The 144,179-nt window shown below is 43.2% G+C and overlaps 1 protein-coding gene across 2 annotated transcripts; it reads left to right on the plus strand.

Annotated features, from left to right (window-relative positions):
• Nucleotides 1-23,341: 23,341 nt before the first annotated feature.
• On the plus strand, nt 23,342-107,513 carry LOC106563019 (tenascin). 2 transcript variants are annotated; one of them, XM_014128210.3, is made up of 25 exons: nt 23,342-23,662; nt 50,192-50,760; nt 51,576-53,540; nt 53,964-54,227; nt 54,550-54,665; nt 55,534-55,687; nt 56,677-56,946; nt 57,174-57,359; nt 57,579-57,668; nt 59,294-59,557; nt 66,595-66,780; nt 70,884-70,973; nt 76,175-76,438; nt 81,244-81,519; nt 100,113-100,235; nt 100,580-100,723; nt 102,520-102,639; nt 102,816-102,959; nt 103,352-103,482; nt 103,616-103,748; nt 103,890-104,041; nt 104,255-104,351; nt 105,898-106,059; nt 106,240-106,403; nt 106,549-107,513. In XM_014128210.3, exons 2-25 carry the CDS (start codon nt 50,277-50,279, stop codon nt 106,657-106,659), a joined length of 6,090 nt encoding a protein of 2,029 aa, XP_013983685.3. In that variant the 5' UTR covers nt 23,342-23,662; nt 50,192-50,276; the 3' UTR covers nt 106,660-107,513. The 2 variants fall into 2 exon arrangements, with proteins under 2 accessions (XP_013983685.3, XP_013983686.3); XM_014128211.3 differs by lacking the exon at nt 81,244-81,519.
• The last annotated feature ends 36,666 nt before the right edge of the window (nt 107,514-144,179 follow it).

The following is a 144,179-nucleotide window of genomic DNA, read 5'->3' on the forward strand; positions in this document are numbered from 1 at the left end:
ACCAGAGATATCCAACGGAAAGGTATTCTCAGTACTCAACGCTAAAGATGGATATTGGCAAGTCAAACTTGATGAAGCGAGTAGCTATCTAACTTTCAGCACACCTGTGGGCAGGTATAGATGGCTGTGAATGCCATTTGGAATCAAGCAAGCAGCTGAAGAACACCAGCACCGACAGTGTGAAGCACTACAGGTACTAATTGGAGTGAGTGTGATCGCAGATGACATTCTACTCTATGTATGTGGCGACACAAACGAAGAGGCGATGGCAGATCGTGACAAAAAACCTTACAGCTCTCCTGCAGAGTGCAAGAGATATCAAACCTGAAGCTGAACAAAAACGAACTCAGGTTAAAGCTATCTAGCGTGACGTACATGGGTCATCTTCTCACCACACGAACCAAAGACAATAACAGCCGTTCAGAAAGTGGGGACACCGACCGACATCAAGTCACTACAGCGGATGTTGGGGTTTGTGAACTATCTTGCAAAATTCATGCCCCACCTATGTGATGTGTGCGAGCCAATAACAAGGCTGACAGACAAAGACATTGAATGTATTTGTATTTGTATTAGCATGGCTACCACAGCATAAAGCAGAAGTTGAGACTATAAAAAAGTTGGTCACAGAACAACCAGTGCTCAAATATTACGACCTGAATGATGAACTCACACTGCAATGTGACGCCAGCGAGGCAGATCTGGACACAGCCCTTCTACAGAAAGGACAACCTGTGGCATTTGCCTCCAAAACATTGACACAGACAGAACAGAGGGCCACACTTTATTTGGATAGTTCGGATTTTTCATCTGTAGATGCTTTACAGATGGTCAAAGTATCTGTTGATAAGCAACTGCTTGCTAAGGTTACGGTTAGGGTTAGGTTTAGAATAAGGGTTTAGTATAGGGGTTAAGGTTATGGTTTGTAGATAGTTGACATTTTTATGATAGTCTGTAGAGCATCTACAGATGGACAATCCAAATAAATTGTTACCGAACAGAGACATGCACAAATTGCCATTGTTTTTGCATATGACAAGTTTGACCAGTATCTGCACGGCAACCACAAACCGCTCGGGACGATCTTCAAGAAATCCTTACTCACAGCACCCAAGCAACTACAGAGAATGTTGCTTAGGCAACAAACATACCAACTCCATCTGCAATACAAACAAGGCAAATAACTAAATGTAGCTGACTTCCTGTCCAGAACTGCACAATCAACCGCAGAGCACAAACAAATGCAAACACCAGCCACAGTGTATGCAAACACAGGCCTGGCCACAACTGTCCTGGAACAGGTGGATCCCACCAGTGATGTCAACATCTCAACAAAGCACACAAAAGCACACAACCCAGGACATTTCAGATTTTCATTTTTTATTAATTTGTAATAAAAAAAAAAAACTATTTCACTTTGTGTAAGCCAGTAACACAAAATCTCAGTTTAATCATTTTTAAATTCAGGCTGTAAGACTACAAAGTGTGGAAAAAGTCAAGGGGTGTGAACACTTTCTGAACGCAATGCATTCAAACTGAGCAATCGGGAGAGAAGGGCCTTGGTCAGGGAGGTGACCAAGAACCTGATGGTCACTGACAGAGCTCCAAAGTTCCTCTGTGGAGATGGGAAAACATTCCAGAAGGACACCCATATCAGCAGCACTCCACCAATAAGGTCTTTATGGTAGAATGATGGAAGCAACTCCTCAGTAAAAGGCACGACAGCCTGCTTGGAGTTTGCCAAAAGGCACCTAAAGGACTCTCAGACCATGAGATGCTAGATTTTTTGGTTTGATGAAATCAAGATTGAACTCATTGGCCTGAATGTCAACCATCACGTCTGGAGGAAACATGGCACCATCCCTATGGTGAATCACGTGGTGGCAGCATCATGACGTTTGGATGTTTTTCAGTGGAAGGGACTGGGAGACTAGTCAGGATCGAAGGAAAGATGAAGGGAGCAAAGTGCAGAGAGATCCTTGATAAAAAACCATCTCCAAAACGCTCAGGACCTCAGACTGGGGTGAAGGTTCACCTTCCAACAGGACAACAACCCTAAGCTCACAGCCAAGACAACACAGGAGTGGCGTCGGGACAAGTCTGTCAATGTCCTTGAGTGGCCCAGCCTGAGCCCGGACTTGAACCCGATTGAAAGACCTGAAAATAGCTGTGCAGCAACACTCCCCATTCAACCTGATCTGAGAGAAACTCCCCAAATACAGGTGTGCCAAGCTTGTAGTGTCATACCCAAGAAGACTCAAGGCTGTAATCGCTGTCAAAGGTGCTTCAACAAAGTACTAATTAAAGGGTCTGAATACTTATGTAAATGTGATATTTCAGTATTTATTTTTAATACATTTGCTAAAATGTCTAAAAACCTGTTTTTGCATTGTCATTATGGGGTATATTGTGTATATTGATGAGGAGAAAACCCAATTTAATCAATTTTAGAACAAGGCTGTAACGTAACAAAATGTGGAAAAAGTCAAGGGGTCTGAATACTTTCCGAATGCACTGTACATGTTAGAAACACCTTTGGCAGTGATTACAGCTGTGAGTCTTCTTGGTTTAGTCTCTAAGAACTTTGCACACCTGGATTGTGCAGTATTTGACCATTATTCTTTTGAAAAATGTTCAAGCTCTGTCAAAGTATTGTGGGTCATGGCTAGATAGCAATTTTCAAGTCTTGCCATACATTTTCAAGCAGATTTAAGTCGAAACTGTAACTTGGCCACTAAGGAACATTCACTGTATGTCCAGTGTAGATGTGGCCTTGTGTTGTAGGTTATTGTACTGCTGAAAGGTGAATTCCTCTCCCAGTGTCTAGTGTAAAGCAGACTGAATCATGTTTTCTCTAGGATTTTGCGTGTGCTTGGCTTCAATCCCATTTATTTTATCCTGAAAAACGACCCAGTCTTTGCCGATGTCAAGCATACCCATACCATGATGCAGCCACCACCTAGCTTAAAAATAAGGAAGCAGTTACTCAGTGATGTGTTCTGTTGGATTTGCCCCAAACATAAGGCTTTGCCTTAATTAAGTGTATTCCTTTGACACATTTTCTGCAGTATATTGTTGCATACAGGATGGATGTTTTGGAATATTAGTATTCTTTATATTTGTATATTTCTTTTCATTCTGTCATTTAGGTCATTATTGTGGAGTAACTACAATGTTGTTGATCTGTCCTCAGTTTTCTCCTATCACAGCCGTTAAAACTCCGTAGAGTCTATTGACGGTGCCCAGACGACAGGTGTTTCAATCTAAGTAACATAATAAAACCATCCCCATAAAAATCTGCAATTTTAAGATAAAGATATATTTTGCATGGGCTGCATCTCAATCCAACGCATACGCCTATGGTGGCCTTCCGCATCAGGGGTGGAAGGTGGCCGAGCTACAGCGGTGTTTGTCAGACTATGAAACATAGCGAAAATGGCTGTAGCGTCCGAATGGTTTGGTCTACAAACTAATATGACCACCATTTTTTATATACACTGCTCAAAAAAATAAAGGGAACACTTAAACAACACAATGTAACTCCAAGTCAATCACACTTCTGTGAAATCAAACTGTCCACTTAGGAAGCAACACTGATTGACAATAAATGTCACATGCTGTTGTGCAAATGGAATAGACAACAGGTGGAAATTATAGGCAATTAGCAAGACACACGCAATAAAGGAGTGGTTCTGCAGGTGGGAAAAACAGACCACTTCTCAGTTCCTATGCTTCCTGGCTGATGTTTTGGTCACTTTTGAATGCTGGCGGTGCTTTCACTCTAGTGGCAGCATGAGACGGAGTCTACAACCCACACAAGTGGCTCAGGTAGTGCAGCTCATCCAGGATGGCACATCAATGCGAGCTGTGGCAAGAAGGTTTGCTGTGTCTGTCAGCGTAGTGTCCAGAGCATGGAGGAGCTACCAGGAGACAGGCCAGTACATCAGGAGACGTGGAGGAGGCCGTAGGAGGGCAACAACCCAGCAGCAGGACCGCTACCTCTGCCTTTGTGCAAGGAGGAGCAGGAGGAGCACTGCCAGAGCCCTGCAAAATGACCTCCAGCAGGCCACAAATGTGCATGTGTCTGCTCAAACGGTCAGAAACAGACTCCATGAGGGTGGTATGAGGGCCCGACGTCCACAGGTGGGGGTTGTGCTTACAGCCCAACACCGTGCAGGACGTTTGGCATTTGCCAGAGAACACCAAGATTGGCAAATTCGCCACTGGCGCCCTGTGCTCTTCACAGATGAAAGCAGGTTCACACTGAGCACATGTGACAGACGTGACAGAGTCTGGAGACGCCGTGGAGAACGTTCTGCTGCCTGCAACATCCTCCAGCATGACCGGTTTGGCGGTGGGTCAGTCATGGTGTGGGGTGGCATTTCTTTGGGGGGCCGCACAGCCCTCCATGTGCTCGCCAGCGGTAGCCTGACTGCCATTAGGTACCGAGATGAGATCCTCAGACCCCTTGTGAGAACATATGCTGGTGCGGTTGGCCCTGGGTTCCTCCTAATGCAAGACAATGCTAGACCTCATGTGGCTGGAGTGTGTCAGCAGTTCCTGCAAGAGGAAGGCATTGATGCTATGGACTGGCCCACCCGTTCCCCAGACCTGAATCCAATTGAGCATATCTGGGACATCATGTCTCGCTCCATCCACCAACGCCACGTTGCACCACAGACTATCCAGGAGTTGGCGGATGCTTTAGTCCAGGTCTGGGAGGAGATCCCTCAGGAGACCATCTGCCACCTCATCAGGAGCATGCCCAGGCGTTGTAGGGAGGTCATACAGGCACGTGGAGGCCACACACATTACTGAGCCTCATTTTGACTTGTTTTAAGGACATTACATCAAAGTTGGATCAGCCTGTAGTGTGGTTTTCCACTTTAATTTTGAGTGTGACTCCAAATCCAAACCTCCATGGGTTGATAAATTGGATTTCCATTGATTATTTTTGTGTGATTTTGTTGTCAGCACATTCAACTATGTAAAGAAAAATGTATTTAATAAGATTATTTCTTTCATTCAGATATAGGATTTATTGTTTAAGTGTTCCCTTTATTTTTTGGAGCAGTATATATTATTTTGATACCTGAAGGGGTCCTAAAATTCCAAATCAAATAGCTTAAAACAATTATATATGTCAGCTTTTAACTGTAGCTATTTTAAAATCACCAATGGCCTCAAGGTCACATCCCTGAGCAGTTTCCTTCCTGTCCTGCAGCTCAGTTCAGAAGGATGACTGTATCTTTGTTGTGTCTTGATGGTTTAATACATCATCCACAGCATAATTATTAACTTTACCATGCTTAAAGAGATATTCAATGTCAGATTGTTTTTTATTGTTACCCATCTACCAATCACTGCCCTTCTTTATGGGGCTTTTCGAAAAATTCCCAATTAAATCCATTTCAATCCCACTTTGTAAAGCAACAAAATGTTTAAAAAAATCCAAGGGGGGTGAATACTTATGATACTCACTGTATATCATGAGTTAGAAGATTATGAAATTATTAAGAAGTTATTATTTAAGACCATTGAAGATAAATCACAATCAGTAAAAAATCCCCTTTTTTCAGTTTGAGCACATGCCCCTTGAAAGGTCTGTGCACAGCCCTGGTGTTATGTTACTGGTGACCAATGACAGAGACTCCGAGAGATGATGTCCAAACCTTCCATTTGGGACTGTGGGAAGATGTTGAAAATGTACAGTAATTACTATGGAAAATGGAAGTGTTTATTTTCAGGGAAGACCATGCCATCCAAAGTACAGAGGAACAGATGTGCAGTGGCTTTCAGACAATTAATGCACCACATTTCATAGCCTAACTTTTCCGGTCATCAGTGTGACTGATGTGGTGTTAAAACCTCTCTGGGATATGTGGGACGCTAGCGTCCCACCTCGACAACATCCAGTGAAATTGCAGGGCGCCAAATTCAAAACAACAGAAATCTTCCTCAGAATTCCTCAAACATACAAGTATTATACACCATTTTAAAGATAAACTTCTTGTTAATCCAGCCACAGCGTCTGATTTCAAAAAGGATTTATGGCGAAAGCATACCATATGATTATGTTAGCTCAGTGTCTAGCGTCTTTAGCTCAGCGTCTTTAGAAATGAAAAGGAACGCAGTTCACGCTCACGGCTGCACGTGTGACTTAGCTCATTGCATTCTGCCAGACACCTGGTTCAAGCAGCTCTTACTCTCTCCCCATTCACAGTAGAAACTTGAAACAACGTTCTAAAGACTGTTGACATGTAGTGGAAGCCTTAGGAAGTGCAATATGACCCCACAGACACTGTGTATTGGATAGGCAATCACTTGAAAAACTACAAACCTCAGATTTCCCACTTCCTGGTAGGATTTTTTCTCAGGTTTTTGTCTGCCATATGAGTTCTGTTATACTCACAGACATCATTTAAACAGTTGTAAAAACTTCAGAGTGTTTTCTATCCAAATATGCTAATAATATGCATATTCTAGCTTTTGGGCCTATGTAGCAGGCAGTTAACTCTGGGACCTTATTCAGCCAAGCTACTCAATACTGCCCCCAGATCCCAAAGAAGTAGGGAGTTTGCTTTGTAATATTCGTAGAACTAATGAAGAGTAGTCTTGGAAGGAAATGTGATCAAGCAGATCTCACTTCCGGAATACAATGACCTTAGTTGACATAAACTTAGGTTGGAGTCATTAAAACTCGTTTTTCAACCACTCCACAAATTTTTTGTTTACAAACTATAGTTTTGGCAAGTTTGTTAGAACATCTACTTTGTGCATGACACAAGTAATTTTTCCAACAATTGTTTACAGACAGATTATTTCACTTATAATTCACTGTATCACAATTCCAGTGGGTCAGACGTTTACATACACTAAGTTGACTGTGCCTTTAAACAGCCATACTGGTCAGGAAGGAGACACGTTCTGTCTCCTAGAGATGAACGTACTTTGGTGCGAAAAGTGAGAATCAATCCCAGGATAACAACAACGGACCTTGTGAAGATGCTGGAGGAAACAGGTACAAAAGTATCTATATCCACAGTAAAACGAGTCCTATATCGACATAACCTGAAAGGCGGCTCAGCAAGAAAGAAGCCACTGCTCCAAAACTGCCATAAAAAAAGCCAGACTATGGTTTGCAACTGCACATGGGGACAAAGATCATACTTTTTGGAGAAATGTCCTCTGGTCTGATGAAACAAAAATAGAACTGTTTGGCCGTAATGACCATTGTTATGTTTGGAGGAAAAAGGGGAGGCTTGCAAGCCGAAGAACACCATCCCAACCATGGAGCACGGGGGTGGCAGCATCATGTTGTGGGGGTGCTTTGCTGCAGGAGGGACAGGTGCACTTCACAAATAGATGGCATCATGAAGGAGGAAAATGATGTGGATATATTGAAGCAACATCTCAAGACATCAGTCCGGAAGTTAAAGCTTGGTCGCAAATGGGTCTTCCAAATGGACAATGACCCCAAGCATACTTCCAAAGTTGTGGCAAAATGGCTTAAGGACAACAAAGTCAAGGTACTGGAGTGGCCATCACAAAGCCCTGACCTCAATCCCATCAAAGATGTGTGGGCAGAACTGAAAAAGTGTGTGCGAGCAAGGAGGCCTACAAACATGACTCAGTTACACCAGCTCTGTCAGGAGGAATGGGCCAAAATTCACCAAACTTATTGGGGAAGCTTGTGGAAGGCTACCCGAGACGTTTGACCCAAGTTAAACAATTTAAAGGCAATGCTACCAAATACTAATTGAGTGTATGTAAACTTCTGACCCACTGGGAATGTGATGAAAGAAATTAAAGCTGAAATAAATAATTCTCTCAACTATTATTCTGACACTTCACATTCTGAAAATAAAGTGGGGATCCTAACTGACCTAAGACAGGGAATTCTTATGAGGATTAAATGTCAGGAATTGTGATAAACTGAGTTTAAATGCATTTGGCTAAGGTGTATGTAAACTTCCGACTTAAACTGTAAAATGTATCATCATACCAAGCTCAGAGGAAATTTTGTGCCCATTTCAAACTCATTGTTTTGGATGGTGGTTAGACAGCATGTCAGTCTTGGGTACCAGAAGCCAGTGGTGGAAATGGGAAGTAAACGTGCTGGCAAGCTCTGGGTGTGACCTGTGAGGGAGGGAGACTGGTGGCTTCAGACCCATATTTGTTCATGTTTATGCAGGTTCTGTCACCACTGCTCTGCTCAGCATCTGCAGATGAGTCAGTGTGTTTGGCTGTTGTAGTTGAATCGTCATAATGCAAGAATGCCTCTTGTCTCTCTTTTTGTGTATCTCAGCTTTCGCTCTCTATCATTGTCGTTCTCTCTCCTTTACGTTAACTCTCTATTTCCCTTACACCCACTTCCTCCATATTTATACACACATTATACACACATGGGCTCCGGAGTGGCACAGCGGTCTAAGGCACTGTATCTCAGTGCAAGTGGTGTCACTACATTCCCTGGTTCGAATCCCGGCTGTATCACATCCGGTGCACAATTGGCCCAGCATCGTCCGGGTTTGGCCGGAGAAGGTAGGCCGTCATTTTAAATAAGAATTTATTCTTAACTGACTTGCCTAGTTAAATTTAAAAAGTATATATAATTTAAATAGTTCTTGGTTTCATCAGACCAGAGAATCTTGTTTCTGAGAGTCTTTAGGTTCCTTTTGGCAAACTCCAAGCGGGCTGTCATGTGCCTTTTACAGAGGGGTGGCTTCCGTCTGGCCACTCTACCATAAAGGCATGATTGGTGGAGCACTGCAGAGATGGTTGTCCTTCTGGGAGGTTCTCCCATCTCCACAGAGGAACTCTGGAGCTCTGTTGGAGTGACCATCAGGGCCTAGATTCACAAAACACTTCTTACGCAAAAACTTAAGAAGCTGCTTAAGAAAAAAATAAGTGCAATTCCTCAACAATATCTTAAGATATAATATTTTTCTCACGAACTCCTCAAATATCTTCTTAAGATGTTTGTTGCTAGGCAACCGATTTAGCTAGTTATCTAGCTAGCAATGGCAATCATGTTAGCAAATTTCCAACTGAGATTACTGTTCTAAAAAAGTCAATAATGAAACGTTCAGATGAAGTTTGTGTGTGAATTAAACATGTTCAATTGCTTTCATGAGCTTTTTCTCTCACTGCCCTGAGTTTATTTAAGAAGGTTTTGTGAATCTTGGCCCAGGTTCTTGGTCACCTCCCTGACCAAGGCCCTTCTCCCCTGATTGCCAGCTCTTGGAGCAGTCTTGGTGATTCCAAACTTACTTTATTTAAGAATGATGGAGGCCACTGTGTTCTTGGGGACCTTCAATGCTGCAGTAATGTTTTGGTACCCTTCCCCGGATCTGTGCCTCGACACAATCCTGTCTCGGAGCTCTATGGACAATTCCTTCAACCTCATGACTTGGTTTTTGCTCTGACATGCACTGTTAACTGTGGTACCTTTTATAGACTGGTGCGTGCCTTTCCAAATCATGCCCAATCAATTGAATTTACCACACGTGGACTCCAATCAAGTTGTAGAAACATCTCAAGGATGATCAATGGAAACAGGATGCACCTGAACTCAATTTTGAGACTCATAGCAAAGGGTCTTGCAAAAATGTCTAAAAACCTGTTTTCACTTCCTCATTACGGGGTATTGTGTGTAGATCGATGAGGGAAAACATGTATTTAATCAATTTTAGAATAAGACTAGTGGAAAAAATATGTGGAAAAAGTCAAGGAGTCTGAATACTTTCCGAATGCACTTTAAAGTGTATTACCCCTTCCAGGAAGCCACTTTAGTTAGTTTTTTTTCACACGTTGAAGCTCCCCTTGCTCGTTCTTTTTCCCTCCGCTCTTTCCTGCTACAGTTTTATGACCCGCAGTAAATTTTGTTAATGAGATGTATGTGTTGTGTTCTCTATATGATGTCATAACAGGTTTCTGGGAATGTGTGTCATATTTCTTTGTCTTTACTATGAAAATGACACACTGAGGATTTTGGACCTCACCCAATTGTAATTTCAGCATTTCAACAATTTGTCTTAGTTATGACGTTCTAAATCAAGGTTTTAGAGAATAACTTTCTAAAATCTATCATGTCACACATCCAATACAGATACCAAGTTTGAGATTTGTCTCTTTTTCTACATGTTCCTTATATTGTTGTATGACTTGCTTCTTGGCAAGGGGATTTCTCTCTTTCTGACTCCCTGTGTCACATTGTTTATGAATAGCTGGTTATTTGTTGGTAATTTACAGTTAGTCCCCCTTCTGGACAGAGTCATTGGCCAAGAGTCTGGCAAAACTCTGTTTCAAGATTAAACTGTTTTCACAGATAGTCTATGTTGGTTCTGTTAATAAATCCTTCATGATGCACTGTTTTACCTCAAGTCGTACAGGTGTTCAGTATCTCCTCATTCGACCAATGACAGGAGTGGAATACCCTGTACGACCCATGCTGCTTGATAATGACAGCTTGGTCCTGAGGTTGTGTCAGATGACTTTTGTTTCCACTGTTCTAATTGTAGTGTGTTGGTGATGAGAGACTGGAGCTGGAACTCCATTGGCCAAAAGTATTAGATTTCGCACTCTATACTTAAAACATCTGGATTTCTCTGGCTACCTGCTGTCAACGTAGCCTTCTGACTATGTCCTCGTAGTCAATGAGAAATGTATCTGAGCGAATGCTACTACAATTGCATGTGTTTATGCTGAACATAAAGTGGCCAGAGCAATTTATCTGCCTGCTACTGCAGACAAACATTTGTATTTGTTTATTAGAGTTGAAAACTATATTTTTCCAGATGAGTAGTGTTGTTGTTATGGTGTAATTCCATGTAACACCACTGAGACGTTTAAATCCCTTGTTAATAGTTAGTTTCACAGCCTGATCTTTTTCACCTGTCTTTTTGATTGTCTCCACCCCCTCCAGGTGTCGCCCATCTTCCCCATTATCCCCTGTGTATTTTTACCAGTGTTCTCTGTTTGTCTGTTGCCAGTTTGTTTTGTTTCATCAAGCCTACCAGCAGTTTCCATCTGTTCCTGTCTCTCGATTGTTCCTGTTTTCTAGTTTTCCCGGTTTTGACCTTTTCTGCCTGCCCTGACCCTGAGCCTGACTGCTGTCCTGCACCTTTGCACAACCTACAGTTGAAGTCGGAAGTTTACATACACCTTAGCCAAATACATTTAAACTCAGTTTTTCACAATTCCTGACATTTAATCCTAGTAAAAATTCCCTGTTGGCCCATTCCTCCTGACAGAGCTGGTGTAACTGAGTCAGGTTTGTCGGCCTCCTTGCTCGCACACGCTTTTCTAGTTCTGCCCACACATTTTCTATAGGACTGAGGTCAGGGCTTTGTGATGGCCACTCCAATACCTTGACTTTGTTGTCCTTAAGCCATTTTGCCACAACTTTGGAAGTATGCTTGGGGTCATTGTCCATTTGGAAGACCCATTTCCGACCAAGCTTTAACTTCCTGAGTGATGTCTTGAGATGTTGTTTCAATATATCCACATCATTTTACTCCCTCATGATGCCATCTATTTTGTGAAGTGCACCTGTCCCTCCTACAGCAAAGCACCCCCACAACATGATGCTGCCACCCCCATGCTTCACGTTGGGATGGTGTTCTTCAGCTTGCAAGCCTCCCCCTTTTTCCTCCAAACATAACGATGGTCATTATGGCCAAACAGTTATATTTTTGTTTCATCAGACCAAAGGACATTTCTCCAAAAAGTACGATCTTTGTCCCCATGTGCAGTTAGAAACCATAGTTTGGCTTTTTTATGGCGGTTTTGGAGCAGTTGCTTCTTCCTTGCTGAGCGGCCTTTCAGGTAAAGTCGTTATAGGACTCGTTTTACTGTGGATATTGATACTTTTGTACCTGTTTCCTCCAGCATCTCACAAGGTCTTTTGCTGTTGTTCTGAGATTGATTTGCACTTTTCGCACCAAAGTGCTTTCATCTCTAGGAGACAGAACGCGTCTTCTTCCTGAGCGGTATGGTGGCTGCGTGGTCCCTTTGTGTTTATACTTGCGTACTATTGTTTATACAGATGAGCGTGGTACATTCAGGCATTTGGAACTTGCTCCCAAGGATGAACCAGACTTGTGGAGGTCTACAATTTTCTTTCTGAGGTCTTCGCTGATTTCTTTTGGTTTTCCTATGATGTCAAGGAAAGAGGCACTGAGTTTGAAGGTAGGCCTTGAAATACATCCACAGGTACACCTCCAATTGACTCAAATGATGTCAATTAGCCTATCAGAAGCTTCTAAAGACATGACATAATTTTCTGGAAGAAAATGGAACAAAAAATGTGTGGAGTGGTTGAAAAACTAGTTTTAACGACTCCAACCTAAGTGTATGTAAACTTCCAACTGCAACTGTATCTGGATTACTGACCTCTGCCTACCCTGACCCTGAGCCTGCCTGCCGTCCTGTACCTTTGCCCCACTTATCTGTCTGTTTTTTGCCTGACCCTTTTGGATTATTAAACTGTTGTTAATTCGTCGTTGATTGCACCTGGGCCTTACCTGAAATGTGATAGTACAAACTGGCCATGACTGACCCAGCAGACCCGGGCCAGCTGAGCAACGCCATCTACTCCCAGGAAGCCACCATCGGTAGGCACGAGGAATTGCTTCGTGTCCTTATAACGTTGGCTGAACGCCATGACTGGGCGTTGGACATTTTGCTGGAGCAATTCTGCGGGTTGTCTGGGAGGCAGCCTACCACGGTGGTAACCCCCCAGGCCCCACAGTAACTCAGCTGTTTGCAGCGCCGCCTCACCGGTCACTCCACCTTCTCGGGAACCCCGCTTACCTCCCCCGGAATGCTTCAATGGAGAGCCGAGCACCTGTCTGGCGTTTCTAGCTCAGTGTGCCCTCGTCTTCGAGTTTCAGACCTCCTCCTTCCCCTCGGATTGTTCCAAGATAGCCTACCTCATCACGCTGATGGTGGGCTACTGCTGTATGGGAACAGCAGCCGCCCATATGCGTCAGTCTGGAGGGGTTGGTGGGAGAGGAGAATACGTTTTTTGATGCCCCGTTCTCCAGGAGAGAAGCTGCCTGGAAGCTAATCCAGCTTCGGCAGGACTCCCGCAGCGTGGCAGACTATGCAGTGGATTTCCACATGTTGGCAGCGGAGTGTGCTTGGAACCAAGAAGTGCTGTTCAATAAGTTCCTGCACGGCATCTCGGAGGAGGTCAAGGACGAGCTTGCTGCTCGGGAGTTACATACGGATCTCGATACCCTAATCGCGTTGACCATCCATATCGATGGGCGACTACGGGAATGACGGAGGGAGAGCAAATTCGATTTCACTCGCACGTCCAGGGATTCCACCATGCCTCCAAGTCATCCCGGAAGTCCCCGATGGTACCGTTGCTGAGAGAACCCGAGATTTCCTGACCACCCCCGAAAGTAGCCATGAAGATGGCCGAGTCACCACTTCCCGAGCCTATGCAACTAGGCAGACCTGGTCTGTCGCCAGCGGAACGGCAATACAGGGTCAACACGAAGAGTTGTCTGTACTGCAGGACTCTTGGTCATTTTATGTCCTCTTGTCCTTTAACCTCTATGGGCTAGGTGGGACGCAAGCGTCCCACCCGTGGTGCACTCCATCAACAGCAGGTGCATTTCAAGAGCGGCAAATTTGAATCCAAATAAATGTCAAAATTCAAATTTTTCAAACATACAACTATTTTACACCCTTTGAAAGATAAACATCTCCTTAATCTAACCACGTTTTACGATTTCAAAAAGGTTTTACGGCGAAAGCATAAATTTAGAGTATGTTAGGACGGTACATTTACAAGAGTTGTGTGTAATGTTGTGCCAATTCAAAGACAGGCGTCACCAAAACCATAAAATCAGCTAAAATTATGCACTAACCTTTTACAATCTCCAACAGATGACACTCCTAGGACATTGTGTTAGACAATGCATGCATTTTTAGTTCTATCAAGTTCATATTTATATCCAAAAACAGCGTTTTACTGTGGCGTTGATGTTCAGGAAATCGTTTCCCTCCAATAACCGGCATTCAAGTCAGCACCACAAATTAAATAATTAAAATTAGAAAACATTGGTAAAATATTATATTGTCATTTAAAGAATTATAGATTTACATCTCTTGAACGCAATCAACTTGCCAGATTTAAAAATAACCTTACTGGGAAATCACACTTTGCAATAATCTGAGCACTGCGCCCAGAAAAATACGCGTTGCGATACAGACTAGCCGCCATGTTGGGGAGATCTAAAATCGAAAATACTATGTAAATAATCCATTACCTTTGATTCTCTTCATCAGATGTCACTTCCAGGTATCACAGGTCCATAACGAATGTAGTTTTGTTCAAAAAAGCTCATCATTTATGTCCAAAAATCTCCGTCTTGTTAGCACATGATCTAAGCCCGCCGGACTTCACTTCATGAACGAGGGGAAAAAATATATTTACGTTCGTTCAAACATGTCAAACGTTGTATAGCATAAATCATTAGGGCCTTTTTTAACCAGAACATGAATAATATTCAAGGTGGACGAATGCATTCTCTTTTATAACGTATTGGAACGAGGGTACCCAACATGAACTCGCGCGCCAGGTGTCTAATGGGCCATCATCGTTCCATGGCTCTTGTTCGGTCAGATCTCCCTCCAGAAGACTCAAAACACTTTGTAAAGGCTGGTGACATCTAGTGGAAGCAATAGGAAGTGCCAAAATATTCCTCAGCCCCTGTGTTTTTCAATGGCATAGGTTTAAAGGTAATACAACACATCAGATATCCACTTCCTGTCAGAATCTGTCTCAGGGTTTTGCCTGCCAAATGAGTTCTGTTATACTCACAGACACCATTCAAACAGTTTTAGAAACTTTAGGGTGTTTTCTATCCATATATAATAAGTATATGCATATTCTAGTTACTGGGTAGGATTAGTAACCAGATTAAATCGGGTACATTTTTTTATCCAGCCGTGCAAATACTGCCCCCTAGCCCTAACAGGTTAAAAATATCAGGCTAACCGGTAGGAGTGAGTACTCTGGTGGGCCACATGGAAAATGTTTTGCTTCCCTTACTTGCACCTCTTTTCATGCCATTCTGCTGTGGCGAAACCAGTCTAAATCTCTCCGAGTCCTCATTGACTCTGGGGCCGATGAGAGATTTTTGGACGCTACCCTGGCTTCCGAGCTGAACATCCCCACTCAGCCCCTCTCCATTCCTATGGATGTTAGAGTTCTGGACGTGCACTCTATAGGCCGGGTCACTCGTAATACCACTCCCATCAACCTACGTGTGTCAGGGAATCACAGCGAGACTATTCAATTTCTGCTCAAGTCTCCTCAAATTCCCATGGTTTTGGGATTCTCCTGGCTCCAGTGACATAATCCCCTCATCAATTGGTCTATGGGTGCCTTCATGGGCTGGAGTTTGTTCTGCCACGCCCATTGTCTGAAGTCAGCGCAACCTGCCCCGTGACGTCTTCCTGGGGGCTCGGAAGGTGCCCCGGACCTCTCCGCCATCCCCGCGAAGTACCAGGACCTCTGGGAGGTGTTCAGCAAGGCCCGGGCCACTTCGCTTCTAGCACCACACCGCCTTGGGGACGACTGTACTCTTTGTCGGTACCAAAGACCAAGGCTATGGAGACCTACATTGGGGACTCCCTAGCTGCAGGATTTATCCATCCCTCTTCCTCTCCCGCCAGCGCAGGGTTCTTCTTCGTGGAGATAAAGGACAAGATACTGCGCACGTGCATTGACTACCGGGGACTCAATGACATTACTGTTAAGAACCGTTATCCGCTACCACTAATTTCCTCAGCCTTCAAGCCGCTCCAGTGGGCCACTGTGTTTTCCAAGCTGGATCTACGGAACACCTACCACATGGTGCGGATACGAGAGGGGGACGAGTGGAAGACCGCCTTCAACATGGCCAGCAGCCGCTACGAGTATCTGGTCATGCCTTTTGGCCTCACCAACGCCCCTGCTGTGTTCCAGGATCTGGAAAATGATGTTCTCTGCGACATGTTGAACCGGTTCGTCTTCGTCTACATTGATGACATCCTCATCTTCTCCTGCTCCCCCCATGAACATGTGCTCCACGTCCAGCAGGTTCTTCAACGCATTCTGGAGAATCAGCTGTTTGTGAAGCCGGAGAAGTGCGAGTTCCATTGCTCCACCATCCCCTTTCTGGGTTACATCATCTCTGCTGGGAGTGTCAAGAGTTTTGAAGATGGCGCCGAAGAACATGGCTGATGTTTTACATTCTCCAAACCAATTGTGCTATTTTGGTAGTATTTTAGCCTTTTGTGGAACTTATTTTTTAACGTATTGTGTACATAATACTGCTGCTACCGTCTCTTATGACCAACATTTTTTTCTGGACATGAGAACAGCGATTACTCACCGTGGACTGAAAGAAACGTTTTCCTTTAATGAGTCCGATGAGAAGGATATCCTGCTTTCACTGGAACAGGCCCAGAGCCATGCCTTCTGCGTGAAGAAAAGACGCAGGAAAAGGGGACGCAGATGGGCAGCCTTCTGAGAATCCATAGGCGAGTGAGTAAACTCCCACTTCCATCCGTTCTTCTTGCTAACGTGCAATCATTGGAAAATAAAATTTATGACCTACAATTAAGATTATCCTACCAACGGGACATCAAAAACTGTAACATCTTATGTTTCACGAGACGTGGCTGAACGACGATACGGACAATATAGAACTTGCGGCATTTTACATGCACCGGCAGAACAGAGATGCTTCCTCTGGTAAGACGAGGGGTGTCAATAACAGCTGGTGTGTGATGTCTAATATTAAAGAAGTCTCGAGGTATTGCTCGCCTGAGGTAGAGTACCTTATGATAAGCTGTAGACACCACTATCTACCAAGAGAGTTCTCATCTATATTATTCGTTACCGTCTATTTACCAACACAGAACAAAGCTGGCACTAAGACCGCTCTCAACTAACTCTATATGGCCATAAGCAAAGAAGAGAATGCTAACCCAGAAGTGGCGCTCCTCGTGGCCGGGGACATTATTGCAGGCAGACTTAATTCATTTTACAAATTGGCACCATTGCCCCACCTATCTGGGTAACTGACCTCGGCCAACCCTGACCCTGCCTGCTGTCCTGTACCTTTGTTTTTTTTATTACCATCTTGCCATCTGTTTGGCAGGTTTTGCTTGTGAAAATGTCTGAGCGCTAGTCTGTTTCAATATTTTGTCCTACATTAGGCCCCTGTATTACCCCTTTACTTTTGGATACTTTAAAAATTAAGGCCAGACACCACACCCTAACAGGGTATTGTTTCCCCCCTTATTCATATCACAATCACCTTTTACCAGTTGAACATTGAAACAAATATAAGACACTTTTGTATTACAATTTCTGAAATATCGTAGGTGATATCATTAACAACATGCCGATTTGCAAATCACACAAAAAATGTATCTGGATACTGGATGATATCAGCCTAATATTTGTATTTAATTTTGTTAAGACACTCCAGGACCGGACTTACACATAGCTAATTCCAGATTAAAAACTTTTTTCATCTTTCTATTTGTAAAACACTAAAGAAAGATACATAAATACATTTTTTGCTGTATTTGTTTGAATTAAATGAAATCTAGAATAGAAATTTGACAACATATCAACAATTCCCTATGTACAATGCTTTCGGAAAGTATTCAGACCCCTCCCTTTTTCCATGTTTTGTTATGTTACAGCCTTTTCTAAAAATGTATTAAATAAAAAATCTAAACAAAATACCCCATAATGACAAAATGAAAACAGGTTTTAGAAATTTGTGCAACATTTTTACACACCTACACGGTCAATGGTTTTCATTTATTTGTAATATTTTCTACATTGTCAAAACTATGAAATAACACACATGGAATCATGTAGTAACCGAAAAAGTGTTAAACAAATCAAAATAGATTTTAGATTCTTCAAAGTAGCCACCCTTTGCCTTGCTGAAAGCTTTGCACACTCTTGGCATTCTCTCAACTAGCTTCACCTGGAAGGAGTTCCCACATATGCTGAGCAGTTGTTGACTGCTTTTCCTTCACTCTGCGGTCCAACTCATCCCAAACCATCTAAATTGGGTTGAGGTCAGGTGATTGTGGAGGCCAGGTCATCTGTTGCAGCACTCCTTCACTCTCCTTTTTGGTCAAATAGCACTTACACAGCCTGTCCTGTTGAAAAAAACTAATAATAGTCCCACTAAGCGCAAACCAGACAGGATGGCGTATCGCTGCAGAATGCTGTGGTAGCCATGCTGAATAAGAGTACCTTGAATTAAAAAAAAAATCACAGACAGTGTCACCAGTAAAGCACCCCCACACCATCACACCTCCTCCTCCATGCTTCAAGGCGGGAACCACACATGCGGAGATCCTCCATTCACCTACATTACTATGCATCTCACAAAGACATGGCGGCTGGAACCAAAAAATCTCCAATTTGGACTCATCAGACCAAAGGACAGATTTCCACCTGTCCAATGTCCATTGCTCATGTTTCTTGGCCCAAGCAAGTCTCTTCTTATTATTGGTATACTTTAGAAGTGCTTTCTTTGCAGCAATTCGACCATGAAGGCCTGATTCACACTGTCTCCTCTGAACACTTGATGTGTCTGTTACTTGAACTCTGTGAAGCATTTATTTTGGCTGCAATTTCAGAGGCTGGTAACTCTAATGAACTTACTCTCTGCAGCAGAGTTAACTCTGGGTCTTCCTTTCCTGTGGCGGTCCTCATGAGAGCCAGTTTCATCATAGCGCTTGATGGTTTTTGCGACTGCACTTGAAGAAACTTTCAAAGTTCTTGAAATGTTCTGGATTGGCTGACCTTTATGACAAAGTAATGTAGGGCTGTCATTTCTCTTTGCTTATTTGAGCAGTTCTTGCCATAATGTGGACTTGGTATTTTACCAAATAGGGCTATCTTCTGTATACCACCCCCATACCTTGTCACAACACAACTGATGGCTTTAACACATTAAGAACGAAAGAAAGTCCACAAACTTTTAACAAGGCACACCTGTTAATTGAAATGCATTCCAGGTGACTACCTCATGAAGCTGGTTGAGAGAATGCCAATAATGTACAAAGCTGTCATCAAGATAAAGGGTGGCTACTTTGAAGAATCTCAAATATAAAATATATTTTGATTTGTTTAACACTTTTTTGGTTACTATATAATTCCATATGCGTTATTTCACAATGTAGAAAATAGTAAAAGTAAAAAAAAACCTTGGAATGAGTAGTTGTGTCCATACTTTTGACTGGTACTGTATATATAATTGTACAGTATAATAATTTGTTTCAGTAATGATTGTTTAATGGAAACAATACCAGCAGTTGCTGTTTTAAAAATAATAAACAGAGTGGTAATCTCTTTTGAAACAATCAAACTGAATGTTAGTGGTTTTCTATCATGCCTCAATGGAATTTAAGGAAAAAAACGCCACACATTTTTGTTTTAACCCAGCACTAATGAATCTGATTCAACTAATCAAGCGGTGATGAGCTTACTAAAGTGTGTTAGTGCTGGGCTAAAACAAAAATCTGTTGGAACAAAAGTGTGCACACCGTGGGGGTCCCCAATGAATCTCAAACCTTGGATAGCAACCAACATTCAATGACATCAGTTATTGTATTGGTATGAGGGTTTGTTTCATTGGCACCTTGAAAATACATACAACAAGGGTCTTGACTGTTATGATGTCAACAGAGCCTTCACCTCTGTTCAGTAAAAGAGGCCACGGAGTAACCCCCTAACCTCACCACCAAATAAATGTCCCATGTCCACAGGGACCGTCCCTCTCTAGGTCTCTCCAACAGACTCTATCCCCATTGTGCTGAGGCAGCCAAGGGGGGCATAATTTATGTGACGCTGTTTGTTTATTACATGTAAATATTTCTTATGGCCCAATGTCAAACTCTTTTGCAATACTGTACTGTAATTTACAGTAATTCCAGACAAATCCTGAACATACACAAAAGAAAAGCACATCCTGAGCCCAATGTCCACGTGTTTTACTTTAGTTGGAATGGAGCAAAACTACTATAAGATTAAATGTCAGTGTCCTCTGTGGTCTTGGGTTAAGCTTCTGTTTCCATTGTTGTGTTTGTGTTCAGAGACACGCATCGAACGCTTCCACTTCCAGAGAAGAGGGTCGTTGGGTGCAGAGACAAGTTTTGTGTCTAATTTCGTTTTGTTTGTGTTTACGTAGTGACAGCGTGTTAATAGAAGCTCCATTAAATACTGAGGATAAGGTCATCCCCCAAAGAGTTGAGAGACTTGTATCTATGAGAGAGAAGGTTGAGTTTAATGCAGTGACAGATCTCCAGTTGATAGCCACTAGGAGGTCTATTTTGGTAATGAAAGTAATGTGTTCTCGTTTATTGTAGCACTTAAAAAAGGTTATACTCTACAGTATATGTTGACATGAATGGCTTCTTTATATCATTTGTGAGAAGATACTGTAAAAAAAAAAGTGCCTGTGTGTGTGTTATAAATGTGTCAACATACAGATCTAATTGGGCTAACTTTTTGTGATTAGCAGGACGTGACATGTTGGAAGTCTCACGGGGGACCAGTACGGAGAAAAAAAATTATGAAATGTATGCACTCACTACTGTAGGTCGCTCTGGATAAGAGTGTCTGCTAAATGACTAAAATGTAAATGTAAAAAATGTAAATGTAAAATGTAAGTCTGAAATGCTACATGACACCCAGGTAGGAGATGGTAGGAGTTGGATAGGTTTAAAAGATGATTGATTCTATTTTTTGCAATGCAAAAAAATGCTTCATTTTGAAACGAAACTCTATATACAAGTTCACTGAGACCTTGTGCTTTGAATGGAGAACTGCATTTGGCATTATTTCGATGACTATATAGATCTCTCTGTCCGTACCTCTCAACCAGACATGGTTATGGAAAATGGGTTAATGCCATGGGCACCCAGCTGTGAATGACTCGATTTTATTTGATCAGGAACCAGACAGAGGTTTGTATCTAGAGTGGATGGAAACGTCTGTCTGAGTCTATGGAAACAATATCAACCTGTCTTCATATATGAACATCTTATCCAAATAAAGATGTCAAGTTTATGACAATGGCTATTCGAGACCTATGACAGTCAGTCAGTTATCATCAGTCAGTTATCATTAGCAGGTTGATGTGCCAGGTCTTTTTTCATGATATGTCATAATCAATTACTACAGCATTTACGTTCAACAAGGTGCTATTGATTAAATAACTATCACAATCTTTTTGGATAATACAATTATCAGATGAACCTGAGGGAAAAATAAATCCTCAGGGATGTGTTCTGCTACCGGCTTTGTTATGTTAATTATGGAGAATAAGTGTACAATATAATGTGAAGTGTGGAATTTGGCTCCCTTTTGGAAATCATCATTGGGGCATTCGCTGAGTTTCCCTTGGCTTGGCTTACACGCAGAAGTCCTCTGTTAACAAGCATGTCAATTTGAGACATCTTTTTTTTTTTACCACATCAAAAAAGTGAAGCATTACTGTACAAGAGCAGCATACTGCCATAATAATTATTATACAGTATCACTAGTGGTTCTGGGGGGGGGGGGCAGTGCCCCTGTGCCAACAATTTTGGACCCCCTTGTGGCCCCCCTAAATGTGGAGTATGAAATCATTTTTACATAACAAATTTTTGCTATCGTTCTTTTTTTACCTCCGTTATTAGACAGTGGCAACGATGATGATTATGAACATGGTCTTTTGCCTGCTAATGCCTGCAATGCAGTGAAGAAAACGATATGACAACAATAACGTCTAATGTAACTGGCCCCTCTAACAGTACAACTGGCCCCAGCTTGCCCCCCCCCCCCAGTTGAAATGGTCTAGAACTATAAGTATATACCTATAGGAGTGGATTATGATGAGATGTGTCCACCCAACACACACGTAAAAGTTATCAATTACATTTCATTCTCCTTTTGCCTAATGCCTCCCTCCTAAATATACTGTATAAATAAACTACAGTATAAATGAAGGCTTAGCCTACAGTTACAATACTGTATACTGTCCTAATGGCATGTGACCTATCCAGCATTTTCATGTCAATTAACTGTGTCCATCGGATGTGGACTTAAACAGTATATGAGGGTTGGCTGGGTTGCATTTTACAGCCCAAATCACCGACACCAAACACCACTCATATTCCCATAAACTCGGCTTTTACCCTATTCCCCGATGCTTCGACACAACAGCTAGAAATGTGTCTGTTTCCTGCCTTCTTCAGCCACACAGCATCTGTTAAATGAAAGTGTAACTCTGTCAGACAGAAAACACCTCAGTCAGGACCAGAGATGACGAGGGAAGAAAATCGATTTTGGTTGTTTTATAAGGGGCAGCTACTCACCAAGGAGGGAGAAGATGAGCAGTGGGCGTAGTAGTATCAGCGGGAGAACCAACCTTGGCTGCCGCCTGGTCTGTCTGTCTGTCTGTCTGTCTGTCTGTCTGTCTGTCTGTCTGTCTGTCTGTCTGTCTGTCTGTCTGTCTGTCTGTCTGTCTGTCTGTCTGTCTGTCTGTCTGTCTGTCTGTCTGTCTGTCTGTCTGTCTGTCTGTCTGTCTGTCTGTCTGTCTGTTTTTGTGATTGAGGAATTGCCTGTGTTGGAAAATAAAGAGATTGACTATGGTGGGAGGCTGGCTGCCTCACCCCATCTCTATTTCATCTTGGGAATCTGTGTTAAGATGGGGAACAGATGACTGTAGGAACTTAGTCATCACAGGTTTAGAGTGGAGACCTGTGGTCAGTGGGAATGGACACTAGTTGTCATGGTGCCATTGAAAACTCTGCTTTGTCACAGGTCAAGAGGCAGTTGGTGTGTCATGGGTGTGGACTCTCTACAGGATTTTCAACCTAATGAATGGAGGACAATCATGCATTCATAGATGTGTTGCTTTGTGTCTTTGATATTAATCAGACCCGTAAGTGAGAGCTGATTCTTTTAATAACCCCTTGTGTTTGTTACCAGGTTGAATTTTGACTAACTTTGCTCATACAGTAGTACTGCTCTACCTCTTTACCGTGACCCCTCAAAATAATGACTTCCTCCCTCCTTCCCTCATCCCCCTGTCTTGCTCCGTCTAATTTTCTCTTTCACACAGTCACTCTCTCCCTCTTTTTCACTCTTTGTATGGCGTTGCCAGTAGGAACAACGGCATCCCACATCAAGGCAGCAGTCCAGCTACATCCAACAGTAAGAAAGAGGGAGGGAGGGAGGGAGGGAGGGAGGGAGGGAAAGTGACTGCTATTTAAGGGCTGTAGTTGAGGAATGGGGGTTTGAACAGAAGGCTCCTCTCTCAGTTTAAAAGGCATTTTCTCCTCCTCTCTCTTTCTTTCCCACTCTCTCTCTCTTTAGCTCTGACTCGGTGCTCGGACTCAGTGACAAGAGCAGTGGGCTGAGCTGTCAGGGCAGAAGAAACAGAGAGAATATAGATTTTTTTGGAATAGAAGTGTCATCTGGTTAGAACACAAGGAGAGAGGTGGCGGAAGTGCCTTCAAGGTGGACATCCTTTCATCCCCTTTACTGAATGTGTTGGGTTCCAATGAGGCAATTCGTGTGAGCTGCCAAACTCTGTGGTGGAGTAGCTCTAAACTGTCTGGTCTGCTAAAGGTAATAATGAGAGATTCATTTATTTATCTGCATGAAACTGATCTTGGATCTTTGAATGAGTTGTTGCTGTTATTTGGATAGTTAGTGAAAATTATTACTGTGTCCATATTTTGAAATTGCAAATGAGATCTTTTCTGTCTTCTTGACAGTCAGTTGTGATTATTGATGACGTGCTCAAACCATGTGAGACTTACATTTAATGTGTAATTGTTCCTGGAGATTAGATATTACATTTTTGTAGACTTTTTTTGGTTATTAAGGTCAAACCCTTCATATCATACTCAATTAAATTGTCTAATTCATTTTGACGTCTTTAAAGGTAATTGAATAACATCAAAAAGTACAAGTGTGTGGTGTGAAATGTAAATGTTGAATTTATTTGCATATCCTACTCCCCCGAGACACTCTCAGAGAGGGGGCAATGGCCAGGGATTAGCAGTGGTGTAAAGTACTTAAGTAAAAATAAGTACTACTTAAGTAGTTTTTTTGGGGTATCTGTACTTGACTTTACTATTTATATTTTTGACTACTTTTACTTTTACAACATTCCTAAAGAAAATGATGTACTTTTTACTCCATAAATTTTCCATGGCACCCGAAAGTACTCGTTACATTTTAAATGCTTAGCAGGACAGGAAAATGGTCTAATTCACACACTTATCAAGAGAACATCCCTGGTCATCCCTACTGCCTCTAATCTGGCAGACTCACTAAACACATGCTTTGTTTGTAAACGATGTCTGAGTGTTGGAACGTGCCCCTGGCTATCCATACATTTTAATAACAAGAAAATGGTGCTGTCTGGTTTGCTCTTAAGGATCTGACCGTTTTTTTTCAATTTTCACCTAAAATAACATACCCAAATCTAACTGCCTGTAGCTCAGGACCTGAAGCAAGGATATGCATATTCTTGATACCATTTAAAAGAAACACTTTGAAGATTGTGGGAATGCGAAATTAATGTAGGAGTATATAACACATTAGATCTGGCAAAAGATAATACAAAGAAAAAAAAGATTTTTTTTTACCATCATCTTTGAAATGCAAGAGAAAGGCCATAATGTATTGTTCCAGCCCAGGTGCAATTTTGATTTTGGCCACTAGATGGCAGCAGTGTACTTGCAAAGTTTTAGGCTGATCCAATGAACCATTGCATATCTGTTCAAAATGTTGTGTCAAGACTGCCCAAATGTGCCTAGTTAGTTTATTAATAAGGAATTTGAAATTATTTATATTTTGATACTTAAGTATATTGCAGCAATTACATTTACTTTTGGTACTTAAGTATATTTAAAACCAAATACTTTTTGACTTTTACTCAAGTAGTATTTTACTGGGTGACTTTACTTTTACTTGAGTCATATTCTATTAAGGTATCTTTACTTTTACTCAAGTATGACAATTGAGTACTTACTCCACCACTGGTGATTAGCCATTATTAACGGCGACCCTGCAGCAATTAGGGTTACAGTGGGGGAAAAAAGTATTTGATCCCCTGCTGATTTTGTACGTTTGCCCACTTACAAAGAAATGATCAGTCTATAATTTTAATGGTAGGTTTATATGAACAGTGAGAGACAGAATAACAACAAAAAAATCCAGAAAAACGCATGTAAAAAATGTTATAAATTGATTTGCATTTTAATGAGGGAAATAAGTATTTGACCCCTCTGCAAAACATGACTTAGTACTTGCTGGCAAAACCCTTGTTGGCAATCACAGAGGTCAGACGTTTCTTGTAGTTGGCCACCAAGTTTGCACACATCTCAGGAGGGATTTTGTCCCACTCCTCTTTGCAGATCTTCTCCAAGTCATTAAGGTTTCGAGGCTGACGTTTGGCAACTCGAACCTTCAGCTCCCTCCACAGATTTTCTATGGGACTAAGGTCTGGAGACTGGCAAGGCCACTCCAGGACCTTAATGTGCTTCTTCTTGAGCCACTCCTTTGTTGCCTTGGCCGTGTGTTTTGGGTCATTGTCATGCTGGAATACCCATCCACGACCCATTTTCAATGCCCTGGTTGAGGGAAGGAGGTTCTCACCCAAGATTTGACAGTACATGGCCCCGTCAAATGATGCGGTGAAGTTGTCCTGTCCCCTTAGCAGAAAAACACCCCCAAAGCATAATGTTTCCACCTGCAGGTTTGACGGTGGAGATGGTGTTCTTAGGGTCATAGGCAGCATTCCTCCTCCAAACACGGCGAGTTGAGTTGATGCCAAAGAGCTCCATTTTGGTCTCATCTGACCACAACATTTTCACCAGTTGTCCTCTGAATCATTCAGATGTTCATTGGCAAACTTCAGACGGGCATGTGTATGTATTCTTGAGCAGGGGGACCTTGCAGGCGCTGCAGGATTTCAGTCCTTCACGGCGTAGTGTGTTACCAATTGTTTTCTTGGTGACTATGGTCCCAGCTGCCTTGAGATCATTGACAAGATCCTCCCGTGTAGTTCTGGGCTGATTCCTCACCGTTCTCATGCTCATTGCAACTCCACGAGGTGAGATCTTGCATGGAGCCCCAGGCAGAGGGATATTGACAGTTCTTTTGTGTTTCTTCCATTTGCGAATAATCGCACCAAATGTTGTCACCTTCTCACCAAGCTGCTTGGCGATGGTCTTGTAGCCCATTCCAGCCTTGTGTAGGTCTACAATCTTGTCCCTGACATCCTTGGAGAGCTCTTTGGTCTTGGCCATGGTGGAGAGTTTGGAATCTGATTGATTGATTGCTTCTGTGGACAGGTGTCTTTTATACAGGTAACAACCTGAGATAAGGAACACTCCCTTTAAGAGTGTGCTCCTAATCTCAGCTCGTTACCTGTATAAAAGACACCTGGGAGCCAGAAATCTTTCTGATTGAGAGGGGGTCAAATAATTATTTCCCTCATTAAAATGCAAATCAATTTATAACATTTTTGATATGCGTTTTTCTCGATATTTTTGTTGTTATTCTGTCACTCACTGTTCAAATAAACCTACCATTAAAATTATAGACTGATCATTTCTTTGTCAGTGGGCAAACGTACAAAATCAGCAGGGGATCAAATACTTTTTTCCCCCACTGTAGGTGCCTTGCACAAAGGCAGATCGACAGATTTTTCACCTAGTTGCTTCTGGGATTCAAACTACCAACCGTTAGGTCACTGGCCCAATGCTCCAATTGCTAGGCTATCTGCACGTTGTGTATGAAATACGAATAAGTTGATGTGGAATAATGAGTTTATCATACAACATTTATTAATTCATTCTATGAAGTCAATGTACTTTGGCAATAAATGGGCAAGAAGCAGGATGAACTCAGTAAGTATACAGTCCTGTGATAATGCTTCTCCAAAAACTGCAGCTTCATTGTTCTCTCTCTGCCAGATTCTGTTCTTTATTTAGCGAAAGACGGCTCTCATTGCTCGCTAAAGGGCACCGATTATGGTTTATAGGGAATGATATTAACATTCTTTATGCATGCTGCAACTTCTGGGTTTACCAGTTTTAACCAATGATAGGTCTGTGTGATAGAGATGGAGGATTGGAAGACAGACAGAGTGAGGAGAGCATTAGCTGTGTTGACTGACTGATGAATGATAGAACATGTGGAGGGGTTATGCACACCTTTGATCACCTGGGGACTCATTTAGCAACCGTGCATACATTTCTCACTAAATTCTGGCGTACGTGGAGATTCTAAGGTTTGAGTGTGCAACATATTAATGGGATTGATCAAACTGTCGCACACAACATTTAGTATACACATGTTTTCATTGATAAATCAGAGCCCTACTATATTTGTGTGCTCGTGAACAGGCATTTACAATCCCGCCTGGAAAACGCCCTCCATTCACCTTTTATGGTAACAAAAACGTCCTCATTTGCTGTATTATTTGGAGATGTTGGAACAGGGCCATGACAGTTTTTAAACGAAAGCGATCACATTTCTATAGAGGTGTGGGCAGAATGTTTTCATCTTTTGCAGTGACTTTTTCAACAGAAAATGCATGAACCCGCCTGTAGAGAGTCCCAAACACTGCCCGCTCACTCTGCAAGATTGATTGTCTACTTGAACTATTTAAAAGTAGACGAAAGGCTACAGCAGTCCACACCTCAATGCAAATGATGAATTGTTGTTCAATATTTTGTTTATCAATTCATGATTGTGATTTTTTATCTCCTGCTGCAGCAACTGCCCCCCCCCCCCCCCCCCCCCACCCAGAATCTGGATCCCTCCAAATCAGCTGGGCTAGACAATCTGGACGCTCTCTTCCTAAAATTATCCGTCGCCATTGTCACAACCCCTATTACTAGTCTGTTTAACCTCTCTTTCATATCGTCTGAGATTCCTAAAGATTGGAAAGCGGCCACGGTCATCCCCCTCTTCAAAGGGGGAGACACTCTAGACCCAAACTGTTACAGACCTATATCCATCCTGACCTGCCTTTCTAAAGTCTTCGAAAGTCAAGTGAACAAACAGATCACCGACCATCTCGAATCCCACCATACCTTCTCCGCTATGCAATCCGGTTTCCGAGCTGGTCACGGGTGCACCTCAGCCATGCTCAAGGTCCTAAATGATATCATAACCACCATCGATAAAAAACAATACTGTGCAGCCGTCTTCATAGATCTGGCCAATGCTTTTGACTCTGTCAATCACCGTATTCTTATCGGCGGACTCAACAGCCTTGGTTTCTCTAAAGACCTGGTTCACCAACTATTCTCAGATAGAGTTCAGTGTGTCAAATCGGAGGGCCTGTTGTCCGAACGTCTGGCAGTCTCTATGGGGGTGCCACAGGGTGGAATTCTCGGGCCGACTCTTTTCTCTGTATATATCAATGATGTCGCTCTTGATTCTTTGATCCACCTCTACGCAGACGACACCATTCTTTGGACACTGTGTTAACAAACCTCCAAATGAGCTTCAATGCCATACAACACTCCTTCCGTGGCCTCCAACTGCTCTTAAACGCTAGTAAAACTAAATGCATGCTCTTTAACCGATTACTGCCCGCACCCGCCCGCCCACCCGACTAGCATCACGACTCTGGACGATTCTGACTTAGAATATGTGGACAACTATAAATACCTAGGTGTCTGGCTAGACTGTAAACTCTCCTTCCAGACTCATATTAAGCATCTCCAATCCAAAATTAAATCTAGAATCGGCTTCCTACTTCGCAACAAAGCCTTCTTCACTCATGCTGCCAAACATTCCCTCATAAAACTGACTATCCTGCCGATCCTTGACTTTGGCGATGTCATTTCTAAAATAGCCTCCAACACTCTACTCAGCAAATTGGACGCAGTCTATCACAGTGCCATCCGTTTTGTCACCAAAGCCCCATATACAACCCACCATTGCGACCTGTATGCTCTCGTTGGCTGGTCCTCGCTACATATTCGTCACCAAACCCACTGGCTCCAGGTCATCTACAAGTCTTTGCTAGGTAAAGCTCCACCTTATCTCAGCTCACTGGTCACCATAGCAGCAGGTATATTTCACTGGTCATCCCCAAAGCCAACACCTCCTTTGGCCGCCTTTCTTTCCAGTTCTCTGCTGCCAATGACTGGAACGAATTGCAAAAATCACTGATGCTGGAGACATATCTCCCTCACTAACTTCAAGTATCGGTTGTCAGAGCAGCTTACCGATCGCTGCAGCTGTACACAGCTCATCTGTAAATAGCCCATCCAACCAACTACCTACCTCATCCCCATATTTGTTTTTTGTTTTTTCTGCTCTTTTGCACACCAGTATTTCTACTTACACATCCACATCTGCACATCTATCACTCCAGTGTTAATTGCTAAATTGTAATTACTTTGCCACTATGGCCTATTTATTGCCTTACCTCCTTACGTCATTTGCACACACTGTATACAGATGTTCTATTGTGTTATTGACTGTATGTTTGTTTTTCCCATGTGTAACTATGTGTTGTTGTTTTTGTCGCACTGCTTTGCTGTATCTTGGCAAGGTCGCAGTTGTAAATGAGAACTTGTTCTCAACTGGCCTACATGGTTAAATAATGGTGAAATAATAATTACAAAAATAAGATCTGAGATTAAATCGGGTATGATGTCGCGCTCCGATCGCACAGCAATTCTGTAGCCTACCCATACTGTCACATGTTTTAAATAGGCTACCAGTCTGTTTACTTTCGAGCATGCTTGTCTATTGAATGAGCAATGGATAAATGGTAGCCTAATAGTTGTTGAGTAGCGCGAATAAACCAGTAATGTCAGAAAAGGAGAGACATATCCTGCTATAGGCCTGAATAATAAAAGTTAAAGAAACATATTAGGCTACATGCTGCTATGGGATCTCCTTACCAACAGCAAATGCATCGGTTTTATCATTAGGCCTATGTTTTAATGTTTTTCTTAGCCTACTATTATCATAATTCCCATGCATCAAAAACCTAAATTTAATACAATCTTTGCTGTCTGGTGAATAATTGTCCATCCGTGGGCGATGCAATGATGGTCTAATTTTATATTAGTTTTCCTTTAAGGAGAATACGCAGCATGAGCAGCAGCCTTTGATGCACTCTTTTCCAGTGTGAGTTGTGAGATAAAAACAGGCACCCCGCTTGTCCATTTATTTCCAAATCCATTTGCTCCGCTTAATTGAAATCCCTCCATGCTGTGTGAATGGTTGATTTTCATAAAATACAGCTCCTCTCAGGTTTACACTCTGTGGTCCTGATGGATACATTAAGGCTGTGTGAACATAGTAACTGTTCTCAGCAGTGTTCTAAATAATCTTACTAATCACTCCACTAGTTATTAACATAAAACTTTAAATAATAGCCCAGGTGTTTATTTACTAAATCAGTGAACACAACAGCCGCTTATTAGAGAGAGGCTTCTATTTGAGGCAGGCGTCTATTTTCTTGGTTTAACGAACACAGCTTTTGCTCATTTGCATAGTTAATTGTTTAATTCCAGCATTCACTTCCAGCATTTTAATCAATTTCTTCATTTCCTGCACTAATTTGTCATCATTTACACACTTTGTCACATTTATTTTGTCTTAGTATGCTTCTATTTAAAAATAATGATAATCCTTGACAGAATAATAATTATTTTTGACTGTGCATTTTCGGCAGTTCTTACTTTAGCCATTAGAGCAATCATACTTTTTCTGGGGGTCTGTATTTCCGAAGTTGACTGTTTTTGTGCTTTCCAGTTAGCTAGCAGTTCTCAGCTGTTAGCAGTCAATAGCTAGCGCGTTCTTGATAAAAACGGATGATTGAGATCTTTTTTGTTGTTGTCAATACTGAATTATTTAATGTAACAAATCAAACATTAAACCTCGTAAACAACGCATGGTAATTCATGGTAATCTAATAAATTATTCCTTTAGACTCTGCATTTATTTGAAACAAGCATTTATTTGCTTAAATGTGTGCCGTTGCCTGACTATTAAAGGGGACAGACTGCGTTTAATTTAAGTGTTTAATTTAAGTTTTACAGTAGTCAAATAAAATCGCTGTTTAGTACATTTCAAAATCCTTCCTGTCAACCTATAACGGAGAGAATGGGGAAATTCCTCTGTTGGGCGGGATGGGTGATGGGGATGGACAGACCTCTGCAAGGGAGACAGCTGGTTTAGTGACCTGCCCCTTGCCTCAGGGTCCGTCCTGCCTTTGGAGAAGGTATTACCCTCTCAGTTTGAACTCCACTCAGTACAGAAGAGAGAATAGGTACAGTATAACTTGACACCTCAAATATGCAGTTTTTGTCTCTGGTTACCATTACTGATCAGCTAGCAGTGTAAATCTGTTACATGACCTAAACATTTTTTGTGAGCGGTCCTTTAGATTTTTTTTACATATGCAATCATGTCTAGCCTACTGTATGTGCTCTATCAAACTATTGTACAACATGTAGTTTCAGGCGAACACAATTCAGGTGAAAATAGGTATTTTGAATTAATCTGATCCTTCTCTACTGTTTATCTGCCGTAGATTTACCAGAGAACGAAACCAGAACCTTTGATTCACCAGTGACGTGCGGTGAGGTCGGTGGCTGGATTGCACTAGCTATTATCAAAGTCAGATTTACACACAAATAAACCTTGATGAAACCCAAGTTCACCATAGAACAGAAAACTCCAACAACCAGAATGACACACACAATAATATTATGTGAAATATTCTTACACACACACATAATAAATAACGTTCTAACGAAATGTCCATATCAACAATAGAAATGACTGAAAAATGCAATTCAAAACGTCAAAAAGGTGTCTCATTAAAATGAAACTATAGCTTGATAAATGAAATGCATCAAAGGGATGTTGTCTATTCTCATGTTCATTCAACAGTAGCCTAACCCGCAAATTGCAAAGGAAAATGTATTTAGGTAAATGAAGTCCATTCGTCTGTCCTTCAGGGTGAACCTCTTGCTGACAGCAATGTAGAAGTCACAGCAGAACCATGTCCGTTATTTTATTCTGCATGGACACAGCAGGCCCACGGTCGTGTGGAAGACGCATTCCCAAGGCCTCCTTTGGTTTCATTTTCACAAAAAGTCAAACACACACGAACAGTAGCTGGTAGCACAGTTCTCCCATGCAAAATACAGGCAGCTCCAACTACTAGGGCATTCAGCCAGTCGGAGAGCAGAATCCTCCCGCACGAGTACACCCTCATGCAGTCACACACTTAGAGAATTGTTGTTGTTAGTCGCAGCCATCTTGTGGAAGCCAAGGCTTGGGCCCGCATTGACTGGCGGGAGAAGCCCCATTACCGTTACGTAAATAAAACCAAAGTAAATGTCCAAGACGTGCAAAAGTCCTGGTAAAAAAGTTCTAATTGGTAAAGACGTTTCAGATAAGTGGACAGTCCAGTACTCACTGTTCGCCTGCCCGACAGCTAGCAGATTATTATGGCCGCCCTTGTCATCGGCGTGCCATGAAGGCGTCGCTCTCTGAACAAATATGGTGTCCTATAGGATATACTACACCCCTAATGAAATAGTGAAGTCTTGTTACCTTCAATGATCTCTGAGGAATAGATACGAATGTGATTTGACTCATTGAAACAACGTTTAGGGTGAGATTTTCACAGTTTCCTTTCTTTGCAAATTGAACGAGTGGAAATACAAAATCGATCGTGCATGCTATATGGACCTTTTTAGGATATGAAAAAGGATTTTGTCTAACAAAACAACACTTCATGTAATCTCTGGGACCCTTTGAATGATAAATCAGAGCAAGATTTCAGAATGTAAGTACACATTTCACCTTCAGAGGTGAATTTATCAAACCTATCGCGGTAAAAAAAACTATTTTGTTGTTAGAAGCTCTCCTCAAACAATAGCATGTCATTTCTTCTCAGTAATAGCTACGGTAAATTGGTAGTGCAGTTATATTAACAAGAATTTAAGCTTTCAGCCACTTTAAGACACTTATATGTACCGACATTTGTTGTTACTCTTAAATCTGCGATCTTGACATAACGCGCTGAATGATTTACAACTGTCCCGCTGACGGGACGCCGATCATTAAGAAAACAGCTTTAGAAGCTTCTGATAGGCTAATTGACATAATTTGAGTCAATTGGAGATGTGCCTGTGGATGTATTTCAAGGCCTACCTTCAAACTCAGTGCCTCTTTGCTTGACAGCATGGGAAAATCAAAAGAAATCAGCCAAGACCTCAGAAAAACAATTGTATTAAGACCATGGGACCATGCAGCCGTCATACCGCTCAGGAAGGAGACGCGTTCTGTCTCCTAGAGATGAACGTACTTTGGTGCGAAAAGTGAAAATCAATCCCAGAACAACAGCAAAGGACCTTGTGAAGATGCTGGAGGAAACAGGTACAAAAGTATCTATATTCACAGTAAAACGAGTCCTATATCGACATAACCTGAAAGGCCGCTCAATAAGGAAGAAACCACTGCTCCAAAACAGCCATAAAAAAGCCAGACTACGGTTTACAACTGCACATGGGGACAAAGATCATACTTTTTGGAGAATTGTCCTCTGGTCTGATGAAACAAAAATAGAACTGTTTGGCCATAATGACCATCGTTATGTTTGGAGGGAAAAGGGGGAGGCTTGCAAGCCGAAGAACACCATCCCAACCGTGAAGCACGGGGGTGGGAGCATCATGTTGTGGGGGTGCTTTGCTGCAGGAGGGACAGGTGCACTTCACAAAATAGATGGCATCATGAGGGAGAAAAATGTTGTGGATATATTGAAGCAACATCTCAAGACATCAGTCAGGAAGTTAAAGCTTGGTCGCAAATTGGTCTTCCAAATGGACAATGACCCCAAGCATACTTCCAAAGTTGTGGCAAAATGGCTTAAGGACAACAAAGTCCAGGTATTGGAGTGGCCATCACAAAGCCCTGACCTCAATCCTATAGAAAATTTGTGGGCAGAACTGAAAAAGTGTGTGCAAGCAAGGAGGCATACAAACATGACTCAGTTACAACAGCTCTGTCAGAAGGAATGGGCCAAAATTCACCCAACTTATTGTTGGAAGCTTGTGGAAGGCTACCCAAAATGTTTGACCCAAGTTAAACAATTTAAAGTCAATGCTACCAAATACTAATTGAGTGTATGTAAACTTCTGACCCACTGGGAATGTGATGAAAGAAATAAAAGCTGAAATAAATCATTCTCTCTACTATTATTCTGACATTTCACATTTTTAAAATAAAGTGGTGATCCTGTCTGACCTAAGACAGGGAATTTTTACAAGGATTAAGTGTCAGGAATTGTGAAAAACTGAGTTTAAACGTATTTGGCTATGGTGTATGTAAACTTCCGCCTTCAACTGTATATACACATTTTTTATCAGCTTTGTTTACTTCGACTATCACAGTGTAAGCACTGCCTACCCACTTACCCTGACTGCGTGTTACTGTGATCAACATCCTAGTGAATAATGTAATGACATCACTGTATGGAAAAACACAAAACATGACTGCACTACTCATATGAACTGATATACCGAGGAGGGATTCATTGATTTTATTTGATAATCTAAAAATACCCATGCAGCCATGTGTGGGGCAGGAGTTATTGCCTACATATGCAGAATCTGTGTCAGGGAGCGCATACAGACTTTGATATCAGGGCTTTGCACTATAAATCTGCTGGGGCATCTAGACGGGGTTGTGGAACGAGTTGCGTGTGGGACTCATGGTGCAGATGGTTCCATACGGCCAGTGACAATGTCCAGCTTTTTTATTCACTGTTCTCACTTTCTTGGGGATCTGCCAATGAGGCAGTAGTAAATCTGCTGCCGAGCAAAAAAAGACACGTTACTAAAGCAAAACGCATGAGGCAATGTGCATCCTCTTTATTGTCAACTGCAGTTGAGCTTCTATATTATTTTGTCACTTCTTTGTGGGATTATTTTGTGGATATTTGGAAATTGAAACAATTCAGAGGTGAAGGTTTTCAATTGCATTGGGCAGGCATTGTGAACATAATGTGACCTCTCATATCATGTAGGAAATATATGACCCTGCAATGCATGCCATATCTCAAACTCACCTTAGGGCGAGGTAGAGTTAAGTTTACTGCTACTTATTGACATCGCAATTATTTTTTACAACAGAAAACTAGGCAAAATTTTTTAGTAGTACCCATGTTCATCCTGTTGCAGGAGGGCATAAGGTCTCATAAAAATGTGGTGTTTGTGTACTAACACGTTTGAGGTAAGACCCAGGTGTAGACAATGTCGAAGTAATGAAAGTTTTTTTAAGTCGAACACAGGGCAGGCAAACGCACAGGACGGCAGGCAGGCTCAGGGTCAGGGCAGGCAGAGGTCGGTAATCCAGAGTAGTGGGGCAACAGTACAGGATGGTAGACAGGCTCAGGGTCAGGGCAGGCAGATGTCGGTAATCCAGAGTGGTGGAGCAAAGATACTGGACAGTTGGCAGGCTCAGGGTCAGGGCAGGCAGAAAGGTAAAAACCGGGAAAACCAGGGAACAGGCACTATAATCAAGACAGGAGCAAGGGGAAAAACTCTGGTAGGTCTGAATGAACAAAACGAACTGGTAACAGACAAACAGAGAACACAGGTATAAATACACAGGGGATAATGGGGAAGATGGGTGACACCTGGAGGGGGGTGGAGACAATCACAAAGACAGGTGAAACAGTTCAGGGTGTGACATGTACAGTATGTGTGTATGTATTATGGTTCACATGAGGGAGAGCGACGTGTGTGTGTGTGTGTGTGTGTGTGTGTGTGTGTGTGTGTGTGTGTGTGTGTGTGTGTGTGTGTGTGTGTGTGTGTGTGTGTGAACCAACAAGCCACCTCAGGACCTCAGGTACTGCACTCCCTTTACTCTTACCCAGTAAGTGGAAAGGCTCTCCAACTGCTTGGACAATTAGTCCTGTGGCTTCCAATTAATGGAAAACTAAAAAAATCCCAAAGAAAAACAGAAATGAGCAAACAAGCAGATGCACAGGATCAACCTCCGTATCTGGCACAAACCGGAAAGTCCTGACACGCTATTTACGCCTCTCGAGAACGTTTTCCATAAGATATACACCCTGCCACGTTCCCATGGATATATGATGTTATGAATTTCAGTGCTAGTACTGAAGACACTATAGACACCAGATCATACTGGCTTGATTTTCTTTAGATTTTCTTTGTTTCTTTGTGCGATATACAGTAAATTGGCTGTGTCTGTGTGTAGGGGGTAGTGATGAGTGACAACAGACTCTCTCAGCTTCCAATGAATCAATTAATAGAGTTAGAGATACAAAATACTAACCTAGGTTACAGTCTCTACTGGGTAATGTGTGTTTCTAGAGTGATTGTGCCACTGACAGGAATAAAAAGGGAAGGGTCATGATATCTATCTCCGGTGACGGCATATTTGAAGTGTTGGCCAACTGTTATTTTGGACAAGCTGAAAGACAAATGTTTACAGTCTGAGACAAAGAAAGTCAAAAGCAAATGAATAACAAATATTTTCTTACTGTGGGGAATTTGATTATTGCTTGGGGTTATTGCCTTCCTGGAAGATGCACTTGCAGCCAAGTGTCTTCCTCCTGGAAGAGGCAGCCAGGTTTTTAGCTAAAGTGGCTTGATACTTGGTCAAGTTAATGATGTCGTTGACCTTAACAAGAGCCCCAGGAACAGTGTAAGCAAAATAGCCCCATAACATCAAAGATCCACCACCATACTTTACAGTAGGTAAATCAAAATCAAATCAAATGTTATGTCACATGCGCCGAATACAACAGGGTTAGACCTTACAGTGAAATGCTTACTTGAAAGCCCCTAACCAACAATGCAGTTTAAAAAAAGTAAAAACCTTAAAAAGAAATAAGAATAAGAAATAAAAGTAACAAATAATGATAGAGCAGCAGTAAAACAACAATAGCGAGGCTATTTACAGGGGGAACCGCTACAGAGTCAATTGAGGTAGATAGATACATGTAGATAGAGTTATTAAAGTGACTATGCAAAGATAATAATAGACAGTAGCAGCAGTGTAAAAGAAAGGGGGGGGGGGGGGGCAATGCAAATAGTCTGGGTAGCCATTTGATTAGATGTTCAGGAGTCATATGCCTTGGGGGTAGAAGCTGTTTAGAAGCCTCTTGGACCTAGACTTGGCGCTCCAGTACCACTTGCCATGTGGTAGCAGAGAGAACAGTCAATGACCAGGGTGGATGGAGTCTTTGACAATTTTTAGGGCCTTTCTCTGACACCGACTGGTATAGAGGTCCTGGATGGCAGGAAGCTTGGACCCAGTGACGTACTGGGCCGTATGCACTACCCTCTGTAGTGCCTTGCAGTCGGAGGCCAAGCAGTTTCCATACCAGGCAGTGATGCAAACTGTCAGGATGCTCTCAATGGTGCAGCCGTAAGAACCGTTTTGAAGATCTGAGGACCCATGCCAAATCTTTTCAGTCTTCTGAGGGGACATAGGTTTTGTCGTGCCCTATTCACAACTGTCTTGGTGTGCTTGGACCATGTTGGTGATGTGGACACCAAGGAACTTGAAGCTCTCATTCTGCTCCACTACAGCCCTGTCAAAGTTAATGGGGGCCTGTTCGCCCCTCCTTTTCCTGTAGTCCACCATCAGCTCCTTTATCTTACTCACATTGAGGGAGAGGTTGTTGTCCTGGCACTACACTGCCAGGTCTCTGACCTCCTCCCTATAGGCTGTCTCATCGTTGTCGGTGATCAGGCCTACCACTGTTGTGTTGTCAGAAACTTAATGATGGTGTTGGAGTTGTGCTTGGCCATGGAGTCATGGGTGAACAGGGAGTACAGGAGGGGACTAAGCACGCACCCCTGAGGGGCCCCAGTGTTGAGGATCAGCGAGGCAGATGTGTTGTTGCCTACCCTTACCACCTGGGTGCGGCCCGTTGGGAAGTCCAGGATCCAGTTGCAGAGGGAGGTGTTTAGTCCCAGGGTCCTTAGCTTAGTGATGAGCTTTGGGGGCACTATGGTATTGAATGCTGAGCTATAGTCAATGAACAGCATTCTCACATAGGTGTTCCTTTTGTCCAGGTGGGAAAAGATAGTGTGGAGTGCGATTGAGATTGCGTCATCTGTGGATCTGTTGGGGCAGTATGCGAATTGGAGGGTTTCCGGGATGATTGTGTTGATGTGAGCCATGACCAGCCTTTCAAAGCATTTCATGGCTACCGATGTGAGTGCTACAGGTTACCTTCGCTTTCTTGGGCCCAGGGCCTATGGTGGTCCGCTTGAAACATGTAGGCATTACAGTCTGTCAGGAAGAGGTCTAAAATGTCAGTGAAGACACTTGCCAGTTGGTCCATGCATGCTCTGAGTACACATCCTGGTAATCCGTCTGGCCCCTCGGCTTTGTGAATGTTGACCTGTTTAAAGGTCTTCCTCACATGGGCTATGGAGAGCATGATCATAGTCGTCTTGAACAGCTAGTGCTTTCATGCATGCTTCAGTGTTGCTTGCCTCGCAGCAACACTGAAGCATGTGTTGCTTGTCTGGTAAGCTCGCATCACTGGGTAGCTCACGGCTGGTTTTCCCTTTTGTAGTCCGTAATAGTTGTAGTCCGCAAGCCCTGCCACATCTGACGAGCATCAGAGCCAGTGTAGTATGATTCAATCTTAACCCTGTATCGACGCAGTTGCCTGTTTGATGGTTCGTCTGAGGGCATTGCGGGATTTCTTATCAACGTCCGAATTAGTGTCCCGCTCCTTGAAAGCGGCAGCTTTAGCCTTTCGCTCGGTGCTGATGTTGCCTGTAATTCATGGCTTCTGGTTGGGATATGTATGTATGGTCACTGTGCCGACGTCATAGTCAATGTACTTATTGATGAAGCCTGTGACTGAGGTAATATACTCCTCAATGCCATGGATGAAAGCTTGAGCATATTCCAGTATGTGCTAGCAAAACAGTCCTAGCAAAACAGCGTAGCATGCGCGCTATCAGATCACTTCCGTATTGACCAAGTCACTGGTAATTATTCAGTTATTGCTTGTAGGCAGGAAGCAGGGGGATAGAGTTATGGTCAGATTTGCCAAATGGAGGGTGAGGGAGAGCTTTGTATGAGTGTCTGTGAGTGGAGCAAAGGTGGTCTAGAGTTTTTTTCCTCTGGTTGCACATGTGACATATTGGTAGAAATTAGGTAAAACAGATTTAAGATTACCTGAATTATAGTCCCCGGCCATTAGGAGCGCTGCTTCTGGATGAGCATTTTCTTGTTTGCTTATGGGCTTATACAGCTTGTTGAGTGCAGTTATTGACAAATAGACACACCCCCGCCCCTCGTCTTACCAGACGTAGCTGCTCTGTCCTGCCGATGCACGGAAAACCCAGCCAGCTCCATATTATCCGTGTCGTCGTTCAGCCACGACTCGGTGAAACATAAGATATTACAGTTTTTAATGTCCCGTTGGTAGGATAGTCAATCTTAGATCATCCAGTTTATTTAATGATTGCACTTCGGCCAATAGTACTGATGGTAGTGGTGGTTTCTCACAAGGCACTCCGACCTCCGCCCCAGTTTTCTCCGTCTTTTCTTCATGCGAATGACAGGGATTTGGGCCTGGTCTCGAGAAAGCAGTATGTCCTTCGCGTCAGACTCATTAAATAAACATTCTAACGTATTGACTCAGGGATTAGTTAAATTAGTTATTTCTGTAATTCATTTAATACATTTTCTAAAAACTTGTTTTCATTTTGTCATTATGGGTGAGAAGAAATAATCTATTTAATCCATTTTGAATTCAAGTTTAACAACAAAATGTAGAATAAGTCAAGGGGCATGAATACTTTCTGAAGGTACTGTATGTATTTATTGTATATTATTCGTGTAAGGCGATGTCCTCCAGTACTGATTCTTGTTCAGCTGTAAACGAGAGGAGACATGTATTTGACACATGGGGTTTGGCGCCAAAACCTTTTGTTGTGGGTCTTCTGTTAATGTAACTCTTTATGTTCTGCAGATTTTGTTGTGATACAGAATCAATAGACCATTTATTTTGGTATTGCCCTCAGGTAGCCTGTTTCTGGTCTCAGGTTCAGGATGGCTGAAAATGTATAGCATTGATCTAAAATTGGCCCTAGAGAGACCAGGTCAGTCAATTACTAATATACTAGTACTCTTAGTAAAAGTATTTATCTTCAACTCACAATCTGTGGATTCTATTCGATTAGATAGATTGAAAGGGTACGTTAAACATCACAGCATAGTTGAAAGATATATGATGCGTAGAATTCTGAAGAGGGTGGCCAGCAGAGATAGGTGGGATGGGCTGAGGGAAGCTGAGGGTTGGCATGTGGAATTGGAGACAAGTGGGAGTGGAGTTGCTGTGATGGTCAAAGATAAAAGTAAAAAATAAAGTCAAACTAAAACATAATAAAAAGTAAGATTGAATGACACTGAGGGGCAGTGTTTTTACAGCTAATGCCGGTTTGCCTGAGGCTGATGCCATGCAGGTGTTTGTACACATGCATATACACACACACTCATTCAAATACACACATACACAGACACACACACATGTAATAGTGCCAGACATGCACTCAAACATATACAGTTGGCATTGCTGTTATGATTTTAGTTGTCCTTGATGTCCTTTGTTTTTTTGTTTTTTTTGCTTTGTTGTTTGCTGTTTTCTTTTGTCTTTTACTTTTTTCTCTTTAGTTCATTTTCTTGGTTGTTGGTGCATTGGTGGGTTATTGGGGCTGGGGAATGGAATGAATTAGATGTTTTAAATCAAATTTTCTTTGGGGGGGGGACTGGGGAAAGGGTCTCGGATGGTTGAGGGACAGCTATTGGGGAACTGTGTGGGGATCTTGGAGGGTTCGGGTCCCTGTTTTTTTGGCCTGGTGGGAGATCTGTCAACGTGCCCTTGAGCAGGGCATTGACCCTGGATGCTTCTGTGTGTCGCTCTGAATGGGAGTCTGTTGGATGACTGGTGTGGTGTAGTTGTTGAGCGGCTTCACTGCAAGTATATTGTATGTTTTGGATATTCAATTAAATAATTAGAAAAAAATTATAATATCTATATTTTTTTTAAGACAAAAATAATAGAAAAACAAATGTGAAGGCATATCTAAAGAAATGCAAATGTTTTCCTTGTTTATCCTCCACAATTAAAGAGGGGTCTGTTTTGCTTCCTGGTCGGACGTTAGATAGTTAAACAGTGGGTGCGTTTGAGAGCATAGTTTTTTGAGTGTAGTGGGTAAGCTAAAGTATTCACTTAGTGTACAAAACATTAGGAACACCTTCCTAATATTGAGTTGCACCACCTTTTGCCCTCAGAACAGCCTCAATTTGTTGAGGCGTGGACTCTACATGGTGTCAAAAGCACCATGCTTCCCTCAGTTCTCACAAGTTGGCTGGATGGCCTTTGGGTGATGGACCATTCTTGATACACACAGGAAACTGTTGAGGGTGAAAAACCCAGATGCGCTGCAGTTCTTGACACACTCAAACTGGTGCACCTGACACCTACTACCATACCCCGTTCAAAGGCACTTTCATCTTTTGTCTTGTCCACTGACCCTCTGAATGGTGCACATACACAATCCATGGCTCAATTGCCTCAAGGCTTAAAAATGCTTCTTTAACCTGCCTCCTCCCCTTCATCTACACTGATTGAAGTGGATTTAACAGGTGACATCGATTGGGGATCATAGCATTCACCTGGATTCACCTGGTCAGTCTATGTCATGGAAAGAGCAGGCGTTCCTAATGTTTTACACATTCAGTGTGCGTTTATCCCATGTCCTATTTATGCTTAAAACATGTGAGCATCGTTATTGAAGTGGTTGCAAATGGTAATATGTACAGTTGAAGACGGAAGTTTACATACACCTTAGCCAAATACATTTAAACTCAGTTTATCACAATTCCTGGCATTTAATCCTAGTAAAAATTCCCTGTCTTAAGTCAGTTAGGATGACCAGTTTATTTTAAGAATGTGAAATGTCAGAATAATAGTAGAGAGAATGATTTATTTCAGCTTTTATTTCTTTCATCACATTCCCAGTGGGTCAGAAGTTTACATACACTCAATTAGTATTTGGTAGCATTGCCTTTAAATTGTTTAACTTGAGTCCAACGTTTCGGGTAGCCTTCCACAACCTCCCCACAATAATTTAGGTGAATTTTAGCCCATTCCTACTTTTGCCCACACATTTTCTATAGGATTGAGGTCAGGGCTTTTTGATGGCCACTCCAATACCTTGACTTTGTTGTCCTTAAGCCATTTTGCCACAACTTTGGAAGGTTGCTTGGGGTCATTGTCCATTTGGAAGACCCATTTGCAACCAAGCTTTAACTTCCTGACTGATGTCTTGAGATGTTGCTTCAATATATACACATAATTTTACTCCCTCATGATGCCATCTATTTTGTGTAGTGTACCAGTCCCTCCATCAGCAAAGCACCCCCACAACATGATGCTCCCACCCCCGTGCTTCCCGGTTGGGATGGTGTTCTTAGGCTTGCAAGCCTCCCCATTTCTCCTCCAAACGTAACGATGGTCATTATGGCCAAACAGTTCTATTTTTGTTTCATCAGACCAGAGGACATTTCTCCAAGAAGTATGATCTTTGTCCCCATGTGCAGTTGCAAATCGTAGTCTGGCCTTTTTATGGTGGTTTTGGAGCAGTGGCTTCTTCCTTGCTGAGCGGCCTTTCAGGTTATGTCGATATTGGACTCGTTTTACTGTGGTCCTTTGCTGTTGTTCTGGGATTGATTTGCACTTTTCACACCAAAGTACTTTCATCTCTAGGAGACAGAACGCGTCTCCTTCCTGAGCGGTATGACGGCTGTGTTGTCCCATAGTGTTTATATGGAAATTGGCATTTGGAAATTGCTCCCAAGGATGAACCAGACTTGTGGAGGTCTACAATTTTTTTCTGAAATCTTGGCTGATTTCTTTTGATTTTCCCATGTCGAGCAAAGAGGCACCGAGTTTGAAGGTAGGCCTTGAAATACATCCACAGGTACACCTCCAATTGAATGAAATTATGTCAATTAGCCTATCAGAAGCTTCTAAAGTCATGACATCATTTTCTGGAATTTTCCAAGCTGTTTAAAAGCACAGTCAACTTAGTGTATGTAAACGTCTGACCCACTGGAATTGTGATACAGTGAGTTAATCTGAAATAATCTGTCTGTAAACAATTGTTGGAAAAATTACTTGTGTCATGCACAAAGTAGATGTCTTAACCCACTTGCCAAAACTATAGTTTGAAGTTAACAATACATTTGTGGAGTTGTTGTAAAATGAGTTTTCTTGACTCCAACCTAAGTGTATGTAAACTTCTGACTTCAAATATGTGTTTATGACCTGAACATGTGTGTATTGTAATTATTCCCTCTTCAATGTTAATTGATCATTGTGTTATGTATTCTTCTCATTGGTCAGAGGCATGATGGGTAGAGTATTTAAACCTTGCTTTCCCAATGTTTGGGAGACAGAGATAGGGTAAGGTTGGTATGTTGCCGCTTTAAAAGGGATTACCGAAGCCCGGTGTTTTTTTTTTGTGTTCTAGTTGATTAAGTTAAATTTGTTCTTATGTTCATCACGCTGTTTGTCTTTATTATATATATATTGTACAGTCACCAGCTATTAGCTCCAGCCTCACTCTGGACAAGAAAATCAGCTCTGCATTATTGCGTCTTCACTGACCAATCCACTGCTAGGGCGGTCCCCCTTACAGGCACTAATGAAAACATAGCACTGATTCGCCCATCGATTGATGTTTCAGCTTTGTCTCAATGAAGAGTTTGGCATTCGACTAGACACGTGCAACATGAAAGTGCTGTTGTAAGCCTAGGTCGAGCAGGCTTGAGTAAGCGGCAGGTGCACAATCAATATATCCACCTTGGTTACATGGATGTATCCTGAGCTGGAATGTAAAGCTAACTGAAGCTAGCTAATTTCAGAAAATCATGGGTCCATCTAGCTATATTCGTATACCCCTCTGGACCTGCAGAGAAAGTTCCTCTTACACTTAAAGGCTGCCCCAGTCTGGACATTTGGCTCATCCATCAATGCCTTAGTCTTGGGCTAGACAAAACAGATGTCCCGAATCTTGCGCCAAGATTCCTCGTCCCCGGTTTCCATGTGGGAAAGTTCCCTGACCATGCCAGGACGGGGGAAGTGTAATAAAGCTAAAGTAATTCTGGATTATAGTTGAAAGAAAAACACAGCTTTTTTCTTTTTTTCTAAACAAAGTCCCATTGTGAAACGGGATGTCCTTGATCAACCCCATTCTGAACTGAATTATGTGTCCTTTATCGCGGCTAGGTGTCCCATGTCCAAATGATAAAACTCTAATATTATAGTTTGTTCAAGTTTTTTTAGTGGCTGTGAATATCAGTAACATTTCTGACCAACTCTTGAGGTTAACGTCAAGCCTTCCACTGAGATTCTTTCCTAGAAGGTAGAAATGGAATCCATTACATTTTTATATCTGCAATCACTTTCAACCCTAAAACACACATGCGCACACATACCGACATACACACACACATGACATACACTCACACACGACATACACACACCCACACACACACACTGACGCACGCACGCACGCACACACACAAATACCTTGAATATTTACTGTTTTGAACATCCTCCCATAATCTCCTAGAGATTAGGACCAAGGACAGGGAAAACCTCTCCACTGCTCTCGATTTCATACACAAACACAGCAGAACCCCACTCTACTGATACTACTAATGAATCAAATCCTATAATATGAAACCAATGGTTTAATTTTGATGAGACATGCTGTCAGAAACCAAATAGAAATATATTTTTGGTTGATTCAAAACCAGTTACTACTTATTTTATCCTATGACTCTTCTCCATAAAGTCTATTGGAGCAAGCCTATTTCTCCCTAACCCTTTACGACCCAAACCCTGACTCACCTTTATTTAGCCTCCCACCAGATCTGAGACAGAGAAAATGAAACCCAAGCTGGATTTTATACCTGTGCTTTAAAAGGAAATGGGAGGCAGACTGAGGAAGTCAATGGGAGGGACAGGATGAGGGAAAGTGAAAGAGAGATGTTAGATGTTGCGGATCCTCCAGTCCTTTGGGAGTTGCAGAAGGCACGATGGTAAAATTGAGGTCATCCCTCATGAACGAGGGAGGAAAAGAAGGAGAGAAATGTCCCCCAGGGACTAAATGAGTACCTGATGAAAAGCAAGCACTTCCCCATTTCATTATTACTACCCTTTCCACTATTATTACCCTCACCAGGGAAGAGGTCATCCAACACAGGCCCCTAACCCTTTCTAGAAAAGCAACCAAGATAGGTAACACTCCAGCTGTCAGTTGCTAAGCCCTGGGATTTCTGGGTATTTAGGACATACAAACTAGGAAACTATGTATATATGGGCCACTCATCATCCACCAAGGCTATACATCACAAGTCTTAGATGAAAGAATATCCCTGTCTCCAGGGAATAATAGGGGTCATTGTAATCACAAGCCCATAATAGATAACCTGAATGTTGGAGTTGGGAACTGACCAACACAGACTCCATATTGATGCAGAGGTCGTTGGTTTCACAATCTCTGGGTCAACTAAAGTGGTGAAGGATTTACCTACCAATGTGGTAAATGAGACTAGTAAACTATGGGGTCAATTTGTGATGTGCGTATACTAAACGCTATTCTAAAACAGTATACAGGACATCCACTACTAACATCACCCAAAATACAATGAGTCCTCCAATGAGTTGGAGTGTGGAGAAATGACTACTGTAGCTCATGACATTGCAAGACAGTGAGATGAAAGAAATGGAGATGCAGGTACGGTAGGAATGGAAAAGGAGAAATGGAATAGCCATTACACGTGGACTACTGACTGGACCATGGGCCTGCTATAACTTTATTTTCCACTGAAACCAGAGAGTAGCAAAAGAGATGCTCTGGAATGGTCTTTCTCAAAAGAGCTGAAAGAGGGAGTGTATAGTAAGCTTACATTGGTTGGCTCATCTCTATGGGACTGGCACGCCACCTTTCCATTCTGTGTGAACCTTCGTTCCCTTGCCGTTTGAGGTGTCAACTTTGCGGAGTCTACTGTGCTACGCATCACTGATGGGATACGCAGTTGCAATGGATGTTATCTTTTCAATTATTTTCAAACCTGTAGGGATTTGATAGCCACTATAATATTGATTGATCAGTCAGGCCTCTTCTGCTTCATCTGAGGGCTTTTTATAGTACATAAAACATGAACCTGTCTTAGATCAGGGAAGTTGTGAAAGCATGTGGGCTGTAACTTAACCTGTTGTTACCAAGTATGGGTTATTATGTTAAAGTGGAAATCAGTGGGGGAGAGTGTAACTCTCCATGTCACCTGCAGAATTTGCAGTTTATTGTGAATTAGGAAATAGGGCTGGGCATTATTAATCCTACCAGATCTGTGGTTTCACATACGTTCAATGGATCAACCAGGGTCTTGTTACGTTAGTGTCTCCTCTCACACACACCCATCAAACCATTGGAAACCCCAAACTCAGAGTCATCCCTGACTTCTTTCCCACGATGTGTTCCAATCAGTCTCCCACAAATTACAGGGCTCTTGCATGAAGTCATCAGAGCGATCTGAAGTGGCCGGTGGAAATGTTGAGTTTTGGCTGAATCCTAACATGGGATATGTGTACAAGTAACAAACTGTTGCTTATAGCTCCCAATGCACCACTCATTCACTCATACCCATCACGGCAGCTGGTGGATAGGCCAGCAACAAAGCATCTCCACTTCTGGCAGTCTTTGTCTATCTTCCCAATGCATGATTAATGCAAGTTCGGTTACACATGCATTTCTCAAGTTGTGTGTGGGTTGTGTGTGGGTATGCATTATTCATGAGTTATCAATTTAATGCATGAAACAGCTGGTTAGACTTCAACATGTACTGTACAGTGTGGAGGGAAATGTTTCATCCAAACCTGTTATCAACACTCTAGAATTATCTTGGTGTCAGAGGAACAGGAGTAAAATACGCAGGGAGCATCTTTGAGTGCTGTGACAGGTCATTCAAAGACAAAAACGGGTAAGGGACTTACGATCCCACGTCAGTTATGTCCTGTCTTGTCTGATGTCAAATAATGACGAGTGAGAAAGTCACAGACTCACACATATCATAAACAGCCAAAATGTTAACCTCCCATGTTATTGTAATGGTGAGAGGTCAGCATGTCTTGGGATATGATATTTGTCTGTAACTTTCTCACTCATAATTATTCACGATTCATTCAGGGATATTCATAATAATGGTAACATCCACATTAATGCAGAAGTGTTTAGAAACATATTCTATTATTTGTTATTCTCCAACAAAAGTGAATCCAAAATGACACAATACATTATTTACCATGGATTTCTATTGGCACAAAATCATCTGAAACACAAAACAAACAGCAACTCCTTCCAACAAGTTTGTCACAAGCTTGATGTCGTCATTGCGTGCTATAAATATTGGACTAAATATTAATAAACATATACAGTGCATTCGTAAAGTATTCAGACCCCTTGACCTTTTCCACATTTTGTTACATTACAGACTTATTCTAAAATAGATTAACTAGTTTTTTTCCCTCACCAATCTACACACAATACCCAATAATGACAAAGAAAAAACTGTTTATTTTTTATTTTTGCAAATGTATTAAAAATGTCAAACTGAAATATCACATTTACATAAGTATACAGACCCTTTACTCAATACTTTGTTGAAGCACCTTTGGCAGCAATTACAGCCCCGAGTCTTCTTGGGTATGACGCTACAAACTTTGTACACCTGTATTTGGGAGTTTCTCCCATTCTTCTCTGCAGATCCTCTCAAGCTCTGTCAGGTTAGATGGGGAGAGATGCTGCACAACTATATTCAAAACTATCGGGTTTAAGTCCAGGCTCTGGTTGGGCCACTCAAGGACATTCAGAGACTTGTCCCGAAGCCACTCCTGCATTGTCTTGGCTGTGTGCTTAGGGTCGTTATCCTGTTGGAAGATGAACCTTTGCCTCAGTCTGAGGTCCTGAGCGGTCTGGAGCAGGTTTCATCAAGGATCTCTCTGTACTTTGCTCCGCTCATCTTTGCCTCGATCCTGACTAGTCTCCCAGTTCCCGCCGCTGAAAAACATGTGCACGTCATGCTGCTGCCACCACCATGCTTCACTGTAGGGATGGTGCCAGGTTTCCTCCCGACGTGACGCTTGGCATTCAGGCCAAACTGTTCAATCTTGGTTTCGTCAGACCAGAATATCTTGTTTCTCATGGTCTGAGTGTCTTTAGGTGCCTTTTGGCAAACTCCAAGCGGGCTGTCATGTGCCTTTTACTGAGGAGTGGCTTCCATCTGGCCAATCTACCATAATGGCCTGATTGGTGGAGTGCTGCAGAGATGGTTGTCCTTCAGAGTAACTCTAGAGCTCTGTCAGAGTGACCATCGGGTTCTTGGTCACCTCCCTGACCAAGGCCCTTCTTCCCAGATTGCTCAGTTTGGCTCGGTGGCCAGCTCTAGGAAGAGTCTTGGTGGTTCCAAACTTCTTCCCTTTAAGAATGATGGAGGCCACTGTGTTCTTGGGAACCTTCAATGCTGTAGACATTTTTTTGTACCCTTCCCCAGATCTGTGCCTTGACATAATCCTGTCTCGGAGCTCTACGGACAATTCCTTCGACCTCATGGCTTGGTTTTTGCTCTGACATGCACTGTCAACTGTGGGATCTCATATAGACAGGTCTGTGCCTTTCCAAATCATGTCCAATCAATTGAATGTACCACAGGTGGACTTCAATCAAGTTTTAGAAACATCTCAAGGATGATCAATGGAAACAGGATGCACTTGAGCTCAATTACGAGTCTTATAATAACGGGTCTGAATATTTATGTAAATAAGGTATTTCAGTTTTTATTTTTAGTCCATTTGCTAAAAATTCAAAAAACCTGTTTTTGCTTTATTATTATGGGATATTGTGGTTAGATTGATGAGGAAAATGTTTTATGTAATTCATTTTAGAGTAAGGCTGTAACGTAACAAAATGTGGACAAAGTCAAGGGATCTGAATACTTTCCCAAAGGCCCTGTAAGTGTATTTATCCCAATTCTTTTGGTCCCCTGAAATGGGGGGGGACTATGTACAAAAAGTGCTGTCATTTGTAAACGGTTCACCCAATATGAATAAAAATACCCTGTACTTTAACCTCGTAGTCATTGTATCATTTCAAATCCCAAGTGCTTCAGTACAGAGCCAAACAACATAAAACTAGAAACGGTCAGGGTCTTTGGCTCAGCAGGGGGGAAAGTTACTTTAGGGCTCAGGTAGGGGGATGTCATTCTTTGAGGCCATACTAGTAATAACAATATATATATGCATATGTTAAACATATTATCTTGTCTTGAACTGTTTTGTGAGAAAAAGCAGGTTCAAATCAAAGCAGTGTGGCCATAACGGACTGCACACAAAATATATTGCACAGGAACACACGTAGCAGGGGTTCAGAGTGCCAAAAACATAGGCCAAGTGTATATATATTGAAGTATATATATAATTGTTGATGCAAGGAAATGGTGCTTTGTAGGACACTTCTTTCAAGGGCTAATGGCTACATGGAGCTCAGTTTGTGCTGTGAAGTCAATTACCAGCCAAAATTACCCTGAGTGCTATGGGTAGGTTAATCACAATCGTTTAACATCCAGCTGACATTCCATTTTTCATAAAGTCTCCAAAGACGTCCCGTGATGCAAAAGCAACCTTCAGTATGTATAGTATATTAGGGTTTAGGTACAAATTCACAGACTTTCAATGGCTTACTGTGGCTCACAGTAAGTGTATGGTCACTTTTCTGGGCGGGAAAATATACTGAGGGTTAGGCGTTAGTCTGAACACTTGAAGTTATAAAGTTTTGTTGACTATGTTTGTTAACCTATTATTGCCATCTTGTAATTCACAGAGTGCACAGGTTATTGTCTGCCTTTGCAAATTTTACAGTCATGGACGTCTCCCCAGAGTGACTGTGTGAAAATTTAGTTATCCACATGCATTACTGAGGCTGTCTTTGACTCAACGTCTTTTTGTTTACCTTCCAGGGCCCCTAAACTTATCCAGATTTGGCCAGACTTCCAAGCTTTGTCCGAGGATTCTTAAAACTGAGTCCAGTTGAGAAAGACAAAAATGGGTACTAAAAGCTTTTTAGGGTGTGTCTTCCTGACTCTCCTTCTCAACCTCTGCCAAGCTGGGCTGGTGAGAAAATTACTTAGGCATAAACGGGCGACCTTGACAACCCCCGGCGGAAACAATGTGACCCTGACCAGCGCTGACCAACCAGTGGTCTTCAACCACGTCTACAACATCAACGTCCCTTCCGGCTCCCTATGCTCAGTAGACCTGGATGCCCTAGGAAGCACCAGCCTCAAGCCCCAGGACGCAGCTCCGCCTTCAGGCCTCCGCACCACCGAACACACCCTGGATGGGCAGAACCAAATAGTTTTCACTCACCGCATTAACATTCCTCAGCAGGAGTGTGCATGCACTGATGGGCTCCCGGATCTGAAGGACCTCCTGAGCAGATTGGAGATGCTGGAGGGAGAGGTGTCCACGCTGAGAGACCAATGCGCTAGTGGAGATGCTGGCTGCTGCAGCGTTCAGCCAGTCACAGGTACTGTATACATGTCAACCTAACCACCCCCAGCTTCTGATTGGCTCATTCATCCCCACAGCTAGTATAGCATACTTAGTATGAATGTCACCTATAGAGAATGACAGAAGACTCAAAACTAAGGAAAATGACGGAATCTGTCCCATTATGGCATCTGTCCCATTATGGCATCTGTGAGCACAAGGGCAGTGCCATTGATGCCATTTCCACTTTGAAGTAGTACATGTTCTTCTTCTACTACTTCTATGACTTGGTAAACAAACTGAAAGGGTGCATACTGCCACCTGGAGTGTGTTTAAACAGTTATAAAGCCATTGTTAGTGATTTACTGCCACCTGCAGTTATGGAATGTTTGCTCACAAGTATAATTAATTGGCTGATCCCTCCTGATGACCTGGATAGAATTATGTGGTCCTTCCTTAACCCATAGGAAGTCCCACCCAGTTGACTACTTCAAAATGGTGAATGTCTTGAATGGCACAGCCCATGCTACAATGGACTTTTTGGCACTAGAGTCCTCTGTCATTCTCTACGCTGTTACATCACCTCTCCTTCCTTCAGAGGAACATCTATTTTACTAAACCTAACAGTGCTTTCTCTTTTACACCACAGGGAAAGGGAATGACCATAGGGGCATAGACATATTCTGTACGGATTAGTACTGTAGGTTGTTATTCAGAACATAATTGGATGTCCTGTCTATGATTACAGTCCTGTCTTGATTACAATATTTTAAAATGAAATGTCTTAGTGAAAAGGGGGAAGATCGGGGTTATGATTCAGAGGGTTATAATCTCTAAACTCTGCTCTTTTAGGTGAGGTGGGGACCAAGCCTTATTGCAATGGCCGTGGCAACTACAGTGCTGACACCTGTGGTTGCATTTGCGAGCCTGGCTGGAAGGGACCCAACTGCACCGAGTCTGAATGCCCCAACAACTGCCAGGACCAAGGTCGCTGTGTGGATGGGAAGTGCGTCTGCTTTGAGGGCTTTGGCAGGGACGACTGTTCACTCAAGGTTTGCAAAGTGGACTGTGGTGGGAACGGACAATGTATTGGTGGGGTCTGTGTCTGTGCCAAGGGTTACACTGGAGAGGACTGTTCTCAGACAGACTGCCTAAACAACTGCCTAAGCCGTGGAAAGTGTGTGGACGGGGAGTGTGTGTGTGAAGAGCCCTGGACAGGCTACGACTGCTCCGAACTCATCTGCCCCAACGACTGCTACGACCGCGGCCGCTGCGTCAATGGAACCTGCTACTGTGAAGAAGGATTCACCGGGGAGGACTGTGGGGAGAAAACCTGCCCAAGCGACTGCCTGGGAAATGGTTTCTGTGTGGATGGCCAGTGTGTCTGCAGCTCTGGCTACACTGGAGAGGACTGCTCCAAGCTCACCTGCCCCAGTGACTGCAACGATAGAGGTGTCTGCTTCAACGGCATGTGTATCTGTAATGCTGGCTACCAAGGAGAGGATTGTAGCCAGCTGGCTTGCCCCAACAACTGCCATAACAGGGGACAGTGTGTCAACGGGCAGTGCGTCTGCAATGTAGGCTACCAGGGAGAGGACTGCTCTGAGCTCTCTTGCCCCAACAACTGCCAGGACCAAGGTCGCTGCGTGGATGGGAAGTGCATCTGCTTTGAGGGCTTTGGCAGGGACGACTGTTCACTCAAGGTTTGCAAAGTGGACTGTGGTGGGAACGGACAATGTATTGGTGGGGTCTGTGTCTGTGCCAAGGGTTACACTGGAGAGGACTGTTCTCAGACAGACTGCCTGAAGAACTGCCTAAGCCGAGGAAAGTGTGTGGACGGGGAGTGTGTGTGTGAAGAGCCCTGGACGGGCTACGACTGCTCCGAACTCATCTGCCCCAATGACTGCTACGACCACGGCCGCTGCGTCAATGGAACCTGCTACTGCGAAGAAGGATTCACCGGGGAGGACTGTGGGGAGAAAACCTGCCCAAGCGACTGCCTGGGAAATGGTTTCTGTGTGGATGGCCAGTGTGTCTGCAGCGCTGGCTACACTGGAGAGGACTGCTCCAAGCTCACCTGCCCCAGTGACTGCAACGATAGAGGTGTCTGCTTCAACGGCATGTGTATCTGCAATGCTGGCTACCAAGGAGAGGATTGTAGCCAGCTGGCTTGCCCCAACAACTGCCATAACAGGGGACAGTGTGTCAACGGGCAGTGCGTCTGCAATGTAGGCTACCAGGGAGAGGACTGCTCTGAGCTCTCCTGCCCCAACAACTGCCTCAACCGGGGCCGCTGTGTCAACGGACAGTGTGTGTGCGATGAACGGTTCGGTGGTGAGGACTGCAGCATCAAGATCTGCCCCTCAGACTGCTATGGCAGTGGAAATTGTGTGGATGGCCGGTGTGTTTGCTATGCTGGCTTCACCGGTGAGGACTGCAGCAAGCTGAGCTGCCCCAACAACTGCCTGAACCGTGGACGCTGCGTTGATGGGCAGTGTGTCTGCGACGAGGGCTTCACAGGGGAAGACTGCACTGAGAAGCACTGTCCCAATGACTGCCTGGACAGGGGATACTGCGTGGATGGCAAATGTGTCTGCCTGGAGGGCTATGCAGGTGTCGACTGCTCTGAACTCACCTGCCCTGATAACTGCAACAACAGGGGACACTGTGTTAATGGGAAGTGCATGTGTGAGGAGCGATACATGGGAGACAACTGTGGAGAGCTGAGCTGCCTCAACAACTGCCAGGACATGGGCCGCTGTGTGAATGGACAATGTCTCTGTGATGAGGGATACATCGGAGAAGACTGCTCAGAAGGTAAGAACGGTTTCTTTCAACTGAGAAAAATAAACTATGTGTGGATAATTTAGTTCAGTTCATTTCAGTAATTGTTCTGTTTGATATTTCCATGTGCTTGCTGAATGACACATTAAATCCAAAACTTTATCAAATCCCAAAATAATGAGAAAGCATTTAAATTATTTTGAAAGAGATTGAGAAAAGGATTAAAAGTTCCATTATGATTTCCTCTGATTCCAAATGCATTTAAGTCTGTGTTTCTGTCTCAAAGATCTTTGGCAGTCCAGACCACTGCCAGATGTAAGTCTGGGGAATGCATTTTCTTTGTGTAGAGGACTGTTAGTGGATGGGGGCATGGGAAACCAAGTGTCTGAGACAATAGAAAGGTCAGACTATTTCCTGTCTCTCTCTCTCTCTTTCTTTCTTTCTCGCTCTCTCTAGTTTCACCTCCAAAGGACCTGACTGTAACAGAGGTCACCACCGAGACAGTGGATCTGACCTGGAACAACGAGATGCTGGTGACAGAGTATCTGATTGCATATGTGCCCACTAGTCCTGGGGGTCTATACCAGGAGTTCAGAGTGCCTGGAGACAAGACTGCTGCCACAGTCAGCGAGCTGGAGCCCGGCATCGAGTACCTGATCAACGTCTATGCCATCCTTAGCAACAAGAAGAGCATCCCAATCAGCGCCAGGGTGGCTACAAGTAGGTCATACCTTCTTAATGGAGCTCAGAATCTGAAGACTTCGCTGAGCAGCCTGCGTTCATGGGAATGTGTTCCTCTTTAGACTGTCAGGAAAAGACAATTTGCACATATTAACCATAATCAAAATGCTATCCGGTACAGTGGAGAAACTTTCACAGCACAATGTTTACACAATGCTTTCCTTTTAGAATAGGTGACAAAAAAATAAAAATAAACTACATTTCATTGATGCTTCACATGTTTTAAACCCCACACTGTCTCAATGTACAATATTTTGGCATCAGGCATAATATATTCCGTTGTCTCACTCTGTCCTGTCAGATCTACCAGAGCCAGATGGCTTGAAGTTCAAATCGGTGAGGGACACCTCAGTAGAAGTGTTGTGGGATCAGCTGGACATTCCCTTTGATGCCTGGGAGCTCTATGTCCGCAACACGGTCAGTCTGTCCTTCTCTCTCTGGCAATTTATCCATCTCTATGCAAGCGATCCCTGCTAGGTCTTGCCCAGGATTCCCTCCTCAGGGACAAGACAACAGATTTGCACAAGCTGCTCTTTTAGTGAGATCTTGGCATGCTCGGCTAGTTATCATGTCCAGAAAGTAGCAATAGCTATCAGGGTTGAGGTCAGTTCAGTTTTCAATTCAGCTAACTCAGAATAACAAAGTAAAAAAATTAACACACACAACAAACCACAAATTGCCATCACACTACCAAAGTGTGCTGTACTTTACACATTACACAATGATGATGATGTGAACCAGTACATGGAAAATAACAAATCTGCTTAGCTGCAATATGGCAAAGGTCTGTGCAACCATAAACCATAAATCCCTTCTTATTGTCCATGAGTACATTTTTACAAAGGGCTGTGTAACCTCGCTTTAACACTCCTCAGGGAGGTCTCGGGATGCCAGGACATTCTCAGTGGTGTTTATTCCTTTCACTGTCCTTAACCCATTCTCCTGTGCACTTTGGCTTTATTGCCCCATACATAAAATGGAAGGACCTGTAATCGATGATCAGCACTCAATCACTATCACCATGGGCCAAATGGGCTTTGTTTGCAGCATTCTTATGTGAAGCAATGTGAAGCAATCAAAGACTTACAAAAGATTCCGCTGCAAAAATGAAATATTGTAATAATTGGTATTGTTTAAGTCAACATTAACTGTGTGAAAGATTTACTTCCTTGATCCAAAGGAAAAATTGACGTGGCTTACCTCAGACTGTTGGGTATGTAAGTAGGCTATGTATGATTCCAGAAATAGTGTTGTTTTAAAACCGTATATGTCTTTGACCTTTCAGAAAGAGGAGAATGGGAAGATCCTGACAACCCTTCCATCCTCCCAGAATATGTATGAGCAGTCAGGGCTTGGTCCTGGTCAGGAGTACGAGGTCTCAGTGGGCGTCATCAAGAACAATACCAGAGGACCTCAGTCTACTAAAATCATTACCACCAGTAAGCTTACACCACATTTTAATGTGTGTAATGTGCTTTTTCCCAGCCCGGTGTAGATCTGCATGTGCCAGCTGAGAACCTAACTCTTCTGACATTGTCATGCCTTACATGAATGAATCTGGACCAGGCTACTTCCATTCATCCTGGCGACTACACATATCCCATGGGTTAGATAAGGAAATTCCTTCCACCTCACAAATCACACAAGCAGACAGAGGAACAACTGAATAGACCAATTTAACTTTCAGTCATAGTATTAGGTCTATATAGAAAAAGTGGCTAAACTCCCATTGTCGTTTTACAAAGTTAAATTTAATAAGCATTTTTGTAGAAGTGAAATATGCTGAATTTCAGGCCAACCTACATTTTGCAATAGAGAGTCTTTGTATTTTTCAAGGAGCCCTGCCATAAACTCTTGACAGGGGGTTACCGTAGCAGTTCCTGCACACTGTCACTCCATACATTATGGTCAAATGCTTTCTAGCATGAAATACCTCCTTGTGCATGGAAAATTCATTTAATTTACCATTCTTCAATGATGGATGGACCCTGTAAATATCTTCTCCTTTTGACTCCTGCATAATGTATTTCCAGGCTTAAGATCAGCACAGTTTTCAGGAATAATGAATAATAGAGTTGATTATTTGGGCTATATGAACCTATATGGCCTATATCACACACTGATGTCACCACGGCACAGAATTTAGCAATTTCTCCTGTGAAAATAAATACAGGAACTTACCAAGGTCCTATCAGAACACAGAACAGTGACATCACAACCAAACAGTCAGAGGAACCAAACTTAATGACATTTGTTATGCCATAATTATAACATGTTGTGCCGGTCTTTAAATGTATTTAGAATATGTGTCCTTGTGTCTCTTGCCCTAAGTGATCACTTAAAAATGCATGGGATCATTGCCCATAACAAAGAGAACATAACAGCCTATGCACAGATCGGTCATCCTCCTTGTGTCTCTCTCTCCCAGGGATTGATGGCCCCAGACAGGTAGAGGTGCGTGACGTGACGGACTGCTCAGGCTTGGTCACCTGGTTCCAGCCCGTGGCCCAGGTGGACGGTGTCACCGTGTCCTATGGCCCCAGCTCCCACCCCACAGAGAGGACCAGCGTGGACCTGTCCACCTCAGACAAACAGTACAGTATTGACAGCCTCAGCCCAGACACTGAGTACCAGGTGTCCCTGATCTCCAGGAGGGGAGACACCACCAGTGAGCCAGTCTCTGAGATATTCACCACAGGTAGGGGCATGATTATATCCAATCCTGATAAGTGCACTCCTGATAAGTGTAAACTGTGTTCGATCAAACAATATTTTTACAGTCCCAATTCAATTCCACTTCCAAGTCCCTTTTTTTAAAGTGTTCCTGATAACAGCGTGCTCTGGTTTACTGCACGCTTGGATTTATCAAGGTTTGACTGTAAACAGTCCTTATTATATTCCTTTCTTCTTCTTGCATTGTTACAGACCTGGACGCCCCCAAAGACCTGCAGCCCCTGGGCCAGACAGACGACAGCATCACACTGGAGTGGAGAAACAGCCGGGCAGATGTTGACAGCTACAGGGTGAAGTACAGCCCCATCTCTGGGGATTCCCATGGCGAGGAGGTGTTCTCCCGTGGGCCAGGAGACAACACTCAGGCCATCATCACTGGTGAGGGTCAACCATGACCAAATCCTAACATGCAATTATGTCAGTAGAAGGTTTAAGGGTTTTTCGCAAGTTAGGATTTGCTATGACAATCACAACACTGTTATTCTTAATGCCAATCAAAACAGGTACTGAAATCCATCTATGTTCTTCTCGATTACTGGACTGAAACTAATCAGGTAATCATGTAGTCAAATCCATCTTTGTTCTCCCCAATCATAGGAATGAAACCAGGTACAGAATACGGGATTGGTGTGACCGCCGTGAAGAACGAGAGGGAGAGCCTGCCTGCCACTACAAACGCAGCCACTGGTGAGAGCTTACGTCAATACATTCTCATAGGATAGCCCACTGTTCAACAGCTGTCCAAATACCCACCACCACAGTGACCACACACACTCTGCAGCTGTAGATTCAACTTTCAATGCAAACACATCATTATCAAATCAAATAAAATTATATTAGTCACATGCGCCGAATACAACAGGTGTAGACCTGACAGTGAAATGATTACTTACAAGCCCCTAACCAACAATGTAGTTTAAAAAATATGAATAACAATAAGAAATAAAAGTAACAAGTAGTTAAAGAGCAACAGTAAAATAACAATAGCGAGACTATATACAGGGGGTACCGGTACAGAGTCAATGTGCGGGGGCACCGGTTAGTCGAGGTAGTTGAGGTAATATGTACATGTAGGTAGAGTTATTAAAGCGACTAAGCATAGATAATAACAGAGAGTAGCATTGGCGCAAATGAGGGGCGGGGGCAATGCAAATAGTCTGGGTAACCATTTGATTAGATGTTCAGGAGTCTTATGGCATGGGGGTAGAAGCTGTTTAGAAGCCTTTTGGACCTAGACTTGGTGCTCCGGAACTGCTTGCCGTGTTGTAGAAGAGAGAACAGTCTATAAATAGGCTGGCTGGAGTCTTTGACAATTCTTGGGCCTTCCTCTGACACCACCTGGTATAGAGGTCCTGGATGGCAGGAAGTTTGGCCCCAGTGATGTACTGGGCTGTATGCACTAGCCTCTGTAGTGCCTTGCGTTCGAAGGCCAAAAAAATTGCCATACCAGGCAGTGATGCAACCAGTCAGGATGCTCTCGATGGTGCAGCTGTAGAACCTTTTGAGGATCTGAAAACCCATGCCAAATCTTTTCTGTCTACTGAGGGGGAATAAGTTTTGTCGTGCCCTCTTCACGACTGTATTGGTGTGCTTGGAACATGTAAGTTTGTTGGTGATGTGGACACCAAGGAACTTGAAGCTCTCAACCTGCTCCACTACAGCCCCGTTGATGAGAATGAGGGTGTGCTTGGTCCTGCTTTCCCTGTAGTCCACAATCATCTCCTTTGTCTTGATCATGTTGAGGGAGAGGTTGTTGTCCTGTCACCACACGGCCAGGTCTCTGACCTCCATATAGGCTGTCTCGTCGTTGTCGGTGATCAGGACTATCACTGTTGTGTCACTGGCAAAATTAATGATGGTGTTGGAGTCATGCCTGGCCGTGCAGTCATGAGGGGACTGAGCACGCACCCCTGAGGGGCCCCTGTGTTGAGGATCAGCGTGGCGGATGTGTTGAAACCTACCCTTACCACCAGGGGGCGGCCGGTCAAGAAGTCCAGGATCCAGTTGCAGAGGGAGGTGTTTAGTCAGGTTGGTCAGGATGTAGGTGGTGAAAGTTAGGCAACAATATGAGGCAAACATTGGTGGTTTTGAAGGTTCTGATATTTCCAAGTGGTTTGGCAAAGAAACTTGTAAAAAGAAAGTTAAAACCTCAGGACTACATGGAGCAGATATGATAGAAGAGAATGAAATATGAAAGAACTGTATTATCCAAGTTTGAAACACTAAAATGATGTTCTGCCTTTCACTATCCTATGAGTTTTACTAAAGGCTTGATCATTGCTGATTGAAAACTTGACCACCTTCCCCCACAGATCTCGATGGGCCCAAGGACTTGGCAGTGAGCGAGTCCACAGAGACAAGCATGACCCTGGTGTGGAGGAGACCCAGAGCCAAGATCACCATCTACAGGCTGGTGTACATCTCCAGGGACGGTCAAAGGGAGGAGGTGGAGGTCCCTGGAACTGCCACCACCTACGTCCTGACCAACCTGACCCCCGGCATGCTGTACACCATTACCCTGGTCGCTGAGAGGGGCTCAAAGAAGAGCACCCCCGTAACCCTGTCCGCATCTACAGGTGAGGGTTCAAACAGGATCTCTACAACTGACTCCACCTTCATATTGTAAGACACAAATACAGTGGGTGAAAAAAGTATTTGATCCCCTGCTGATTTTGTATGTTTGCCCACTGACACTATAATTTTAATGGTAGGTTTATTTGAACAGTGAGAGACAGAATAACAACAAAAAAATCCAGAAAAACGCATGTCGAAAATATTATAAAATGATTTGCATTTTAATGAGGGAAATAAGTATTTGACCCCTCTGCAAAACATGACTTATTACTTGGTGGCAAAACCCTTGTTGGCAATCACAGAGGTCAGACGTTTCTTGTAGTTGGCCACCAGGTTTGCACACATCTCAGGAGGGATTTTGTCCCACTCCTCTTTGCAGATCTTCTCCAAGTCATTAAGGTTTGGAGGCTGACGTTTGGCAACTCGAACCTTCAGCTCCCTCCACAGATTTTCTATGGGATTAAGGTCTGGAGACTGGCTAGGCCACTCCAGGACCTTAATGTGCTTCTTCTTGAGCCACTCCTTTGTTGCCTTGGCCGTGTGTTTTGGGTCATTGTCATGCTGGAATACCCATTCACGACCCATTTTCAATGCCCTGGCTGAGGGAAGGAGGTTCTCACCCAAGATTTGATGGTACATGGCCCCGTCCATCGTCCCTTTGATGCGGTGAAGTTGTCCTGTCCCCTTAGCAGAAAAATACCCCCAAAGCATAATGTTTCCACCTCCATGTTTGACGGTGGAGATGGTGTTCTTGGGGTCATAGGCAGCATTCCTCCTCCTCCAAACACGGCGAGTTGAGTTGATGCCAAAGAGCTCCATTTTGGTCTCATCTGACCACAACACTTTCACCCAGTTGTCCTCTGAATCATTCAGATGTTAATTGACAAACTTCAGACGGGCATGTATATGTTTTCTTGAGCAGGAGGACCTTGCGGGCGCTGCAGGATTTCAGTCCTTCACGGTGTAGTGTGTTACCAATTGTTTTCTTGGTGACTATGGTCCCAGCTGCCTTGAGATCATTGACAAGATCCTCCCGTGTAGTTCTGGGCTGATTCCTCACCGTTCTCATGATCATTGCAACCCCACGAGGTGAGATCTTGCATGGAGCCCCAGGCCGAGGGATATTAACAGTTCTTTTGTGTTTCTTCCATTTGCGAATAATCGCACCAAATGTTGTCACCTTCTCACGAAGCTGCTTGGCGATGGTCTTGTAGCCCATTCCAGCCCTGTGTAGGTCTACAATCTTGTCCCTGACATCCTTGGAGAGCTCTTTGGTCTTGGCCATGGTGGAGAGTTTGGAATCTGATTGATTGATTGCTTCTGTAGCCAGGTGTCTTTTTTACAGGTAACAAGCTACGGTTAGGAGCACTCCCTTTAAGAGTGTGCTCCTAATCTCAGCTCGTTACCTGTATAAAAGACACCTGGGAGCCAGAAATCTTTCTGATTGAGAGGGGGTCAAATACTTATTTCCCTCATTAAAATGCAAATCAATTTATAACATTTTTGACATGCGTTTTTCTGAATATTTTTTTTGTTCAAATAAACCTACCATTAAAATTATAGACTGATCCTTTCTTTATCAGTGGGCAAACGTACAAAATCAGCAGGGGATCAAATACTTTTTCCCCCACTGTATGTGTGGGTGATCCGTAAAGAAAATTGTTTTAGTTCTGTTTCAGGCATTGATTAAACCATAGTATCAGGTGGGAAACATTCAACATGCTGAGTGCTAAATGTATGGATCCTGTTGCACTGCTAACAGTTTTGAATTGCATTTTATAATCCTAAGAGAAACAAAAAAAGATGTCTGCTCTTCTGGCTTGGGATGCAATAGCTTCACCAATCCAAACATATGTCATAACACAAGCTCTTTCTGTCACGTCCTGACCATTGAGTGCTCTTATTTTCTATGGTAGAGTAAGTCAGGGCGTGACTGGGTGTTTTATTCTAGTAAAAATGTTCTATGTTGTTGTTCTAGTTTCTTTTTTCTATGTTGGGTTTTTTGTATGATTCCCAATTAGAGGCAGCTGGTCATCGTTGTCTCTAATTGGGGATCATATTTAAGTAGTTGTTTTTTCCACCTGTGTTTGTGGGAGATTATTTTGAGTTAGTGCATGTTGCACCTCTTTCGTCACGGTTTGTGTGTTGTTTGTAGTTTATTGTTTGTTTTGCAAAGTTTCACATTAAAATAAAAGATGTGGAACGATACCCACGCTGCGCTTTGGTCTTCTTCCTACGACGAACATGACAGAATCTCCCACCACCAGAGGACCAAGAAGTGTGGCCAGGAGTGGACATGGGAGGAGATTCTGGATGGCAAGGGCCCCTGGGCGCAGATTGGGGAAAATCGCCATCCAAGGGAGGAGATAGAGGCAGCAAAAGAGGAACGGCGACGCTACGAGGAATTAGCATGGCAACAATGGAAGCCCGAGAGGCAGCTCCAAAACATTTTTTTGGGGGGGGGGGGCACACGGAGTGGTCGGAGAAGCCGAGGGGTGAACCAGAGCCAGTCAGGGAGTTGAGTGAGGAACTCGACGAAAGATTCCAGAGAGAGGTGTTGGCATTGAGAGTACTGCAGAGCGGGTGTGCTTACCGTGGGGAGCATGTGATCAGTCAGGCACCGTGTTATGCGGTGATGCGCACTGTATCTCCAGTGCGCATTCATAGCCCGGTGCGCACTGTGCCTGCGCCCCACATTTGCCGGGCTAAAGTGAGCATTCAACCAGGACGGGTTGTGCCGGCTCAGCGCTCCTGGTCTCCAGTACGCCTCCTCGGTCCAGGATATCCTGTGCCAGCTCTACGCACTGTCGCCAGTGTGCATTCACAGCCCAGGTCGTCCTGTGCCAGCGCCCCGCATTTGCCAGGCTAAAGTGAGCATTCAGCCAGGACGGGTTGTGCCAGCTCTACGCCCTAGACCTCCAGTGCGCCTCCACGGTCCAGGATATCCTGCACCGGTTCAACGCACCAGGTCTCCAGTGCGCCTCCACAGCCCAGTATGTCCTGTGTCTGCTCCTCGCACTCGCCCTGAAGTGTGTGTCACCAGTCTGGCGCCACCTGTGCCAGCCCCACGCATCAGGCCTCCAGTGCGCCTTCCTGTTCCAGAGCTTCCGGCGACAATCCCCAGTCCGGAGCTTCCTGAGACGGTTCCCAGTCCCGAACCTCCTGAGACGGTTCCCAGTCCGGAACCTCCTGAGACGGTTCCCAGTCCGGAACCTCCTGAGACGATTCCCAGTCCGGAACCTCCTGAGACGGTTCCCAGTCCGGAACCTCCTGAGACGGTTCCCAGTCCGGAACCTCCTGAGATGGTCCCCAGTCCGGAACCTCCTGAGATGGTCCGCAGTCCGGAGCCTCCTGAGAAGGCCCGCAGTCCGGAGCCTCCGGCGACGGTCGACAGTCCGGAGCCTCCGGCGACGATCTACGGTCCGGTTCCTCTGGCGACGATCTACGGTCCGATTCCTCTGGCGACGATCTACGGTCCGGTTCCTCCGGCAACGATCTACAGTCCGGTTCCTCCAGCGTCGATCCACGGTCCGGAGCCTCCGGCGACGATCCACGGTCCGGTTCCACAAAAGTGGGAGGAACTCCAAGCGGAGGGGGGAGCTCCCGCCCCAGAGCCGCCTCCAATGTTGGCAGATCCGCAGGATGAGAGGGTTCTTCATCCTGCACCAGAGCCGCCTCCAATGCTGGCAGATCCGCAGGATGAGAAGGTTCTTCGTCCTGCACCAGAGCCGCCACCAACACTAGACACCCCCCCTAACCCTCCCTCTTGGTTTCAAGTTTTGCGGCCGGAGTCCGCACCTTTGGGGGGGGGTACTGTCACGTCCTGACCATTGAGTGCTCTTATTTTCTATGGTAGAGTAGGTCAGGGCGTGACTCGGGGGTTTATTCTAGTTTAATTTTTCTATGTTGTTGTTCTAGTTTATTTTTTCTATGTTGGGGTTTTTGTATGATTCCCAATTAGAGGCATCATCGTTGTCTCTAATTGGGGATCATATTTAAGTAGTTGTTTTTCCCACCTGTGTTTGTGGGAGATTATTTTGAGTTAGTGCATGTTGCACCTCTTTCGTCACGGTTTGTGTTTTGTTTGTAGCTTATTGTTTGTTTTGCAAAGTTTCACATTAAAATAAAAGATGTAGAACGATACCCACGCTGCGCTTTGCTCTCCTTCCTACGACGAACGTGACACTTTCTCAGATTCATACCAATATTTGACAGAAGAATGTTGAATTACTGATGGCAAAGGTCCGGAAGTTGTAGGCTTTAATTTACTTTCATTGGGGGGCAGAAATGGACGGCACTGAGGTTAACAGTGCAGTGAGACACTGAGGTTAACAGTGCAGTAAGACACAACCCATAAGAGCTCCCTTATCTGAATTTGTCCATTTTTGTTTCTGTTGAAGCATCTTTAACATTTTATTTACCAACCCGGTCCCTGAACTTACGACTCTCATATGCTCGAAGGACAATATCATTAGCTTTGGGTTGTTAGACGCCACGGACCCAGACCCACAGATCTCAGGGATGGGGCTTGAGCTTGAGTATTAACTGGCAGAGCTGACAGTCTTAATTGTAACGTCCAAAGGATTTGAACTCTCGTTGGTACCAAAGGCACATGTTGTACCCTCAAAGCTCATCACTAAGCTAAGTATCCTGGGACTAAACACCTCCCTCTGCAACTGTATCCTGGACTTCCTGACGGGCCACCCCCAGGTGGTGAAGGTAGGTAGCAACACATCTGCCACGCTGATCCTCACCACTGGAGGTCCCCAGGGGTGCCTGCGCAGTCCCCTCCTGTACTCCCTGTTCACCCACGACTGCATGGCCAGGCACGACTCCAACACCATTAAGTTTGCAGACGACACAACAGTGGTAGGCCTGATCACCAACAATGATGAGACAGCCTATAGGGAGGAGGTCAGAGACCTGGCCGGGTGGTGCCAGAATAACAACCTATCCCTCAACGTAACCAAGACTAAGGACATGATTGTGGACTACAGGAAAAGAAGGACTGAGCACGCCCCCATTCTCATCGACGGGGTTGTAGCGGAGCAGGTACCTTGGTGTCAACATAAACAACAAACTAGAATGGTCCAAACAAACCAAGACAGTCGTGAAGAGGGCACAACAAAAACTACTCCCCTCAGAAAACTAAAAAGATTTGGCATGGGTCCTGAGATCCTCAAAAGGTTCTACAGCTGCAACATCGAGAGCATCCTGACTGGTTGCATCACTGCCTGGTACGGCAATTGCTCGGTCTCTGACCGCAAGGCCCTACAGAGGGTAGTACGTACGGCCCAGTACATCACTGGCGGTGTCAGAGGAAGCTCCTGACAACAGGCGTGTCAGAGGAAGGCCCTAAAAATTGTCAAAGACCCCAGCCACTCCAGTCATAGACTGTTTTCTTCACTACCGCATGGTAAGCGATACTGGAGTGCCAAGTCTAGGACAAAAAGCTCCTCAACAGTTTTTACCCCCAAGCCATAAGACTCCTGAACAGGTAATCAAATGGCTACCCGGACTATTTGCATTGTGTGCCCCCCCAACCCCTCTTTTTACACTGCTGCTACTCTCTGTTTTTCATATATGCATAGTCACTTTAACTATACCTTCATGTACATACTACCTCAATCGGGCCAACCAACCAGTGCTCGCGCACATTGGCTAACCGGGCTATCTGCATTGTGTCCCGCCACCCACCACACGCCAACCTCTCTTTTATGCTACTGCTACTCTCTGTTCATCATATATGCATAGTCACTTTAACCATATCTACATGTACATACTACCTCAATCAGCCTGACTAACCGGTGTCTGTATGTAGCCTCACTACTTTTATAACCTCGCTACTGTATATAGCCTGTCTTTTTACTGTTGTTTTATTTCTTTATTTACCTATTGTTCACCTAAAACCTTTTTTGCACTGTTGGTTAGGGCCTGTAAGTAAGCATTTCACTGTAAGGTCCACACCTGTTGTATTCAGCGCACGTGACAAACTTTTATTTGATTTGTTTATGATAGTTATATTGGAGAATGTAGAGACAATGGGATTATGGGTATTAAAAGAGATCCATCTCCATGGAGATGCCACCGGTTCTAGAATTCGAGGCCTGAGGGAATCCTCAGAATATTGAGTAAAGCTTTATGGAGGAAGCAAAGATCCTTGACAGTTGAAGCAGTCACAGTTACAGGTATACTGTGTGCTTTTCGTTTGGGCTGCATGCCTTCAGTATGATAGATATCCCTTTGTTGTTGAAAGATCTCTCATTTTAAGTCTACCTGGATAACAAAGATAGGATTTGTTCTAAATAGTTGCAAAGTTCAAAATCAAGCCTTTCATGTTTTGCATGATGGCATTGCAATTTTAAACTGCAATGGAGCAGACAGTACATTTTATAGATATTGGAATGCAGACAAAGCCGTAGGATAACTTTGGCAGTGCATGGATTCTTCATCTGTTTGAAGTGTACTGGATACTGTCTCTACGGTGGACTGCCCGGAACCTTCAAAAATGAATGGCCCTCGTTCAGGGGCCATTCATGCATGAGCTGCTCAGTGTAAACGTACATCTCTGATGCATGTGGACGTTTATGATCCCTGACAAAGGAACCTGCATAGTGCCATAGATAGAAAATGGGGATGAATGCAGAATTATCACTTCCAATCCTCAATAGGAGAAAGTTAGACAAAAGGTAATGAACCTTTTGTTACTGTAATCAATCATTGTGCTTGTGTGGCTATTTATGTTTCAACTTTTACTCCACCAGTTATTTCTTCTATCCAGATCTTCTTCACACAGGTTAACCACTCTTTTTGTTTTTCTTCTGTCCTCTAGAGGTTACAGGTTACACTTTGAATCATTTTGGATGTACTTTGATATATCACCCAAGTCTACCTCTCCTGATGAAGTCGCCATTTCCAGTCCCTTTTTTAAAGTGTTCCTGATAACAGCATGCTCTGGTTTACTGCACGCTTGGATTTATCAATGGTTGACTGTAAACAGTCCTTATTATATTCCTTTCTTCTTCTTGCATTGTTACAGACCTGGACGCCCCCAAAGACCTGCAGCCCCTGGGCCAGACAGACGACAGCATCACACTGGAGTGGAGAAACAGCCGGGCAGATGTTGACAGCTACATGGTGAAGTACAGCCCCATCTCTGGGGATTCCCATGGCGAGGAGGTGTTCCCCCGTGGGTCAGGAGACAACACTCAGGCCACCATCACTGGTGAGGGTCAACCATGACCAAATCATAACATGCAATTATGTCAGTAGAAGGTATAAGGGTTTTTCGCAAGTTAGGATTTGCTATGACAATCACAACACTGTTATTCTTAATTAAAATCAAATCAGGTACTGAAATCCATCTATGTTCTTCTCGATTACTGGACTGAAACTAATCATGTAATCAGGTAGTCAAATCCATTTTTTTTTTGTTCTCTCTTTTTTTTAATAAGGGGTTGATCAGTTTTAATATTACAGATAGATTGTTGCTTCCATCAGTGTAATTGTCTGCATCATTTCCAATCCCCCATATATTTTTGTGGTAAACATATATATCCATATACATACATACATACATACACATACATACCCATATATGTATACATAAACATTCATACATATATACATACAAATACATATATACATACATATACATACTTTTTTTAGAATATACCTTTATTATTCCCCGCAAACCCTACCACCCCTCCCCAATTGGAGTAAACAAATAAACAATAACCCTTAAGCTTCTACCTTCAGTTTGTACATACTATACACATTTTAGAGCCAACCTATTTTGCAATAGTTACATTTTGTTTGTTTTTAGTCCTTCTTTTATTTCTGATGTCCATCCAGTTTGATTTCTATTTGTAACTGTCCTATTTCACAACATTTCTGAACCTATATACATTTTGTTTTACATTGGTTATCTTGTTGTTATTAGTCCCACCCTTCAGCTCCATTCAACCCCTCCCATCTATCTCTTAACACCATCCATTTTGGATTTCTATTTGCTGTATAATTTTCAACTGTGCTGTGATGATTCAAAAAAGTACTGGACCTTCCTATTGTCATAGCTTCTACAGATTGTAAATTAAAGATACCAAATTTTGCTAAAATAATGATATTATTGATTGATTGACTATGACTTTTCAAATCACCCAGTATTGCTATCTGCAGTGTTAGTTCTAGGTAAATGTTGCAATTCTTCTGTGACCAAAAATGAGCTGCATATGGACAGTACCAACATAAATGATCTAATGACTCTGCCTCCTCACAGCAAAATCTGCAGACCTTCGAAGATTGTATCCCCCATATATAACATTCTGTTGGTTGCAAGAATTTTGTATAATAATTTAAATTTAAAAATGTGAAATTTTGAATCCAGCGTTATTTTTTGTGTCAATTCATAAACCATGTGCCATGGAATAGGTACATCGAAAATCTCTTCCCAACTATTTAGGTATTTATATGGCACAGCAGTCAATTTTTTGGTCCTTAAATGAAATTGGTATATGTTTATATTTTCTTTAACCATTTATGGTCTTTAATGCAGGGCCGACAGACAAGTTCCTTACTTTTTCCCCCTTCTGCTTGCCTCTTCCATTTTTGTGGTAATGCTGCAATTAGTTGGTTGTAATTTTGGGTAGAGCAGACATTTCCATATGTCTGTGTAAGCTGCATGTGTGACATAAATCCACCAGTCCTATTTATGATATAATTTTCAAAAAGTCTACCTTTTTTTTTAAAATGTTATCGAAAAATATATATTTTTAATCAATTAGTATATTTGAGTTTAACCACAATATTTGTTGTATTATTTGTTCTGTCTTTTTTTTTACTGAAAATGCAACCAACTTTCTAAGACTTCTTTAAAAAATAACGATATTTTGGAGATTATTTAGTTTTCAAATAACCGAAAGTGAGCAGTTGTAATCTGAATAAAGGGAAAAAGGCCATAAAGGGAAAGAGAACCATTTCGGATTTAAGTATGACTTTTGTATGACTGATGCCTTTGGTGAGAGGCCTACTGCTTTAATATTCAATCATTTCTGCCCTCCAAATTCACATTTGTTATATAAATAGTCACTTTTAATTTTGTCTGGCTTGCCATTCCAAATAAAATTGAATATTTTTTGGTTCATATAATTTAAAAAAGCAGGTCACTAGGTGTAGGCAAAACCACAAGCAAATAGGTAAACTGTGATATGACTAAAGAGTTAATCATGGTGATTTTTCAACAAATAGACAGGTATTTTCCTTTCCATGGTAGCAAGATCTTATCTATTTTTGCTAACTTTCTATAAAAATGTATTGGAGTGAGATCATTTCTTTCTTTCGGGATTGGTATACTGAGTATGTCCATATCCCTGTCAGACCATTTCATTGGTAAACTACACAGTAATGTAAAAGTTGAATTTTTTTGTGATCCAGTACGTAATATCATAATTTGGATTTAATCCATAGAGGTTGGCAAATGTATCTAGATCCTCTATGAGGCTGTGGAGGGATACTAATTGTGGTTTTAAAAGAAAACATCAATCATCAGCATACAATGACACCTTTGTTTTTAAGCCCAGGATTTCTAACCCCTTAATATTATTGTTGGATCTAATTTTAACAGCTAACAGTTTGATGGCAATAAGAAATAGATATGCCGATAGTGGACAACCTTGTTTTACTCCTCTTGATGGTTTAAAACATTCTGAGATGTAGCCATTATTTAATATTTACACATAGGGTTACTATACATAACTTTAACCTCTTGGGGCTAGGTGGGACGCTAGCGTGCCACCCGTGGTGCACTCCATCAACAGCAGGTGCATTTCAAGAGCGGCAAATTTGAATCCAAATAAATGTCAAAATTCAAATTTTTCAAAAATACAACTATGTTACACCATTTGAAAGATAAACATCTCCTTAATCTAACCACGTTTTACGATTTCAAAAAGGTTTTACGGCGAAAGCATAAATTTAGAGTATGTTAGGACAGTACATTTACAAGAGTTGTGTGTAATGTTTTGTCAAGTCAAAGACAGGGTCACCAAAACCATAAAACCAGCTAAAATGATGCACTAACCTTTTACAATCTCCATCAGATGACACTCCTAGGACATTATGTTAGACAATGCATGCATTTTTAGTTCTATCAAGTTCATTTTTATATCCAAAAACAGCGTTTTACTATGGCATTGATGTTGAGGAAATCGTTTCCCTCCAATAACCGGCAGTCAAGTCAGCGTCAGAAATTAAATAATTAAAATTAGAAAACATTGTTAAAATATTATATTGTCATTTAAAGAATTATAGATTTACATCTCTTGAACGCAATCAACTTGCCAGATTTAAAAATAACCTTACTGGGAAATCACACTTTGCAATAATCTGAGCACTGCGCCCAGAAAAATACGCGTTGCGATACAGACTAGACGTCATGTTGGGGAGATCTAAAATCGAAAATACTATGTAAATAATCCATTACCTTTGATTCTCTTCATCAGATGTCACTTCCAGGTATCACAGGTCCATAACGAATGTAGTTTTGTTCAAAAAAGCTCATCATTTATGTCCAAAAATCTCCGTCTCGTTAGCACATGATGTAAGCCAGCCGGACTTCTCGTCATGAACGAGGGGAAAAAATATATTTCCGTTCGTTCAAACATGTCAAACGTTGTATAGCATAAATCATTAGGGCCTTTTTTAACCAGAACATGAATAATATTCAAGGTGGACGAATGCATACTCTTTTATAACGTATTGGAACGAGGGTACCCAACATGAAGTAGCGCGCCAGGTGTCTAATGGGACATCACCGTTCCATGGCTCTTGTTCGGTCAGATCTCCCTCCAGAAGACTCAAAACACTTTGTAAAGGCTGGTGACATCTAGTGGAAGCAATAGGAAGTGCCAAAATATTCCTAAACCCCTGTGTTTTTCAATGGGATAGGTTTAAAGTCAATACAACACATCAGGTATCCACTTCCTGTCAGAAAATGTCTCAGGGTTTTGCCTGCCAAATGAGTTCTGTTATACTCACAGACACCATTCAAACAGTTTTGGAAACTTTAGAGTGTTTTCTATCCATATATAATAAGTATATGCATATTCTAGTTACTGGGTAGGATTAGTAACCAGATTAAATCGGGTACATTTTTTTTATCCAGACGTGCAAATGCTGCCCCCTAGACCCAACAGGTTAACCCATTTTATAAGAGCTTCTCCTAAATTGAAATATTCTAGGCATTTATATATAAACTCCAGTCGTACTTTATCAAATCCTTTTCAAAATCAGCTATTAAAACCAGGCCATCTTTGTTTTCCCCAATTATAGGAATGAAACCAGGTACAGAATACAAGATTGATGTGACCGCAGTGAAGAACGAGAGGGAGAGCCTGCCTGCCACTACAAACGCAGCCACTGGTGAGAGCAACACATTCTCATAGAATAGCCACTGTTCAACAGCTGTCCAAATACCCACCACCACAGTGACCACACACACTCTGCACCTGTAGATGCAACTTTCAATGCAAACACATCATTATCAAATCAAATTTTATTAGTCACATGCCCTGAATACAACAGGTGTAGACCTGACAGTGAAATGCTTACTTACAAGCCCCTAACCAATAATTCAGTTTAAAAAATAGGAATAAGAATAAGAAATAAAAGTAACACGTAGTTAAAGAGCAGCAGTAAAATAACAATAGCGAGAATATATACAGGCACCGGTTAGTCGAGGTAATTGAAGTAATATGTACATGTACATGTAGGTAGAGTTATTAAAGTGACTATGCATAGATAATAAAAGAGAGCATCAGCGGTGTAAAAAGGGGGGGGGGGGCAAATGCAAATAGTCTAGGTAGCCATTTGATTAGATGTTCAGGAGTCTTATGGCTTAGAAGTAGAAGCTGTTTAGAAGCTTCTTGGACCTAGACTTGGAGCTCCGGGACCACTTGTCGTGCGGTAGCAGGCAGAACCGTCTATGACTAGGGTGGCTGGAGTCTTTGACAATTTTTAGGGCCTTCCTCTGAGACCACCTGGTATAGAGGTCCTGGATGGCAGGAAGCTTGGCCCCAGTGATGTACAGGGCCGAACGCACTACCCTCTGTAGTGCCTTGTGGTCGGAGGCCAAGCAGTTGTCATACCAGGCAATGATGCAACCAGTCAGGATGCTCTTGATGGTGCAGCTGTAGAACCTTTTGAGGATCTGAGGACACATGCCAAATCTTTTCAGTCTCTTGAGGGGGAATAGGTTTTGTCGTGCCCTCTTCACGACTGTCTGGTGTTGTCACGCCCTGACCTTAAAGTTCCTTTTAATGTCTCTAGTTTGGTTTGGTCAGGTCAGGGCATGAGTTGGGGTGGGCATTCTATGTTCCCTATCTATGTTTTGTATTTCTGTGTTTTGGCCTGGTATGGCTCTCAATCAGGGACAGCTGTACATCGTTGTCGCTGATTGGGAGCCATACTTAGGTAGCCCTTTTTCCACCTGTCTGGGGTGGGAAGTTGTTTTTGCATTGCTGTGAGAAGCCTGCGAAACTGTTCGTTCGTTGTGTTACTTCTTGTTTTGGTTTTTGCTTGTTCACCGTTTATATTAAAATATGATGAACCCAACCCACGCTGCACCTTGGTCTCATTCCAACAACAGATGTTACAGAACTTCCCACCACAAGTGGACCAACCAGCGTGGAAAAGAGGACTGGACATGGGAGGACATCCTGGACGGCAAGGGATCCTACACTTGGGAAGAGATAATGGCCGGAAGGGATTGCCTCCCATGGGAACAGGTGGAGGCACTCAGAAGGGCGGAGGCGGCAGGAGAAAAGGACCAATGGCAACGGTATGAGGGAACACGGCTGGCAAGGAAGCCCGAGAGGCAGGACCAACGGCAACGGTATGAGGGAACAGGGCTGGCAAGGAAGCCCGAGAGGCAGCCCCCAAAAGAATTTGGGGGGGACACATGGGGAGATTGGCTAAGTCAGGCAATAGACCTGAGCCAACTCCTCGTGCTTATTATGGGGAGCGTTTGGCGTGGAGAGCACCGTGCTATGCTCGGTCTTTCCCATCCACACGCACAGTCCGGTGCGGTCGATACAAGCCCCCCGCAAGTGCCGTGCTAGAGTGGGCATCCAACCAGGAAGGAGTATGCCTGTGCAGCACATCTGGCCACCAGTGCGTCTCCTAGGCCCCGCACGTAGCCATCAGTCCTCAGCACAGCCCAGTTCACCCTGTGCCAGCACTCCGTCCGGGCAGGGCTACAGTTACAACCCAGCCAGGACGGGTTGTGCAGGCTGTGCGCTCCAGACCTCCAGTACGTCTTCAAGACCCGGTCTATCCTGTGCCTGCGCCCAGAGCCAGGCCTCCTGCATGTCTCCCCAGTCTGGTGAGTCCTGTGCCTGCTCCCAGAGCCAGGCCTCCTGCTTGTCTCCCCAGCCTGGTGAGTCCTGTGCCTGCTCCCAGAGCCAGGCCTCCTGCATGTCTCCCCAGCCTGGTGAATCCTGTGGCTGCGCCCAGAGCCAGGCCTACTGCACGTCCCGCCAGTCCGGAGCCGCCAGAGCTGCCCGCCAGTCTGGAGCCGCCAGAGCCGCCCGCCAGTCCGGAGCCGCCAGAGCCGCCCGCCTGTCCGGCACAGCCGGAGTCGCCCGCCAGTCCAGCGCAGCCGGAGTCGCCCTCAGGCCGGGGCTCGCTGTGAGGGTCCCCAGTCCGGGGTCGGCGGCGAGGGACCCCGCTCTAGAGGCGCCACCAAAGTGGGGTGAGCCAGTGGTCTGCGTCCCGCCCCTGAGCCGTCACCGCGGAAAGATGCCCACCCGGACCCTCCCCTATAGGTTTAGGTTTTGCGGCCGGAGTCCGCACTATTGGGGGGAGGGGGGGGGGGGGGGGGGGGGGGTACTGTCACGCCCTGACCTTAGAGTTCCTATTTATGTCTCTAGTTTGGTTTGGTCAGGGCGTGAGTTGGGGTGGGCATTCTATGTTCCCTATCTACAGTGGGGGAAAAAAGTATTTGATCCCCTGCTGATTTTGTACGTTTGCCCACTTACAAAGAAATTATCAGTCTATAATTTTAATGGTAGGTTTATTTGAACAGTGAGAGACAGAATAACAACAACAAAAAAATCCAGAAAAAAACGCATGTCAAAAATATTATAAAATGATTTGCATTTTATTGAGGGAAATAAGTATTTGACCCTTCTGCAAAACATGACTTATTACTTGGTGGCAAAACCCTTGTTGGTAATCACAGAGGTCAGACGTTTCTTGTAGTTGGCCACCAGGTTTGCACACATCTCAGGAGGGATTTTGTCCCACTCCTCTTTGCAGATCTTCTCCAAGTCATTAAGGTTTGGAGGCTGACGTTTGGCAACTCGAACCTTCAGCTCCCTCCACAGATTTTCTATGGGATTAAGGTCTGGAGACTGGCTAGGCCACTCCAGGACCTTAATGTTCTTCTTCTTGAGCCACTCCTTTGTTGCCTTGGCCGTGTGTTTTGGGTCATTGTCATGCTGGAATACCCATCCACGACCCATTTTCAATGCCCTGGCTGAGGGAAGGAGGTTCTCACCCAAGACTTGACGGTACATGGCCCCGTCCATCATCCCTTTGATGCGGTGAAGTTGTCCTGTCCCCTTAGCAGAAAAACACCCCCAAAGCATAATCTTTCCACCTCCATGTTTGACGGTGGACATGGTGTTCTTGGGGTCATAGGCAGCATTCCTCCTCCTCCTCCAAACACGGCGAGTTGAGTTGATGCCAAAGAGCTCCATTTTGGTCTCATCTGACCACAACACTTTCACCAGTTGTCCTCTGAATCATTCAGATGTTCATTGGCAAACTTCAGACGGGCATGTATATGTATTCTTGAGCAGGGGGACCTTGCGGGCGCTGCAGGATTTCAGTCCTTCACGGAGTAGTGTGTTACCAATTGTTTTCTTGATGACTATGGTCCCAGCTGCCTTGAGATCATTGCCAATATCCTCCCGTATAGTTCTGGGTAGATTCCTCAACGTTCTCATGATCATTGCAAACCCACGAGGTGAGATCTTGCATGGAGCCCTAGGCAGAGGGATATTGACAGTTCTTTTGTGTTTCTCCCATTTGCGAATAATCACACCAAATGTTGTCACCTTCTCACGAAGCTGCTTGGCGATGGTCTTGTAGCCCATTCCAGCCTTGTGTAGGTCTACAATCTTGTCCCTACTATCCTTGGAGAGCTATTTGGTCTTGGCCATGGTGGAGAGTTTGGAATCTGATTGATTGATTGCTTCTGTGGACAGGTGTCTTTTTTACAGGTAACAAGCTGCGGTTAGGAGCACTCCCTTTAAGAGTGTGCTCCTAATCTCAGCTCGTTACCTGTATAAAAGACACCTGGGAGCCAGAAATCTTTCTGATTGAGAGGGGGTCAAATACTTATTTCCCTCATTAAAATGCAAATCAATTTCTAACATTTTTGACATGCGTTTTTCTGGATATTTTTGTTGTTATTCTGTCTCTCACTGTTCAAATAAACCTATCATTAAAATTATAGACTGATCCTTTCTTTATCAGTGGGCAAACGTACAAAATCAGCAGGGGATCAAATACTATTTTCCCCCACTGTATGTTTTGTATTTCTGTGTTTTGGCCTTGTATGGCCTTCAATCAGGGACAGCTCTCAATCAGTACATCATTGTCGCTGATTGGGAGCCATACTTAGGTAGCCCTTTTTCAACCTGTCTGGGGTGGGAAGTTGTTTTTGCATTGCTGTGAGAAGCCTGCGAAACTTTTCGTTCATTGTGTTACTTCTTGTTTTGGTTTTTGCTGGTTCACCGTTTATATTAAAATATGATGAACCCAACCCACGCTGCGCCTTGGTCTCATTCCAACAACGGACGTTACAGGTGTATTGGACCATATTAGTTTGTTGGTGATGTGGAAACCAAGGATCTTGAAGCTCTCAACCTGCTCCACTACAGCCCCATCGATGAGAATGAGGGCGTGCTCGGTCCTCCTTTTCCTGTAGTCCACAATCATCTCCTTTGGCTTAATCACGTTGAGGGAGAAGTTGTTGTCCTGGCACCACACAGCCAGGTCTCTGACCTCCTCCCTGTAGGCTGTCTCGTCGTTGTTGGTGATCAGGACTACCACTGTTGTGTCATCTGCAAAGTTAATGATGGTGTTGGAGTCGTGCCTGGCCGTGCAGTCATGAGTGAACAGGAAGTACAGGAGGGGACTGAGCACGCACCCCTCAGGGGCCCCTGTGTTGAGGATCAGCGTGGCGGATGTGTTGTAACCTACCCTTACCACCTGGGGGCGGCCCGTCAAGAAGTCCAGGATCCAGTTGCAGAGGGAGGTGTTTAGTCAGGATGTAGGTAGTGAAAGTTAGGCAACAATATGAGGCAATATGAGGCAAACATTGGTGGTTTTGAAGGTTCTGATCTTTCCAAGTGGTTTGGCAAAGAAACTTGTAAAAAGAAAAGTTAAAACCTCAGGACTACATGGAGCAGATATGATAGAAGAGAATGAAATATGAAAGAACTGTTCTATCCACGTTTGAAACACTAAAATTATGTTCTGCCTTTCACTATCCTATGAGTTTTACTAAAAGCTTGATCATTTCTGATTGAAAACTTGAGCACTTTCCTCCACAGATCTCGATGGGCCCAGGGACTTGGAAGTGAGCGAGTCCACAGAGACAAGCATGACCCTGGTGTGGAGGAGGCCCAGAGCCAAGATCACCATCTACAGGCTGGTGTACATCTCCAGGGACGGTCAAAGGGAGGAGGTGGAGGTCCCTGGAACTGCCACCACCTACGTCCTGACCAACCTGACCCCCGGCATGCTGTACACCATTACCCTGGTCGCTGAGAGGGGCTCAAAGAAGAGCACTCCCGTAACCCTGTCCGCATCTACAGGTGAGGGTTCAAACAGGATCTCTACAACTGACTCCACCCTCATATTGCAAGGCACAAATATGTGTGGGTGATCCGTAAAGAAAATAGTTTTAGTTCTGTTTCAGGCATTGATTAAACCATAGTATCAGGTGGGAAACTTTCAACATGCTGAGTGCTAAATGTAAGGATCCTTTTGCACCCGCTAACAGTTTTGAATTGCATTTTATAATCCCAAGAGAAACATAAAGAAAGATGTCTGCTCTGGCTTGGGATGTAATAGCTTCACCAATCCAAACATATGTCAGAACACAAGCTCTTTCTCAGATACATACCAATATTTGACAGAATAATGTGGAATTACTGCGGGTAACGGTCCGGAAGATGTAGGCTATAACTTACTTTAATTGGGGTGCAGAAATGGACAGTACTGCCGTCAACAGTAACAGTGCAGTAAGACACTGAGGCTAACAGTGCAGTAAGACACGGAGGTTAACAGTGTAGTAAGACACTGAGGTTAACAGTGCAGTGAGACACTGAGGTTAACAGTGCAGTGAGACACTGAGGTTAACAGTGCAGTGAGACACTGAGGTTAACAGTGTAGTAAGAAACAGAGGTTAATAGTGTGGTAAGACACTGAGGTTACAGTACAGTAAGACTGCACTGTAAAAGCTCCCTTATCTGAATTTGTGCATTTTTGTTTCTGTTGAGGTATCTTTCACATTTTATTTAGCCGACCCGGTCCCTGAGTTTACCACTCTCATATGTTCGGAGGACAATATCATTAGCTTTGTGTCGTTAGACGCCACGGACCCAGACCGACAGATCTCAGGGATGGGGTTGAGCTCGTGTATGAGCTGGCAGATCTGACGGTCTCAGTTGTAACGTCCAAAGGATTTGAATTCTCGTGGGAACCAAAGGCACATGTTGTCTATGATAGTTATATAGTAGAATGTAGAGACACTCTGGGATTATGGGTATTAAAAGAGGTCCATCTCTGTGGAGATGCCACCGGTTCTAGAATTCGAGGACTGAGGGAATCCACAGAATATGGAGGAAGCAAAGATCCTTGACAGTTGAAGCAGTCACAGTTACAGGTATACTGTGTGCTTTTCGTTTGGGCTGCATGCCTTCAGTATGATAGATATCCCTTTGTTGTTGAAAGATCTCTCATTTTAAGTCTACCTGGATAACAAAGTTAGGATTTGAACGAAAGAGTTGTGAAGTTCAAAATCAAGCCTTTCATGTTTTGCATGATGGTATTGCAATTTTAAACTGCAATGGAGCAGACAGTACGCATGGCAATTCTTTACAAAATGGCCATTTGGCTTCATTCCATCTAGTCACTTCTTGCATGCTGAGGATGGCACTCCTAAAACAGAGAGTGTTGCTTTCAAACTATGAAGAGAAATCCATGCCATTTCTATTCCATAGAAATTCAGATGAAGGATATTACTACAATTGGTAATAGCAAATATAGCAATGCATACCGTGACTGTAAATGCTGTAATTTGCAGGGCATCATTTTTTACTTAATGTCAGCAACAATAATATGTATGGGTTGTATAAAAACACCTTGTGAAAATAGAAAAGTTGTCACCTTAGCTGAAGAGATAATGCATTAAGAAAACCTGTCTTCCCCGGAATGGCTATTTCAGTGGACACAACCACTGTTTCCCTGCAAATCAGCATGGCATTCAGAAAAGTTGATTAGACTACATTTGCACACCAATTTACTCCTTCATTAGCAATTTTAAAAGCAACCATTTGCTCTCTGTAGGTATATGCCAAGTTCTGAAAAATCCATCAACTTCACTGTCATTGCTTGCACCCCATTCACATTGCATTTTCATCCACAGATGTTCATGGTATTACTTGCGAAGAATAATGTTATAGTGTACTTTGCATCTTGAACCAACTGTACAGGACCTGCAGCAACAAGACTCTCAAATTGAACCCCATGGTGTTTGACCAGGGTCCTGTTGCAATATCGACATTAGCATACCACATAGTGCTTACTGTATGTCTAGATATCGGAACGCAGACAAAGCCATAGGATAACTTTGGCAGTGCATGGCTTCTTCATCTGTTTGAAGTGTACTGGGTACTGTCACTACGGTGGACTACTCGGAACCTTCAAAAATTAATGGCCCTCGTTCAGGGGCCATTAATGCATTAGCTGCTCAGTGTAAACGTAGATCTCTGATGCATGTGGACGTTTATGGTCCCTGACAACAAAGGAACCTGCACAGTGCCATAGAGAGAAAATGGTGATAAATGCAGAATTATCACTTCCAAACCTCAGTAGGAGGATGTTAGACAAAAGGTAATGAACCTTTTCTTACTGTAATCAATCATTGTGTTTGTGTGGCTATTTATGTTTCAGCTTTTACTCCACCAGTTATTTCTTCTATCCAGATCTTCTTCACACAGGTTAACCACTCTTTTTGTTTTTCTTCTGCCCTCTAGAGGTTACAGGTTACACTTTTAATCCTTTTGGATGTACTTTGATTAAGCACCCAAGACTACCTCTCCTGATGTAGTCGCTCTGAATGTCTAAAGTCCTCAGGCAAAACAGCCTCCTGACACAGGAGCTGTTCATCCAACAGTCCTTCCCCTGGCTCCTCTGATCACAGAGGGGCCTCCATCTTCATCTCTGTTCTCCACAGGGGACCTCCTCTCTGGGGCTGAACCTGAACCAGAGGGCTCCAGCCTGGAGATTCTAGGGGACTGCCTGGTCAACCCCAGATGAAGCCATTGATAGGTTTTTGGTGGAGGTGAATGCTCTGTCAGGGATGGCACAATTTCATGTGACCAAGGTACCAGGAAGTGCCAAGACAGCCCAAATAGAAGGCTTGTCCCCTGGGACATGATATTAGGTTTCCTTGTATGGGAAGTTGGAGGGGGAGCAGTCTCTGCCTCTTTATGCTTATGTCAATACAGGTACACATAGCAGTGATTCTTTGCTATAGACATCCATAGCCATCGGTCATCTCGCTCTCTCCATCCCATCCCATCCGTATTAATTTCATACATCCTCTGATTCATCCACCTGTCTTTGTATTCATGTGTTCCGTGTCATCAAAAGTTCTGCTGAAACACATCACAGTTTAATCCCTGCAATACATTGTATAGTTGATGTAAAATGTCAATATAACATACTGTATATGGGATATACAATATAATATGATGTGAAAAATCTACACTGCTCAAAAAAATAAAGGGAACACTTAAACAACACAATGTAACTCCAAGTCAATCACACTTCTGTGAAATCAAACTGTCCACTTAGGAAGCAACACTGATTGACAATACATTTCACATACTGTTGTGCAAATGGAATAGACAACAGGTGGAAATTATAGGCAATTAGCAAGACACACGCAATAAAGGAGTGGTTCTGCAGGTGGTGACCACAGACCACTTCTCAGTTCCTATGCTTCCTGGCTGATGTTTTGGTCACTTTTGAATGCTGGCGGTGCTTTCACTCTAGTGGTAGCATGAGACGGAGTCTACAACCCACACAAGCGGCTCAGGTAGTGCAGCTCATCCAGGATGGCACATCAATGCGAGCTGTGGCAAGAAGGTTTGCTGTGTCTGTCAGCGTAGTGTCCAGAGCATGGAGGCGCTACCAGGAGACAGGCCAGTACATCAGGAGACGTGGAGGAGGCCGTAGGAGGGCAGTAAACCAGCAGCAGGAACGCTACCCCCACCTTTGTGCAAGGAGGAGCAGAGCCCTGCAAAATGACCTCCAGCAGGCCACAAATGTGCATGTGTCTGCTCAAACGGTCAGAAACAGACTCCATGAGGGTGGTATGAGGGCCCGACGTCCACAGGTGGGGGTTGTGCTTACAGCCCAACACCGTGCAGGACGTTTGGCATTTGCCAGAGAACACCAAGATTGGCAAATTCGCCACTGGCGCCTTGTGCTCTTCACAGATGAAAGCAGGTTCACACTGAGCACGTGACAGACGTGACAGAGTCTGGAGACGCCGTGGAGAACGTTCTGCTGCCTGCAACATCCTCCAGCATGACCGGTTTGGCGGTGGGTCAGTCATGGTGTGGGGTGGCATTTCTTTGGGGGGCCGCACAGCCCTCCATGTGCTCGCCAGAGGTAGCCTGACTGCCATTAGGTACCGAGATGAGATCCTCAGACCCATTGTGAGACCATATGCTGGTGCGGTTGGCCCTGGGTTCCTCCTAATGCAAGACAATGCTAGACCTCATGTGGCTGGAGTGTGTCAGCAGTTCCTGCAAGAGGAAGGCATTGATGCTATGGACTGGCCCGCCCGTTCCCCAGACCTGAATCCAATTGAGCACATCTGGGACATCATGTCTCGCTTCATCCACCAATGCCACGTTGCACCATAGACTGTCCAGGAGTTGGCGGATGCTTTAGTCCAGGTCTGGGAGGAGATCCCTCAGGAGACCATCCGCCACCTCATCAGGAGCATGCCCAGGCGTTGTAGGGAGGTCATTCAGGCACGTGGAGGCCACACACACTACTGAGCCTCATTTTGACTTGTTTTAAGGACATTACATCAAAGTTGGATCAGCCTGTAGTGTGGTTTTCCACTTTAATTTTGAGTGTGACTCCAAATCCAGACCTCCATGGGTTGATAAATTTGATTTCCATTGATTATTTTTGTGTGATTTTGTTGTCAGTACATTCAACTATGTAAAGAAAAAAGTATTTAATAAGATTATTTCATTCATTCAGATCTAGGATGTGTTATTTTAGTGTTCCCTTTATTTTTTTGAGCAGTGTATTTAGGATATATTTCACTTATATATTTAATTGACTCTACCATGATTTGTTTCTCTGCTAGAGGACCTGAGGCCTGTGGTGGCCAACCTCACAGTCTCTGACGTGACATGGGACAGCTTCAATGTGTCCTGGACTCCCGAGGACGGGGAGTTTGAGAGCTTTGTCATTGAGGTGACAAACTTACAGGAAGGTTTAGAGAGCGAGAACCTCACCTTGTCTGGTGATGCCTTCAGCCTGGGCATTTCTGGCCTGAGTCCTAACACCTCGTATAGGATTGGCCTGTACGGGCTCCACAAGGGCTCCTTCCAGGAGCCGGTGTATACCGAAGTCACTACAGGTACCTGCGAATGGAGGTGTCCCCCAGGGTTCTGTCCTTATCGCTCTTTCTTTCTTCTTTTTTTTATCTTTCTTCCCTGTGCCTTTTGACCAGTTTTTTTCTATTCCAGTTGGGATCTGTGGTGAGCCACACACACACACACACACACACACACACACACCACACACACACACACACACACACACACACACACACACACACACACACACACACACACACACACACACACACACACACACACACACACACACACACACCTCGGCCTGTTTCCTTTCACACTTAAGCATTCACAGCATTGTACCTAGCAAGCAAGCGAGATCACTGACATAAATTGAAGGGTTTGCATTTTATCACCAATGACAATGTTCCATTCTAACAACACCAGGCCATGTGCCATTCTTACCCTCCGGCCACTGTGTCAGTCTTGTCACCACAGGGCAGGGTGCTGGGCATCCCCCACACAGACCCTTTAACCAAAACAAGCAAGCTGCCCGCAAGTGACCAACCTGACCCTGTCTCTCCTTGCCCCATCCTCACATTTCGTGCATGAAGCCCTCCCCTCCTCCCATTAGATGTATTGTGGTGAGTTTTTATGTGCTGCAATAAATGCAAAAGCAAACAACCAACACCCCACCCCTCCACCTTAAACAGCGTCCATTTATCCTTATACTATCAACATCCCCAATCTTCATAGACTGAGTCATTAACTTTGATAGCTAATTTGCCTGCTGGAGTCATGCCTTAACTGAGTGGACAGAGCGGCTGAGTAACCTGGGATGTTCTGGTCACTCAGTTAAGGCATGACTCCAACAGGCAAATGAGCTATCAAAGTTAATGACTCAGTCTATGAGGATGGGGGGGATTGATGGTATAAGGACGAATAGACACTGTTTAACCTCTTGGGGCTAGGTGGGACGCTAGCGTGCCACCTGTGGTGCACTCCATCAACAGCAGGTGCATTTCAAGAGCGGCAAATTTGAATCCAAATAAATGTCAAAATTCAAATTTTTCAAAAATACAACTATGTTACACCATTTGAAAGATAAACATCTCCTTAATCTAACCACGTTTTACGATTTCAAAAAGGTTTTACGGCGAAAGCATAAATTTAGAGTATGTTAGGACAGTACATTTACAAGAGTTGTGTGTAATGTTTTGTCAAGTCAAAGACAGGGTCACCAAAACCATAAAACCAGCTAAAATGATACACTAACCTTTTACAATCTCCATCAGATGACACTCCTAGGACATTATGTTAGACAATGCATGCATTTTTAGTTCTATCAAGTTCATATTTATATACAAAAACAGCGTTTTACTATGGCATTGATGTTGAGGAAATCGTTTCCCTCCAATAACCGGCAGTCAAGTCAGCGTCAGAAATTAAATAATTAAAATTAGAAAACATTGTTAAAATATTATATTGTCATTTAAAGAATTATAGATTTACATCTTTTGAACGCAATCAACTTGCCAGATTTAAAAATAACCTTACTGGGAAATCACACTTTGCAATAATCTGAGCACTGTGCCCAGAAAAATACGCGTTGCGATACAGACTAGACGTCATGTTGGGGAGATCTAAAATCGAAAATACTATGTAAATAATCCATTACCTTTGATTCTCTTCATCAGATGTCACTTCCAGGTATCACAGGTCCATAACGAATGTAGTTTTGTTCAAAAAAGCTCATCATTTATGTCCAAAAATCTCCGTCTCGTTAGCACATGATGTAAGCCAGCCGGACTTCTCGTCATGAACGAGGGGAAAAAATATATTTCCGTTCGTTCAAACATGTCAAACGTTGTATAGCATAAATCATTAGGGCCTTTTTTAACCAGAACATGAATAATATTCAAGGTGGACGAATGCATAGCCTTTTATAACGTATTGGAACGAGGGTACCCAACATGAAGTAGCGCGCCAGGTGTCTAATGGGACATCACCGTTCCATGGCTCTTGTTCGGTCAGATCTCCCTCCAGAAGACTCAAAACACTTTGTAAAGGCTGGTGACATCTAGTGGAAGCAATAGGAAGTGCCAAAATATTCCTAAACCCCTGTGTCTTTCAATGGGATAGCTTTAAAGTCAATACAACACATCAGGTATCCACTTCCTGTCAGAAAATGTCTCAGGGTTTTGCCTGCCAAATGAGTTCTGTTATACTCACAGACACCATTCAAACAGTTTTGGAAACTTTAGAGTGTTTTCTATCCATATATAATAAGTATATGCATATTCTAGTTACTGGGTAGGATTAGTAACCAGATTAAATCGGGTACATTTTTTTTATCCAGACGTGCAAATGCTGCCCCCTAGACCCAACAGGTTAAGGTGGAGGGGTGGGGTTTGTGAAACATTGTTTATTCCAACTACTGTAATGGTCCTGTGTGTAGCTGGTGTAGAGAGTCAAGCGCAGGACAGCAGATATGAGAAATCAACGTATTTTACTCAAAATATATAAATACAAAGAAATATAGCGAGCCCACAATAACGGACCGATTTACAATGAACAATTACTCTCAAACAAACATGGGGGAACAGAGGGTTAAATAAAGAACAAGTAATTAGGGAATTGAAACCAGGTGTGTAAGACAAAGACAAAATTCGCCCGAACAAGAAGAGGGACCGACTTCGGCGGAAGTCGTGACAGTACCCCCCCTTGACGCGCGGCTCCAGCAGCACGCCGACACCGACCTCGAGGACGACCCGGAGGACGAGGCACAGGACGATCCGGATGGAGACGGTGGAACTCCCGCAGCTACGAAGGGTCCAAGACGTCCTCCACCGGCACCCAGCATCTCTCCTCCGGACCGTACCCCTCTCACTCCATGAGGTACTGAAGGCCCCTCGCCGACGCCTCAAGTCCAGGATGGCTCGAACAGCATATCCCGGGGCCCCCTCAATGTCCAGAGGGGGTGAAGGAACCTCCCGCACCTCAGACTCCTGGAGTGGACCAGCCACCACTGGCCTGAGGAGAGACACATGGAACGAGGGATTAATACGGTAATCTGGGGGAAGCTGTAACATGTAGCATACCTCGTTCAGTCTCCTCAGGACTTTGAATGGCCCCACAAACCGCAGACCCAGCTTCTGGCAGGGCAGGCGGAGGGGCAGGTTTCGGGTCGAGAGCCAGACTCGGTCCCCCGGTGCGAACACCGGGGCTTCATTGCGGTGGCGGTCGGTGCTCGCCTTCTGCCGCCTCACTGCCCATTGCAGGTGCACATGGGCGACGTCCCAGGTCTCCTCCGAGCCATTAAACCATTCATCCACCGCAGGAGCTTCGATCTGGCTCTGATGCCAAGGTGCCAGAACCGGCTGATACCCCAGTACGTACTGGAAGGGAGAGAGGTTAGTGGAGGAGTGGCAGAGTGAGTTTTGGGCCATCTCTGCCCAGGGGATGAACGCCACCCACTCCCCCGGCCGGTCCTGGCAATATGACCGCAGAAACCTACCCACATCCTGGTTTATCCTCTCCACCTGCCCATTACTCTCGGGGTGAAAACCTGAGGTGAGGCTGACCGAGATCCCCAGACGCTCCATGAACGCTCTCCAGACCCTGGACGTAAACTGGGGACCCCGATCAGAGACTATGTCCTCAGGCACCCCGTAGTGCTGGAAGACGTGAGTGAACAGGGCCTCCGTAGTCTGTAGGGCCGTAGGGAGACCTGTCAAAGGGAGGAGACGGCAGGACTTAGAAAACCGATCCACAACGACCAGGATCGTGGTGTTGCCCTGTGAGGGAGGAAGATCCGTCAGGAAGTCCACCGACAGGTGCGACCACGGCCGTTGTGGAACGGGTAGGGGTTGTAACTTCCCTCTGGGCAGGAGCCTGGGAGCCTTGCGCTGGGCGCACACCGAGCAGGAGGAAACATAAACCCTGACGTTCTTGGCCAAGGTGGACCACCAGAACTTCCCACTAAGGCAACGCACCGTCCGACCGATGCCAGTGTGACCAGAGGAGGGTGACGTGTGGGCCCAATAGATCAAACGGTCGCAGACAGCAGACAGAACGTACAGGTGCCCAGCTGGACACTGGGGAGGAGAGGGCTCTGTGCGTCACGCCCGCTCGATGTCCGCGTCCAGCTCCCACACCACCGGTGCCACTAGGCCAGAAGTATGGGAGTGTGATCCATGGACCGCTCCTCTGTGTTATACATCTGGGACAGTGCGTCTGCCTTAGCGTTCTGGGAACCTGGTCTGTAGGACACAGTGAAAACAAAACGTGTAAAGAACATGGCCACCTTGCCCAGCGAGGGTTCAGTCTCCTTGCCACCCGGATGTACTCCAGATTGCGGTGGTCAGTCCAGATGAGAAAAGGGTGTTTAGCCCCCTCAAGCCAATGTCTCCACGCCTTCAGAGCCTTGACAACAGCCAACAGCTCCCGGTCCCCCACATCATAGTTTCGCTCCGCCAGGCTGAGCTCCTTCGAAAAGAAAGCACAGGGGCGGAGGTTTGGTGGCGTGCCCGAGCGCTAAGAGAGCACGGCTCCTATCCCAGCCTCGGACGCATCCACCTCCACTATGAACGCCAAAGAGGGATCCGGATGAGCCAGCACGGGAGCCGAGGTAAACAGAGCCTTCAGGTGACCAAAAGCCCTGTCCGCCTCAGTCGACCACTGCAGCCGCACCGGTCCCCCCTTCAGCAGTGAGGTAATGGGAGCTGCTACCTGACCAAAACCCCGGATAAACCTCTGGTAGTAGTTGGCAAACCCTAGAAACCGCTGCACTTCCTTTACCATGGTGGGAGTCGGCCAATTATGCATGGCTGAAATGCAGTCACTCTCCATCTCCACCTCTGAAGTGGAAATGCGGTACCCTAGGAAGGAGACGGACTGTTGGAAGAACAGACATTTCTCAGCCTTGACGTACAGGTCATGCTCCCAACAGTCTACCAAGCACCCTGCACACCAGGGACACATGCTCGGCTCATGTAACGGAGTATATCAGAGTGTCGTCGATATACACCACTACACCCTGCCCGTGCAGGTCCCGGAAAATCTCATCAACAAAGTCCTGGAAGACTGATGGAGCATTCATCAACCTGTACGGCATGACGAGGTATTCATAGTGCCCTGAGGTGGTACTAAATGCTGTCTTCCACTCGTCCCCCTCCCGGATACGCACCAGGTTGTAAGTGCTCCTGAGATCCAATTTTGTGAAGAAGTGCGCCCCGTGCATTGGCTCAATCACACTGGCGATGAGAGGCAGAGGGTAGCTGTACCTCACAGTAATCTGATTGATACCTCAATAGTCAATTAACGGGCGCAGACCCCATCCTTCTTCACAAAAAAGAAACTCGAGGAGGCAGGTGAAGTGGAGGGCCGAATGTATCCCTGCCCCAGGGATTCGGAGACATATGTTTAAATAGCCGCCGTCTCCTCCTGTGACAGAGGATACACGTGACTCCTGGGAAGTGCTGCGTCTACCAGGAGATTTATCGCACAATCCCCCCGTCGATGGGGTGGTAATTTAGTCGCCCTCTTCTCGCAGAAGGCGAGAGTCAAATCGGCATATTCTGAGGGGATGCGCACAGTGAAGACCTGGTCTGGACTTTCCACCGTAGTCGCACCGATGGAAACTCCTACATACCTCCCCGAGCACTCTCGTGACCACCCCTTGAGAGCCCTCTGTTGCCACGAAATAGTGGGGTCATGACAGGCCAACCAGGGTAGGCTCAGCACCACGGGAAACGCAGGAGAATCAATAAGGAAGAGACTGATTCTCTCCTTGTGGCCCTCCTGCGTAACCATGTCTAGTGGAGCGTTGGCCTCCCTAATCAGCCCTGACCCTAATGGTCGACTATCTAGGGCGTGCACAGGGAATGGCATATCCACAGGAACAAGGGGGATCCCTAAACTATGAGCAAATGAACGGTCAATAAACTTCCTAGCTGCGCCTGAATCTATGAGCGCCTTATGCTGGGAATGCGGGGAAAACTCAGGAAATTGAATAAACACATACATGTGAGCAACAGGGGGCTCTGGGTGAGCCTGGTGCCGACTCACCTAGGGTGACACGATAGTGCCCTGCCTGCTGCCTCGACTCCCTGAGGAACCCCCCCCCTTCACCGACCAGCAGTGTGCCCTCTGCGGCCACAGATGGTGCAGGGAATGACCCCTCCTCCGGTCGCCCTAAGTGCAGCACCTCCCAGCTCTATGGGCGTCTGATCGGGGATGGAACTGACGGGCCCCGATCTGGACGTCCGCGGGTGGCCAGCAGGTTGTCTAGCCGGATGGACAGGTTCACCAGCTGGTCCAACGTGAGGGTGGTGTCTCGGCAGGCCAACTCTCGACGCACGTCCTCGTGCAGACTGCACGGTAGTAATCAATCAGGGCCCTGTCGTTCCATCCCGCGCTGGCGGCCAGGGTCAGGAAGTCCAAAGGAAAATCCAGCGCGCTCCTCGTCCCCTGCCTCAGGTGGAACAGATGTTCACCCGCAGCTCAACCCTCAGGCGGGTGGTCGAACACTGCCCGACAGCGGCGGGTGAACTCTGTGTAATGGTCCAACGCTGTGTCTCCTTCATTTCATATGGCGTTGGCCCACTCCAGGGCTTTGCCTGAGAGGCAGGAGACGAGGGCGGACACGCTCTCACGTCCCGAAGGAGCCGGGTGGATGGTCACCAGGTAGAGCTCCAGCTGGAGTAGGAACCCCTGGCATCCGGCAGCCGTCCCATCATACTCCCTCGGGAGTGCGAGCTGGATCCCGCTGGGACCGTGTGAAGGAGGGGTGGACCGTGGAGCCTGCTATAGTGGGGCTGGTGGAGACGTTGGAAAATCTCCTTCTTTCTCCCATCTATCCATCGTCTGCAGCACGCGATCCATGGCGGTGCCCATACGTTGTAACAAGGTCGCGTGCTGCTGGACGCGCTCTTCGACCGAGAAAGGGGGGCCGTCTGCTCCTGCTGACTCCATTTCAGGTGAGTAATTCTGTAATGGTCCTGTGTGTAGCTGGTGTAGAGAGTCAAGCGCAGGACAGCAGATATGAGAAATCAATGTATTATACTCAAAATACATAAATACAAAGAAATATAGAGGGCCCACAATAACGGACCAATTTACAATGAACAATTACTCACAAACAAACATGGGGGAACAGAGGGTTAAATAAAGAACAAGTAATTGGGGAATTGAAACCAGGTATGTAAGACAAAGACAAAACAAATGGAAAATGGAAAGTGGATCGGCGGTGGCTAGAAGGCCGGTGACGTCGACCACCGAACACCGCCCGAACAAGGAGAGGGACCGACTTCAGCGGAAGTCATGACAACTACAGTGCAACAAAAACTGCAACGTATTGTCTTATTGCTTAATAATTAACTTTGCGAATGTGTCCCCTGCGCTGCATGAGTGCCATATAAGAGCTTTCCTTTTCCCTTGTCATCAAACTCTTCCTAAGGCATGGAGTGTCTTCTAACATTATCACCCACCCATGTTATTAACATTACAGCTGAATGGCTCTCCTGCTTGGGTTTGGCAATGTGCTATCTCACCAACAAATCCAGGTTTTACTTGTCACATGCTTCATAAACAACAGGTGGAGACTAACAGTGAAATGCTTACTTACGGACCCTTCCCAACAATGCAGAGAGAAAGAAAATAGGGAATTAATAGAAAAGTAAAACACGTAATAATATAAGTAATAATAAATAATCAATGAGTAACGATAACTTGGCTATATACACAGGGTACAAGTACTGAGTCGATGTGCAGGGGTACAACATAATTGAGGTATATATGTGCATATAACTAGGAATAAAGTAACAGATAACAAACAGTAGAGGCAGCGTATGTGATGAGTCAAAGTTAGTGCAGAAAGGGTAAATGCAGATAGTCCGGGTAGCTATTTGGTTAACTATTTAGCAACCTTTTTCTTGGAGGTAGAGGCTGTTCATGGTCCTGTTGGTTGCAGACTTGATGCACCAGTATTGCTTGCCATGCGGTAGCAGAGAAAACAGTATATGACTTGGGTGGCTGGAGTATTTTACAATTTTAGAGCCTTCCTCTGACACCGCCTGGTATAGAGGTCCTGGATGGCAGGGAGCTCAACCCCAGTGATGTACTGGGGCATACGCACTACCCTCGGTAGTGCCTTGTGGTTGGATGCCAAGCAGTAGCTATACCAAGCGTTGATGCAGCCAGTCAATATGCTCTCAATCGTGCAGCTGTAGAACTTTTTGCAGATCTGAGGGGCGGTACTAAATCTTTTCAGCCTCCAGAGGGGGAAGAAGTCTTGTCTTGCGCTCTTCACGACTGTGTTGGTGTGTGTGGACCCTGATAGATCCTTAGTGATGTGGACACCGACTAACTTGAAGCTCACGACCCGCTCCACTACAGGCCCCATCGATGTGAATGGGGTCTATTTCCTGTAGTCCACAATCAGCTCCTTTGTCTTGCTGACGTTGAGGGAGAAGTTGTTGTCCTGGCACCACACTGCCAGCTCTCTGACCTCCGCCCCATCATCGTTGGTAATCAGGCCTACCACCGTCCTGCCATCGGCAAACTTAATGATAGTGTTGGAGTCATGAGCGGCCACAGAGTCGTGGGTGAACAGGGAGGACAGGAGGGGACTTAGCACGAACCCCTGAGGGGCTCCTGTGTTGAGGGGATGTGTTGTTGCCTACCATCACCACCTGGGGACTGCCCATCAAGAAGTCCAGGATCCAGTTGCAGAGGGAGGTGTTCAGTCCCAGGGTCCCTAGCTTAGTGATGAGCTTGGGGGGCAATATGGTGTTGAATGCTGAGCTGTAGTAAATCAACAGCATTGTCACATACTGTAGGTGGGAAAGGGCAGTGTGGAGTGCAATAGAGATACCGTCATCTGTGGATCTGTTGGAGCGGTATGCAAATTGGATTCGGTCCAGGGTGTTGTGACCAGCCTTTCAAAGCATTTAATGACTACAGATGTGAATGCTACGGGGCGATAGTCATTTAGACAGGTTACCTTCGCATTCTTGGTAACACAGGGACTTTGGTGGTCTGCTTGAAACATGAAGGTATTACAGACTGGGTCAGGGAGGAGTTGAAAATATCGGTGTCACTTGCCAGTTGGTCAGCACATGCTCTGAGTACATGTCCTGGTAATCAGTCTGGCCCTGCAGCCTTGTGAATGTTAACCTGTTTAAAGGTCTTACTCACATTGGCTATGGAGAGCGTGATCACACAGTTGTCCAGAACGGCTGGTGCTCTCATGCATGGTTCAGTGTTGCCTGCCTCGAAGAGAGCATAAAAGACATTAAGCTGGTCTGGTAGGCTCATGTCACTGGGCACCTCACAGCTAGGTTTCCCTTAATACTCCGTGATAGTTTGCAAGCCTGCCATATCTGACAAGCATCAGAGCCAGTATAGTAGGATTCGATCTTTGTCCTGTCATGATGGTTTGTGTTTGATGGTTTGTCGGAGGGCGTAGCTGTCACGTCCTGACCAGTAAAGAGGTTATTTGTTATTGTAGTTTGGTCAGGACGTGGCAGGGGGTGTTTGTTTAATGTGTTTCGGGGTTTGTTGGGCAATGTTCTATGTTAGTCTATTTCTATGTCTGTGTCTAGTTTATCTATTTCTATGCTTAGTTTATTGGTTTGACCTTCAATTGGAGGTAGCTGTTTCTCGTTGCCTCTAATTGAAGGTCCTATTTAGTAGGGGTGTTTTTTCATGGGTTTTTGTGGGTAGTTGTTCCATAAGTGTAGCTGTGTGCCTCACAGGACTGTTTTCTCGTCGTTGTTTTGATTAAGTGTTTGTTTTGGTTTTTCTTCTTTAATAAAAGAAGATGAGTTCACACATTCCCGCTGCGCCTTGGTCCCATCTTTACGACGAGCGTGACAGTAGCGGGATTTCTTATCAGCATCTGGATTAGTGTCCCAATCCTTGAAAGTGGCAGCTCTAGCCTTTAGCTCAGTGCGGATGTTGATTGCAATCCATGGCTTCTGGTTGTGATATGAATGTACGGTCACTGTGGGGACGTCGTCGATGATGCACTTATTAATGATGCCGGTGACAAATGTGGTAAACTCCTCAATGCCATCGAATGAATCCCGGATCATATACAAGTCTGTGCTAGTGAAACAGTCCTGTCGCTTAGCATCCACGTCATTGGACCACTTCTGTATTGAGCACTTGTACTTCCTGTTTAAGTTTTTGCTTGTAAGGAGCACCGCTTCTGGATGAGCATTTTCTTATTTGCTTATGTCCCTATACAGCTCATTGAGTGCAATCTTAATGCCAGCATAGGTTTGTGGTGGTAAATAGACAACTATGAAAAATATAGATGAAAACTATTTTGGTAAATAGAATGGTCTACAGCTTATCAAGAGGTATTCTAACTCGGGCGAGCAGAACCTCGAGACTTCCTTAATACTATAGATTGTGCATCAGCTGTTGTGAACAAAGAGCTGCCGTTCTGTTCTGCCAATTAAACAAAGGCGGAAACATTATGTACAAATAAAGTTAAGATCTTTGCAAAAAAAATTATAAATAGCATAATTGGTCAGGAGGCGTAAAACCAAAAATGTCAACAACAAAACATTATCCAAATCCTGTCATGGTGAGCTAGTGGGCTTGCCTGCTTTTGTTCCAGTCCAGCACTAAGTACAGGTGAATAGTTAATTATTTGAATCTGATGTGTTAGTGCTGTACTGGAACAAAACCCTACATTACACACCCAGCACTGAAGTTGGAAACCCTTGCCTTGGTCACATTTTTACACTGAATTCAACGGTACAGTTTTGTCAACCATAATCGTCAAGCAAATCCGAAGCAAACTTTTACTGTCATTGATTCCCTGTCCTGTCCTCTTTCTCTCTCCGACTCTTTGTCTATCTGTCACTCTCCCGGTTTGTGTTAATGTCAGTGTCTTCCTCTGTGTCTTGTCTGTGCACTAAACAAAACCTAGGCTACACATCTATTTCAGAATACAAGATGGTCCTGACCTGGCTCAAATTGGAATGATACGCCTATATGCCACACGTCATTATTATTCACGTGACACATTATGATCAGTTCTGATTTGTTACACTGCAATACATGGTCTTTATTCTTCACCACATCCCCCAAAAGCTTGCCGTTGTATTGTCAAAATGAAAATGTTAATGTAATACATTTTTCAATATATTCAAAGACTATAAAGAATGGCAGGTGGGAGGGGAGTGCCATGTGAAATTGCACTTATTATTCTCATATCTTTGATATGCAAAATAATCTACAATCTGTTTTCATCACCTTAAATAGATAATTGAGTATGTTACAGCCAACAGCGTGACATTATAGGCATATTGTATTGCACATTTTAGCTTATTTGGAAATCCAATAACTGTTTCTCCCTTTAGTGAGCGAACTAGCGGTTGTCAATCTGTATATATCTTACTTAACAGCTGAGACTTTCTCCATCTCCTGGAATGGCACTGAGGGAGAGATTGGCAGTTATGTCCTGGATATTATTGATTCTAACTGGTTGAGGAAACCAGATGAATATAGCATTTCCCAGAATGCAATGTCCCATGTCATCACAGGGCTAAGGCCAAGTACTGACTATATACAGTTGAAGTCAGAAGTTTACATACACCTTAGCCAAATACATTTAACCTCTTACATCTAGACGTTCCGCTAGCGGAACACCTGCTCCAATATCCAATGATGGGCGTGGCGCGAAATACAAACTCCTCTAAAATCCGAAAACTTCCATTTTTCAAACATATGACTATTTTACAGCATTTTAAAGACAAGACTCTCGTTAATCTAACCACACTGTCCGATTTCAAAAAGGCTTTACAGCGAAAGCAAAACATTAGATTATGTCAGCAGAGTACCCAGCCAGAAATAATCAGACACCCATTTTTCAAGCTAGCATATAATGTCACAAAAAACAAAACCACAGCTAAATGCAGCACTAACCTTTGATGATCTTCATCAGATGACAACCCTAGGACATTATGTTATACAATGCATGCATGTTTTGTTCAATCAAGTTCATATTTATATCAAAAAACAGCTTTTTTACATTAGCATGTGACGTTCAGAACTAGCATACCCCCCGCAAACATCCGGTGAATTTACTAAATTACTCACGATAAACGTTCACAAAAAACATAACAATTATTTAAAGAATTATAGATACAGAACTCCTCTATGCACTCGATATGTCCGATTTTAAAATAGCTTTTCGGTGAAAGCACATTTTGCAATATTCTCAGTAGATAGCCCAGCCATCACGGCTAGCCATTTAGACACCGACCAAGTTTAGCCCTGACCAAACTCCGATTTACTATTACAAAAGTTTGATTACCTTTGGTGTTCTTAGTCAGAATGCACTCCCAGGACTTCTACTTCAATAACAAATGTTGGTTTGGTTCAAAATAATCCGTAGTTATATCCAAACAGCGGCGTTTTGTTCGTGCGTTCAAGACACTATCCGAAGTGTAAATAAGGGTCACCAGCATGGCGCAATTCGTGACAAAAGATTTCTAAATATTCCATTACCGTACTTCGAAGCATGTCAACCGCTGTTTAAAATCCATTTTTATGCCATTTTTCTCGTAAAAAAGCGATAATATTCCGACCGGGAATCTGCGTTTAGGTAAACAGACGAAAGAAAACAAAGCATTCGGTCGACGCGGGCACGAGCCTGAGTCTCACAGTACTGTAACCAGCCACTACCCAAACGCGCTACTTTTTTTCAGCCAGAGCCTGCAAAGCCACGATTCAGCTTTTTGCCGCCTTCTGAGAGCCCATGGGAGCCGTAGGAAGTGTCACATAACAGCAGAGATCCTCTGTAATGGATAGAGATAATCAAGAAGGGCAAGAAATTGTCAGACAGGGCACTTCCTGCATGGAATCTTCTCAGGTTTTGGCCTGCCAAATGAGTTCTGTTATACTTACAGACACCATTCAAACAGTTTTAGAAACTTTGGAGTGTTTTCTATCCAAAGCTAATAATTATATGCATATTCTAGTTTCTGGGCAGGAGTAATAATCAGATTAAATCGGGTACGTTTTTTATCCGGCTGTGAAAATACTGCCCCCTAGCCATAACAGGTTGAACTCAGTTTTTCACTATTCCTGACATTTAATCCTAGTAACAATTCCCTGTCTTAGGTCAGTTAGGATCACCAGTTATTTTAAGAATGTGAAATGTCAGAATAATAGTAGAGAGAATGATTCATTTCAGCTTTTATTTCTTTTATCACATTCCCAGTGGGTCAGAAGTTTACATGCACTCAATAAGTATTGGTAGCATTGCCTTTAAATTGTTTAGCTTGGGTCAAATGTTTCAGGTAGCCTTCAATAAGATTCCTACAATAAGTTGGGTGAATTTTGGCCCATTCCTCCTGACAGAGCTGGTGTAACTGAGTCAGGTTTGGAGGATCCTTGCTCGCACACGCATTTTCAGTTCCGCCCACACATTTTCTATAGGATTGAGGTCAGGGCTTTGTGATGGTCACTCCAATACCTTGACTTTGTTGTCCTTAAGCCATTTTGCCACAACTTTGGAAGTATGCTTGGGGTCATTGTCCATTTGGAAGACCCATTTGCGACCAAGTTTTAACTTCCTGAGTGATGTCTTGAGATGTTGCTTCAAAATATCCACATAATTGTCCTTCCTCATGATGCCATCTGTTTTGTGAAGTGCACCTGTCCCTCCTGCAGAAAAGCACCCCCACAACATGATGCTGCCACCCCCCATGCTTCACGGTTGGGATGGTGTTCTTCGGCTTGCAAGTCTCCCCCTTTTTCCTCCAAATGTAATGATGGTCATTATTGCCAAACAGTTCTATTTTTGTTTTATCAAACCAAAGGACATTTCTCAAAAAAGTACGATCTTTGTCCCCATGTGCAGTTGCAAACCGTAGTCTGGCTTTTTTAAGGCGGTTTTGGAGCAGTGGCTTCTTCCTTGCTGAGTGGCCTTTCAGGTTATGTCGATATAGGACTCATTTTACTGTGGATATAGATACTTTTGTACCTGTTTCCTCCAGCATCTTCACAAGGTCCTTTGCTGTTGTTCTGGGATTGATTTTCACTTTTTGCACCAAAGTACGTTCATCTCTAGGAGACAGAACACGTCTCCTTCCTGAGCGGTATGACGGCTGCATGGTCCCATGGTGTTTATACTTGTGTACAATTGTTTGTACAGACAAACGTGGTACCTTCAGGCATTTGGAAATTGCTCCCAAGGATGAACCAGACTTGTGGAGGTCTACAATGTTTTTCTGATGTCTTGGCTGATTTCTTTTGATTTTCCCATGATGTCAAGCAAAGAAGCACTGAGTTTGAAGGTAGGCCTTGAAATACATCCACAAGTACACCTCCAATTGACTCAAATGATGTCAATTAGCCTATCAGAAGCTTCTAAAGCCATGACATCATTTTCTGGAATTTTCCAAGCTGTTTAAAGGCACAGTCAACTTAGTGTATGTAAACTTCTGACCCACTGAAATTGTGTTACAGTGAATTATAAGTGAAATAATCTGTCTGTAAACAATAGCTTTCTCATTAAGATCAAGATGCTCAATATCTGTGATATCAGCTATGTACTTAGAAGGCTCAGATACCTAATCTCCTCCTTAAAGCAAGCCGTTTTCCAAGTAATACAGGTAATACAGCAATTCCCAGTATTTCACATTTCTGCATTAGAGGTAGCTAAATTCCAATAAAAATCTAATTGATTCTTGAATTAAAAACATTAAATCATCTTGAAATAACAATGGGTTATTACATTTCCAATAACCACCAGAGGATTTATATTTCATCATTAATGCACATTCTTACAGTCAGCCGTATGACTTTATGATCAGTCAGGACTGCAGGCACTATTTTTACCTCTACAGTGTTGGGCTCAAGGCTAGAGGTTATCACCCACAAGTCAATTCTTGATTGTACTGAACGATCTCTATTACTCCATGTGTATTGTTTCTCTCCAGGGGTTTTAACTCTCCATATGTCAATTATGTCCGGGCTTTGACAGAAATTCACCAATATACTCACACCAATGTTAGGCCTATGGGGCAATCTATCAGTCTCATTATAATTAACCATATTAAAATCCCCACCAACTATAATCTGACTGGCTGGATAATTTATCAGAAAGCTTTTAAGAATTTCCTCAATTGCCTCTGTAAGTAAGTCATTTGGAGGACTAGAACAGTATCCATATACATTACACAACACAAATAATCTGTCCATATGGTTGATGACCGCTGCTACCCAATGTCTATTGGTGTCCATTTGAAGAAACAAAAATGTCCCATTGAAATGGTGTGGTAAAATTGTAACCCCAGCTGAGTGATTAGTCCCATAGGCCAAGAAAATGTCACAGTGATAGTCCTCTTTGCATGAATGTGTTTCTGTGCTGCAGTCCTTATAAAACAAAAGAAAAACTTTCCACTTCAGCAGGTTTCGTATCCCCCTGGCATTGATTGACATAAACTTCAAGTCCACATATACAAAATAGAAAGGGAAATCCTATGCAATCTCGACTCTACCCTCTCTATAAAAAGTTGCTTCATAAATGTATTAACAGAAGTCTTACCTTGTAGACAATAGCAGCACAATTCAAAACTAGAACGCTCAGTTTGTTGTTGGGGAAGGGGTTACCTTGTTAGCCTACTGACGGATCAAATCACCCAGGTGAAATGTATTTTCCTGTCGACGAAAAATGCTCAGATTCCCCTGTAGTGTCCATCCTTTCCTTGATTTCGGGCCTGTCAGACGAGAGGCCACAACTTTTCCCTTGCTGCCTTGTTTACTGCAGTCAGGTCCTCACCGAATTTAAGTTATCTCTTTCAGAAAGGTGCTTTCCTTTGCTTTCTTCCAAACTGCATCTCTTGCTGTGCGGAAAGCGAACTGGATGAGGATCGAGCGGCTGTCGATGGCATCTTGCTTCTTCCCAATAAAATGAGCGACATTCACAGCCATGTACATATATCCTTCGGGGAAGTCCGGGGCCACACGGTTACAAATGTCACTTACTTTGCGATTTACATTCTAACCCTGGTCCTCGGGGACACCATAAAGCCGTAGCACCCACCTTCTCCAGTATCGCTCTGCTTCCAACAAGTGCTCTTGCATGTCAGCCATGGTCTTCTCCTGTGCAGTACACATTTAAGATCTTCGATACTCTCGTATGCATGATCCAGAGAGGTCTCGAGGTCACCGGTTTTTGATGTGTTTTTGTGTATGATTTTCTCCAAACCATCGGCTCTTTCATGGATCTTTGCAGTGACCGCATCGATTATGTTGACCTGGAGTTTGCACAAAGACATTTCTTTCAGTGTCTTTCTGGGTGCAAGGCTATTGAGTGGACTTTCTGAATCAACCAAATTTCCAGATTCCTCCATTTCTTCTCCTGAGGAGTCAGGTGGCGGTTTCTCTCTGGTGTATGAGTGGTCAGCTAGCAACTGCATTCTCCTCCCTTTGCTCTTTTGCACACTATTTTCTTCCACTTTGCCAAGTTTCAGATCAAATTAGCAGTCTACTGAGCGTTGTTCTCTGTTGTGTTTCCTATAAACCAAGTTTTGTTACATTTAAGTAAGTTTGAGAGGGATAAAAGTTAAGGTTACTCTGAGCAAGACAAATTATTGTCTGCACTTGACGTCATCTTCTTCTCCCCCCAGAAAATTAATAAATAATTAATAAATGTTTTGCTCCATGAGGTAATCCAACAATATGTACACCGCCATCTTGTCTATCTTCAAAACCGGTGTTGCTCTTCTCTCAATTTTCTAAATTCAGTCGAACCCCATGCAATTAGACACAGAAGTTTGGAAGACATTGGTTGTCTTCCAAGTCAGGAATTGAGGAAGTATCGACAAGTTAAGGTTGATCGAAAATGATCTGTGCTATGCTAAACAGTACCAGAGTAACGGTCTGACTAGGCAATATTTTTTTATAGCTAGTTAGGCCTTTGGACCAGGAAAACACAGACAAATCAACATGCCATTTTCAGCATGAAATGTCAGTTGACCTATCCACTCATTTGTTTCTTTACCTTTGAATGCACTGAATGTAGGACTGGCATTAAGGACGCATGTGGTTGTGGATGGATTGTTTAGCCAAAATCCTTGGCTTGTTGCAACAATAATGGAGAATAGTGGGCCTCTAAGTGGATGTCAACTTGCTAACTGACTTCAATAAATGTCTCCACAACCATGAGTGTGTCTATTTCTCAATAAAATATCAAAGGAATGCAAAGCACCTTGACTGTGACCGCACGCTAACGATTTGAAAGCATGGCAGAGTGGCGGCAAGTTTATGAGAATGTAACCAACAACTGGTATGTCTACTCACCTTTTCCGACTGATCGCCGAAGGGATGCCTTCCTCAATTTTGCTTTCTAGTAATTGGGTGTATGTTTCTCGACAAATGTGACGAATTGAAGCGTTTTGCGTTTCCAACCAGAGGCTGGGCCAGAAGTGGAGCACATGTTTGTCTCGGACATCACGTCAGACAGTTTACACCAGGCCTGGATTGCGGATGAAGAAATGTTTGATAGACTTGTGATCAAAATTAGGGACTCCACAAAGTTTGAGCATCCACAAGAATGAAATGTCCTCGGTGATGAGCGAACCAAAGATTTAAATTTAACAGGACTCACCGGCGGCACCGAGTATAAAATCAGGCTGTATGATGTCACATTGGAATTGAGCTCTCAACCAATTACCGGTGATGCGCGAACAGATATTTTAATAGAGGATCTATTGTGCCAAAGCACAATGTGGTCTACAACTCACACAACTTTTAACTGTCTGGTTTTTCTGGAAACGGGTGACTACAAGAAACAATAGGCTGCTGTTCTTTATTTGACTGGGTTTTCTAATAACACATTTTGTTTTGACTGGTTTTATTTTTTTCAAGAGGTATCAGGGAAATGTCTTAATTGCAACCGATCATTCTTTGATGTGCTAATAATCCTAGGCCTGTGAGCATACTTCAGGGTTTAAGGGGCAGAAAATTGGTTTTTCATGTTTCTTTTTCCCCATTTTATATTATTTTCAGGAATATGGAGACACCATATTTTTTGCATTCGATCTGCGGTGCTTCTCATGCTTTAAATGCAGATCAAATTCCATGTGTTTTGATGCCCATTGTAGATTCATTTTCATGGCCTATACATTTTACTGATTAAACTGGTTAAAGAGTTAAAGACACAAACATATGAGCTTTTTTTGCAGCATGTTCGACAAAGGTTTAATGTATTGGTATTCATGCATCAAAATGTACTCATTAAATTTACTCCCATTGATAGCCTATAATAGGGATGTATGATATGCACCACTGTTGATGTGTAGATTGTTGGTTGCAGCATGTTTCAAGCCTACTCCGGCTGGGGTGATTGTGGTGGGCCTTTGTATGTTTTCAGGAACTGTGTTTTCTCACTGGAATTTCATGTCTTTCTGGAGTTATCATTTTAGCAAAGTCTTTGAGTACATTTGTGTGCTTTTCTGATTTCTCACTGCGCATATTGACACACCATAGGCGATAGGACTATTCCATCAAATAAACTGACCACAGTAGAATCGATTCCTGATCAAAAACCAAACTCAAACATATCAATCTAACTTTTGTCGTTTTTGTGCTTGCCTTTTTAACCCTGACCCCATCGCTGTGCCAGGCCTGGGCGCTCCAAGGGGAATCCGCTTCTCTGAGGTGACCGAGTCCTCGGCCATAGTCCACTGGACCATGCCTCGTGCCAGAGTGGACAGCTACCGCATCATCTATGTGCCCCTCCAAGGAGGTGAGTGAACAGGCTTTAATAGTGACAGTGAATTCTACCCGTTCTAATAAGGATATTGGACTGCATTTACATAGTACTTTAGGCCTCAAAAGGGCTTAATGTTGGATGAGTTAGGAGGAATTTTCTTTAATTGGACAAAGCACTCCCTCTAGTGGAACATAGGTTTCTTCACACAATCACAGTAGTCTCTCCAACTGCTACCAAGGGAGAGAAAGGAAACTATATACTTGAAGTGGATTTAACAGTACAATTTAACAAAAATGAAATCTGTTTATGAAAATTGATTGACTCTTGAGTAGAAGAATGTAATGTGACAAAAATGCTATATTTTCTCTCATCAACAGGTAGCCCAATGACAGTGCTAGCAGATGGGACTGAGACCCAGGCCTTGCTGCCTAACATGTTGCCAGGGGTGACCTACCAGGTGACCATATTCTCCATGAAGGACCTGGAGGAGAGTGACCCAGGGACAGACACCATCACCACAGGTGTGTGTGACTTCTGTTTAGCCTACATTTATATAAATCTGAATTGACCTTTTACTAAATACATGAAATTACATATACATTTACATTAAAGCCACAGTGCTATGATGAGAATAGACAGAAATGTCTGGGTCATACATAGACACTATGAGCCTTTCATAATTCATTAGCTTTCATACATTCTTACTCAGTAGCACATATAGTACTTCTCTACTTGTCCCAACCAGTCAATTATTCCATGAAAAAGTATCACATCATTGTATAGGGGCAGTCGTGGTGCCATTGCGGTAAACCATATTACCGACACACAGGCAGTCATGAGCCATGACTGCAGTAAAATTCCACGTGAGCATTGAGTCACGATAATCTCCTTTTATGCACTCTGGACATGCTTTCGTAGTGAGTACCCAATTTGCTAACGACCATCAGGTCCGTATCACCTGGCACTCAGGGCTCTATTGTCCCTCTAACCACTCTGACGTCAATGCAAATGCATTCGAAAATCATATCAAACACATATCATCGAAACAGTAGGCCTACAGTGCTTTTAAAACTCACCTCACCGTGATCATCAATTTAAAGAAAGAAGTTCAAGAGCAGGTTGAAACGGTGTAAAACATGGTTGTTGTGGATGTTGTTTCAAAGCCTAACAAAACAAAATGGACAGCGCTTTCTAAGGTGATGATTAATTCAAAAACACACATGCATATTACAGCTTATGCATACGCATAGGCTTATGAGCCCGAAAAAAATACATAGCCTACTGCATATTACGCATGGCAGAAAAACATAAAACAAAACTGATTTAAGATGTCTTTGGTCTAGCCTATATTGGTCTAGCCTATATTCCAAAATCAAACAAATTTGAGAAATTGCCTTTGAGTGTGAACTGTGTTATTATGCATACTGGATGGACTGGTTACCTTATGCTATGCTCCAAAATGTGTATCCATGAGTCTGGAAGAGAACATATAGCCCTAGGCGATGCTGTTGGTTCATTGATTGCGCAGGCTGGTTTCCAGTTAGCCTACCATTAGTGAGTTTGTATTTGATAATGAATAGCCTAGTAATAGGGCATTTTTTATATATTTTCATAATTCATTAAGTGACACATTACCGTTAGCTATAGGCCTACAGAATAGCTCACCTTCATGCGTTTCCATCTCCTCCTCTCTCCTTTATTACTTTCTCGAGCGCTGTCAACAGTTTAGTGAAATATGTTTCGTTGCGAAAAACATGTTACTATCGATGTTCCCGAACAGATTTCACTTGGTTTCCCAAATGAAGCACTGGGTGGCAGCAGGACTTATAAGCATACTGTATCTTGTCAGCTAAATGAACACGCCTACAGCCTATGTCATGGAGCATAGACAGATACTGTAACATAGGCCTACAGTAAGCCAACTCATATTATATTATTATTAATACATTTTTCTTCATATCACAATGTTTCTTTAGCGCTGACAAAAAATAAATCATGGATTTATTGTGATGATGTAGCCTACATTCAATTGATATATTTGACTTTTTTTTAAATGTAGACGTTCCATAGGCACTCATCAGCGACTTGTATGGGTGGAGGCCTGTAGATGCTAAACATATTTATGTTAATTAACGGTAAATTAGCGTGAGACCGGCAGTCGCTTGCATGGCAAGAAGCTGCTGACAAATTTTCATGACCCCCACAGCCCCAGGCAGTCGCAAGTCACGGTATTGTCAGTACAGACGATTGTTTGCTGAAGCTGTTGTGGCTGCAGGCCTGTGTCTGTAACAAGCCTGTGTGTTTTCCTCCTCCTTAGCTCTGGACAGGCCTCAGGGTCTTTCTGCTGTCAACGTCACTGACACCACCGCCCTGCTGCTATGGCAACCCACTCGGGCCACTGTCGATGGCTACGTCATCACCTACAGTGCAGATTCAGGTGTGTGTTTCGCAAGAGGCCCAAGGCACAGATTGCCAGGAGCCGACATGTATTTGTGTACATGATGTATCTATCAAAGGTATGCCTCATCATTAGCCAAATAGACACAGCACAAGAGGAGTGTTGGTAGTGGTAACCTAGTGGTAACACTGTTCTCGGTACTCTGCTGTCTGCAGTGTCCCCAGTGATGGAGCATGTTTCTGGGAACACAGTGGAGTTTGAGATGGGCTCTCTGGTCCCTGCCACCCATTACACAGTTGGGGTATACGCCATGAGGGAGGCACTGAAGAGTGGCACCACCACCACCGAATTCACCACAGGTATTGATACAATTAGATGCTTTATACAGGAGCATTGGGTCTGATTTTCAATCAAAATCTAACTGTGTGTAGTATTGTATTGTTCACACACTTGATTCTGTGCAGTATTGTATTGTCCATAAATTCAATAATAAAGTAATAATAAAATTCACTCACTCTTTGGCATTTGCAACATGATGATGTGGCTGGTGACTTTTTGCCTCTTGAAAGTCCAATATCTTGAAAACTTGACTGCTCACATGCAAAACATTTTGCTACTGTATCAACAGTGGACTAATGAAAAACATACCAAAAGATAGTTTTGAGTGGATTTTCCCTTTTACATGTGTTACATATCATATGTAACACACGTACTGTATATGATCCTTCCTCCTCGCTTTTTTTGTCTGTAGATGTGGATTCCCCTCGTGACCTAGCGGCCAGTAACGTCCAGACAGACAGTGCCACTCTCACTTGGAAGCCCCCGCGTGCCGACATCACCGGATACGTCCTCACCTTCACCTCATCTGACAGCACAGTCCGGGTACGTAGGTCTTTACATGAGTCAGCACACTCTGGCTTCAATTCAATCAATCGCCCGTGGCTTTTTTACAGGTACATTTTCCAAAGTGCTTTACATGATGAATAAAGGTTGATTTGATTTGAATTGAATACAGGAAGTGGTCCTGAGCCCTACAGCCACATCATACAGCATGACTCAGCTGAGTGGCACTACCGACTACAACGTCAGGCTACAGGCCATCGCTGGAGCCCAGCGGAGCCGCCACGTCACCACCGTCTTCACCACCAGTATGTAGACTGCTACACACCATTTTCTTCTCCTCACAGCTTTGCACTGCATAGGAAATAGGATATAATTTGACAACTGCCCAGTGTACTGTTTTTGACAAGTTTTTGTGTACGCGTGCCTGCCTGCACGTACGTGTGTAGTCGGAGTGTTGTACAGATACCCTAAGGACTGCTCACAGGCTCTGCTGAATGGAGACACCACCTCTGGAATCTACACCATCTACCTGGGAGGAGAAGAGAGCCAGCCCATCCAGGTCTACTGTGACATGACCACCGACGGAGGTGGATGGATGGTGAGGAACACACACACACACACACACACACACACACACACCACACACACACACACACACACACACACACACACACACACACACACACACACACACACACACACACACACACACACACACACACAGGTCTGAACACCAGGTTTGATTGGATTTACCTTTGAAAGCCAACGACACCAGGGCTTGTATGACAGGTTCTGTGAACTCTCTTTATAGGTGTTCCTGAGGCGCCAGAGTGGAAAGCTGGAGTTCTTCAGGAACTGGAAGAATTACACTGGTGGTTTTGGGGACATTAATGCTGAATTCTGGTTTGGTGAGTCCACATCTCTCCACCCCTCCTTGTGTTTCTCTTTTTATTCAGCATTTGTGGCCCATGCGGGAATCAAACCACAATCCTGGTGTTGCATCACCATGCTCCAACCAATTGAGCCATCAAATCAAATCAAATGTTATTGGTCGCATACACAAATTTAGCAGATGTTATTGCGGGTAGAGCGAAATGCTTGTGTTCTTAACTCTAGCAGTGCAGTAATATCTAACAATTCACAACAATACACACAGATCTAAAAGTAAAAGAATGGAATTAAGAAATATATAAATATTAGGACAAGCAATGTCATAGTCTGGAGTATAAATATATTAAAGTGACCAGATTAAAATTAATTAATTAAAATGACCAGTGATTCCATTTCTATGAACATAGGGCAGCAGCCTCTAAGGTGCTGGGTTGAGTAACCGAGTGGTAGCCGGCTAGTGACAGTGACTAAGTTCAGGGCAGGGTACTGGGTGGACGCTGGCTAGTGATGGCTATTTAACAGTCGGATGGCCTTGAAATAGATGCTGTTTTTCAGTCTCTCGGTCTCTCTGTCCCAGCTTTGATGCACCTGTACTGACCTCGCCTTCTGGATGGTAGTGGGGTGAACAGGCCGTGGCTTGGGTGGTTGATGTCCTTGATGATCTTCTTGGCCTCGCTGTGACACCAGGTGCTGTAGGTGTCCTGGAGGGCAGGCAGTGTGCCCCCGGTGATGCGTTGGGCAGACCTCACCTCCCTCTGGAGAGCCCTGCGGTTGCCGTACCAGGCGGTGATACAGCCCGACAGGATGATCTCAATGCATTTTACATTTTAGTCATTTAGCAGACGCTCTTATCCAGAGCGACTTACATTAGTGAATACATACATTTCATACATTTTTTCCACGTACTGGTCCCCCGTGGGAATCGAACCCACAACCCTGGCGTTGCAAACACCATGCTCTACCAACTGAGCCACACAGGACAATGGTGCATTTGTAAAAGTTTGTGAGGGTCTTAGGGGACCAGCCAATTTCTTCAGCCTCCTAAGTTTGAAGAGGCTCTGTTGTGCCTTCTTCACCACACTGTCTGCATCTGTGGACCGTTTCAGATCGTCAATGATGTGTACAACAAGGAACTTGAAGTTTTTCACCTTCTCCACTGCAGAACCATCAATGTGGATGGGGTTGTGCTCCCTCTGCTGTTTCCTGAAGTCCACGATCAGCTCCTTCGTTTTGATGTCATTATTTTTCTAGCACCACTCCTCCCTGTAGGCTCTTGTCATTGTTGGTAATCAGGCCTATTACTGTTGTGTCGTCTGCAAACTTGATGATTGAGTTGGAGGCATGCGTGGCCACGCAGTCATGGGTGAACAGAGAGTACAGGAAGGGGCTGAGCACGCACCCTTGTGGGGTCCCTGTGATGAGGATCAGCATAGTGGAGGTGTTGTTTCCTACCTGGGCCTGTCAAGAAGTCCAGGACCCAGTTGCACAGGGTGAGCTTCAGACCTAGGGCCCCAACCCAGGAACCACAGAATGGCACTGTGATGTCATTTCCTGTTGTTTCAGGTCTGGCTAACCTCCACAAGATGACAACAGCAGGCCAGTACGAGCTGCGTGTGGACCTGAGGGACAACGGGGAGTCGGCCTATGCTCAGTATGACAAGTTCACGATCGCAGAACCCCGTAGCCGCTACAAGATCCACGTAGGAGGGTTCAGCGGCACAGCAGGTAAGGACAATGATGATAATAGCTTTATTTACTAGTGTTCCTGTGTAGAACATCAAATCAAATCTGGATTTTGTTCAACTCCATTTAAATATCCCAATACACTTTACAGTAAACTGTATAACTCTGATTGACCTATTCACATTTGTTCACACCAGTCACTGTGTGCCACTTATTTCCTAGGTGACTCTATGACTTATCACCAGGGCCGTCCCTTCTCCACATATGACAATGACAATGACATCGCTGTCACCAACTGTGCCCTGTCCTATAAGGGTGCCTTCTGGTACAAGAACTGCCATCGTGTCAACCTTATGGGGAGATATGGTGACGATAGTCACAGCAAGGTACGGAAGCCATCTTTCTGCTTCACAAAATCAACGTGTGTGTGCGTGTGTGTGGGAGTATTATATTCTGATCAGAGTGTGAAACAAGATTATTGCAGGCTTGTAGTCATACTGTGGTGTGTAAAAAAAATTATAATCTTTTCAGGGTATCAACTGGTTCCATTGGAAGGGACACGAGCATTCAATACAGTTCGCCGAAATGAAGATTAGACCAGTCAACTTCAGAAACTTTGAAAGTCGAAGGAAAAGATCATAGACTTTATACTGCCCTCCTCCCCCCTAGCTCTCTCCAAGCCCCCCCCCAGGAGCATTACCCATTGACCCTCTTTTGAACCTCAATCTTCAGTTCACCAAGTCGCACATCAAGCAAGGACAATCATGTTACTGAATGTGTTTTTATCCAACTAGCTGTCAATATTGGGATGGATACGTTATACCAAAAACGGCACAATCTGACTTTTGTGTGTTTGATTTATTTTATTGTTTGTGTTCATTGGAACATTTACAAGCAAAACATGGCTCCTTATAGGTCCAAAGATATTTGAATATGCCGATGAGCAATAAGGCAGATTGATTATGAAATGTGAAACAATGAAAGGTGATTTCAGTTACTATTTTTACGGAAAGGGTAAAAAGAGTCCTATTCCAATTTTGACACTCGCTCTTACATTCTAATCTCCCACACTTTCACGTTCTTTCTCTCTGGCAGTTGATTGAAAAACTGTCTGAGCATTCAGAACCCATTGTACATTACTGCAGACAGCACAGTTGAACTTTTCAACTAGCAACATTTCAGAGAAACGTGACAATAATAACGTGGCTTGATGCCACATCCCTCAGTCTTTCTAAGGAGGGAGAAAATAAAGTTATATAGGTTAACAAAATTCCCCTCTATTCATACAGTAAATCCTTCAACAGACTTGAGGGAAATACCGACTAAATTAGGCATAATTTGTTTCATGTTGAGTGATTGATATTTAGAATTACATTTTCTATTATTGATATAATTGAATACCGGTTTAAATTATGCTTTAATTCTGTTTTCAACTGAATGAAAAACACATGTCTATATGTAACCCTCGATACAATAAAAGATACTTTGTTAAAAGATGTCAGCACTTTTTTTGGCTGCCCATATCAAATTTACCAGTACCCTTTATATGCAGTACCAGTTTTCCATTAACAGCAGATGGCAGTGTTGAGTCTTCATGTGTCATGCCTTCATCATAAGAAAAGTACTAATCAGTATGCAACGTCACACAGATTGAGAGTATATTAACTAATAGGTCTACAATTTAAATAGCAAATGTATTCAACAAACAATAGCACACATCAACTAATTAGGCTTCTTCTGTAAAAGTGGCTCTTTAATGTTGTCTTTTTGTAATGTAGGGTAAACAATAAAAAAATAAGTGGGAAATCAAAAGGATTAATTGATTAGGAGAATAAATGAAGAAAAAAATATTTGTTGACAGCAAAAAATCAAACAACCACAGAAGATATCCATGCTAAGGATTTATCACTGTCATCTCAAATTTAGGTTTAGGTTTAATTTATTTGTGCCAAAGAAAGCAAGTGATAAACAACAATACAGATAAAAACAAATAAATAAAAAATGGTGTGCAGGTATGGATGGAAGACCAAGGGCTTATATAAAAACCACACCACAAAAAAAACTATTCAATACATAAGTACAAAAATAAAAAGGTTTGTTAAAACAGATAACAAAACCCACTAATCATAAATGTACAAATGAACCAATCAGCAATCACCCCAAAAATGTTAAAAGTGTGTGTGCATGCGTGGATGTGAGTGTGTGAGAATTGGGCTATATGGAGGCGATTACTGAGTAGTTTGGTTCATCAGGCTTGAAGTTATCCAGGCTGTATCAAATCCGGCTGTGAATGGGAGTTCCATAGGTCAGCGCACAATTGGCCCAGCGTCATCCGGGTTTGGCCAGGGTAGGCCGTCATTGTAATTCAAAATTTGTTCTTAACTGACTTTCCGAGTTAAATAAAGGTTAAATAATAAAATACAAAAAATACAAAAGTTATTGAGGGATGATGAGGTTTTGCAATTTGAAGATAAGAATTCCAGAGTATGGTACCGCTGTATCTGATAGAGAATTGACTATGTGAGGTGCAGCAGTGGGGAGGGTGAAGGTTATCAAAGTGTCTTGTGTTATATAGATGCATTTCAGAATTAACCTGGAAGAATCCATGGAAGAGTTTAGGTGAACTGTCTGGGAGGTATGAATATTTGTAGATGAAAATGCATAATTGCCGTACATTAATGTTGTAAATAGACAAGATATTGAGTTTCTTAAACAAAGGTGCAGATGGAGCCAGCTAATTACAGGAGGTGGTTGGTCTTGCAGATGTATTTTGTATGATGAGTAATTTGTGTATGTAGGAGGCATATGTACTGGCCCAGACAATATTACAGTAAATTAGATATTGGCAAATTAAGCTATAGTAAAGAGTTAGGAAGCAAGCGTGATGAACCGAAACCACTATTCTTTCTGATGATACCAACAGATTGGCAGATCAAACAAGGAATTTGACAAAAAATGATCTAAAATTGAACAAATCCACCACTATACTTTTTTGTGGACAGGTCCATTCTCATACAGCGTGAGTCATAACTTCTGTACCACACCATGTTCTACTTGCTGATCAGGCCTCAACCAGCTCCAAGGTTTTATCTCTCTTTGTTCTGCTGCTGCTTGATCATTGTCATTGTGTTTGCATTGTAATCTGGATGAAGCTGGGCCCTGACCTGATTCCTGCCATCCCAATCTAGGAATACTGAGGGATGTGAGTCCACTCAGACCAGCCAGCTAGATAGATAGAAAGATATAATCCTGCATCAAAGATCCGCCATCGTATTTTACAGTCAGTATGAGGTACTTTTCTGCATTGGCTTTGCGTGGCTAAAAAACTATATTTTCATATCATCTGACCATAGCACCGCCTGGAGTTTGATAAACGGCATTGGCACTTGGATTGGAAGTTCATGATGCCGTTGACCTTAACCTCTTACATCTAGACGTTCCGCTAGCGGAACACCTGCTCCAATATCCAATGATTGGCGTGGCGCGAATTACAAATTCCTCAAAAATACAAAAACTTCAATTTTTCAAACATATGACTATTTCACAGCATTTTAAAGATAAGACTCTCCTTTATCTAACCACACTGTCCGATTTCAAAAAGGCTTTACAACAAAAGCAAAACATTAGATTATGTCAGCAGAGTACCAAGCCAGAAATAATCAGACACCCATTTTTCAAGCTAGCATATAAATGTCACAAAAACCCAGAAGACAGCTAAATGCAGCACTAACCTTTGATGATCTTCATCAGATGACAACCCTAGGACATTATGTTATACAATACATGCATGTTTTGTTCAATCAAGTTCATATTTATATCAAAAACCAGCTTTTTACATTAGCATGTGACGTTCAGAACTAGCATACCCCCCGCAAACTTCCGGCGAATTCACTAAGAATTTACTAAATTACTCAGGATAAACGTTCACAAAAAGCATAACAATTATTTTAAGAATTATAGATACAGAACTCCTCTATGCACTCGATAGGTCCGATTTTAAAATAGCTTTTTGGTGAAAGCACATTTTGCAATATTCTAAGTACATAGCCCAGGCATCACGGGCTAGCTATTTAGACACCCGGCAAGTTTAGCACTCACCAATATCAGGTTTACTATTATAAAAGTTTGATTACCTTTTGTTGTCTTCGTCAGAATGCACACCCAGGACTGCTACTTCAATAACAAATGTTGGTTTGGTCCAAAATAATCCATCGTTATATCCGAATAGCGGCGTTTTGTTCGTGCGTTCCAGACACTATCCGAAATAGTAAAGAAGTGTCGCGCGCATGGCGCAATTCGTGACAATAAAATTCTAAATATTCCATTACCGTACTTCGAAGCATGTCAACCGCTGTTTAAAATCAATTTTTACGACATTTTTCTCGTAGAAAAGCGATAATATTCCGACAGGGAATCTCGTTTTCGGCAAACAGAGGAAAAAATCCCAAAGGCGGGGGCGGTCGGGTCACGCGCCTAAGCCCAGTGTCCCTTGATCGGCCACTTGAGAAAGGCGATAATGTGTTTCAGCCTGGGGCTGGAATGACGACATTCTGTTTTTTCCCGGGCTCTGAGCGCCTATGGACGACGTGGGAAGTGTCACGTTAGAGCAGAGATCCTTAGTAAATGATAGAGATGGAAAAGAAGTTCAAGAAATGGTCAGACAGGCCACTTCCTGTAAAGGAATCTCTCAGGTTTTGACCTGCCATTTGAGTTCTCTTATGCTCACAGACACCATACAAACAGTTTTAGAAAATTTAGGGTGTTTTCTATCCATATGTAATAAGTATATGCATATTCTAGTTACTGGGTAGGAGTGGTAACCAGATTAAATCGGGTATGTTTTTTATCCAGCCGTGTCAATACTGCCCCCTAGCCCTAACAGGTTAACAATGGCCCCAGAACCAGTGAAAGCAAAATAGCCCCACGCACAACAGTGGTGGGTTTTGCGTCGAAAAGAGGAATCATGTGCAGAAAAGAACCCCATACGTACTGGTTCTTTGATGTTGTGACGCTATTTTGCTTGTTAAGGTCAACGGCATCAATAACTTTACCCAGTACTAGGCCATTTTAGCCCAATGCTTTGTTGCCTCTGCCAGGCGCCAGAAACTTGGCCGCAATTGGATCTCCCAGCATTACAATAACCCCAAGCACACATCAAAATCCACAAAGAAATGGTTAATTGACCACTAAATCAACATCTCGGTCTCCGGACTTGAACCCCATTGGAAATCTGTGGTTTGACTTGCAGAGGGCAGTCCAGAAACGCAGACGAAGGATAACCGCTAGGCTACCTGCCACACTGTACTAACAACATGGCATTTGCAGTATGTAATTGCAGTCTTTAAATTTGATAGTAATGTCTATTATATTGTATACATGATAATTATACTAAAAATGGCTACTCAAATGACACCCTATTCCCCATATAGTGCACTACTTATGATATGGCTCTGGTCAAACACAGTGAACTATATGAGAAATAGGGTGTAATTTCAGATTTATCCTGTATTCCCTGAAACAAAGCGCATTTGTTTGGCAATGTCTTACCTCCAAAAGGTTATCATTAGATCATTCACAGAGACAGAGGCCTTTTATAGTGTCCTGAAAGGCTCTAGGCCCTCCAGGACACTATAAAACACAATATATACAACGGATGTGATCCAAAATTAGAAAATGATTCTAGGGACCGTCATGGCGCCGCTGTGTATTGTGCCTGTCAATGTTAACTCAAAGTTATGTCATTATTTTCTCAAAGAGTCTATTTGACAAGCTGTTCCTACGGATGTAATGTAATTCATGACCTATCAAACCTAACAGTGGTGCTTTTTCAGAAAGCCCCAGTTTCAACATCTGGTAGTTTGTTCTGGTTTCCCATGTCATGTGTCAAATAATAATGTATGTGTGTGTGTACATGTTTTCCATTCTTCATCAAAAGCAAATTAGTGATGACATTATCACTGGTGGTAAACTACTCTGTATGCAAATTCAATAATGCTTTGTATTACCAGATACATACCCCTTTATTAGGCTAATAACTATAGGCCCAGTGGCATAGCGCTGAGCAAGCCCCCCCCCCCCCCCCCCCCCACACACACACTTATTGTCCAGCAAGTGTTTAAAGGCCTTGATTGTTTAATTCTAACATTATATTATTAAAATATGTAATACAAATCCCCAAACTTCTTTTTGTTTTGTTTCGTTAGCATTTTGGCATGTTTTTCTAGATTTAGAACATAAAACAACATTTAAAAAGCAAACACTGTCCCTTAGTTCTAGCACAGCAAATACTTCAATTGTTTAAACATATGTTGCAGAACACTGATTAAAATATTCGTTCAGAATATTGACAAAAAAAACATTGATTCCATCAGTGATGTAGTTGACAACCCACTGACAACAGATACTTAAAACTGAGATATTTTTACCTCTAAATATAAAAGTTCAATGCAAACATTTGTAAAATATGGAAAATGATTCATTTGAAAATCCCCAATAAAACCATAACCATTCGTTCCAGATCATTTCAGCACTCCAGTCCAACCTGACAGAGTTGATGTTTTACGGAGTTGACAAAAAAATGTCTTCTTCATTCAAGTGGTATATAATAGTTTCTTTCCTCAGTTGCTTTATGACTCTAAAACCTAAATTAATGTAACATAGAATATGAATTTTGGTCCAACTATCTTAGATGGAGTTGATAGTTTATGGTTATGACCATGGTGATTCCAATATCACTTGTTTAAATCTATCAAAAGTAGAGAACTTTGTTGCGCTACATGTAATGAGGACATGAATAAGGGGTCCTTATGGTATAGCTGACCCTGCTCATTCCTGATTCATTTAGGATTTTAGACAAATCTGACAGAGTTGACCAAATCTCTAGACACGTCTTTCACAGTTTTGAGAGAAATATGCAGAGGGCTATTGCAAGAAACTACATAAGAACATTTTTCAGTTAATATCCATTATTTTTGGAGAGTTTGGAATTGGGATCCTTTGCTCCGGCCAAAGGCATTTCCAGGCATAGAACCAACATGGAAATTAATAATATTGAAAGTATTTAGAAAATTCCAAAAGAAAATATTTTCCCTTATAAAATTCCCCTAAATGTACATTTGAAGCTCAAATAATGCAACAAAATCAATTGTTTTCAACTATAAAAAATAAAATGTCCCTTTCAGATAGGGATTGCCCTGAATTTCAAGAATCTCAGAGCTAATTTCCTGCTATTCTACACATTTTTCCATGAGGCTGAGAGAAAATTCAAAACATTTCTTTCATGGCTTATGACGTGCCCAAAGCTCGTGGACCCCCATGCCTTGTGGGGGTTGTGCTATGCCAGTGTGTAGGCCTATTTCGCTTTCATCGTTTATCCTATTGAATCAAATGGGCAATGAAGAAGTAGTTCCACATTTCCACATTGTACTAGTCCACATTGTGCAAAGGTTAGCGTGTGTCCAGAGGGAACCTGTTTACATTGGCCATCACATGTGGCCTCAGTGGAACTCATTGGATTGTCATTAATCACATTTTTTCAAGGAAATCTTTTCCCAAGAGTTTGTTGTATGTCTGTGTTATATTTGAATTGGCTGTACTCTCACAGTCCAGAGTCCCTGACACTGTGGCCCAACACATCTGACACAGGGCTGTCACTATACTTCCACACTTTCCACAGTACTGTAAGACATTTTTTATAGAAAAAAAATCTAAATAAGACAGGGAATACTCCATTTCATCCTTCATAAAGGCTTAAAAATGTGTGTTTGTATAAACAAAATATTTCATTTCGAACACTGTCATGCTCCTTCAAGAAAGTGCTTGACAGGCTAGGTTGGAATTGAAGCCAAAGCTAAATCTCCCAATCTTAACTACATCCATCATGTTTGAAATTATATATGACATAGATGACAGGTTTGAGCATGAAGACAGCCTGAGCCTGGGGATCCAGTTGGAAATGATTGCATTCAAGGAACTCACTATTTGCCTTCTAGGAACACTATTCGCCTTCTTGGAACTCACTTGTTCAATTCACGTGTCTCTGCCAAGAATGATCAGCCCATCCTTTTTGTTGTTGGATGGAGCCCATGTTCAACCCAAAGACATCCTGGTCCAACCAGAAACAGACACCAGATGAAAGGGAGGAGTATTTGGAGATAAAGAGGTCTCTAGGGGCTTTATAGTCAAGGTTATCTGTGATGGTTGGAGTGTTTTACAAGGCTTTAGTGCATTAATAATGCAATCAATAGGCTGGCATAGGTGAAAGATGATCCGACAACATGCTAGGATATTACATTTTACATTAAAAATACACACTCTCATTAGCTTTTCATGATCAGTATCTATCTTTCATAGCTTTTCCATTCCCATACTTAAGAATCGATATAAACATGAGACAATTTGTCCAGAAGACACAAATGGCCATGAGGAATATTTTGCAGGACTATTTTGTAGGGCAGCAGGTAGCCTAGTGGTTAGAGAGTTGGGCCAGTAACTGAAACGTTATTAGATCGAATCCCTGAGCTGACAAAGTAAAAATCAGTCATTCTGCCCCTAAACAAGGCAGTTAACACACTGTTCCTATGCCGTCATTGTAAATAAGAATTTGTTCTTAACTGACTTGTCTAGTTAAATAAAAATTGCAAACATATTCCTCCTGATCACCTCTGCTGACATATTTAAGATGGATGTTTATAACGAATGTGTGCTTGTAATTATGGGTAAGAAAATAAGAGTAGACCTTGCATGATCAGGGTGGCTGAGAGTATCAGTGACCTCCCACGTACACACACACATGTGGAGGTTATTGCATATCAAAAGGGTGAATTATCCCCTCTAATGAACCAAAGGGGTGTCATACAAGATAAACAACGCTGCTCATTAAGTTAATTGCTCAGGATCAAATGTATGGATATCTGTTGCTATTGTTCATTTTTGTGGAGCGGAGCAATTGTGCCCAGGCACTATAGGGCTAGATGTTAAGGTTTGGATTAAAGGGCAAGGAGAGGAGGGACGGGAGCAGAATTAAATGGTAAATTAATCATTTTATTTACGTTTTCTAAGTGATGACGGTCATTGTAATGTCTGAAACACAATGGCATGGTAAAGCCGTGTTCTTTTGCTTCAGTGGGAATTAAGTTTGTTGTTACGCGACACCAATGCCAATGAGGCTGGAGAGAGAGAGCGAGAGAGAGAGAGCGAGAGAGAGAGAGAGAGAGAGAGAGAGAGATGAATTGGTATACCTATTCCTTTTGTTAGGTTGTACAACAGCATACAGGCCATAACACTCTCCGGTCACTAGTCAAATCAAATCAAATGTATTTATATAGCCCTTCTTACATCAGCTGATATCTCAAAGTGCTGTACAGAAACACAGCCTAAAACCCCAAACAGCAAGTAATGCAGGTGTTGAAGCACGGTGGCTAGGAAAAACTCCCTAGAAAGGCCAAAACCTAGGAAGAAACCTAGAGAGGAACCAGGCTATGAGGGGTGGCCAGTCCTCTTCTGGCTGTACTGGGTGGAGATTATAACAGAACATGGCCAAGATGTTCAAATGTTCATAAATGACCAGCATGGTCAAATAATAATAACCACAGTAGTTGTCGAGGGTGCAACAAGTCAGTACCTCAAGAGTAAATGTCAGTTGGCTTTTCATAACCGATCATTGAGAGTATCTCTACCGTTCCTGCTGTCTCTAGAGAGTTGAAAACAGCAGGTCTGGGACAGGTAGTACGTCCGGTGAACAGGTCAGGGTTCCATAGCCGCAGCCAGAACAGTTGAAACTGGAGCAGCAGCACAGCCAGGTGGACTGCGGACAGCAAGAAGTCATCATGCCAGGTAGTCCTGAGGCATGGTCCTAGGTCTCAGGTCCTCCGAGAGAGAGAGAGAAAGAAAGAAAGAGAGAATTAGAGAGAGCATTCTTAAATTCACACAGGACACCGGATAAGACAGGAGAAATACTCCAAATATAACAGACTGACCCCTAGCCCCGACACATAAACTACTGCAGCATAAATACTGGAGGCTGAGACAGGAGGGGTCAGGAGACACTGTGGCCCCATCCGATGATAACCCCAGACAGGGCCAAACAGGCATGATATAACCCCACCCACTTTGCCAAAGCACAGCCCCCACACGACTAGAGGGATATCTTCAACCACCAACTTACCATCCTGAGACAAGGCCGAGTATAGCCCACAAAGATCTCCACCACAGCACAACCCAAGGGGGGTGCCAACCCAGACAGGAAGACCACGTCAGTGACTCAACCCACTCAAGTGACGCACCCCTCCTTGGGACGTCATGGAAGAACACCAGTAAGCCAGTGACTCAGCCCCTGTAACAGGGTTAGAGGCAGAGAATCCCAGTGGAGAGAGGGGAACCGGCCAGGCAGAGACAGCAAGGGCGGTTCGTTGCTCCAGAGCCTTTCCGTTCACCTTCACACTCCTGGGCCAGACTACACTCAATCATAGGACCTACTGAAGAGATGAGTCTTCAGTAAAGACTTAAAGGTTGAGACCGAGTCTGCGTCTCTCACATGGGTAGGCAGACCATTCCATAAAAATGGAGCTCTATAGGAGAAAGCCCTGCCTCCAGCTGTTTGCTGAGAAATTCTTGGGACAATTAGGAGGCCTGCATCTTGTGACCGTAGCGTACGTGTAGGTATGTATGGCAGGACCAAATCGGAAAGATAGGTAGGAGCAAGCCCATGAAATGCTTTGTAGGTTAGCAGTAAAACCTTGAAATCAGCCCTTGCCTTAACAGGAAGCCAGTGTAGGGAGGCTAGCACTGGAGTAATATGATCAAATTATTTGGTTCTAGTCAGGATTCTAGCAGCTGTATTTAGCACTAACTGAAGTTTATTTAGTGCTTTATCTGGGTAGCTGGAAAGTAGAGTATTGCAGTAGTCCAACCTAGAAGTAACAAAAGCATGGATACATTTTTCTGCATAATTTTTGGACAGAAAGTTTCTGATTTTTGCAATGTTACGTAGATGGAAAAAAGCTGTCCTTGAAACAGTCTTGATATGTTCTTCAAAAGAGAGATCAGGGTCCAGAGTAACGCCGAGGTCCTTCACAGTTTTATTTGAGACGACTGTAGGACCATCAAGATTAATTGTCAGATTCAACAGAAGATCTCTTTGTTTCTTGGGACCTAGAACAAGCATCTCTGTTTTGTCCGAGTTTAAAAGTAGAAAGTTTGCAGCCATCCACTTCCTTATGTCTGAAACACAGGCTTCTAGCGAGGGCAATTTTGGGGCTTCACCATGTTTCATTGAAATGTACAGCTGTGTGTCATCCGCATAGCAGTGAAATTTAACATTATGTTTTCAAATGACATCCCCAAGAGGTAAAATATATAGTGAAAACAATAGTGGTCCTAAAACGGAACGTTGAGGAACACTGAAATTTACAGTTGATTTGTCAGAGGACAAACCATTCACAGAGACAGACTGATATCTTTCCGACAGATAAGATCTAAACCAGGCCAGAACTTGTCCGTCTAGACCAATTTGGGTTTGCAATCTCTCCAAAAGAATGTGGTGATCGATGGTATCAAAAGCAGCACTAAGGTCTAGGAGCACGAGGACAGATGCAGAGCCTCGGTCTGATGCCATTAAAAAGTCATTTACCACCTTCACAAGTGCAGTCTCAGTGGGGTCTAAAATGGGGTCTAAAACCAGACTGAAGCGTTTCATATACATTGTTTGTCTTTAGGAAGGAAGTGAGTTGCTGCGCAACAGCTTTTTCAAAATTTTTTGAGAGGAATGGAAGCCTCGATATAGACCGATAGTTTTTTATATTTTCTGGGTCAAGATTTGGCTTTTTCAAGAGAGGCTTTATTACTGCCACTTTTAGTGAGTTTGGTACACATCCGGTGGAAAGAGAGCCATTTCTTATGTTCAACATAGGAGGGCCAAGCACAGGAAGCAGCTCTTTCAGTAGTTTAGTTGGAATAGGGTCCAGTATGCAGCTTGAAGGTTTAGAGGCCATGATTATTTACATCATTGTGTCAAGAGATATAGTACTAAAACACTTTAGTGTCTCCCTTGATCCTAGGTCCTGGCAGAGTTGTGTAGACTCAGGACAACGGAGCTTTGGAGGAATACGCAGATTTAAAGAGGAGTCCGAAATTTGCTTTCTAATGATCATGATCGTTTCCTCAAAGAAGTTCATGAATTTATTACTGCTGAAGTGAAAGCCATCCTCTCTTGGGGAATGCTGCTTTTTAGTTATTTTTTAGTATCAAAAATACATTTCGGACCAGGGAGCTAGTTTCTTATGACAAATGTTTTTAGTTTTTAGGGGTGCAACTGCATCTAGGGTATTGCGCAAGGTTAAATTGAGTTCCTCAGTTAGGTGGTTAAAACCTCTTGCATCTAGACGTTCCGCTAGCGGAACGCCTCACCAATATCCAATAGTAGAGCGTGGCGCGAAATACAAAAACCTCAAAAATGCTATAACTTCAATTTCTCAAACATATGACTATTTTACACCATTTGAAAGATAAGACTCTCGTTAATCCAACCACATTGTCCGATTTCAAAAAGGCTTTACAGCGAAAGCAAAACATTAGATTATGTCAGGAGAGTACCCAGCCAAAAATAATCACACAGCCATTTTCAAAGCAAGCATATATGTCACAAAAACCCAAAACACAGCTAAATGCAGCACTAACCTTTGATGATCTTCATCAGATGACACTCCTAGAACATTATGTTATACAATACATGCATGTTTTGTTCAATCAAGTTCATATTTATATCAAAAAACAGCTTTTTACATTAGCATGCGATGTTCAGAACTAGCATACCCACCGAAAACTTCCGGTGAATTTACTAAATTACTCATCATAAACGTTGACAAAATACATAACAATTATTTTAAGAATTATGGATACAGAACTCCTTTATACAATCGCTATTCAGATTTTAAAATAGCTTTTCGGCGAAAGCACATTTTGCAATATTCTGAGTACATAGCTCAGCCATCACAGGCTAGCTATTCAGACCCCCGCCAACTTCGGGGCTCACTAAACTCAGAATTACTATTAGAAAAATTGTATTACCTTTGCTGTTCTTCGTCAGAATGCACTCCCAGGACTTCTACTTCAACAACAAATGTTGTTTTGGTTCCAAATAATCCATAGTTATATCCAAATACCTCCGTTTTGTTCGTGCGGTCAGGTCACTATCCAAAGGGTAACACGCGAGCGCATTTTGTGACAAAAGAATTCAAAATGTTCCATTACCGTACTTAGAAGCATATCAAACGCTGTTTAAAATCAATTTTTATGCTATTTTTCTCGTAAAATAGCGATAATATTCCAACTGGACAATGTTGTATTCATTCAAAGAGGGAAAGAAAAAAATGGCGAGATCTCGTGAATGCGCATCTCCAGTCTCTCTGTCACCAGGCAGTCCACTGACAAACTGTGCTGCTGTTATCTGCCCAGAGACAGGAGACGCATCAATCCGGTTTCTGAAGGCTTTAGAGAGCCAATGGAAGCCTTAGAAAGTGTCACGTAACAGCACAGATACTGTAATTTCGATAGAGATGCAACAGAAGGACTACAAATTGTCAGACAGGCCACTTCCTGCTTGGAATCTTCTCAGGTTTTTGCCTGCCATATGAGTTCTGTTATACTCACAGACACTATTCAAACAGTTTTAGAAACTTTAGAGTGTTTTCTATCCAAATCTACTAATTATATGCATATTCTCTTTTCTGGGCAAGAGTAGTAACCAGTTTAAATCGGGTACGCCCCCTATCCCAGACAGGTTAACTGATTTTTGTCCTCTGACGTCCTTGGGTAGGCAGAGGGAGTCTGGAAGGGCATCAAGGAATCTTTAGGTTGTCTGAGAATTTATAGCACGACTTTTGATGCTCCTTGGTTGGGGTCTGAGCAGATTATTTGTTGAGATAGCAATCCGATAGTCCAGGATTATTGGGAAAAACATGAAGATCCACAACATTTTTTCCACGGAACAAAACTAGGTCCAGAGTATGACTGTGGCAGTGAGTAGGTCCAGAGACATGTTGGACAAAACCCACTGAGTCGATGATGGCACCGAAAGCCTTTTGGAGTGGGTCTGTGGACTTTTTCATGTGAATATTAAAGTCATCAAAAATTAGAACATTATCTGCTATGACTACAATGTCCGATAGGAATTCAGGGAACTAAGTGAGGAACGCTGTATATGGCCCAGGAGGCCTGTAGACAGTAGCTATAAAAAGTGATTGAGTAGGCAACATAGATTTCATGACTAGAAGCTCAAAAGCGGAAAATGTCGGGGGTTTTTGTAAATTAATATTCCTGTTTGTACTACAGGATGTATGAGAATGAAATACCTTAATTTTTCATCCAATATTCTACGGTGATGGAAACATTTGATGTGCTGAAAAAGGAGCAAATAAAGTTCAATATTTTGCAAAGGAAATTGAAATGGAGTTGCTGTACATGAAAAAAACTGTCCATTGAGGGTTACACACAGCAGGGCCATAACCTAAATGCCGTTATACCCTAAAGTACCCTGACTCAACTCATTGACTCTATAAAAGCATTTTCCAATATTTAATCTAAGGTGATGACATAGTTCATTATATAAAGTGCTGTACATGAATTGTATATGTTGGACTGTGGCCTAAGAAGATTACAGCTGTATTAGAAGAACATGAAATGCAGTTACTGTAGGCCTAAATGACAATCTACTGATGAGAATCTAGTCCATGGGAGGGTCATACATACAGTACATTCGGAAAGTATTCAGGCCCCTTAACTTTTTCCACATTTTGTTACATTACAGCCTTATTCTAAAATGGATTTAATAGTTCCCCCCCCCCCCCCCCCCCCCCTCATCAATCTACACATAGTATCCCATAACGACAAAGAAAAAAATGAAATAATACATTTACATAAAGTATTCAGACCAATTACTCAGTACTTTGTTGAAGCACCATTGGCAGCAATTACAGCCTCGAGTCTTCTTGGGCATGATGTTACAAGCTTGGCACACCTGTATTTGGGGAGTTTCTCTCATTCTTCTCTACAGATCCGCAGATCCTCTCAAGCTCTGTCAGGTTGGACGAGGAGTGTCGCTGCACACCTATTTTCGGGTCTCTCCAGAGATATTCAATCGGGTTCAAGTCCTCTGGCTGGGCCACTCAAGGACATTCAGAGACTTGTCCCAATGCCACACCTGCATTGTCATGGCTGTGTGCTTAGGATTGTTGTCCTGTTGGAAGGTGAACCTTTGCCCCAGTCTGGAGCACGTTTTCATTAAGTATCTCTCTGTACTTTGCTCCGTTCATCATTCCCTAAATCCTGACTAGTCTCCCAGTCCCTGCCACTGAAAAACATCCCCACAGCATGATGCTGCCACCACCATGCTTCATCGTAGGGATGGTGCCAGGTTTCCTCCAGACATGACACTTGGCATTCAGGCCAAAGAGTTCAATCTTGGTTTCATCAGATCAGAGAATCTTGTTTCTCATGGTCTGAGAGTTCTTTAGGTGCCTTTTGGCAAACTACAAGTGGAGTGGGCTGTCAAATAAAATCAAATCAAATGTTATTGGTCACATACACGTGTTTAGCAGATGTTACTGCGGGTGTAGCGAAATGCTTGTGCTTCTAGCTCCGACAGTGCAGTAATATCTAACAAGTAATATCTAACAATTACACAATATATACCCAATATACCCAAATCTAGTAAAGGAATAGAATTAAGAAAATAAAAATATATGGACGAGCAATGTCAGAGCGACATAGAATAAGATACAGTAGAAAAGTATAGGATACAGTATATACATATGAGATGGTAATGCAAGATATGTAGACATTATTAAAGTGACTAGTGTCCCATGTATTAAAGTGGCCAGTGACTTCAAGTCTATGTATATAGTCAGCAGCCTCTATGTGCTAGTGATGGCTATTTAACAGTCTGATGAGATAGAAGCTGTTTTCCAATCTCTCGGTCCCAGCTTTGATCCACCTGTACTGACCTCGCCTTCTGGATGATAGTGAGGTGAACATGCCATTGCTCGAGTGGTTGTTGTCCTTCATGATCTTTTTGGGCTTCCTGTGACATCAGGTGCTGTAGGTGTCCTGGAGGGCAGGTAGCCTTCTAGCCCCGACCCGCTAGCTGTCTGAATCGCCGTGTCTCCAGCTCGCCTAGCTACTCACTGGACCATATGGTCACTCAGTTACACATGCCTCTCCCTAATGTCAATATGCCTTGTCTATTGTTGTTTTGGTTAGTGATTATTGTCTTATTTCACTGTAGAGCCTCCAGCCCTGCTCAATGTCTTAGCTAGCCCTTTTGTTCCACCCCCACACATGCGGTGACCTCACCTGTCTTAAATGGTGCCTCTAGAGACAAAACCTCTCTCATCGTCACTCAATACCTGCACCGGTAAGGGGTCAGCGGTCAAACGACCTCCACTCATCACTGTCAAACGCTCCCTGAAACATTTCAACGAGCAAGCCTTTCTAATCGACCTGGCCCTGGTATCCTGGAAGGATATTGACCTCATCCCGTCAGTAGAGGATGCCTGGTTATTTTTTTTAAATGCCTTCCTCACCATCTTAAATAAGCATGCCCCTTTCAAGAAATTTAGAACCAGGAACAGATATAGCCCTTGGTTCTCCCCAGACCTGACTGCCCTTAACCAACACAAAAATATCCTGTGGCGTTCTGCATTAGCATCGATCTGCTCCCGCGATATGCAACTTTTCAGGGAATTTAGAAACCAATACACACAGGCAGTTAGAAACGCCAAGGCTAGCTTTTTCAAACAGAAATTTGCTTCCTGAAACTCAAACTCTAAAAAGTTCTGGGACATTGTAAAGTCCATGGAGAATAAGAACACCTCCTCCCAACTGCCACTGCACTGAGGATAGGAAACTCTGTCACCACCGATAAGCCCACTATAATTGAGAATTTCAATAAGCATTTTTCTACGGCTGGCCATGCTTTCCACCTAACTACCCCTACTGCATTCAACAGCACTGCACCCCCCACAGCTACTCGCCCAAGCATTCCCCATTTCTCCTTCTCCCAAATCCAGTCAGCTGATGTTCTGAAAGAGCTGCAAAATCTGGACCCCTACAAATCAGCTGGGCTTGACAATCTGGACCCTTTCTAAAATGATCTGCCGAAATTATTGCAACCCCTATTACTAGCCTGTTCAACCTCTCTTTCGTGTCGTCTGAGATTCCCAAAAGATTGGAAAGCAGCTGCTGTCATCCCCCTCTTCAAAGGAGGTGACACTCTTGACCCAAATTGCTACAGACCTATATCCATCCTACCCTGCCTTTCTAAGGTCTTCGAAAGCCAAGTCAACAAACAGATTACCGACCATTTTGAATCCCACCGCACCCTCTCCGCTATGCAATCTGGTTTCAGAGCTGGTCATGGGTGCACCTCAGCCACGCTCAAGGTCCTAAACGACATCGTAACCGCCATCGATAAGAAACAATACTGTGCTGCCGTATTCATTGACCTGGCCAAAGCTTTTGACTCTGTTATTCACCACATCCTCATCGGCAGACTCAGTAGCCTTGGTTTCTCAAACGATTGCGTCGCCTGGTTCACCAACTACTTCTCTGATAAAGTTCAATGTGTCAAATCGGAGGGCCTGCTGTCCGGACCTCTGGCAGTCTCTATGGGGGTACCACAGGGTTCAATTCTTGGGCCAACTCTTTTCTCTGTATACATCAATGATGTCGCTCTTGCTGCTGGTGAATCTCTGATCCACCTCTACGCAGACGACACCATTCTGTATACTTCTGGCCCTTCTTTGGACACTGTGTTAACAACCCTCCAGACGAGCTTCAATGCCATACAACTCTCCTTCCGTGGTCTCCAACTGCTCCTAAATACAAGTAAAACTAAATGCATCCTCTTCAACCGATCGCTGCCTGCACCTGCCCGCCTGTCCAGCATCACTTCTCTGGACGGTTCTGACTTAGAATTTGTGGACAACTACAAATACCTAGGTGTCTGGTTAGACTGTAAACTCTCCTTCCAGACTCACATCAATCATCTCCAATCCAAAGTTAAATCTAGAATTGGCTTCCTATTTCGCAACAAAGCATCCTTCACTCATGCTGCCAAACATACCCTCGTAAAACTGACAATCCTACCAATCCTCGACTTCGGCGATGTCATTTACAAAATAGCCTCCAATACCCTACTCAACAAGCTGGATGCAGTCTATCACAGGGCCATCCGTTTTGTCACCAAAGCCCCATATACTACCCACCACTGCGACCTGTACGCTCTCGTTGGCTGGCCTTCGCTTCATAATCATCACCAAACACATTGGCTCCACGTCATCTACAAGACCCTGCTAGGTAAAGTCCCCCCTTATCTCCGCTCACTGGTCACCATAGCAGCACCCACCTGTAGCACGCGCTCCAGCAGGTATATCTCTCTGGTCACCCCTAAAGCCAACTCCTCCTTTGGTCGTCTCTCCTTCCAGTTCTCTGCTGCCAATGACTGGAACAAACTACAAAAATCTCTGAAACTGGAAACACTTATCTCCCTCACTAGCTTTAAGCACCAGCTATCAGAGCAGCTCCCAGATCACTGCACCTGTACATAGCCCATCTATAATTTAGCCCAAACTACTACCTCTTCCCCTACTGTATTTATTTATTTTATTTATTTTGCTCCTTTGCACCATATTATTTATATTTTAACTTTGAACTTTCTTCAAATAACAAATCTACCATTCCAGTGTTTTACTTGCTATACTTTATTTACTTTGCCACCATGGCCTTTTTTGCCTTTACCTCCCTTATCTCACCTCATTTGCTCACATTGTATATAGTCTTATTTTTTTCTACTGTATCATTGATTGTATGTTGTTTTACTCCATGTGTAACTCTGTGTTTTTGTATGTTGTCGAACTGCTTTGCTTTATTTTGGCCAGGTCGCAATTGTAAATGAGAACTTGTTCTCAACTTGCCTACCTGGTTAAATAAAGGTGAAATAAAATAAAAAATTTAAAATAAATTAAAAAATGCCTAGGTTTATCTCCTACCATACCCTTGTCTGTACACCATGCCTTCAATCTATTCAGTCTATTCTTCCCAGAAATCTGCTCCTTTTATTCTCTGTTCCGAACGCACTAGATGACCAGTTCTTATAGCCTTTAGCTGTACCCTTATCCTACTCCTCCTCTGTTCCTCTGGTGATGTAGAGGTTAACCCAGGCCCTGCAGCCCCCAGCACCACTCCCATTCTCCAGGCACTCTCATTTGTTGACTTCTGTAAGCGAAAAAGCCTTGGTTTCATGTATGTTAACATTAGAAGCCTCCTCCCAACCCGGATGTCCTAGCCGTGTCTGAATCCTGGCTTAGGAAGGCCACCAAAAATCCTGAAATTTCCATCCCTAACTATAAAATTTTACAACAAGATAGAACTCCCAAAGGGGGCAGAGTTAAAATCTACTGCAGAGATAGCCTGCAGAGTTCTGTCATACTATCCAGGTCTGTGCCCAAACAAAATCAAGCTTCTACTTCTAAAAATCCACCTTTCCAGAAACAAGTCTCTCACCATTGCCGCTTGTCATAGACCCCCCTCAGCCTCCAGCTGTGCCCTGGACACCATATGTGAATTGATTGCCCCCATCTATCTTCAGAGTTCGTACTGTTAGGTGACCTACATTTGTACATGTTTAACACCCGGGCCGTCCTACAATCTAAGCTAGATGCCCTCAATCTCACACAAATTATCAAGGCACCTACCACGTACAACCCTAAATCCGTAACCATGGGCACCCTCTTAGAAATCATCCTGACCAACATGCCCTCTAAATACACCTCTGCTGTCTTCAACCAGGATCTAAGCGATCACTGCCTCATTGCGCGCGTAATGGGTCCGTGGTCAAACAACCACACCTCATCACTGTCAAACACTCCCTAAAACACTTCAGAGAGCAGGCCTTTCTAATCGATCTAGCCAGGGTATCCTGGAAGGATATTGACCTCATCCCGTCAATAGAGGATGCCTGGTGGCTCTTTAAAAGTGCTTTCCTCACCATCTTAAATAAGCATGCCCCATTCAAAAAATGTAGAACTAAGAACAGATATAGCCCTTGGTTCACCCCAGACTTGACTGCCCTAGACCAGCACAAAAACATCCTATGGCGTTCTGTATTAGCATTGAATAGCCCCCGCGATATGCAACTTTTAAGGAAAGTCAGGAACCAGTATACTCAGTCAGTTAAGAAAGCTAAGGCTAGCTTTTTCAAATAGAAATGTGCATCCTGTAGCACTAATTCCAAAAGGTTTTGGGACAAAGTCCATGGAGAATAAGAGCACCTCCTCCCAGCTGCCCACTGCACTGGAGGATAGGGAACACTGCGATAATTTCATTAATCATTTTTCTACGTCTGGCCATGCTTTCCACCTGGCTACCCCTACCCCGGCCAACATCTCAGCACCTCCTGCAGCAACTTTCCCAAGTCCCCATCCCCTCCCCGCTTCTCCTTCACCCAAATCCAGCCAGCTGATGTTCTGAAAGAGCTGCAAAATCTGGATTAGACAATCTGGGCTAGACAGTCTGGACCCTCTCTAAAATTATCCGCAAACATTGTTGCAACCCCTATTACTAGCCTATTCAATCTCTCTTTTGTATCATCTGAGATCCCCAAAAGATTGGAAAGCTGCCGCGGTCATCCCCCTGTTCAAAGGGGGAGACACTCTAGACCCAAACTCTTATAGACCTATATCCATCCTGCCCTGCCTTTCCAAAATCTTCGAAAGCCAAGTTAACAAACAGATCACCGACAATTTCGAATCCCACCGTACCTTCTCCACTATGCAATCTGGTGTCCGAGCTGGTCACGGGTGCAGAGAGCACCTAACTGTCACGGGTGCACCTCAGCCACACTCAAGGTCCTAAACGATATCATAACTGCCATTGATAAAAGGCAGTACTGTGCAGCTGTCTTCATTGACCTGGCCAAGGCTTTCGACTCTGTCAATCACCGCATTCTTATCGGCAGACTCAATAGCCTTGGCTTCTCAAATGACTGCCTCGCCTGGTTCACCAACTACTTCTCAGATAAAGTTCAGCGTGTCAATTCGGAGGGCCTGTTGTCCGGACCTCTGGCAGTCTCTATGGGGGTGCCACAGGGTTAAATTCTTGGGCCGACTCTTTTCTCTGTATACATCAATGATGTATACATTGCTCTTGCTGCTGGTGATTCTCTGATCCACCTCTACGCAGACGACACCATTCTTTATCTGGCCCTTCTTTGGACACTGTGCTAACAAACCTCCAAATGAGCTTCAATGCCATACAACACTCCTCTGTGGCCTCCAACTGCTTTTAAATGCTAGTAAATCTAAGTGCATGCTCTTCAACCGATTGCTGCCTGCACCCTCTCGCCCCACTAGCATCAATACTCTGGACGGTTCTGACTTAAAATATGTGGACAGCTACAAATACCTAGGTGTCTGGTTAGACTGTAAACTCTCCTTCCAGACTTACATTAAGCATCTCCAAACCAAAATGAAATCTAGAATCTTCTTCCTATTTTGCTACAAAGCCTCCTTCACTCATGTCGCCAAACATACCCTCGTAAAACTGACTATCCTACCGATCCTTGACTTTGACGATTTCATTTACAATATAGCCTCCAACACTCTACTCAGCAAACTGGAGGTAGTCTATCACAGTGCCATCCGTTTTGTCACGAAAGCCACATATACTACACACTACTGCGACCTGTACGCTCTCGTTGGCTGGCACTCACTACATATTCGTCGCCAAACCCCTGGCTCCAGGGCATCTATAAGTCTATGCTAGGTAAAGCCCCACCTTATTTTAACTCACTGGTCAGCATAGCAACACCCACCCGTAGCACGCGCTCCAGCAGGTATATTTCACTGGTCATCCCCAAAGCCAACACTTACTTTGGCCGCCTTTACTTACAGTTCTCTGCTGCCAATGACAGGAACGAATTGCAAAAATCCCTGAAGCTGGAGTCTTATATCTCCCTCTCTAACTTTAAGCATTAGCTGTCAGAGCAGCTGTACCTGTACACAGCCAATCTGTAAATAGCACACCCAACTACCTCATCCCAATATTGTTACTTATCCTATTGCTCTTTTGCACCCCAGTATCTCTACTTGTACATCATCATCTGCACTTCTATCACTGCAGTGTTAATGCTAAATTGTAATTATTTCGCCTCTATGGCCTATTTATTGCCTTATCTCCCTACTCTTCTACATTTGCACACACTATACATGTTTTATATTGTATTATTGACTGTATGTTTGTTTATGTGTAACTCTATGTTGTTGTTTTTTAACTTGACCAGGTCGCAGTTGTAAATGAGAAGTTGTTCTCAACTGGCCTACCTGGTTAAAGAAAGGTGAAATATATATATATATTTTTAATTGTTTGCCCCGGTGATGCGTTGGGCAGAGCGCACCACCCTCTGGAGAGCCCTGCAGTCACGGCGGTGCAGTTGCCGTACCAAGCGGAGAAACAGCCCAACAGGATGCTCTCGATTGTGCATCTGTAAAAGTTTGTGAGGGTTTTAGGTGACAAGCTAAATTTCTCCAGCCTTCTGAGGTTGAAGAGGTGCTGTTGCGCCTTCTTCACCACACTGTCTGTGTGGATGTACCATTTCAGTTAGTCAGTTAGGTGCTCCCTCTGCTGTTTCTTGAAGTCCACAATCATCTCCTTTGTTTTGTTGACGTTGAGTGAGAGGTTATTTTCCCAGCACCACACTCCCAGAGCCCTCACCTCTTCCCTGTAGGCCGTCTCATCATTGTTGGTAATCAAGCCTACTACTGCAAACTTGATGATTGAGTTGGAGGCATGCTTGGTCACACAGTCATGGGTGAACAGGGAGTACAGGAGAGGACTGAGCACGCACTCTTGTAGGGCCCCAGTGTTGAGGATCAGCAAAGTGGAGGTGTTGTTTCCTACCATCATCACCTGAGGGCGGCCCATCAGAAAGTACAGGACCCAGTTGCACAGGGCAAGGTTTAGTCTCAGGGCCTCGAGTTTAATGATGAGCTTGGAGGGTACTATGGTGTTGAATGCTGACCAGCATTCTTACATATGCATTCCTCTTGTCTAGATGGGATAGGGCAGTATGCAGTGTGATGGCGATTGCATGGTCTTTGGGTCTATTGGGGCGGTAAGGAATTTGAAGTGGGTCTAGGGTGACAGGTAAGGTAGAGGTGATATGATCCTTGACTTGTCTCTCAAAGCACTTCATGATGACAGAAGGGAGTGCTACGGGGCGATAGTAATTTAGTTCAGTTACCTTTGCTTTCTTGGGTACAGGAACAATGGTGGCCATCTTGAAGCATGTGGGGACAGCAGACTGGGATTGTTCCACCATTTCCACCCCAATGGTGGAACAAGCTCCCTCACGACGCCAGGACAGCGGAGTCAATCACCACCTTCCGGAGACACCTGAAACCCCACCTCTTTAAGGAATACCTGGGATAGGATAAAGTAATCCTTCTAACCCCGCCCCCCCCCCCAAAAAATGATATAGATGTACTATTGTAAAGTGGTTGTTCCACTGGATATCATAAGGTGAATGCACCAATTTGTAAGTCGCTCTGGATAAGAGCGTCTGCTAAATGACGTAAATGTAATGTAAATGTAGTCCAGGTGTGACAAAACTAGGGCCTTTAGGACCTGCCCTGTTCATAGTGTTGTTAAGAAGGCATTGCAACACTTTATTATGGACATACTTCTTCCCATCTTAGCTACTGTTGTGTCAATATGTTTTGACCATGACAGTTTACAATCCAGGGTTACTCCAAGCAGTTGAGTCACCTCAACTTGCTCAATTTCCAAATTTTTCATTACAAGATTTAGTTGAGGTTTAGGGTTTAGTGAATGATTTGTCCCAAATACAATGCCTTTAGTTTTTGAAATATTTAGGACTAACTTATTCCTTTCCACCTGTCGTGTCTTTGGGGTACCATTAAACTGAAGACATGTTTATCAATTAACTCCCTGTAATTATTATCACGCGATTAAACTGATTAATTGTTTAATTGTAATTAACTAGGAGATCGGGGCACCAAGGAAAATATTCAGATTACAAAGTTATAATTTTCCTAATATAACTTTCCTATATTATAACATTATATATTATATTCTATTATAGTATAGGCCGATTATCTTCTGGTTTAAATGGTGTATTTTACCTCACGTCCAGTCTCATTCCAAACGTCGTAAATTGTTGTATCTGCACGAACCCAGTCTTTACTAAGAGTCATCCATACATCAATTGTCTTAAAATCATTTATTTACTAAACTAATTAATTCACAGAAAGTATACAAACTAATTATCATCACAAAGAATTGGTAGAGTAATGTGCCCTAGTGGGCTAAAACAGGCATGGCTGGTGTCTTGTTGAACAATGGGTCATAAAGGGTAGCTGAGAAGGTACACAGAGTTCATTAATATTAACAATTGACAATTGAATGCTCACTCATTCGGGAACAATTGCAATCAATATATATTTACGCTCAGTGTGTCGTCGGGATCCTTGTTGGAGCGTCGTTCGGTTGGAGAGTTTTGTCCGCGTTCTCTCTCTTTCTCTTTCTCTCTCGGTTAGAATGGATCTTACAAAGTGACATTCATTAATGTCGTCATAGAATGGATGTTTCGTTGGTCTTCGCGTTCAATGATATAATTTACTTAGCTGCAGACTAATAATTAATATCAAAGACTTGTTATTATTCTGTCGGTATCAATAGTCTAATAGTTAACCACGTGGTATAGTTCACTTTCAGTAGAGTACTTGGATGGTCAAACCTATTGGCCAACTCGCAATGGAGTGGAGGCCGGGTCTCAAGAAAGTAAATCAGGGTGGGGTGGTTTTATAGTGAACATGTCACATGACGCCTGGTCCTGTCTGTGTCCCTGGGGGCGTGCCGATGACTGAGTTAAGCTTGGTACAGAAATATCATTCTATCACATTAACATCAGTACATAGCATCTCAATGTATTACAAATAGCTTTATCCTTATTAATACATTCTATACAACCATGTGGGTGCAAGTCTCAAGGCTGAGGTTATTATATAAACAGTTTTATGGTAATATGGATACATTGTCTCTTCTGAGTATCACAAAATTGTACCAAGCGGACCAGTTCGTAGCTGGATTCTTCACCAATCTTCCATGCCTTCTCCAGAACACCAAGGTCGCTTGGCTCCCCAATTCTGTGAGTTGGAAGAATTTCCTGTGTCTCTCTATGGGCCATGTAGCAAGAGATTCTCCTCTTAGAGTTTTTACAACCCTTTCACACAGGGCCTGGGTGGGGGAAGGTAGGTTGGGGGATGATGCAAGGGGGGAGGGGGTCAACTGTCCTCCCTGTACTCAAAGAGGCCAACGTCATGACACACCCATTCTGAAACTAACTGCAGCTCTTGTTAAGTGTTGCACTCCTTCTCCACAATATAGCAAGGGGTGTAAAGCCATAACACATACATTTTTCCAGCAGCAGATTATGATTGATAATGTCAAAAGCCGCACAGAAGTCTAACAAAACAGGACTGGAAGTTTAGCAAGAAACAATGCGTGCGCAACTAAAATCAAGATAAACCGTTACCATTATAGTAGACATTGAACGTCTATAACCAAAATGGCTAAAACTCTGTTGTTGGTGGTTGGTAGCTATAGCTAGCAACATGCTAACCTGAGTGCTACTACTAAATCCAGGTACAATGGCTAAAACAAACATTGGCTGCCATGATATCCTGAAAGTTATATTGGCAAATAAAGATCGGGCAGTTCAGCAAAAATAAAGATATACCTTGAAATAAACAATGGCATTTATCCGATTGATATTTAACCACAAATTTCTGCAAAACGTGCCGTATTCTGTTGATGGAGTTGTTGTAGCTTGCTTGCTAGCTAGCTTATTCCATTGCTTAACTCCATGCTACATCGTTGTCTGGGGTAGACTGTCATTGTGAATAAGAATTTGTTCTTAACTGACTTGCCAAGGTAAAAAAGCAGATGCTGAATATCCCTTGGCTCATGCATTTATTAATTAGGCTTTGGAAAGTGTATCAATGTTAATTAGGCTTTGGAAAGTGTATCAATATACCCAGTCACTACAAAGATACAGGTGTCCTTCCTAACTCAGTTGCTGGAGAAAAAGGAAACTGCTCAGGGATTTCACCATGAGGCCAATGATGATTTTAAAACGGTTACATAGTTTAATGGTTACCACTCTTCGTATTTTCAAGCAAGGTGTTGGCTGCATCATGTCATCGACATGAAGGAAACAGAATACAGCTAAGCACAGGCAAAATCCTAGAGGAAAACCTGGTTCTATCCAACAGACACTGGGAGACGAATTCACCTTTCCGCAGGACAATAACCTAAAATAAGGCCAACTCCACACTGGAGTTGCTTACCAATATGACATTGGTAAGTTCTTGTGTGGCCTAGTTACAGTTTTGTTAGGGCTAGGCCCGTTTATTCTCAATTTCCGCCTGAATGACGTTTCACATCGCTGTGGAGGAATTTTGGCCCACTCTTCTTTGCAGAAATGTTTTAATTCAGCCACATTGGAGGGTTTTCGAGCATGAACCGCCTTTTTAAGGTCACGCCACAGCATCTCAATCGGATTCAAGTCCGGACTTTGACTAGGCCACTCCAAAACCTTCATTATTTAATTTTTTTAAGCCATTCAGAGGTGGACTTGCTGGTGTGTTTTGGATCATTGTCCTGCTGCAGAACCCAAGTGGGCTTCAGCTTGAGGTCATGAACTCATGGCCAGACATTCTCCTTCAGGATTTTTTGGTAGAGAGCAGAATTCATGGTTCCATCAATCACAGCAAGTCGTCCAGGTCCTGAAGCCGCAAAGCAGCCCCAGACCATCACACTACCACCACCATATTTGACTGTTGGTATGATGTTCTTTTTCTGAAATGCTGTGTTACTTTTACGCCAGATGTTACGGGACGCACACCTTCCAAAAAGTTCAACTTTTGTCTCGTCAGTCCACAGAATATTTTCACAAAAGTCTTGGGGATCATCAAGATGTTTTTTGCCAAAAGTGAGACGAGCGTTTATGTTCTTTTTGGTCAGCAGTGGTTTTTGCCTTGGAACTTATGGTTGAGTCATGAACACTGACCATAACTGAAGCAAGTGAGGCCTGCAGTTCTTTAGATGTTGTTGTGGGTTCTTTTGTGACCTCTTGGATGAGTCGTCGCTGCGCTCTTGGGGTAATTTTGGTAGGCCGGCCACTCCTGGGAAGGTTCTGTTCCAAATGTTCTCCATTTGCGGATAATGGCTCTCACCGTGGTTCGCTGGAGTCCCAAAGCTTTAGAAATGGCTTTGTAACCCTTTCCAGACTGATAGATGTCAATTACTTTGTTTCTCATCTGCTCCTGAATTTCTTTGGATCGCAGCATGATGTCTTGCTTTTTGAGATCTTTTGGCCTACTTCACTTTGTCAGACAGGTTCTATTTAAGTGATTTCTTGATTCAACAGGTCTGGCAGTAATCAGGCCTGGGTGTGGCTAGTGAAATTGAACTCAGCTTTCCAAAAAATTTGATTAACCACAGTAAATGCATGATTTAACAACAATAATGATTTAACAACAATAAATAAAATGATCACTTAACAACTGCATTTTGTGTTTACTTCGGTTATCTTTGTGTAATATCAACATTTGTTTGATGATCTGAAACATTTAAGTGTGACAAATGTGCAACAAAAAAAAAGAAATCAGGAAGGGGCCAAACACTTTTTCACAGCACTGTATATCATGTAACGTGCCCTTCAAAGTACTGTTGTACATGATGCACATAATATAGAGTTAGCCTAAGAGGATTGCAAATGGAGCATGACATGCAGTTAGTTACAATTGCACCAATAACGGCAAACTAGTCCATTGGAGGCTCACAACCTCAATCTGTTTCTATACAGAATGTGTCCCACAGTTGGCATCTGGGGCAGTGACCGTTCTGACCTAATTTCCATGTTAGAGCATTCTCACTGATTACAAGCTCTCTAATTCAACACCATCATTATTGTGGGGGCAACAGCAAATCTTCCTTCCATCACATCTAAGCCAAAATGACACCAATGTCGATTAAACTTCCCAAATCAACTCGTCATGATCCGTTCGGCCGTTACCGAGAACCACATACAAAATTTATTACAGGGTCATTAGCATTAGGAAAAAATTAAATGTTCTGCCCCCACCTGACTGTTACTTTTGATTTTGACCCCCCCTTTGTTCTGGGACACATTATTCAATTTCTGTTAGTCACATATCTGTGGAACTTGTTCAGTTTATGTCTCGGTTGTTGAATCGTGTTATGTTCATACAAATATTTGTTAAATATATGTTAAGTTTGATGAAGATAAATGCAGTTGACAGTGAGAGAACTTTTCTTTTTTTACTGAGTTTATATTTTGGTTGCTACTTTCATGTGTCTCTTAATTAAATGGATATATTTGTATAGAAATGTATTGTGCTTTATCTTTCTCACCTTTTAATATTTTATTTGTTAAAGCACTTTGGACTGCATATGTTGCAAGAACTGTGCTATATAAAGGAAGTGTGATTGATCGAAAGTGTGAATAGTATTGAAGGCAATCTGAAAGAAAACAAGCATTGAGAAAATGTTAATTATGTTTAACATATATAGTATTTGTCAAATTTTGTTGGTACACACTTTTGTAAGTGGTGTATCTAGAGCTTTGTGTCGAGTCCCTTTACACTTTTGACACTTTGTGTGTCTAGTCCATTAATGTATGCCACCTCAGAGGTTGAGGTGGTACAGAGACTCAATACATTATTTTGTTTCTGTGCAAAGTTCATCTTAGTAAAAGACACCTTTCAGGCCGTCAGTTTACACATGGATAGTGTTGTTAGGACACTTTCCGTTTACTGTTATGTACTAGCATTGGGGGAAAATATCCAATCCATAGGCTATCCAACAATTTGTCGATAATCAGTTCATATTCAGGGTGCTTCTAAACACACAGCTAATGATGGGTCAAGGCTTTGCATCTATAAATAAAGAAGATGCAATTTCATATTTCTGATTACACCTCTTACTGGTTTTATATTGAACGCTCTTATTCACTGCCTTTTCCTCCAGGGTTAGTAATTGACGGTAATGGTGTGGTTCAGTGGAGTCTGCTGAGGGGAGGACGGCTCATAATAATGGCTGGAATGGAGTCAATGGAGTGGATCAACCATATAGAAACCACGTCGTTGATGTGTTTGATACCATTCCATTGACTCCATTCCAGCCATTATTATGAGCCGTCCTCCCCTCAGCAGCCTCGATTGGTGTGGTTGGATATGGAAACTGACCAGTGATCACTCACTATGGTGGAACTAGTTTATTCTAGTAGCCAATTAACTCCATTCTGACCCTGGTCACATTTCAGTGTGTCGCCATCTTAATGGAGGATAAGAGATTTTCACTTAAAGACGCCAAAAGAGATATAGTACAGCACTTAGTGAAGAGAAATACATTTGAAATCGCATTAACGTACCCTTTAAGAAATAATGATTAGAAAACATACTAAGTAATGGTGATGGTGAAATATGTATGAATGCAGATAGGTTAGTAGGGGTTAAAATGTGAGGTGCCAAGTTGAGGTATAATGTCTTCTTATGTGACAGTTATAAAGGCTTTATGAATGCCTACATAAGAACAGCTACAAATAAAATTGTGTCATGTGATTTTTATAGCTGTAGGCTATCTCTACAGTGGAAAAAAACATTTTCAGTTGGCAACTTTGCTTTTTGTGGTTATCTTCTCAGTAATTTTGATTTATATCCCAGCACGAAGAGTTAATGTATCAGTTTTATGGCTTATGAAATATGTGTTATATTATACTACTGCTATAAGGATATTTATAAGGGCTATTCTTCACCTTGAGAGACAAGATAACCAATCAAGGTAACACCGGAGAGAGTATCAGTAAAACAGGACTGTGAGGACTGGTCATTGAAAGGATTATTGATCATTCAGTAGGTAAAGGTTGCTGCCTATAAGCACGGTAGAAGGTTAGGATAGACCCAATGGCCACCTCAAGACCTCCACAGCATTGTATGCTCTGACATACTGTAAAGTATACGCAGGGAGTCAGGAAGCAGGTGCAGAAGGTGAGTTTAATAATAACAAACATGAAGATATCAAAACAGGAGTAGCGTACTGAACGGAAACAAAACCAATACTGCCTGAAGACTGAGGCTACTGAGGGCTAGATAAAGGGGAAGTAATCAAGGTAATGATGAAGTCCTGGTGTGCATAACGATGGGGAGCAGGTGTGCATAATGATGGTGGCCAGGGGTGCGTAATGTGGGTTGCCAGGACCGGCTGGTTAGTAGACCGGCGACATGATTGGGAGAGTGGGAGTAGGCGTGACACATAAATAACTTACTACAATTTTCCATTGGAACTTGCAGTATGTGAAGAAATGTATCAGCTGCATTGAGACAGAGCAATAGTTATTGCTGCATGGTCAGTGACAGAGTTTCTATTTACTCCACCAAGCCAAACCTTTTCTTTTGAAATACTGTATATCCTCTAATATGAGGTAAACATCTCCACTGACTATTTCCTCTAAATAAAGCCAAACCAACCATCAATGTAAAGGTGACCCCACTACACAATGCATGACACCAAACATAAAGTGCTTCTAGCAAAAGACATGTTATAATATTTAAGGCTGTATTATTGGACACATAGAAATTCCATCATGTTATATTGCTGGTGACTCTCTTTACGCCTCGCATCAGACTGTTTTCCACAGTCATTTAAGTGCCTTTAGGTTGGGAGGTACTGAAACAGAAGGGAATGCTAGAGGCATGCACCATGGATGTTGGCTAGAAGGTAGTACTTTCAACAACTGTCTCTGTTGGTGATACTGAATGTAGATCATGTCCACTGCCCCAGGTTCCTTAAAGTCACCTTAGCTCCATGCCTCAAGAAACCCATGGAATGCAAAAAATAAGTCATATTCAAGTATTGCGCAGGGCTAATAGTGCTGAATTCTAATTTGAAATGTGTATAACTCAAATGTCCACCCAAATCTCCCATTGAGAGGAAATAGCAAGGAGTTGGTATACTAGGTGAAGAGCTAGCATGTCACTCAACACTGGATAAAATGATGGAAGTGAGCATTAGCCTCATTCTCCTCCAAAACTCATTCCCCTATCGGTGACCTGTCTGTCTGTCTGTCTGTCTGTCTGTCTGTCTGTCTGTCTGTCTGTCTGTCTGTCTGTCTGTCTGTCTGTCTGTCTGTCTGTCTGTCTGTCTGTCTGTCTGTCTGTCTGTCTGTCTGTCTGTCTGTCTGTCTGTCTGTCTGTCTGTCTGTCTGTCTGTCTGTCTGTGTTCAGTTCTGTAAGAGATACTGTAATACTGCAGAGCAAATATAGGACATCTATATTGGACTTTGGGCAGCTCAGATGTTCGTGACAGCTGCTTACAGATCATTTACCATATACTAATGTTATGGTCAGAGAATATTGGTATATTGATCATGGATCCTTCTGCTGTTGATGACCTATCGCCCTCCTTCATATTCAAAGTTCCAACATGTCCTTAAAGGTTAGCCCTACAGCCTTTGGCAGCCTTTGTCTCAGAAATGTAAAAGGTTAGACTTGTACATGCAGAGAAGAACCATTGCCTATAGTCAAATCTTAGCCTCAGCCTCAGCCCTGTCCCCATGTCTTGGTTGACTTGGAGGGGAGTATAGCTATCTGGAACCACTTTCTGATGGAGAAAACTGATTTACAGTGGCAGTTGAATACAAAACTGTCAGTTCAAAATGTATCTTGAAGAGCCAGCCTTTTTCGGGTGGAGGCAGCTACAATTAATCCATAATCCCAATTTAACCCTTGTCTGCACTCAATTCATGAAACCAGCAGGGGACTAAAGCCAAGAAATCCCACGCCATGCAATCATGAAATTGTACTTTGTTCAATTTCAACACAGTCTTAAATGTGTTGTAGGATGATTTGTTTGTGTCTGGGGTAGGCTACATAAGGATCTATGTCCTTAAGATATCCCTCATAGACATTATAGATCCTTTGTGAATTAGTGCAATTGCAAATAGACCTATTTGATTCTCCAAATCGGACACGACCAATAAAATCCTTTGCAGCCCTTAAAACAGGAATTTTTTAAGCAGACGTTACAAAACCATAGGACAACAGCAAAGCTTCTGTCCTGTTCAATGCACACATTGATCTCGGGTCAGCCCTGTGAAATGCATGCATTACGCCATTACCAAACGTAATTTATGGCGACACACCCGTGTTTCATACAGTACTACAATTCACACTCACTAATCAGAGCTAATGCCATCTCTGTCATCACCACAGTGCCTATTTGATTACCAGAGAAAGATCCCTGCTGTACTGTACCAACAGTCACGCGCAATTAGATATTCAGGCCCACTTTCAGTGAAAGTGAATTAAAAACACCAATGCTGGGTATCTTGAGATCGAGGCTATCATCTGTAGACAAAATGACATTACAGCATTACAGAGATTTACATTGTTTATCCCTTAGAAAGTATGATATTATTCCCCCATATCGATCTCTAATTAAAACGTGGCATCAATTATCCATGGATAGCTCGTTTATCATTCTTTTGTTCATCTATGACCCGCAAACCACTTCCTTTTCAGAGAAGTGGTGGCTTTGACGTTGAAACGATATGTTCTCCAAGTAATTGAAATGAGGTAATCGTCAGAAGGCTTTGATTTCAAAGAAACCCAAAGATTGTTGGATAGATGTTTCTTTGTCTTAATATCCATCCACAATAAATCAAGTGGCTACTGCTCCAACTGCCAATCATCAACCGTCAAAGTTCAGTCAACTCCAATAACCTTAGGTTGTTGCACAGGAGGTTGGGGGCACCTTAATAGTGGAGGACACAGCAAAAACATGGTTTCCATGTGTTTGATACCATTCCATTCGCTCCATTCCAGCCATTATTATGAGCCGTCCTCCCCTGGGTTGTTGCCATATGAAACGGTTAGCAGTCAAGACAGGGTGTGTCCTATCATGGCACCAACCAGACAGACACTATGTAACCTATTGCTTCAAGGCAAGCTGCCATGTCAGCACAATAAACACTTAATGGTTAACTCTATAGGAGCATTTACAACATGCATTCTATTACAGGCATGTGAGTTGGTTCTGAAGTCATCTTAATTCCCCTTTAATTATATTTTATTATGACAGGTGACAGAGTTGGTTGTTGGCTATCTGGGCATCAGGGTATGAGCGATGTAAAGTTGAGCAGAGGTTGAGCTGATGTATGCTGTTTTCTACTCTAGCCCTATAGTTTGAGTAGGGACCGTTGTTTTCCCTGTCCATGTCAACTGACCAGGAACAATCTATGAGTTAAGGGAAACTCCTGACCCTACTAATGAGCCTTGTGAACCTTATAGTATCCAGGCAGGCATTCCATCCAGCCAAAGCATTAAGCCGTCTACCGGCCTTTAACTAACTAAGCATGGACTTATCAGCTTCAGTGTCCAACTTTAGCTCAGGTAGTGAGATAAGAAGATGAATCTTGGCAGTAATTAAAGCCTGGAGGGACTGTGAGAGTGTTTCAGTAGTGTAAAGTGGCTTCCTTTATCCTCGTCTCCTTTCCTTTATTTGGTGTACTATCGTGATAGGACTGGACAAGTGAAGGCCAATTTCCAGCAGACCTGGGTTCAAATACATGCATTTTTGTATTTGTATTTTAAATACTTATTTTCTGTGTAGTTTAGATTTTTTTTGAACAATGTGGCCATATCAACTACTTCTATTTAAAGTATTTTCAATTATTTTCAATAAATACTTTTTGGAACTATTTTCAAATACTTTTCAAATTCCTGTAGGTCCAAAGAGATCTAGGTTCAAATGCATAATGAGTTTTTAAATATTAAGTCTGTGTATTTTAGCATTTTTAAATACATGCCAAAACATTCCAAGTGTATTTCAAAATACATTCCAATATTCAACTACTTGAATACTACTACTACAAGCTTATGTGAGCTGTTGTTGCCATAATATGGACTTGGTGTTTTACCAAATAGGGTTATCTTAAGTATACCACCCCTACTTTCTCACAACATAACTGATTGGCTCGAATGCATTAAGGAAAGAAATTCCCAAAATGTACTTTAAACAAGGCACACCTGTTAATTGAAATGCATTCCAGGTGACTACCTCATAAAGCTGGTTGAGAGAATGCCAAGAGTGTGCAAAGCTGTCATCAAGGCAAAGGGTGGCTACTTTGAAGAATCTAAAATCTAAAAAAGATTTTGATTTGTTCAACACTTTTTGGTTACTACATGATTCCATGTGTTATTTCATAGTTTTAACTACTATTCTACAATCCAGAAAATAGTAAAAATAAAGAAAAACCCTTGAATGAGTAGGTGTGTCAAAACTTTTGGCTGGTAGGAATGTTTTAGAAAGTTTGCCAGGCAGTGACATCACGGACTCTAATAATCAATTTCCTAGAAGAAGGAGATAGAAGGAGATTAGAGGCTTATCATCACTCTGACTGAGTTAAAGCTTATTCTCACTGAGTAGAGTTATCGGGACAAATTCACATTAGCGTCAGGAATGTCACAAGCCGAGAGAAGGTTCGGTTGAAGTTCTTGCTTCGCAGCTAAAAGTACCATAAATGGCAAAGGAGCCACTAGCCATTGCAAACTACTAGCTAACTTTAAACAAGTTACTCTTCATTTATATACCATATTACACTCTTAATTATTGCAACAAAACCATATTACACACTTGAATAATGCAACAATTCACAAGCATGTACAGACAATTAAAGGGTTTATTTTCTTGTCTGTACACTCATTACATTTTAGCTTCAAGACAAGCTTGCTACCTAAAGCTCACACTATGTCTTCATCAAGTAATGTTAGCCTATCAAAAATTAACGATTACCCCTCTAATAAAAATATAAAAGTACATTACAACAAACCATGCTTAATTTTTATCAATATAATGCAAATCATTAGGCTACATGTGGTAAAAGCGAATTGGGACTGAAAACACAGGTATGATTCACTGGAGAGTTGAGATGTTGAGCTGTTACATATGGAAGCCCATGTCTGCCACCCAAAAATAAATTAGATATAGGTTATGTTTCTTCATTTGTAGCATTGTGTGGCAATTTCCATTTGTCCACTTTGAAGAGATCAGAACATCAGGGCTGTCGGCAAACCAGTGGCGAGCTGGCAGTTGGGTCACGGATCCCCCCGGTACTGCTGCTCATTTCGTTCTACGTCACCGGCCTTCTAGGCATCACTGAAATGGATTCATTACTACCAAACCCGGACTGTCTTGTCTCATTACGCACACCTGGTTCCCTTTCCCCCTGATTAGTATGTGTATATATGTGCCCTCTGTTCCCCATTGTCCTTGTCGGTTATTGTTACCATGTCCGTTGGTCGTGTGAGTACCTGTGCTCTGTTGTATCGGCTTCCATGCTACGTGTTTATTGTGCACTTGTTTTATAGGTCTCGCCCCGTGTATTATTTAGAAGTTTACACCTCGCTCTTTTGTTTGGGTGGAGAAAATAAAAACCCCTATTACGTATTCCTGCGTCAGTCTCCAATCATTATACAATGTGACAAGTTGCCCCAGCACTTTTGATTAGGTTGGAAAAAAAATATTGTCACAAAAGAGTTGAAAAGTGGGACAAAGTATTGTTGTTTAGACAGATTCACCTCACGATTTGTTTGACAGGATTGTAATATTTTCATCCTCCGTAGGGCCAGGATTTTTTCCAGGAGTAAAAAAAAAAAACATATGATCTGATTAGAAAAAAATGGCCATTATATATAAAACAATAATTTTTATAGCTGATTTATTACTATGTCATACCCAGAGTTTTACCTGGTTAGCTTAACCTGACAGATCAAGAGAAACTCTGGGTGCCACTCCAACACTCTGGGACCCGTGGTGTCACCTCCAAAATCACCACACAATGCTACAAATGAAGAAACATATTCTATTTGTATGCTCTAGTATCTAAAAATGTTCACTTAAGTAGTTTGACTTGCGTAACATGCTGACCACACCTCCCGCGTTGTGTGCATGATTGTTACAAAATAAATGTACACATACATGTCATTCAATAATTTTATCCAAACTGCTCGCAAGAGTCAATAGCGTCTGCATAGCCAGGTGCTAAAATAGAACTTGGTTCTATTCTGCAAGTCCCGCCTCTCCAATCTCTTCATTGGTTTTTTAGGCGCATATACCCACGTGGGTGATTGAAAGATGAACTGAGGTCCATACACCTTAAAGTTGGTTGCCAACCGCCATATAAAGTCCACAGAAGGAGAGATTACTAGAAACAAACTAGGTTTCACGTTTTATGTGTGTATTAATTGTCAGAGTAGAGAACACACGATTTTGTGTGATTCAAAATGGGTCAAAATTCTACCAAGATGCAGAAAAAAATGACCTTGTGCATTTCAGGTTCAATAACAATCCAATGTTTATATCCAAGGACAAATTAGCTATCAACAGCAAGCTATTTAGCTAAATATCAATGAATGTTTCATGTGTTTCGACCTGTCACCAAATTAATATAGTTGGTTCAGAGTTTGTTTTGATATTTCAAATTGGGTGTCCTGATCGCGTCTGGTGTGGATGGACAAAATCAACATGCGCGCAATGGTGCACACGGACGCACGTGCCTGCCCAGTCTAGTCAGCATGTCAACATTTTGAGATAGTATCAAAAATGTTTAACTGAGCTGGGCTTGTGTCATTGATAAATCATGGTCTCAATGCAGTGGCGGGTAGCCTAGTGGTTAGAGCATTGGGCCAGTAACTGAAAGGTTGCAGGATTGAATCCCCAAGCTGCCCCTGAGCAAGGCAGTTAACCCACTGTTCCTCGGGTGCCGAAGACGTGGAAGTCGATTATGGTCATCCCCTGCACCTCTCTGATTAAGAGGGGTTGGGTTAAATGCGGAAGATGCATTCAGTTGTACAACTGACTAGGTATCTCCCCCCCGCCCCTTATAATGCTGTGAAAAGAACCTAATCAGTTCTTTAAAATCCATCTTCAACTGTTCTGAACTGCGCGTCATAATGTCATTGAATCCCACATTAACTATGATAGACTCAATTTCCTGATGCAGGTTTAAAATATACTCGTGCTCCAGGATAGCACAACATTTTTGCTCCAGGGACTGAGACATTTCTCAACATTGAACTGCCCAATAAAACAACTGGAGAAGGGGATCCACCCATTCCGACCCCTCACACAATGCAAGGAACCAGTAGTGAGTGCATACATTATTCATAGTTTTTTCCCCATATTGGTCCTGCGTGGGAATCAAACCCACAGCCCGGGCATGGCAAACACCATGCTCTACCAACTGAGCCACTCTATTACCATTTATACTGTAGGAGTGTTGATCTCATCTATTTTTACTATTTTTGTATATAATGTTGCCGCTACCGTCTCTTATGACCGAAAATAACTTCTAGACATTATGACTGCAATTACTCACCAAGGACAAACAGAATCCTTTTTCTTCTTTCACGACTTTGATGAGCCCGAGGCGGAGGATATATGGCTCCCTCTGGAACAGGCCCCGACCCCAGTGATCTGTGTGAAGAGGAAGCGGAGAAAGCTAGGCCGGGAGGGCGGGCTGCCTTCTGAGGAGTTGGAGGCGATCGAGTAAAACCCCACTCCCCTCAATTCTGCTCGGAAACATGCAATCTTTGGACAAAAAAATTGACGAGTTATTGGGAAGATTAAACTACCAACGGGACATTAGAAATCTTATGCTTCACGGAGTTGTGGCTGAACAACGACAATATCAACATTGAGCTAGCTGGTTATACGATGTACCGGCAGGATAGAACAGCGGCGCCTGGTAAGACAAGGGGCAGCGGTCTATGTATTTTTGTAAACAACAGCTGGTGTACGGTATCTAAGGAAGTCTCGAGCCATTGCTCGCCTGAGGTAGAGTTTCTCATGATAAGCTGCAGACCACATTACCTACCAAGAGAGTTTTCATCTATATTCATTGTAGCTGTTTACATATCACCACAGTCAGAGGCTGGCACCAAGATAGCATTGAATGAGCTGTATTCCGCCATAAGCAAACAAGAAAACGCTCACCCAGAGGCGGCGCT

The sequence above is a fragment of the Salmo salar genome, chromosome 11 (genome assembly GCF_965601325.2).
Source record: "Salmo salar chromosome 11, fSalSal1, whole genome shotgun sequence".
In the NCBI taxonomy this organism is placed as follows: Eukaryota; Metazoa; Chordata; class Actinopteri; order Salmoniformes; family Salmonidae; genus Salmo; species Salmo salar.

Coding starts and splice junctions, on each gene's coding strand:
- LOC106563019 (XM_014128210.3), top strand. CDS start 50,277: ATGGGTACTAAAAGCTTTTTAGGGTGTGTCTTCCTGACTCTCCTTCTC. Junction 54,228..54,549: donor CAGCGCCAGGGTGGCTACAA/GTAGGTCATACC, acceptor CTGTCCTGTCAG/ATCTACCAGAGCCAGATGGC. Junction 104,042..104,254: donor CCGACGGAGGTGGATGGATG/GTGAGGAACACA, acceptor CTCTCTTTATAG/GTGTTCCTGAGGCGCCAGAG.